This window comes from Rattus rattus, chromosome 5, assembly GCF_011064425.1.
Source record: "Rattus rattus isolate New Zealand chromosome 5, Rrattus_CSIRO_v1, whole genome shotgun sequence".
NCBI lineage: Eukaryota > Metazoa > Chordata > Mammalia > Rodentia > Muridae > Rattus > Rattus rattus.
The window spans coordinates 30,428,358-30,536,416 of NC_046158.1; the positions used below are offsets into that span (position 1 = coordinate 30,428,358).

At 43.0% G+C, this 108,059-nt stretch overlaps 3 protein-coding genes and 1 pseudogene across 4 annotated transcripts in view; 1 reads left to right on the plus strand and 3 right to left on the minus strand.

Moving 5' to 3' along the window:
- Cacnb4 (calcium voltage-gated channel auxiliary subunit beta 4) overlaps window positions 1-26,344 on the minus strand; it is a 246,132-nt gene extending 219,788 nt beyond the window's left edge. The window contains exons 1-2 of one of the 2 annotated variants that reach the window (XM_032903284.1): window positions 25,964-26,344; window positions 25,446-25,529 (exon numbers count right to left, since the gene is read on the minus strand). In XM_032903284.1, the coding sequence (XP_032759175.1) occupies window positions 25,446-25,529; window positions 25,964-26,023 (144 nt within the window). In that variant the 5' untranslated portion in view covers window positions 26,024-26,344. Of the gene's footprint in view, window positions 1-25,445; window positions 25,530-25,726; window positions 25,845-25,963 lie in introns of those variants that run through there. The other variant, XM_032903285.1, reaches the window with a different exon arrangement.
- A 16,511-nt stretch (window positions 26,345-42,855) lies between these two features.
- On the minus strand, window positions 42,856-90,788 carry Stam2 (signal transducing adaptor molecule 2). The gene is made up of 14 exons (XM_032903287.1): window positions 90,598-90,788; window positions 68,244-68,328; window positions 67,113-67,188; window positions 66,908-67,006; window positions 65,761-65,907; window positions 64,090-64,159; window positions 63,218-63,404; window positions 57,915-58,009; window positions 55,964-56,046; window positions 55,743-55,830; window positions 54,355-54,409; window positions 51,126-51,276; window positions 47,910-48,076; window positions 42,856-45,518 (listed from the first exon to the last, which is right to left on the minus strand). The coding sequence occupies exons 1-14, from the start codon at window positions 90,635-90,637 to the stop codon at window positions 45,290-45,292; spliced, it is 1,572 nt and encodes a 523-aa protein (XP_032759178.1). The 5' UTR covers window positions 90,638-90,788; the 3' UTR covers window positions 42,856-45,289.
- On the minus strand, window positions 69,369-69,449 carry LOC116902529 (annotated as a pseudogene).
- A 3,192-nt stretch (window positions 90,789-93,980) lies between the features above and the next one.
- LOC116900811 (60S ribosomal protein L29-like) lies at window positions 93,981-94,675 on the plus strand. Its single transcript, XM_032902524.1, has 2 exons — window positions 93,981-94,321; window positions 94,651-94,675. The coding sequence occupies exons 1-2, from the start codon at window positions 93,981-93,983 to the stop codon at window positions 94,673-94,675; spliced, it is 366 nt and encodes a 121-aa protein (XP_032758415.1).
- The last annotated feature ends 13,384 nt before the right edge of the window (window positions 94,676-108,059 follow it).

Here is a 108,059-nt window from a genome sequence, read left to right on the forward strand (position 1 = left end):
TTTCAATGTTTTGTGTGTGTTAGCCAAAAACACTAATGTAAATTAACCCATCAAGTCAAAATGAGCTGTAGTCACATGAATTCATGCATGCAACTTTTATATTTAGTGTGCATACACACAGATTTAACACAAAAATGAGCAACACAGAAACTGCACAAGGAGAGCTCTGAGTTTGTCTTACACACAAGTTAATGCATCACAACCGTGCCGTGCATTCCTAAGTAAAGTACGGTGCATCACCTGGTTTGACTAGCAAAAAGAAAGTTCAGAAGTAGAGGTTAATTTAAACAGGATGCCCTGGGCCAGCAAGATGGCTCAGTGGGGAAAGGTGCTTGCCACCAAACCTGAGTATCTGAATTCAGTTCCTAAAACCAACATGGTAGACAGACGGAACCAGTTCCACGAGTTGTCCTCTGACTTTAGCTCCACCTACAGACATAGCTGTTAATAAACAGGGCGTCCGATCATTTCAACAAACCGCCACACTGCGGTGTGGCTAGTCGCCAAGGCTCTCATCCCTGCGAGCTCTACCGCAGCTGCTGGAGCTCTCCGATGATTTTGGATCAAGAATCAAGTAATCAAAGGCTGCATATTTAATAACTGTTGTTCACATTGAAATTCCTTATGCTATTAATATCCAAGTTCCCTTCTGTGACTTTAGGCTATTTTTAACAGGGGGGAGGGGCAAGTGCAGAAACCTTGTTACCATGGAGACCGTAAGCCCGGTCAGCCCATCTGCTGAAAAGGATATAAAATTTTTAAAGTTGCTGTTCAACACCCTTACCATGAGAAAGGGTTCCTCAAAGACACAGGGTGGGGGAGCTGCAGGACATCTGGCAGATAGCCTCCCGGATTAGTTGGAGCTGTTATTACTCTGTAGTAACCATGAACTTCTACTAGAAATTCTACTAGAATGTTAAAGGCAGAAACATATTTTGGCATAGCGAATGTTAGTGCTGCTTACACCATGGTTGGGGCTGTTTCATTAAAACTCGTTGCAGACATTTATCGTAAGTTTCCACCAAAAAAAAAAAAAAAAAAAGTCTATAGTGATCCCAAAAAACAAAACTAAAGTCACCTATTTAAATCACAGTATGAAGGTACAATAGCAGGTTTAGTGCTTTGTAATATTTCACATTTTTCGACCACAAGAGTTCCTTGCCTGAGAGATAGATAGAAAGTCTTGAGTTCTCCAGCAATGCAAAACAGGTTTGGTTTTGGTTTTGATTTTTTGATAGATGGATGGATGGATGGATGGATGGATGGATGGATGGATGGATGGATGGATGGATGGATGGATGGATGGATGGACGGATGAATGGACGGACAGACAGAAGGCTGGAGAGGTGGCTCAGTAGTTAGAAACACTTGCGGTTCAAGCAGGAGAATCAGAGTCTGGATCCCAGAACCCTTGTAAAAGTGAGTCCGGTTCCATGCACGACTGTCATCCCAGCACTGAGCTGGGCAAAGACTGTAAGGTCACTGGAGTTTGTTGGCTGCCAGCCTTGCAGAAAGGGCAAACTCCTGGTTCAGGGAGAGACCTGCCTCGGAGGAAGAAGGCAGAGAGTGATAGAAGAGGACACCAGACACTCTCCTCTGCCCTGGGGAAAACACGAAACATGTTCTTATATGTACGTGCATATCACCTCTCACACATACATATCATATACGCACTCTGCCACATTCAAAGCAAGAAAAATGGACGGAGAAAGGGAGGGAGGTAAGGAGGAGAGAGAGAGAGAGAGAGAGAGAGAGAGAGAGAGAGAGAGAGAGAGAATGAGAATGAGAGAGTGTATTACTAGTCCAGAAGTTATTCATTCAACATATATTCAAACCAACCAGGCACCAGGCACCAGGCACCAGGCTCTGGCTAAAATGAAGACAGGAGAATCATGAGTGTTCACCTTTTAGGGCACTGATGGGACTGCCTGGGTTTGGTTCATCCATCTATTTGTTCCATAAAGGTTTACCAAGGATGTACTGTACAATGTGTCGAGCACGGTTAGAGTCTAGAACCACAGAGCAGTTAATCATTCCATTTTGCAAAGAGGGAAAGGAAAACTCAACTCAATGGCTACACTAGACCTTAAAGCTGAGCATTTTCTGGAAATACTGTGTTCTTTCCGACAGACCAGAACTTAGTGTCAGTTTTAGGGTTCTCTCCAAATAATGGGGGAGTGGCATCAGAGAGCCATGCATCACGTTATTGATCTAAGGAAGAAATCTATACAGATCGACCTTGCCCACTTGCACTTGGTAGAGTCGGCTGTCAGCAAACTCACAAGGGAGCCAGTGACAAAAAGGACAACCTCTTTGCCATCCAAGAGTCTCCTGTACCATTCTCCACCTCAACCCCTGTGACTGCCTGAGTCGAGCCCCATGCCGGGGAATGCTATCCTTCTTGAAGTGACTTCTGTACTCAGCTCCTTTCATCCTGAGGTAAGCTGCCAATCGTGAGACTGTGATATTTCTGTGAGAATTCAGACACCACCCCCACATTCTAGTACCATCACCAAGGCCGGTATAAATCAGCAGACGGATGCGGTGATCACCAATTGTAAACAAGCCAGGACTTGCTCTGTAACTGTAAACAAAAGAATGGCTAAGTATAGAGATAAGCAAACAAGACATTGGAACACAGTACACGATAATGAAATTGCTTGTGTGAAAATAGCTGCACATGTTTTTAAGGCAATAGAAGAGATTGTGTGGGCAGATTCGTCAATCTGATATCACCTGGCTAGTGAGAAGGCTCAGCATGGAAGAATTCTCACTGCCAAGTCTCATGACCCGAGTTCAATTCCCAGAACCCACATGTTGGAAAGAGATAATTGATCCCACACATGTACACATGTTAAAAACAAAACAAAACAAAACAGCAGCAACAAAAAGAAAATCTACTTTGCATCGCCAACTGTGCTCGCTGGGAGAGACTGGAGGCAATGTTTGACCAGCAAAGTGTCTTATTTCATAGATAAATCATAAATCCAGTTGGTTAAAGAATCTCTGGGGTGAGGAAAGCAAGACTGTGTGAAGGAGAGGGTAGAACAGGCAGCACAGGATGCTCTGAAAGATCCCAGACACTGCTGCACACACAGCTGATGTCCAAACTGTCCAGAATGAAGAGTCCGATGAAGAGCCCTAAGGTAGCCTATGGGAAGGGAGCTGAGCTCAGAAAAGCAAGATAAAGGCAAAGTTGGAGGCCAAGAACAGCTGGCGGGCTGTTACACAGGACTCAGTTCCAGAAACTAACTTGTTTCCACAAAGCTTCAATGCTGCCAACACAACCACCACCACCACCATCACCACCACCATTAAAGTTCTACCAACACTGGCTCCCTTGCCAGCACTACTTTCATTTGTCATCTCCACTAGCTGCTACTACCACCGCAACCACCACAACACATCCACTGCCACCACCATGTCCCTTACTGTTACTACCATCACTGCCAGTACCACCACCAACAACAACACTGCCATCACCACCACCACTACCACCACTATCACCACTACCACCACCACCACCACCATCACCACCACCAACACCACCACCACCACCACCACCATCACCACCACCAACACCACCACCACCACCACCATCACCACCACCACCCACCACCACCACCACCATCACCACCACCAACACCACCACTATCACCACTACCACCACCACCACCACCATCACCACCACCAACACCATCATCGCCACCATCACCAACACCACCATCACCACCACCACTATCACCACCATCACCACTGCCACCACCACCACCATCACCACTGCCACCACCATCACCACCATCACCTCCACTGCCACCACCACCACCACCACCACCACCAGACACCATTATTACCACCACCTTAATACATCACCTCAATTAGCAGTAACAGTTACCATCACTACCACTACACCAAATCACTACTTTAGTAGTAACTCATCACTAAAGTGTCACCTCCATCCATCCTTACCAGCGTCACCCCTCCTCTTGCTATCTTGCATTACCACACCACCCTGACCTTAGAATCGCCAGCAGTACCCTCCCTGCCACCACCATTCCTCTAGGGCAGTGGTTCTCAACCTTCCCAATGCTGTGAACCTTTAATACAGCTCCTTGTGTCATGGTGACCCCTAACCATAAGATTACTTCATTTTCTACTTTATAACTGTAGCTTTCCTACTGTTATGAATCATAATGTTGATATGCAGGGCATCTGATATGTGTCCCACCCCAAAGGGGTCAGGTTGAGAACCACTACTTTAGCCTTCAACTTTCGGTACATAAATTATGGTTCACAGTCTATTTGAAAGGCGCTCAGTGAGGTGGCTCAGCAGACATAAGCATTTGACATACAAGTCTGATGACCTGAGTTTGATCCCCAAAATAAGAGGAGAGAACCAGTTCCCAAACACTGTCCCCTGACCTTCACATGCAAACTGTGGCTCCCTCCCCTGCCTAATAGTAATAATATATACAGTGGATCATGCTTTTGAATAAAATATTATGCATGCCACACATAAATATTTTATCTCATTCTTCAAAATTCTCACAGCATCTCCCAAGAGCTACATCATCACCCCCATTTTCTATGGGAGTAAAATAAGCTTCGGGACTATTCTTATTTGGTCAGGGTCGCATGAAGAGAAAATCATACAGCCTAGCTGGGGACATGACTGTAATTTTAGCACTCGGGATGAAAGGCAAGAAGATGGCTAGTCCAAGACCAGCTTGGTTCACATAGAGAGAGCCTGTCTCCAATAAAATCAGTGAAGCCTCCAGGACTCATCCTCTGTTCTCCTGCTTCCACAGCTGAGCCTACCAACTGTTCCACTGTGATGCCTGTGATGAAAATTAAGACACAGCCAAGTCCTTGCTGGGCTCTGTCAATGGGAGAGACCTGTAAACATATTTCAGAACAATGTGAGAGGCACTCTGCATGTACTATGGAAGGAAGAAACTAATTTTGCCCCGGGGGTGTTGCAGAAGAATGCGTAGAAACAGTGGCATTTATGCAATTGTGAAGAAACGAGTGGGAGTCCGTCAGAAAAGGGGACAGCATGGGGGGAGGCACAAATGAGCCCAAATGAGCGGTCTCATGACAGCACGAAAGCATGTAGTCACATGTCCATGGTATTAGTGGCCACCATAGGCAATTTCCTTCCTAACCTACTTTACAAAAAGATGCCCTAAGTCCTGCATTACAGGTTTCCCCCTGCTGCTTCCTAACTATTCCAGGTTTACGAGTTAGCCTGGCTGACTGACAACCTCTATTGGTCTAGCCTGAACCATGCACACAGGCCTCTCTGACATAGTCTTCCCCTACCTACTGCCCACATCCCAGAGTCTTTAAGAAAGTATGGCAACAAAGGATCCGGGTCTGCAGGAACTGTGATGCCCAATACCAGATTCTGAGCAAGACCAAAGCATCAGCCATAGGATGACTAAGAGACCAGGCTGGTGTCAGTGCTGGGCCAAAGGGCTCCTCCAATGCCCTCTGCAACTGCAGAAACGGTCCCACGAAGATCCAGGATGGGAAGCCCCAAAACACCTTAGTTTTGCCAAGTTACTGAGAACATCCTGACATTAGGCAGGCTTAGGGTATGAGTTTTTGTTATATCTTTGTAAAAAGTATATTAGGAAGGAAATTACACAAAGCTGGTGGGGTGTGGTGGCCACTAATACAATGGACGTGTGTCTACATGGTTTTCAATCATTTGCCCATACTAAAATCCCTGCAGCTATTTCTTTAGGTTTGAAATTATAGGTCCATGAGTACATATTTGCATGTTTCCTAGTAACCCCAATTTCCTCTTGAAAAGACCTCTGTATTTTGGATCATCTGTAAACATTTTTCAGTAAGACACTACTTGAATTCACTTTTAAAATTCTTAAGATTTATTTATGTATATATGTATTTTGCCTGCACATACTTACATCTGCCTTGGGAATGCTTGGTGCCTATGGAGTTCAGCAGAAGGAATCAGACCCCATAGAACTGGAGTTATGAATGGTTATGAGATACTATGTGGGGCTGAAAACTGAACCCAGGTCCTCTGCAAGAACAGGTGCTGCTAACTACTGAGCCATCCATCACCCAATACCCCAATTCTTTAAGGAAATTATCAACATGAAAACATTCTTAGCATAACTCCAATAATTAATGACAATAAATATAGAGTCAGGACCTCCTGTCTAGACTCCTAACCAGCTATTACAGATCAAAACTTTCTGTCATTCTATGCATCTGCTGATCAACATTTATTAAACACTAAAGTTCCAGGAGCTTCATCTGTCAGTCTGAACGTAAAGGGTATACCAGTTGTCCGCACATTTGGAAACTATTCCAATGAGGACTGACAGAACTGAGGAAGTGAAATAAACAACACACACAGTCATTTCTCTAGAAATGGAATGTGATACAAAGGGTAGGTCAGTCTCAGACGAGACTGCCAAAGGAGGATTCACTAGGAAGGTGAAATTTCGTGCTGAAATCTGAAGAGTGAAAAAGAGCTTTTCATTTAAAAAAAAAAAAAAAACCACTACATAGAACATTCTGGAAAGAGATGTAAAAAATGCAGAGGCAAGATTAATGTTGACTATTCAAAGGACATAAAGAGGACAAGGGAAGGAAGGAGAAGAAGCCTTAAGTAAGAGTTTGGTGTTAATAAAATCACTACAGAGTCTCACAGGCCACAGCAAGAAATTCAGATTACATTTTACCCGCAACTAAAATCCACTGGACATTATAGAATATACACTTTAAACTTCTTTCATACATTATATTTTGATCATGTTTTCCCCTCTCCCAACTCCTCTCAGGTCCTCCCCTTCTCCCTTCTCACCCAACATTATATTTTCTCTCTCTCTTTCTCTCTGAACCACAAAACAAACAAACAAAAACCCCGCAAAACAAAAAACAAAACAAACAAGCAAAAGACAAATACGAAAAATACCAAAACAAAACTAAGGTCCAAAAAAACAAAACAAGACAAAACAAAACAAAACAAAACAAATCCAAAAGACTAAACATGGAATTTGTATTGTGTTGGCCAACTACTCTTGGGGCTGGGAGCCTGCCCTGGAGTGTGGTTGATATACCTAGTGAGACTCTACTGAAGAAAACTGATTTTTCCATTGCCAGTAGGTATCAATTGCAGACAGTTTCTTGGTTACGGGTGAGTTCCAGTGTCCACTTCCCTCTATCAGACCTGGGATCCCATATGGCAAGTCTTGTGCATGCTGTCAGAGCCTCTGTGAGTTCATATTGGGTATCAGTAAAACAGAGGAGAATGGACTTATGGAATAATGAGAGAAGATTGGAGATATTAAAAGTGCGAACAGTCGCTCAAGCTAGAAACCACGATGTAGGAGAGCTGAGTTTTTGCAACACAGTGAACAGAAGGACCATTCAGTTTCATCAATCCACCATCATCACAAAGTTCTATGAGAACCACCATTTAGGGAAGATTCTCTACAACATATGTAAATTCCCCATTCATCTACATCTGCGAATTTCTCAGAGCCCTTGAGTTCCTTGAAGATGTCTCTAGAATTGCTGCAGACAGCATTAAAAAGAAACTCCATGAGGCCCCCACCCCATCAACACATCTCAAAATACACTGATTACCAAGGATGACATCTGTGATTGCCTTTGAAGATTTCTATGCTAAAACCACACTACTGTGATGAGGCAGAGGCTGCCTGGCTGGACCCAACATTTATTCTCTCCTTCCTTCCTTCCCAAAATAGATCTTATCTGTCCCAATTTTCAGCCTTTACATGGAAACTTAAAAACCACATTTCTCAGCCTGCTTTGAAGGCAAGATGGTGTCGTGACAAAGTTCATATAGATGGATTGTAAGCAAAAAAAAAAAAAATTATATATATATATATATTATTCTGGTCATCTCTTTTAAAAATGGAGTCCTTTATTCTTTGTTTTCCCTTTTGAGCTGCCTTGGAAATAAAGACAGTAATAGTCACATTGCCATAGTCATACTAGACCTAAATAGACTCCAGATGCTAAGAATGGCAGAACCATCCTCAAGTCCACCCCTGAGTCACCACTGTCTTGTAATGGGGTCTGTGCCACCACCCTTAACTGCCCACCTGACTATGGAATGTTAAGTGATGAAGCACAAGACAAATTATTCTCTCCTCTGGTTTCCGTGCTACAGCATCTAGCACCTCCCCAAGTGGTGCTCCAAGAGTCAGCACATGATCTTCACTTCATGCAATCTCTCCTCTGCAGCCAAGCAGAGATGTTCCAAATGGCGGTCACTCTAGTGGAGAGAAAACAAAAGCACTAACCCTCAGCTAAGCCAGGAGTACAACAAGTGAAAAATTAAACCTGGGATGTGGTTTTGAAGAATCGCTTGTTATTGCAGCATCACCTAACCCATCCTGACTAACAAGTCCTGAGTGGAAAGGGGCACTCAGAAGTCTTCTCCTGGATTACCTCAGACCAGCGAGCTCTATTCATAACTTAAAAGTTTTGAAAACTATTGGCATCCCATGCCCACTCCTAGAAACCCGGACTTAAATAGGCTGAGAGGTGGTCCAGGCATAGGGATATTTATACTTATCTGATGATTATAATGGACAGCTAGTTAGAGAATCAGTGATGTTGTGACCCATTCAGAATTGCTCCTACATAGTTGCTTTTATTGAACTGTCCAACAGCATGCTAGGAGATATTATCTGCATGGAAGGATTTATGAAAGAACTCTGGGGTCATCACAGAGTTTAATTACCTAAAATATAATTTCCCATCTTACAGAGTTTCAGCTCTGAAAACAGGAAACAGTTCTGTCTAGTTTCAGAATAGGAAATACTAACACGTTTTCTAAACAGTTATGTTTTCACCCTTGGAAACAGTTATGTCACATCTTACAACGGACCTATAAAGGTCAAGCCAGTAAATAAGACATGGTCGCCATATACTCTGTGCGTCCAACATACCATCTTATCTGTGTTTTCTCCTTTGGTTTATGGCATTGACTTGTGATACTACAGGAGATCATTTAGATTACTTCCAGAATAAGGCAGGATTAAATACATTTTATAGGAACGTGTGCTGGTGACTGGAAGAGAGGTAAAAAAGAGTCAGGTGTGCCAGCTTCCTAACATACGAATAGGTGGCTTGAACAAGAATTTATTTCTCACAATCCTGGAGGCCAGAGAGTTCCAACTCAAGGTTCTGGCAGATCCTCTTCTGACTGAAGCACCTTTATCTGGCCCTCTTGCTGAGTCTTCTCAAGTCAAACAACCAGAAGACAGGATTCATTCTTACAAAGCCCGTACCAAATTGCTCGCTGATGGTTAATTTGTTTAAAGAACATCAAACTGTCCAGAGACTTAATAGCTATGAGTATTTTTGAAGACAAAAACATTCCATCCAAAAAAAACCAAGGCAATTTGAAAATGCATGATACCATTCCAGAAATACCTGCTAGCGTCTACTCATTAAATAGTTAATGTCACTTAAAAATAGAATCCCTGCCTCTTTTACCGGAAGACAGGGAATCTTGCTGAGCTAGGATACAAATGTCAGACCCCTGAGGAATGAATGACACGAAGCTAAGTTGAGATGGACAGCTGTGCAGTGTTTTCAAGTGACGAGAATCTACCTCGCAGTTTCTCTCACCTTCAGCCAAGTTCCAATATGGCGGCCCCTGCTACTCTTTATTACCGACTTAAAGCCCCATTAGTTACTTGCTCTTCCTGGGGCTATCATGATCGTAATAGCAGAAGCCACACTTCTCCTCAGCAGATTTCCTCTTAATAGCTTCCAGGATGCATCTCTCAGAACCGTCTCACATCTCACAGAAACTTCATCCTGACAGCCCATTCTATTCTTTGCACATCCTTCCATGCATATGTTGGGAAGTTATAAATTCCAGTTCCATCTCAAATTATCTTTCTGCCTATGATTCTCTCCGTAGCGTCCCTCTGCTACATTATAATGGAGTGTCCTCACTTAAGGTTCTCAAGATACTGAAAAACCCTGATTTTTACTCCATCTCAGGAGTGAAGTGACACGGGCTCTCTACAGACGCCAATGTTGGGCTTGTGTTTGCGTGTACTGAGAACTCTCTGAACTAAGGGAGACTGGGGAACCACAGAAGCAAAGTCTCTCACTTTATCACCAAAACTCCTCTTTCCACATTAAGCCACAGAATTCAAAACTTCTCTCCTCTAAAGCAAGGTCTAGGAGAAGTTGTTCTCTCCCTCATTCCAATCTGGACCAATCCCAAACCCAGGGGACACAGAAAGGCCAAGGAGAAACACACACACACACACACACACACACACACACACACACACACACATACACACACGGGCGTACACACGCACACACACTGGCTATGTTTCCCATCAAGTCTATCATAGCTGATCATGCCTTTTGGTCCAGTTGCAACCTCATACAGCTGCCCATTCTTCATCGAATGGAAGCGTATAAATGGTTTTTCCTGGAACTCTGAGCCTTATTTCTGAAAACTCCCACATCACACATATAATATAGAGAAAAAGAACCAAACCTTTCTGACCTCACACTATTGAATACCATTTTTTTTTTTTACTAAAATGAATGAGTTGGTCACCATTTGTGGTGGATACAAAGTCATCTAGCAACCAGGTTTGGTGGAAACCGAAGAACCTTAGAAATTACCTAGTCAAACCTTCACCTTCATTCTACAGAAAGAAAAGCAGAGTCCCAAAAAAATGTTCATTCAAGCAGCCACTGCAGTGCCAGTCTTTGGGTGGGATCCCAGAAGTTTCCTGTTTAGTCAGCTATTGGACACGGCACACATTTCTTGCATTAAAACAGGCAGTTCCAACAGAAATACCAGTCCCAATTATCTACAAAGTCTTATTAAAGATGGATTTACTACCAACGCAGTAATGGTGGCAGTGCATCCATGTGAATATATTTTAACGTCAAACTATCTATAAATGAGTGAGAATGTTTACATTTTGCTAAATTAACAGGATCCTATTAATCATTCTATACCCTAGGGAAGGATGCACAAAGAACGTCCCCCTCTCTTGCCTGCATCTGGCTTACACTTAGTGAGCTGGTCATCCCCACAATCAGCTGGATCTAGGCCAGCCTCAACCTCATCCCCAGAAGTAACCAAATGCTACCTGAAGGCCACGTCACATTAACAATGTGGCTTCTGATAGCTGACACCGGCCAATGAGATTCAAGTAACATGGGTCCAGCAGGAGCTCCAAGGGGCTCTGGAAATGTACCCATAAAACACAGATACAAACTTCTTCTCTTTTATTATTCTGCAGGAACGACTACAAGAGAGGATAAATTGGAAATCTCACAGCAACGGCTGCCACCAGGACAGGGGATAAATGGCGCGCAGAACCGCACATTGAGAAATGTAGTGCTAAGACAACAGCAGATGAACAAGAGAGACCCTGAAGGCTGACATCCAGTTCTGCTCTTTCACAGCATGAAGCAAGAATTCTACACTTTGCATTAGTTAGCCTTTGCTGTTTCTGTCTCTTTGTGGTAGGAAGATTCCTAAGAGATACAGTTAGAAAATATAACACTTGAAATGTACCAAGTTTGGTCTCATCTAGTTTCTTGAGCAACACCCCCATGCTGGTTTGCTTTCTGTTGCTGTAATAAACACTACAACCAAATGCTTAGGGTGGGAAGAGTTTATCTGGCTTATGTGTCCCAGGTCACAATTCAGCGCTGAAGGAAAATGAGGGCAGAAATTCGAGGCAGGAGCTGAAGGGAGCTTGTGGAATAACACTAGTTACTGGCTTGCTCCTAGGCTCACAGTCAGCTAACTTTCTTGTACTTCCCAAGATCACCTGCTCAGGGATGGCACTACTCACAGTGGTCTGGGCCCTCCCACATCGAGCATTAATCAAGAAAATGGCCCCATGGGTAGTCTGATAGAAGCAATTCCTAAACTGAGATCCACTCTTCCCAGATGGCTCTAGCTTGTGTCAAATTAAAAAAGAAAAGAAGAAGAGGAAGAGGAGGAGGAGGAGGAAAAGGAGGAGGAGAAGCGGTAGAAAGAGGAAGAGGGAAGGGAGAAGGAGGGGAGGATAAGGAAAAGAAGTAGAGGAGGGAGAGGAGGAAGAGGAAGAAGAGGAAGAACTAGAAGAGGAAGGAAAAGAAAAGTAAAAGAGGAAGGAGGAGGAGAAAGGAGGAGGAGGAAGGGGAGGGAGTAAAAGGGAAGAAGGAAAGAAAAGACAAATATAACCAGAAAACTCCCACCAATGACTCTCCCTAGACATCCTAAATCCCCCTATCCCAAGGTTTCCTACCCAGTCTCCTGGTCTTCTCCTAGTCTTCCCCTTCTACTACAACACCATGAGGGTATGATATATAGGCTGCCATTGAGCTGAAAGGTGATATAGTTTATCTATAATAAAGTGAACAGGTCAAGGCGCCCTGTGGGAGACCAGCTACTGGAATCAAGTTCTGAGATAAGTCCCCAGCAGCAGAATGATGTCTCATTCTCAGGGAGAGCCCTACAGAGAGAAGCAACCAATGCTGCAGAAGTTGGCCCTACCCAGGATCTGGAAGATGCAGTACACAGGTGCCACATAAGGATTCAGGGGACTGGGTGTCCCAGAGATGAGGAAGTCTTGTCCAGAAAGGCCAGGGAGCACAGAGCTGAGAATCGGTATCTTAGAAGGAAGCAGTGGTGTTCTCACAGGGTGAAGGACAGCCGTAGCAGGATGAACCCCTCCATTGTTGGGCAACAGATCACCAACCAGGAACGCCAATGGCAAAGGGCTGAAGTCCTGTGTCTCCATGCGGAAAATGTGGCCACGCCTAAAGTGCACTGTTGCTTCAGACCCTTCAACTTCTCCTCTCCTCAGCTCCTCTCTCCCCATCCCACTCTGCACATCAGTGATGGAGATGAAGACGCACAGGCTGGTGGGGTACATGGGCTTCCCACATTATACATAGGAAGACTTAACAAGTGAATAGGCAGAACAGCTCCAGGGCCATACCAGGGAAGGAGAGCCGTGTGTGAACATGCTTCTGGGAGGAGAAGGTTCCAGGGAGTTCTGACAGACACATATCACCAGGAGGAGAAGAATTATGATGGAGGAGGTGACAGGAAGAAAATGGGTTGAGTCAAGACACGGTGTGTGTGCTTGGTCACTCAGCAAGTGCAGCAGCCCAGGCGGGCAGGGAGGGCATCACATTGGAAATGGACTGAGGCAAGTGGGCCTGGGTTTTCCAACTACCCACTTGGCTTTTTGTTCTTAATGATGATGGCAAAAGGAGCATCCAAGAATAAGTCAGGCAAGGGACAGTACACGAAGAAAAATCTCCTAAGACTCATACAACCTTAGTGGTTTTTAAGCAGGTTCTTTGTTAACCCAAAGTATCTTCAAGCTCTTCCCATTTCATGGAGGAAAAGCAAACAGTTGGGAGTCTGAAAATACATCTGGGGGGAGGGGGGCAGGAGCCATGCCTTCCACAACCTCACCAACCCTCCAAAGCTCTTCCCATTTCTTCTCAGACATCACTTCTCCACCTGGAGCCCACCCAGCCTGGGGTCCAGAATGCCAAGATCTGTGGTTCCAAGGTCCATGATTCCAAACTCCATGACTCCAAGGTGTGTGGTTTGGAGGGTTTTATTGTTTTTTGCTGTACTTTAAAAAGGGCCAGAAGTGATATGAGTTTTGAAGTCTAGGTAATGGGGGACATCTAAGCCTATCCATAAATTGGGCATGTGTAAGTTTCACTGATGACACTATCTTTAAAAAGCTCTGGAGAGCTGAGTGCTGTTGGCGCAGTCCTTCAATCCTAGCACTCGGGAGGCAGAGGCACGTGAATCTTAGTTCCAGACCAGCCTGGTCTATAGAGTGTAGTTCCAGGGCAGTCAGGGCTACACAGAGAAACCCTGTCTCGAAAACCCAAAACAAAACAAAACAAAACAAAACAAAAAACCTATTTTTTATATAGAACTTAAATCATCAAAAATACTTGGAAGTATGACATTTATTGAATATATATACTAATATAAAAATAAAACCCCAAATAATACCCAGGGTTCACATCACTCTTACAGTGCAGATCTGACACTTTTAAATAAAGATATTGTATGATTTGCTTTTCATTTTATATTAAAAAAAGAAATACTTTGTATTACATTGAAGGATACGGTGACCATAAGACATGAAAATCTTAGCACTCACCAGCACAGTTCTTAACATAAAGACCAAATAAACCAAGCGTCTCCCCAAACTAAAGTGCCCTCGAGCTCTCTGAAATTAGCAAAAGCCGTGTGCAGCTGACCTATTTCCTCTCCCACACGAGCATGTAATAATTGACTTCTGTCCCCCAGGGAAGCACTGAAATATTACTGAACAGCACCTGCCACACGGAGCACCACTCTGTATACCCAGTAATTCCCATAAATCCTGCACTTAGATCTAGACTCAGGCACACTGCATCCTTTCTGATTGTATTTCTCAAGAAAGAACGAAATAACATAATTACCAAATATACATCATTATAAAAAAAAACTAGATAAAATATGAGAATTTTAAATTGCAAGTACCCAAGGTATTTCTAGTATTAAAAAAAATATTGAAAGCATAGTAGTAGTCTGTCTCTGTCTCTGTCTCTGTCTCTGTCTCTCTCTCTCTCTCTCTCTCACACACACACACACACACACACACACACACAGGCTTTTTGCCCACTTGTTTGATCCTGAATCTTAATAAGCATTGGAACGGTTAACAGCAGCAGCAGACCATTTGAAATGAGGGTGGGATGATGAATTAATACACACAAGGCACTGTGTGTTTCCATGCTTTTCTGTGTGTTAAGAAAGAAATGACTAAACAAAAATTCCATAAAAAGTTTGAGAAAGGTATCATTTCTAGACACCATCCGTGCTACGTAAGTTCACCACTTCTGGTGATTCTGACAGCCCAGGGGAATTGCATATTCTTTTCAAGCGTGTGCTTATAGAATGTTTCCTCTCAAAACAAATACCGAGACAGCAATTAAGCTGCCAGCCAGAAGGAAGATACATCCTCCAACAGGGAGAGAAGATAAAGTAAGGCATAAAGGAGACACCATTTGTCATCCAAGTGATTAGTAAGATGATCTGCAAGATTCTGCAGCTGTTAGACAATTTTTACAGCTTCTACCTAATTAATGCTTTCAGTACCCCAATACAAACACTGAATGTCATCCCTTCAGATTCAAGTAATTACTTCCATTCTATTTATGTGTGCAACAACCAAGTTATGTTAAAGAAATAGGAGAGTTTCTGGAGGACCATGTTTACGCTAATAAAAATGAGAACTACCCTCAAGGAATTCCAATGTGCTATTTATGTTCAAGCCAAGCGTTGATAATGCTTTAGTGTGCTCTCTTCCGGCCACAGGTTGCCATAGCATACAGCTTGTAATTATTGTTACTTAAAAGCAATAAAAACATTCCCTTAAAGTTGAATCTACGTTGTAGCTATTTCATGGATACAAGCCTCCACATTTCTGATCTGCTATGGTGTTGAAGCTATATTGTAGCTGGTCTGCTAAGGTTTGGATAAGTGTTCCCAGAAGGTTCAAGTGTTGAGGGCTTGGTCCCAAGGGTGGCATTACTTGGAACCTATCAGAAGCGAGATGAGTAGGGAAATCTCTAGGCCAAGAGGGGAGGTGCCTTGAAGTTCATAGAATTCCTTTCTCTTCTTGGTTGTGGGGCCTGAGGCAAGCAGTTTATTGACACCACAGGTCCCCACCATGATGTGGTGCTTCACCATTGGTCTCAAAGCAACAGATCCAAGTGGCCATGGTCTGTAACTTCTGAAACCACAGACCAAAGTAAGTCTTTTTTTTCTTTGTCGGTTCATAGGATCAAACCTCGGGCCTTGTACATGCTAGGGAAGGTCCTCTACCACTGAGCTATGCCCCCAGTCCCATTTCTCCTTATAATTCATTATCTCTGGTATTAGTGACAGGAATACCTCCCTACAGGATTCTCCCCCCCACAGTCAAAGCCTTGTGGACCAGACTCTTGGTGAGCTTCTGTGAGAACGTCCAGTCTTCAAGAATGAAGAGCACAGAACTCTGCTTTATTGTGAAGGATACAACTGAGAAGATAAGACAATGTCAACTGAACCAGAAAGTTCTTATGGGGTTAACAAACATGGCTCTTCTTAGGGCTTGGTAGTTTGATATTCTCTAATGTGGTGACGCATTCAAGAGTCTGTGAGTGGGTTGGGGATTTAGCTCAGTGGTAGAGCGCTAGGCCCTGGGTTCTGTACCCAGCTCCGGAAAAAAAAAAAAAAAAAAAAGTCTGTGAGTAAGTAGCTTTGTCTTCTTGTTCGTAATGATTTTATTTGCATAACAGTCCAGGTTCAGTAGTCTGAAGAGTCCAGAGTCTCAGATGGGCCAGGTCCACCTACTGAAGGGCCAGCTCAGAGGACTGGTAGTTCTGAGGTCTATACTCCTTCTCAGCCCATGCACTTAGCCTGGGAAGAAAGCTCTGGCAAAGGACAAGCCAACAGAGGCTGCACTATTCCCAATCCTTGAAAGCCCAGCAGGGAGGGTTCTACTGACTGGAATGTGGGCTGCATGCCCCATCCCCAAGTACCAGCAGGCATCTCCTAGCCTCCAGTGATAATGAGCGAGCCTCAGGCTGCCCACCGGCTTCTGAGTCTGAGGTTTGACAATTAAATCCAGACAGGGCCAACTCTAGGGGAGGCAGGCTTGGAAGACCTGTTGCCCCAGCTAGGAGACTGAATGATCCGCAGGGGCGGATCTCTGAGTTAGGAGACAGGGGTGGAGAGCCTTCTACACCTAGCTACCCAGTGATTTGACTAAACAACATTCTCCTCGGTTCAGCCTTTGTTTCTTATCCCCTGAGGGAAGGGTAGCATATCCAGGTACAGCGCAGTAGGGGACAACCGGAGGAGCCATGATCAGGTGGGGACAGACACACAAAGCCCTACATTTTCAGCCTAGCTCTCTGCACAGTTTCCCTTAATCTCCTAGGAAGATTACCACTTGATTCAGACCTTATTCTGTATATCAACAAAATCTTACCATTCTAAACTGGAAGGCACATAGTCGTTTATTCTACGGAAACAGAATTTAGGGAACATGTGTTAAGAACATAGAAAAGGAAAGGGCGGGGGTGGGGACTTACAAGTAAACCAATGGATAACTGACCAGCTGCCCTGTGATCAGACCTCCCCATCATCGTTTTCACACATCCAGGTCCAGACAAACAGGGATTGCTGGGAGAGGAGCCGATCCCTTCCTTGCTTCATTAGATTAGATTGCAGTTTGGGAAGCTCCACCCTACAGAACAGTCTCAAAGGCGGTGTGAGTGCTTTCTTAACGTTTGCCGCAACTGGACTGTACCATTTAGGAAGCAAGACCCACTTACAGCACAAGGAAGAGAAAAAAAAAAAAAACCTTTCACCTTTGTTGATGAAAACACTTCTTCAGTGTCTACTGTGCTGTAGCTAAAATATAAACAGGGTTCACAGTTCTTCCCATCCCTACCCCAGGCTATAGGATGCTTCCCAGGCTCCGGGGGTCAACTGGATCCCACCCAGGAGAGATATTTCTCTTCCTCTTCTCTACCCCAAGTGCCTACTCTAACAGAGGCAGCATCTCCGCGTGGCTCTTGCTCCTACCAGTTGGATTCCTCTGGGTGCAGCAGCTGACAGTTTTCTCCATAGCTTTCTTGAGCAACCGTAAGGGTGGCTGAAGATACGGCTCGGTTATTACGAGCACTAGTTACTCTTGCAGAGGACTTGGATTCATTCCCAGCACCCACATGGCAGCTCACAACCATATGTAGCTTCTGTTCCAGGGGATCTGATGCCCTCCTCTGACCTCCTTGGGTACCAAGGAGCATGTGCTACACTGGCACACATATAGACAAACACCTAGACTGACAAAATAAAGTGAAATAAAAGTCATTTTAAAAAACTATCAGGGTTGGGGATTTAGCTCAGTGGTAGAGCGCTTGCCTAGCAAGCACAAGGCCCTGGGTTCGGTCCCCAGCTCCGAAAAAAAAGAAAAAAGAAAAAAAAAAGACTATCAAAGGTGACTTCATGCTGTAGCTAATTTCTGGGTTTCTGATAACGAGGGATTGTCATCTGTTTAAATGTGTTCCTATATTCAAGTCCATGGGGGTTGGGAGGAAATACAAGTAATTTTGATAGGGTAGTAAGAGTGTGGCTAATATAATATTATTTGTCTGTTTACTAGTTAACAGATAAAGAGATAATCCTTTGTGAACTGTGAACACACAAGCAAAAAGGACCATCCATGATAGAATTAATAAAACAAAAACAAAAACAAAAGAAAAAACAAATCCAAACCAACAAACACACAAAAAAAACCAATCAAACAAACAAACAAACAAACAAAAAACAGGCAACAGGCTCCAGACCCTCCAAATGATACTTTGTTCTTCTAAGCATCCTCACAGAATAAGGTCACTTCTAGAACCAGGGCCAGACCTATAAGCACGGCACTGGGGAGGCTGAGACAGGAGAATGAGTATTCCAAACCAGCCTGAGCTACGTAGCAATTCTCTATTTCAAAAGTAAAACAATTAAATAAACTCCTGAAATAAATGAGTAGTCCGGGTTTAAAGAGGAACGAACCCCATATGCCCTCTCATGACCTACAAATCTGTGTCCATCTTCATCACCGAGGGTTAGAGTGGAGAAAATAAGAGAGCCAAGGCTGTCTCACTCTACCTCTAGCAGTGTGACCTTTCCGTCCTATGCCGGGCCGATGTTCTAGTTATCTGGAAGTAAGAAATGGGAAGGTTTTACTTCTGCAATCTCTTCCTGTTCTAAAACTGTGTGATTCCGAGTTTATGGATAAATTTGGCATATCTACATGCCTCTAGGCATATGATTATTCTTAGAGCTGTGCACAAAGCAGATACCTTCTGTTGACGAATTCACATTTCATCAGAGAAATGTGTCTGTAACCAGCACCCAAATTATAACCCAAAGAATTTCCCTGCCAACTTGTTTTATTATAGTATCAACTCAGAATCTGCATATGTTTTCCATCTCTAAATACAATGTGGGTTCATTGAATCATTGTAAGGATCATCTGATTAGCATACCTCAAAAAAAAACACGAGGTTTCCACAGACAGCAGCAACTCCTGTCTTCTGTCCCACGAGCTCTTATTTCTAAATGTGATGTTGTTATTTTATTCTATGACTTACCTTTTCACTTCGGTGTACTTTGAATAAATGCTTAAATGTATATAAATGTATACATATATACATATACATATATACATATACATATATACATATACATATATACATATATATATTTATTTCAGAGTCTCAGTGCACTATAACGCCTGTTTTGAGGGCTTAGTAGATAATTTTCATTATGCCATTATGCCTGTGTCACCTCTTTCTGTTTTGTTTGTTCTGATTTTTGTTTCTTGTTGTTTTGTTTTAGATCCAAGTCTCACTTTGTTATCCAAGCCGGCTCCAAACCCTGAGGCTCAAGAGATTTGCCTGCTTCAGCCTCTTCGGTAGCTAGGACTTCAGGTACACATCACCACTACACCAAGTTCCCTCCATCCTTAAGTGAGAGCATGCTTAAAATTCATCAAACAGGACCCCTGAGATGGCCCAGCAGAGAAAGGGCTTACTACTAAAGCCCCATGACTGGAGTTCAAACCCCAGAAAACACATCAAGAAGAGAAACAGCTCCGCTAGGTTGTCCCTTGACCTCCACAAGTCCACCAAGGCTCACGTGCACGTTCACACATACATGTGCAAGCTCACACACACACACACACACACACACACACGTGCGCGTGCGCGCGCAAATAATATTTTTTTAGAAAATAAAATTAAATACTTCTTTGTATACATGGAACATTTATCCTTTATTTTGCCACATAAATAGAATAATTTTAACTTAATTTGTAATATGATATTAATGCTGAGTTTAGTTTGGTTTTACCCATTTCTTTTTTTTCTCCCATGGAAATTGACCTTTTCACTTCATCAAAAACACTCTCAGGGGCTGGAGAGATGACTCGGCCATTAAGGCCACTTCCTCCTGTTTTCAGAGGGTCAGGGTTGGTTTCCAACACCCAAATCAGGAAACTCACCATTGCCTGTAATTCCAGCCTCAGGGATCTGATGCCTTCTAGCCTCTGAAGGACCCTGCACGCTCATGGTGTACATACAGGCAAGCAGGCACACTAGCGTTCACATAAATGTTAAAACATGAGTAAATACGCTCAGCCCCCAAGATGGCCATCCGAGAAACGCACTTGCTGTCAATCCTCACGACCTGATTTCAAGCCCGGGGGCCCCACATGGTAGAAGGAGGGGGCTAATTCCTTCAGCTTGCTCTCTGATGTTGGCATGTGTGCTGTGACGTGCACCCGAGAGCACGCCACACTAAACGTGTTTCTTAAAGTTTGGGAGGCATTGTTGGTTTGCTTGTTTTTGTTTTTTAGACACCTTCTTGGGGGGGGGATGCAGAACTGGATAGATCCTGAGGCTGGCCAGCCTTCCCAGCCTAATCAGCAACTAAATCCCTCATCCTAGTGAGGCCTTGATGCAAAATGCAAGTTAGATGGCTCCTGGAGAACAGTACTTTAGGGTCATTGCTGACCACACACACACACGCACGCACGCACGCACGCTCGCGCACGCACACATGCACACACGCTCGCGCACGCGCGCACACACGCACACGCACACACATGCGCACGCTCACGCACACACACGCGCGCGCACACGCACACACACACACACATGAACACACACATGAACACACACTCATATACACCCGTACATACACTCACAGAGATACTTTCCCTTTTCTCTCCTTGAAATGGGGTAGGCTCTTTAAGTCTATTTGACGTCATGCAATACAAAGGAAGTGGTGTATTGCACTTGAACTGAAGTCTAGGGCAGCTGCCGATGCCCTCTTCGCTCCTTGGGGTGGTCCAGCTTAGACTACAGTCACCATATCACCAAAAGGTCCAAAGAGCCACGCACGCCACAGATGGAGGAAAACCGAGCGCCCTGCCAAAAGCCCCGGCAGAGCTCTCAGCCAGTAGCCTGCACCGACTGCCAACCACATGTGCGAGGCTATTTTGGACCTCCCCGCCATCCCTGTGCCCACGTAACATCTCATAAGCAGAAGAGCTGTCTGGTCAGTGCGCAGAAAGAAATCGTTTTAAGCTACGGAATTTCCGGGTAGGTTTGTTAGGGAACAATTTCTTCCTTGCAACAGAAATTCATCCCCAAACCCATTCTCTCCCTTCATTCAAATGGGCAGGCATTGCAAAGGAACGAGGCTTGGTGCCAAGGAGCAAAGATAAAGCGCAGACATTCCTTCGCCCGCCCGATACTCAGGTCGGTCAGGGGATAGACAGTAAGAGAGACCTAAATCCATCTTGAACTGCAATGGAGACGTGCGACTAAAAAATGAGCACAGGTACTCTGTTCTAAAAGGACCTACTTAGAAAACTGATCTAGTCAGGGAGTTTAAGAAAGGAAATAAGGCGAATTCCTAAGCTGAGGCAGGAGGATTATCATAACTTTGAGGCTAGCCTGTGCAGAGAGAGAGAGAGAGAGAGAGAGAGAGAGAGAGAGAGAGAGAGAGAGAGAGAGAGATTATTAAAAAATATACCTCCACAAAATCAAAACTCTCAGATCTCAAGGAGTATCGAGAACCAATAGGCAAAGAGAAAAGTAACGTATTCCACATGGGTGGTCGGCATGTGCAAAGGGCCTGCGGCAGAAAGATGTCGAATTTTAAGCTCTGAATCCAGACATAAGAGATTAGAGCTGGGGATGATGCTGTTACTGGGTGGAGGCCAGACCCTTTAAAGGGATTCATAAAAGTTACTCAATACGAAGAAAGCTAACTAACTCAAATGCAATGAGAACTAACTTAACACTCTGCCATTCGTGACACAGATGCTGCGAGACCCCAGCACTGTAACCCTCGGTGCACACACTCCCTGGTTGCCATACAAGCCTGCTTGTCACCCATTGGTCTCCACAACTCAACAACCAAACCTTTGCATATAAGATCTAAGCCTCTTCACTCTTCTCCCACAAATGTCCAACAGAGCTGGCTACAAAGCAAATGCTAACTTCTCCAAGATGTGAGCTACAATACATGTTCGTTCCATAAACGGCCTATCAGAGACCTCCTGGGGAGGAAATCCCATGGCCACACCGAGAAAGCCCTCCCCACGACAGCAGAACTGAAGTTCTTACTGGAAGGCATCATTCCCCTCCAACTTCAACCAGCTCTTGGATTTCATCTGGGGTGTGGCCGGAAGACGCCCTCAGACTATGCACGCTTTGGAAGATCGTGGTTAAGCCATTTCTGGATTACCTCTTCCTTTCTCTCCTGTCAGTAGCAAACTGTGTCGTCTTCTTACCTTTCCTCAGAGATGCCATTTAGTGGTGCTCTGGATTCGTTCCAAACCCTCATCTCTCCTAAATTGTAGGTGCCAGCAATGTAGCAGACAGGGGAAATGACAAAGCCCAGGTGACGCTTAGGGATGGCAAAGCCTCTCCTCGGTCCATGACAGAGTGTTTAGTAGCAATGGACCCACGTATGTAGAAACTATCAACCACAGCTCGCTCGTCCTGGTGTTCACAGCCCCCTACCCACACCTCAGAAGACTAGCTAAGACCGCTTCCTTGTGCCAAACATAATCCTTTGGGCAGTGCTGGAAGTGCCTCTATCAGGGTGAGCAGAGCTCGTCCAATCCTAGCTTTTCTGCATGTGTCCCTGTCATCTCCTCACTGTCTGTCATTTCCAGTCAGGTTTCCAGGACCAAGCTGCATAGGACCAGGCAACCTCTCTTCAAAAGTGCTTGGATGGCAAGGGCTCTAATCTGGTGAATGGGTTAGTCCATTGATGAACTCGTAGCTGATTGGGGCTTCTGAAGGTGGTGGAAATTGTAGGAGGTGTGGTGTAGCTGGAGGAAGTGGATCTTTGAGGTCATGCCCTTGGAGGGTTTATATTACCTCCAGGCCTTTGCTTCTGTTCCCAGATCCGTCTTTCTGCTCCAGCTGCATGAAGTCAGCAGCCCTCCCTGCCACCTCTCTTTGTCGTGACTTTCTGTCTCATCACAGGCATAGTCAAGTGACCACAGCCATGAAGCAAAAATAAATCTTTTCTCCTATAAGTTGATTTTCTCAGTATTTTATCTCAGCCATGGAGAACTGACTGATCCAATTGGTCTCCTTACTTTCTCCCGTAGTAAAGCAAAATAAATGTGAAACACCACCAGGAAATCCCATCCCTTCTAGTATCAGGAATTCAAAAGCTGGAGAGATGGCAAATGCACTTGCTGACATCTTGACAACCTGAGCTGTGTTCCCTGGGCTCACAGGGGGAAGGAGAGAAGCAAGTCTATGAGTTATCCTCTGACCTCCACAAACACACAGTAGCAACACACACACACACACACACACACACACACACACACAATATCAATCAATTAAGATAATTTTAATTTTAAAGTATTTAAATATTAATAAATTACTGTCACTCTTTAAAGGGTTCTATCAGGGTGTTATGCATATATATACATATATATGTATATAATTTAAAGAGGTCTGTACAATGCTATTTAAATTAGATTGCAGGAGTTTACTGTGCTATGAAGTTCTCCACCAAAATAGATATTGTTTCTGTGCCAAAATTAAGAAAATTGTTTGTTACAATTAATTCCTGAATTTGGACCATTTTATGAAATCAGTATGCCCACCCTCAAAAATATTTATGAACTATATTTATTCTCAAAACCTTTGCTGGCCCAGGTAACTCCCAAAATTACCATTGCAATATTTTTCTGTTAAGCGTACACACAGCAGCCCACTCTACAACGTGTGTGTGTGTGTGTGTGTGTGTGTGTGTTTGTACTTTCAATCATTCACTGATTAGGAAATTAGGAAAAATATTCGAAAGGACATTGCTTTGTTTGGGCTCCGAATGTAAACTAGTCCAATGATAGTGTAAATTCAAAAGTATTAGTCAAACCACTCACTGAATGTGTTAGTGCATAATTAGTAGTTCCAAGAATCTGCAACAAGAAAGCACTACCAAAAATAAGCATCTACGAGATAAACATAAAGAACTCAGAGTTGCATAACTCAAAAAAATATTTTAAGCTGAGCAATGGCTTCCCCTTATCAAATACACAAATAACCCCCTCTCTACAAAGAGGGTGGAATGTTCTTTCAAACTGAATGCAGAATCAATTGTGTTTAAATACTGTACCGGCTTGGAGCACACCACACTGAGCTACAGAACGATAGCCATAATTTCTATTTCTGCAGGAAGTACAAATGTTCGTGGAAATATTACCCAAATATGCTTTATAGATCTTTTAAGCGCTGTCAGAGTCCAATTTTGAGTCTAAATCGTGTTCTACTTTGAAAATATGTTTAAACTAATTATTAAAAAAAAAACAAAAAAAAACAAAACAAAAAAACACCGCGGCTGCCATAGTAAGTTGGAATCACAGGACACCAGGTTCTGGGTGACCTAGAGAGAAAAGTGTTTCTCAAGGTCGCCCCAGCAGTCCATGACAGAATCTGGGATAAAAGCTTCTTGGGGCATTGACCAAAGTCTTCCTAAGTCTCCAGGAAGGAGCACACTCCAGAGAAGGATCAAGGTGAGCCGCTTCTGCATTCCTTCTCCAGCATCCAGCTCCAGAGGCATGGGTAGTGCAAAATCAGAGGGTCGATTTCCTTCCTCAAGGTGACAGGCAGCAGAGGACTGCGCATTGCTAGCGACCTGTGGTTCGAACTACTTGCCTCTCTGGCCACGAGGAAAACACGGGAAAGCCAGCGCGAGGTTCAGGGCAGCCAGACCCTGGGAACTGCGCCCGCGCTGTCTTATTTAGGTCTCACTAGCCCGCTGTCCCCATCAGTCCGTGATTACGCGAAATCGATGAAACGGTGCCAAAACGAGACTAAACTTTTCTGTTCCAAGTGTCTCTCTCTTTTGGCCAGAACTCAGAGAACTCTCTCAAAAATGTGAAAGTATTCAAAATAGGACAAAGGTTGGAGAAATCCTCTAACTCTCACAGCGCATCAAATCAGGTCGCTCACGTCCCTCCGTGCAACGAAGGTGGGCCAGGAACACTTCTAGCTCCTAAATGGAGTGTCCCCGGCCAGCGTCCCTTTTCCTCTCCAACACAAGTACACAAATACAAACTAACTTCCCGGAGCGACAGAAAGATGTAGGGATGCGAACACTGGGTAGCCAGGGAACCGGGAGAGGGAAGGAGTTGGAAGCAGAGGTAGGGGAGGCTGGACCCCAGGACCGGGGAGCAGGGAGCAGAGGGACAAGGACCGATCCCCGAGCGGCGCGGACCGGACTCGCGCTCCGGGGCAGGGGACCGCGCTGGATGCGGGCTCGCGGCGCCCGGACCTCCTACCTGTCTGAGGATGAAGCTGGTGGAAGTGGTGCTGCCATCGGATCTTTTCAACCTGCTCCTCCGGGTCGTGGTGCCTCGGGCCACCTGAACTCGACACACCGGGGCCACAAAGAAGCCAGTGAGGACCGCAGCGCTGAGCTGAGCGGGCATCCGGGGCTGGAGTCCTCCTTGGGAACCGCGCCCCGGGGACCCCCAGAACCCCTCGTCCTAGTCTCCCCGGCGCCTCCCAGCGCCCCCACCCCCATCCCTTCACCCCGAGCTGGGTGGTCCCGAGCACCCACCACATCCATTAACAAAGCGTCGCGGGTGCGGGGTCTGAGTCCCCGGCATCGGCGACAGGAGGCTGCGGACACTGAAGCCCGAGCGCTGAGCCCGGGAGCAGGCTAGGAGGAGGGGAGGAGGAGGGGGAGGAGCGGGCGGGAGGCGCGGAGGAGGGAGCGGCGGCTCGGGACCAGCGCCCCGCACTCGCGGCACCAAGGCGGGGCGCGGGGCGGCGCGGGTGGAGGAGGGGGCGGTACCTGCGAGCTGGGGGAGTGCGGCCCGTCCGCCGCCCCGTTCTTGGCGTAGGAGGACGACATGGTTCAGAGGCGCCTCATGGCCCTCGCGGCGCGGTGGGCGGAGGGCGCGGGCCGGTGCGGGCGGAGGGGGAGGCAGGACTTCCCTACCCGGCTCCTGGCCCCGCGCCGGCTCGCGGGCCGCCTGCCCGCACTTCGCCGAGCGCCGCACCTTAAAGGGGCCGAAGCGCTCCCCTCCCCCCCGCGCGCCCTCAGGGAGGTCCAGGCGAGGGGGCTTCTCGGTTCTCGCCTCCCCGAGCCTTGGGGAGAAGTGCTCTCCCCACCCCGCGAGCGCTCTACAGCACAGCTTTCCAGAGGATGGAGGGAGGGAAAAATCTGAGATGGGGGTGGGAGGATTAAAATAGTCTGCACAGTTTAAAATGAGACAAAGGTGGCACGGTTCATGAATCAGGACTTGGGGAGGGAAGCTGGTGCAGTGTTGCAGGGAGTGGGCAGAGCGGAACGTGTGTGTGTGTGTGTGTGTGTGTGTGTGTGTGTGTGTGTGTGTGTGTGTGTGTGTGTGTGTGTGTGTGTGTGTGTGTGTCCGTCCCAGCACTCGAATTTGAAAAGGACAAGACTGACTCCTCCTTCGGAGACTTTCCTCATCATCCCATGGTGGTAAGGCACTAGGTTGTTGGGGTGTGTGTGTGTGTGTGTGTGTGTGTGTGTGTGTGTGTGTGTGTGTGTGTGTGTGTTTACTTTTTATTAGTGGGTTTTTTTCTTTTGTTTTTGTTTGTTGTTGTTTGGGCAACTCTACCCTCGGAGATACAAGTTACACACACCTAGGCAGGCGTGGGAGAGCCTGCCAGCCAGTTTGACTGGAGATGCAGCCCCACCGAGACCAGCCTGTCCTAAGGAGTTTTGAAGGTCACATCAAACCTGCTAAAAAGCAGGAGTTGACCACGTGCCTCTCATTTGTATAGCTGTTTCCAGGAGAAGAAACTCATCCTAAAGCCATACACAAGCTAGCCTTCTGGTTACAAACACATGCTGTATTTGAGATCAATTGAAGGCCAGGGAATCCTAGAAGGAAGAAATTTGAAGTAATAAAAAGAGGTGGGAAATATGTGAATTAAGAAAAAATTCTAACTATAGTTACGGTTGCAGCGATGCCTCGTTAAAATAGACATAAAATAAGTACACCAGCCCCCCTCACCCTGTGTTCTGGCATTTTACTTATGAAAACAAGCACCATATTTATTTTCCCATCTATTACATACTTTCTTTACAGACCCTTTCACTTCATCTAAACTTTGGGTCCTAAAACTAGTCTTGCCTCCAAGTTCCCTCTGGCACTCATGCACGCGCACACAGGCACACACACACACACACACACACACAGAGTCCATCTACACACAGGCAAAATCATTTCTCTAAAACCACTTTTCCTCAACTTGTTGTTTTCTGAGGTAAAGCCCAAATTCTTGTGATCCGAAATCTAGGCTTCTTGCTTGCTTTAGACATACCCACACTCCAAAACTCCTCCCTCCAAATTGATTTCTCTTTGCAAACCCAGAGCAGGGAGGTCCATTTACTGCTCTTTCCTGACCTGCAGTCTGCTTCAGCATCATAGCTCTAGAATGTGTCCTTGGCATCTGCCCTCCACACCATCTAGACAGCACCCAGCATTCTGAAATCCTGCTCAGCTCACTCTTCCTCCACAGAGAAGATCCTCCCTGACCCTTGCAGTCCTGGATTGTCCTGTGCCTGAAAAACTAGAGCATTCATTCTCTAGATATTTGCCACAGGCTGTCTTACTATATTAATTCTTGCTTTTGTGAAAATCTAATTTCCAAATTAGCTCGGTATCCGTGTAGTTTCCGTGTAGTAGAAACCCCTATGAAGTTCCTGGGTAATGGATCCCTCTACTGATGTAGACAGCCCTCTCCTCCAGCACCCCCATTAGTTGCTGTCATCTCATTCTGGTCTTAGCTTGGAAGCCTTTTTTTAGTTGACACTTCATCAATACACACAGACTAAATGGTTTGCGTAGGCTCTGGCTTCTCCTTGCCCAGTTGCACTAAATAATCAAAACGGAATCCACACCAGGAAGACAGCATGAATTGTTCTGTGCATCTGCCTCTCAACAAGGGCAGTGAGAAGTATGAATACACCTTTAGCAATGGGCGTAACAGACACATCTCGATGCAAAAAGTCGTACAAGAAAATCTACAGAACCCCAGGAAGAAAAGTGTGAGTCTATGGCATTTCAGCCAAGCTTCCTGATTGCTCCTCCCCTCATCAGAGAGGGAAACTCCCCCCACCCCATGCAGGTAAAGTCAGAAACACAAGGCTCCCCCTCATGTGAAGCTCCCAGGGGTGTTTTTTTTTGGGGGGGGGACTCTCTTGGGAAAGATACTGCTATTCTTCCCCAACTACCTGTTGCTGAAATTAAGTTTTGAGTGAGCATGGGAGGGTAGTATAGGCTGCCTTCTGATAACCCCATTCGTGTGATGGAAACTTTATGTTGCTTACAGCCTCGTTGAGAGTGCAGGGTTCCTGATGGAACTAGTTTTGGGTTCATGAAGAGGCAAGCTATCCTTTTCTAAAACGATGCCACAGTGGTTGTTTAGGTGAGACTGACCCCCATAGGCTCATATATTTGAGTTTTGGTTCATACTTAGTGGAACTATTTGGAAAGGATTAGGGGGTGTGGCTTTGAGGAGGTATGTCACTGGGAGGTAGGCTTTGAAATTTCAGAAGCCCAGAAAGGGTCAACTCTTGTTCTCTTTCTGTCTGCAACTTTTGGGTCAGATGTGAGTTCTTGGCTACTACTCCAGCACCCATTGATGCCACCATGATCCTCACCATGCTGATTATGGACAAAACCTCTGAAAATGTAAGCAAGCCTCTAAGTGCTTTATTTTATAAGTTGCCTTTTTAAAACTATTTTATAAGTTTTATAAGTATGCCTCCTCACAGCAATAGAATATCAACTAAGACAGTCGGAGAGAATATATCATTGTTCCCTAGCGCCAGGGAAGAATGACATTGGATTCTTATCTCTCACAGTATAGAAAAAACAAAAACAAACAAACAAACAAACAAAAAAACCCAAGATGAATCAGAAACCTACATGAAAAGTTAAAAATGTAAAATCACTGAAACAGAAAGGTAAATCTTCATAATCTCAGATTCGGGAATGGATTCTTAAACATGATATCAAAGTATATGACAAAAGAAAAACAAACATATTGGACTTCATCAAAATAAAAGATGGTTCAATGGTTAAGAGCACTGGATGCTCTTCCAGAGGACCCTGGTTCAATTCCCATCACTGACCACAGCTTTCTGCAACTCCAGCACTTGAGGATCCAACACTCTCACACAGAGATGCATGCAAACAAATTACCAATGCACATAAAATAAAAATAAATTATATATCAGTGACCAAAAAAGTGTGTACTAACCATCATTAGGAAAGTGCAACAAACTATGATTTTAAAACATGTGCTGACATTTTATTACATCTTAACAGTATTAACAGATTAGACCTTTAAGAGAATTTTTTGCCACAAGGGCTCCACTCTTAGAGTGGAATTGGTGCCATTATAAACAGTTACTTTTGACTGTGGGATGGCAACCCCATCCCTCCACTTGATGCCCTGTCTTTCTATGCTACGGTGTGCTTACAAACAGCAGCCTATCATGACTGCCCTCCGAAAGACCCAACAAGCGGCTGAAAGAGTCAGATGCACATATGTGCACCCAACCAATGGACAGAAGCTGATGACTCCTGTGGTCGAATGGGGGAAAGCTGGAAGAAGCTGAGAAGGACAGCTACCCCAATCGGAAGACCTGGACCCCCTGGGATCTCTCAAATGCTGAGCCACCATCCAGGCAGCAAACACCAGCTGATATGAAGGCCCTGACACACGTACAACAGAGGACTGCAGGATCTGGACTCAGACAGAGAAGATGCACCTAACCCTCGAGAGACTTGGGGCCCCAGGGAGTGGGGAGGTCTGGTGGTGTGGGGACATCCTCCTGGAGATGGAATGAGGAACAGTCAGAGGGTAGTCAGAGGGAGATAAAGACGATTGTAAAAAAAGATTGGGGTTGGGGATTTGGCTCAGTGGTAGAGCGCTTGCCTAGCAACCACAAGGCCCTGGGTTCGGTCCCCAGCTCCGAAAAAAAAGAAAAAAAAAAAGTAAAAAAAGATAATGATGATGATGATGATGATGATGATTATGATAATAATAATAATAATAATAATAATAATAATAATAATAGTTACATTTGCTTCTATTTGCTGTATCATGGCCCTTCTGCCTTCAGCTACGTGACGACACAGAAGGTCTTCACATTGACCTTTGACATTCCACCTCTAGAACTATGCAAAAACCAATCATTTCCCATTATATGTTATATAGTCTCATATATTCTGTAGTGATAGCACAAGACAATGTGAGACAGCTGCCGCCTTACACCAACTAGAATACCTACCATAATATTGGGCAAGGAGCTGGAGAGATGGGTCAGTGGTTAAGAGGACTTAAGTTCAGTTCCCAGCACCCACGCGGTGGCCAATAACCACCTGTAACTCTAGTTCCAGGAGATCCAATGTCCTCTCCCGGCCTCCACTCTACTGCACGCACACGGTGAACAGACATGCATGCTGTCAAAACACCAATACATATAAAATTTTAAATCCTTTAAAAAATATGCTGAGTGAAAAAAAAAATCACGGATTAGTGTGATTCCTTTTCTCTGAAATATCCAGAATAAGTAAATCTGCAGACACAGAAAATAGACTAGAGACTGCTTAGGCAAGTACGTGTGGAAGCCTGCCTTGGGTGTCTTCCTCAGATGTTCTCTCCACCTTAGCTACTAAGGCAAAGTCTCTTGCTGCACCTAAAGATCACCGAGTCGGCTAGGCTAGTGAGCTAGAAAGCCTGGCCCAGAAATCCCATCTCTGCCTCCGAGCTCTGCTTTTATATGGGTGTTAGGAATATCAATTCTGGTCCTCATGCTTGTCCAGGAACTGTTTTATTCACCAAGCCACACGCCTGGAGTCCATGGGATTTGTTTTTTTTGGGTGAGCTGAATATGACGAAGATGATTGTAGTGACTATTACACACATGTACATATACTGAAAGCCACGGAGTTATCTCAGCACCATGGCACACTTAGGAGGCAAAAGCAAGACGATTACTTGAGCATAGGAATTCGAGAGCAGCCTGGGCAGCATAGACTTTTTCTTGAACACAAAAGTCCTGAATTGCATTCTTTACACAACTAAGTTGCAAAGTGTGTGAATTCTATGACAGTTAAGCCATTATTTTTAATTTTCTGGGTCTTAAAGACATAACTGAAAATATATCACAGAGCGAAGAGCAAATAGGAGACAAAACACATCTAGCACAAAATATACCTGCTCTGGGTTTGATGAGGTTTTTTAGATACACCAGTTTAAAGCATGACTGATCCAAAAACATTTTTTAAAAAAAATTTGGAGGCTAAATTTAAATTAAAACCTTCTGCTCAGTGATGGAATTTGGGTTTTTGCTTAAAATTCAATCAATACGCTAAAAGTATTTTATCGATTCTTTGAGAATTCTGTACAATGTATTTTGGTCATGTCCAACCCTCCTTGGCTCCTTCCAGATTGACCGTTTCCCTTTCCCAACTCACGAAACTTTTCCTTGCTTTTTCTTTCTAAACCACAGGAGCCCAGTCTGTGCTCTTAGGTGTGGGGTTTGAAACTGATTGACCTAGTAAGAGCGATATCCTTAAATGAAACTAGATCTCTCCCAACAGGTGTCAACTGCCAACAACTCCTGGGCTATTTCCCCACTGTAGGCTGGGACTTTGATTAGCTGGAGCTCGAATAGGTCTTGTGCGTGCTGTCACACTGCCCTGCTGTATCCAGAAAACACTGGGGTATTGTTGTTGTTTTAAGTCACACACGGCCTCTGGCTCTTAGGATCTTTCACAATGACACTGAGCCTTGGTTGGAGGGTGTATTATCAATAGACATCCTTGGAGCTAAGCATTCTGCACTCTTACTCTCTTCACCTTAACCAATGGGTCTTTGTGCTAATCATCTATTGCAAGAGGTAGTTTCTTTGATGAAGGTTGAAAGATGTACTAATCTAAAGATACAGCAATAAATCACTAAGGAGGTAATTTAAACTATGTCCATGTACCAAAACTAAGTAATCTCTTAAAGCCTAGGACATATATAAGCATAGTTAGTGGCCTCGATAACAATGCCAGGTTATGGAACAGAACTAAAATTCCAAGCAGAAAGTTGCTGGTTCCTCCAGTACCATCCACCCAGTGGGCACGTTTCCTTGCTGGTCATCATTGCAGCTCACAGCTGGATAAGAGCGATTTCTTGTCTCCTCCGGTTGTGTGCATAGCATATGCGAGCACTGTGAAGCTAACCAGTAATGGCAAGGCTCCCAAGTTAGTACCAGATTGATTTCTCCATGGTCTGTAACTCAAGCATGTGGTGTCAGCAATAAGTCTTACTGTCAAGCTGTAGAGAGGAGCCGAAAGCAATAGCATGTGATTTTGTGTAGTCTATCAGAACTCATTGGCCAAAACTACTACAAAAAAAAAAAAAAAAAGAGTAACTCTTTCCTAGCACTGAGATTTTTAAGTGTCTATGGTGTCCAGCAAGTTATAGGGTAACTTCATTAAGCTTTGTATGTACATATGGACATTGTTATATTTTAGGGAGCTTCCACATGACTGTTTGTAAAGGTCGTGTTAGTTATCCCTCCTTATACTCTCTCTTCTCCCCTGCCCTCCCCATTTAATTCTTTCTAGTCTATTATTTCCTCCCCACCACCACCTTTATACCACGGTGTTATATCTCCTCTCCCTTGAAAGTCCCCTGTTCCTGCCTTTGGCAGACATTGCAAAGAGAATGAATATAATCTACACACTGAGAGAAAATGTTTGCAAGACACAAGTCTCATTAAGGACAAACACACAATGTCAACAATTCTTTTTTTTATTTAAAGATTTTATTTATTTATTTTATGTATGTGAGTACACTGTCACCATCTTCAGTCACACCAGAAGAGGTCATCAGATTCCATTACAGATGGTTGTGAGCCACCATGTGGTTGCTGGGAATTGAACTCAGGACCTCTGGAAGAGGAGTCAGTGCTCTTAACAGCTGAGCCATCTCTCTAGCCTGATATCGACAATTCTTAAATCCCAAGAATAAGGAAAACAAGCAACCCAATTAAAAACCCAGGTGTGGCTTTACACAGGTATGAATGATTCCATATACAAACATTTACAGTGTGTGTGCATACTTATTATGCACCTGTTTTCTTGACGCCAGATGAGCAGCAGAGCAAACACGTTGTAGTGGCTTGCATAGGTATGGCCCCCATACAGTCATGTGTTGGAATGCTTGGCTCACAGACAGAGACACTGTTAGGAGCTGTGGCCTTATTAGAGTAAATTACTGGAGAGACTGTGTCACTGTGGAGGCGGCCTTTGAGGGCTTACACGTGCACAAGCTCCTGCTTCAGCACCACATCTGCCTGCATGCTGCCATGGGTCCCACTATGATGACAATGGACAAAACCTCTGAACCTCTAAGCCAGCCCCAATTAAGTGTTTTCCTTTATAAGAGTTGCCTCGGTCACGGCGTCTCTCCACAGCCATGAAACCCTCATAACTAAGAGATACATGTAGTACAATATCTTAGTTTCAGATGCTATATGCTAAGAAATGAAACCAGGGCACCTACGAAAATTGCTGATTCTAGGACTGGGACAGGACATACAAGTAATGAATGATCTTGGCGTGTCTTGCAGTACCAGACTGTAAGGGATTGCTTTAAAAACAAAAACTCCAGAGCTTCAATGATGAGAGTATATCAAGAGGATGTGGGAACAACCTAAGAGGTCTCTCAGGGGCTAGTGGTGGGGCGACATGAGCACTAAAGTAGGATTGAATTAGCTATGACGGCAGACACTTGTAATTCCACCACTCAGGAAGCTGAGGCAGGAGAATTATCACGAATTCAAGGGTCAGCCCAGAGTACAGTATGAGAACCTGCTTCAAAAAATAAAAAATATATTAAAAATAATATTGAAATATAACCCTGAGTGTAAAATAGTCCTTCAAGGCACATGACTAATAAATGGTTAAACAGATGAATACATATGTGAGGACAAGAGAAATCTTCAACGCAGGGCTGCAGACGAATGTACCAGGCTAAGGTGTGACCTTAAGGCAGGGACTAGAAAATGCAATCTTCCACTACCTTCACAATATTCTATGACTCTTATTTTTTTTTTTTTTAAGATTTATTTACCTCATATATGTGGGTACACTGTTGCTGTCTCCAGACGCACCAGAAGAGGGCATCAGATCCCATTACAGATGGTTGTGAGCCACCATGTGGTTGCTGGGAATTTAACTCAGGACCTCTGGAAGAGCAGTCGGGGCTCTTAACCGCTGAGCCATCTCTCCAGCCCTATGACTCTTATTTTTAAAACAAAACTCATTAACAATTTTAGAGTTGCAAGAGAATTTAGTAACTCGTTTAGAACAAATTCCAGTTAGCAAATTAGGAACCCGAGACAAAGAGAATGAATTACCGTGAGCAAGGGCAGGCTATACCACCTGCTTTCTTTATCAGGACACCGAACCCTGCAGGAGCGCGCTGTCAGCTACAAGCACTTTCTTCATAAACTTCCTGTGTCCCTTCACCGATGTATTTTCCAAAGTGCTTCCGGGAGCCAAAGTACATTCAAGGTACTTTTAAAAAATAATAATAAGGGGCTAGAGATGGCTCAGCAGTTAAGAGCACTGGCTGCTTTTCCAGAGGACCGAGGTTTAATTCCCAGCACCTACACAGCAGATCACAACTGCATGTAATTCCAGTTCTAGAGGATCCAACACTTTCACACAGACATACATGCAGGCAAGACACCAATGCACATACAACTTTAAAAAAATAAATTATTAAAAATAAAACAAAGACAATGACTGTGGGTTTATATTTAAAAGTCAAATCCTATTTTGTCTAGGGTTCATGCACTTAGAATATTGTTTTGCTATAGTTGGGATCTGAAATGTCCCAGACAGGCTCATGGGTTCAACAGTTGGTCTCCAACTGTCAGTCCTGCTTGGGGATCAGTACAACTTTTTGGATCTAGAACCTCAAGTACCTAGGGCCCACCTAAGGGTGGGCACAAGTCACTAGGGGTGGACCCTTGAGGGTTATAAGCTACTCCCCAGTTTCTGTCTGTCTCTGTTTCCTGATTCATCAGCCATACGCAAGCTCCCTCCACCTCAGATGGAGTCCAGTTTAATGAGAACGTCTTAAACCCTGAACCCAAATAAAATTCTTTCTCCTGTAGGTCGTCCCGCCCTGTACGATTAGAGAGAAAATTCGCAGAGCAGCAGGTTTGTGGCTGCGGCAGCTTTGACCACGTGGTCCACAGGAAGAATGGGGACGAATTTAGAGCATGGGAAACTCAGAAATGCTGTGACTCAGTGAGTCATTCTGAGTGAGAAGGAAGCAGCTGAGTGTGGACAGGGCTGCTGAGCTGGCTTCGATGGTGACGACGCTGCATATCATGCTTTTGTGGATTGGCCTTTGCCCATTTTATCACCCAATGCCGCATAACGGTCTGAACTTTTTGCTTTTTTTTTTTTTTTTTAAGCAAGGTGCAGAATAGGGTCTTACACCATATAGCTCCAAGCTGGCCTCAAACTCAGTGCCATCCTCCTGCCTCAGCCCTCAAATTCAGGGATTATAAGGTGTGAAACACCATGCCTAGCTGTCTCATTCTTTCTTGCCCCAGGAATTTCTCTAAGGTTATTCTGCTCCAAAGCTTCGATCCACATATTGAGATTCTGTTTAGAAAGCTGTGGATATTCACGATATTAAAGATTACTGTCATGAAAATGAATGGCACTTTCTTTGAAGGTCTCTGTACATTTTATTAGCAGATATTGGTGTTACAAAATACTTCTTTCTGACCTTTTCCTACAGGTGTTTTGACCATATCCACCCACCTACCAGAACACTTTCTTCAGCCCCTCTTCCCTTCTGTTGCCCCCCTTCCTCAGGCCTGAAAATCTCGCCCTTGTGAAAACACTCTTCCCTGAGTATAACCTTGAAGCATACAAATGATTCATAAGGCTATGGAAACACAGCTCAAAGTAAGTGCTCAAAATGAGCACGGTCACTGTCATGACGAGTAACGTGTATCTCTTAAGTGGTGGCTCCTGTTTAGGTACTACCTGCTGGCTAACTTAAGTATTTCATCCTGTATTTCCTTTTAGCCAGCACATTCAGTGTTTTCTCAGGGAGCCACATTGTGTGTCCTGCAGTCTAGGCAGTGGCTCTGATGTACCTGACTTTACAGTCTGGAACACACTGACTCTGAAGAGGACAGACACCAGACAAGTATCAGATATTGTGCTACCCACTAAACTTCTGATCATATGTAAGCAGAAAAGAAGGAACTAAGGAATCACACCATTAACTACCTGAAACACCTTTATATATATAAGTCAGTGTATAAACATACATATATAGTTTAAGAAAATTCCACATCTGTGCTGACATTTCCTCCAAGAGCCATGGATCATCAAACAAAACCCCAACACCAGGAACAAGCAGCCCTATTTTGAGTTGTTGGTCAGGGTTGTCCAACGGACTCCCCACACACTACAGGGTACTGTTACTGCCCTTGGTTGCCCCAAACTCTGCCCGAGTCTTTATTGCTTAAGACACAATGCGATCACAGGGCCCAGAGGCTCCTGAGCTTGAACTCACCTTAATGCCCCTCCCTGGACCAGCTTTTATGGTACCAGAAGGTACCATGTACACTTCTAAAGAAGGGAAGCAACCAACAGTCATACCCAGCTATGACACCTATGAAGCACAATAGAGACCAGCGCAACACGATAACCATAGGGTGTGTAGTAGTCCTGTCAAGATACTCATACCTTGACGGTAACCAACAACTCTTCAATTAAAGATATATTCAACAAGAGGGAAATCATGTACTATACTGGAAACTTGGCCACTACTCAGGACTAGTGATGTCATGAATCTTGAAGAACCTAACACCATCGTTTTACTAAACCAGCACAATCCATAACAACATTCTGAATATTTTTCCTTAGACCCACAGATAAATGTAGTCCTCACCCCTCATCGAGGAAACTTCGCCTTGTAACAAAGAAGGGCATTTCAGAAACCACAACCAATCAAAATGTGTATTATAGGAGTTATGGAGGCGAGTCCTAGTGGATTCATCTACAACACAACTCTTGCACCTAAGGCTCAGGGGTCATCTCAGAGGAAAAAGTAGAAAAATGATTAGACCCAGAAGGACTGGGAGCTTGCCGAGAGACCGTCTCCTAGAAATGTCAGGAGCTACACCTATGAAGTCTTACCATCAAGGCTGCCTAAATAAACTGAGCAAGGGCCACAAAAACAGATGTGCTAACATGGGTGGACATGAGCTCAGGCCTCAAAGGGCTCAGATCCAAGCAAAGAACTACAAACAACTAAGGAATGCTGAGAGTGGGAGAAATAGTCCTCCCTAGGGAGGAGCACACCAACTAGTTATACAACACCAAAAATCACCCTGAAAACATGCATACAAGTAACATTACACAGACTTCGAAGGTTCTATTTATGTATTTAGAACACACACACACACACACACACACACACACACTAATGAAAAATGAATACATACATTTGAAAGAGAGCAAGGAGGGGTATAAGCAAAAGCTTGAAGGGAGAAAAGGAAAGATTTTAACCTCAACAAAGACCTTAAATGACTGAAAATGATACCTTTAGTAAGAGTGACTTGCTTAAACTAGACGGTTATAACAGCTGATCCCTTATCCCACACATCTTCCTTCTGCCATTTTGACTGCTTATCATAACTATGCTGTTTTACAATATTTAAAGAAAACATTATAAAAAAATCCGGGTTAGATTTAGTTTAGCTCAGTGGTAGAGCGCTTGCCTAGCAAGCGCAATTTGAGTTCGGTCCCCAGCTCCAAAAAAAAAAAAAAAAAACCTAAGATACAGAATTATGTAAAATGCCAAGTGATAGCATTCCGGTTCTCTAGGGCTGGAGAGATGGCTCAGTGGTTTAGAGCACTGGCTGCTCTTCAGAGCACCCAGATTCGATTCCCAGGATCTGCATGGTAGCTCACAATGGTTACCAGTCCCAGGGTATCTGACACCCTTTTCTAGCTTCTGTGGGTGCCAGACACACACATAGTGCCCAGACATACATGCAGGCAAACCACCTACACACACATAAAAAAAAAAAATAAAGTTCTAGTTCTCCCGCCTCTGGTCAGAGTGTGCACTATGCTGCTTTCTGCCTTGGCTACCAAGTCTGAGGCTTAAAGAGGAGCCAGCAAGTCACTTTCAAGAGCAGGACATTGGCTTTCTTGAATCTTAAGTTGAAGCCTGGCCCCCTTTCTTCCTCTTAAGAAAGTATTTATTACTGCTGTGCGTGAGGGATAGGAGGGGTCATGTGTACTACAGCGTGGGTATGAGGGTCAGAAGTCTACAGTGTGGGGTTGGTTTTCTTCTTCCATTGTAAGTGGGTCTCGGGAATCGAACTCAGGTCATTAGGCTTGTGCAACAAGCACCTGCAGCTGCTGAGTCATCTCACCACCCCCATCCTTTTGTCTCTTGATACTTAATGTCGTATTCGATTAAAGCCAACCTGAATTTTTTTTTTAATTTACTTTTATTTTATGTGCATTGGTGCTTTGCCTGCTTGTGTGTCTGTGTGAAGGTATCAGATCCCTTGAAACTGGAGCTATACAGTTCTGATCCTCCATGTGGGTGCTGGGAACTGAACCTGAGTGAGCTTAACCACTGAGCCATCTCTCCAGCCTGCCAAACTGAATTTTAAGATGTATCATAGACTAGCAAGCGCAAGGCCCTGGGTTCGATCCCCAGCTCCGAAAAAAAAAAGGAAAAAAAAAAAAAAGATGTATCATAGATCAAATTGCTTTAGGCCAGGTAGAGTTAAATTCTACAATAGATTGTGAAATGTTAAAATCTGGGCTGGTGAGATAGCTCACAATATAAAGCCCTTGCTGCCAGGACTGAGGACCTGAGTTCTATGTCCTGGACCCACACAGAGGAAGAACTGACTGCCCAGAGTTGTCATCTGACCTCTACATCTCCTTCCAAACACATACAAACAAAATGCAATTAAAAAATTGTAATTAGATGCCAATAAGCAATCACGTGGGTAAGAGGATACAGGCCCTGGAACATACCATGCAGCTCTTGGCTAAGTTCAGTTCCAATTTCCATTTCAGATATATTATGTGTCTGTGCCAAACCCTGGGAATACAACTAAAATATGGCTCTGAGTTTTTAAGTCTTCCACAGACCTATGCAGGCTTAAACCTACCCAACAGAAAGCTGGCAGATGAAGTGGTAGGTAAGATCTTTTAATTTTCACCCATGAAGTGAAAGCCATTCAAAGATGTTATCTTCCTAAGCCATTGGGGTTTTACCCTTCATGGTCACAAAATTATTGCTTTATCTCCCGGCATGGAATCTGCTAAGCCAAAGCTCCTCTTTTTAACCTTTTTTCTTTCCTCTTAGGGAAGACTCAAGACCTCTGACCTAAATCTCATTGGATCAAAAACAATGCATCTGGTCACCTCTGGCTGCAAAGGAGTCTGAGAAAGCAAGTGCCATTATTTTGTTTACTGACTTCTATACAGAATTAGTAAAATGAGGTGGCTGGTTGAAACGCATACTAAATAAAGCAAACCATAATGTCAGCTACAGATGAGGGAAGAGATCATGAGCAAGTGGTAACTGCTTGAACATGATTACAAGATGCTTCAAAAGCAGAGCATTATTTGGGGGGAGTGACATCAGGGCAGTGACTCATTAAGTGGACAAAGTAAGGGGAAAAAAGTGTTAACAGGACTAAACAACTGAAGCACAAGGAATCTGGGAGTGTGGGTCAGTCTAACATACAGAAGGGGGTAAAGGGAAAGATGGGTGTGCAAAATCAATGTTAGATATAGGGTTGTAAGTGCTTCCCCCTCATTGACAGCGCAACAGAGGCCTGAGATGAAGTGCAGATCAATTTCTTTGGAGATTGAGTTTATCAGGTGATGTGTATCTGGAAACTGACTTATGAGAGCATGTTTTGCTGAGAGCAGGTACATGGTGTTTTCCTGAAAGTTGTCATGATAAAAGGCCATGTGATATTTTGCTGGAGCAGACAGTGCTCTTGCATTGGTTCCCCTTGCAACTCTTTGCCAGTCATCGTTGGTTTTCACTGTTGACACTCTTGAGTTGGTATACTTTGCTTTCTTTGCTGATCTTCACTAGCTGTGACTTTGTAGAAAGAAATGCACCAACAAACTTCTGGTGGTATTCTGGATGCCTCTTGGCTGCTTCTGAGGACACATGGCAATCAGCAGAGCCTTATGGTTTCTTCTGGATCAAGCCACTGCTAACTGATTAGTTTGACGTTTGCTGAGTGGTCTAGACTGCTGCTGTATATTCGCGTTGGTGTTTTGCTAAGGGACTGGACTTCTGACAACAAAGATTGGAATCGTCCCAAAGAACTAGTTCTAAACAGGTCCACAAACCTGTTTCCTATTGACCTTTCTTTTCCCCTACCTCTGATGGGTGGTGGGCTTCTTAGAAGGGAGGTAAAGTAGGTTTTGAAAACTCTAAGCCTACCAGAGTTCATACTGGATTCCCCTCCCCTCTGCTACCTTTTAGATGGAGAAACACAGGCTGTGAGTACATCTGCTTCAATACCTCTTTACTCCCAACCACAATGCTCTGATGACATCGCCACTTCTTTGTAGAACAGTGCTGGTTACACTTCGCTGAGCTCACATTCTTAGTGTAGAATAGATATTCTATGTGATAGAACCACACAATCTCAGAGTCCATCCACTGCCATTGAATTATGATATCAGGACCAGGCTTAATCTCCTCACTTAGAAGCTCAACAGGGATGATCTTGACTGTGAAGATAGCCTGGACCACTAAGGGAAAACCTGTCTTAGCTGTGGTGTGTGTACTGCAGTGGATGCACATGTGACAGCATTATTTAGCTATAAAAGCAATGAAGTATTGACATATTGTACAATAGAAACAAACAGCAAGAAGCATCAAGTTTAGCCCAGTGGTAGAGCACTTGCCCCACAAGCTCAAGGTTCTGGGTGTGAGCACAGAAATCCAAGTAAGTAAACATGTTAAGTAAAAGCTGCTATGTGAAAAGACTCAAACACAAGAGTGTCTTGTTTTCAAACTCAAGGTCATTTGTAAATGCAAATACTTAAACTCCATTGTAAGTATTTGCTTTAAAATGGTTAACTTTATTATGTGAACTTCACATCATTAAAAAGCGAAAAATAAAGATGTTACTGCTTCCTATACCAAATATCAAGTAGGTGGTTTCTTTAAGTATTCTTTTACCTTTTTTTAAACCATAAATTTCATATTCATCACTTTGTCACCCAGTTCTGCTCCTGTTTGCTGTTAAATATTTATCCCACCATGTTCCTACTCACAATGGGCAAAGGAGTGGACAGTAAATGCAAAATCAGGTGACCCTGTTACCTTTGAACGTCTCTGGCATGAAGGGATCAAATACAGATGTGAGGAAACAAATCGCTAAAATAAATCATTATGTGTCAGCAGGGAGAGGTTTTAGAGTTGTCTGTCATCATGCATTTTCACTGTGGTTTAGCTAGGGTGAAATCAACTGCCCACTGGACTACGTGTGCTTTTCACAACTCATATGCCAAGACGATTTAACCTTTGAGATCCAAGTGCAGGGTATGCAGAACTGTTGGGCATGTTTACCCGTGTGCTAATTTCCCGGAACTTTGTAAGTGAGGCTTAAACAGGAGAAACAAATTTCCTCACAGCTCTGGAGGCCGACGTCTGCAAGGGTGGTGCTGGCAGAACATGTTCCCTCAAAGGCTCAGAGAGAAGTCCTGTCCATGTCCCAGCTTCTGTAGTCCCAGGCAGCCCTTCCTTTCCTCAAGGCAGTGCAGCCTGTCTCTTCCTCCATGCAGCCTCCTCCACTGGGTCCTGCCTTCCATCTTCTTATGATGGACCATCATTGATTCAGAGTCCAGCCTTTTTGGGAATGTTTCTGCTCAAGACCCTGAGATAACCTTACCTTCAGACCATTTCAAGTAAGGTCACATATGACATTCCAAACATGAGCTTGGGACACTTCACCACACTCAACTGTATAAGCTACATTAAGCAAAACAAACAAAAAAGCTCTCAAATTCAAACTCAGCTTCACAAATTTGTAGTAATTTTCCCTCTGGGTTAAAATAAAAATCCAGAACTGTATTAAGAAAACAATGAAGTCAAACAAACCCACAAAATCAATCTGAGTCTTTCCTTTTATCTATGAGCTAAAATGGAAGTAATCTAAAAAAATCGATCTTGTGGTGGAATCATTAAGTTGGTGCTGTGTTATTTACCATTTATTAGCCTTAAGAACAACATTGGTATTACACTAACGCACAGTTCGACAAGGCCTGCCCTAGGAGTGGACAGGAGCCTTACACTTTGTCTTTTGCTAAGAAAAGCTTTGAAAGAAATCCCAGAGGTGGAGAGTTGGCTCAGGGCCAGCACACAGGTGGTCACAGCCTTCCCTAACTCTAGTCCCAGGAGATCTGATGCTCTGAGTGAACCAGGCATGCGGGCAGTGCACAGACACACATACAGAAGAAAATACCTAAGACACATAAAACTTCTTTAAAGGACAGAAGGATCCCTAAGGCCATCTTCCCCGTTTTGCAGTGTTGGGGGTTGAAGAACAAACTCTATCACTGAGTTATATCCCTAAACCAGCCACATTTACAGTCATTTTCAAAATGTGGATGAAACTTTATTATTGTCTTCAATATACAGTAAAATCATTATTCAAATATCAAGTACTTGAAATAGCATAATAGAATCACATATTTAAGTGCAAAGCAAAGAGAGAATGTGTAATTTTATAAGCAAATTATCAAATGAAAAGACAACATCGGCTAACTGTTGACTTTTCAAATATACTCCACTTAACACCCAAGAAAATGTTTTATACTATAAAATTCTTCTATATATTTTGAGGAATTTTCTAATATATCAAGATTATGAAAAATGAAATTTAAAAATTGTTAGAAAACACTAAATATGAACCCAATGTAGAAATCTGAAGATAGACTGTTCCTTTGGCAGAAAATAAATAGCTACAAACATCTTAAAATAAGTACAGTTCAATAGGATCATGGGAAAAAATATATCTTTACATTTCGTATTAATACTGAAATCAGATCAATACAGATTTACTATCATTTTTAGGCTATCAATAACTCTGCAACACAAATTTATGAATGGAAAAAATAAAATGTAGGAGGGAGAAACTTCTGCATATATTACACTTCACAGACACCAATATATACTCCTTATATACAGGGCGCGTGGCGTGTTTTACTATTCCAAAATCTGAGCTTTACTGGCTGCTCCCCACTCACCGAGCACACGGTATTTACGCTGACCAAGGCCTTTACAGTTCAGGCAACTGAACATGAAATGCACAAACACTAAAAGAGCTTATTAAACACAGTTCGGAAGGGAAGGAAGGACAAGTTTATCTACGCGAACGTTATCAAGAGCAGCTCTGGACTTTTACGTTTATTCACTTAATTTTTCAAGAGCAGATGGTTGCTCTCCAACAGCAGGGTCCGGGTTGCAGTCTTCTTCTAGGTCCTTCAGTGGGTTCAGCTGAAAGGAAAAGGCTGTAGGAAAACAACCTGAGTGCTGAAGACTGGGAAATCTTCCAGTGTCCTGGATCTGAAAACCAGACACTCTCAAAACACAGCCTTGCATGGACTGCTTGCTCTCGCTTCCGTGCTGGCAATTTTATGCAGTGGTAGGTTCTAGAATGAAGTTTCTTTGAAAAAATAACACACTTATAATCAAATATCTGTAAGTAGATAAATGACAAACATTTCCAAATTGTCTCCCAATGGATTTTTAATAGAGGTTAAGGGCTTAAAAATATATATAGAAGTGCATTCACGCAAAAAATTTAAAAATTTAAAAAAATTAAGTTTAGAATATTTCCTAGTGTAAATATTATGGCATGTGCATCTGTTTTCTAGTTTGTATTGTGTAAAAAGTTGGTACAAGAAAGTAGTGTGCAAAGTTTTAAGAGAAAATCCCTATGGGTTTACCACCAATTCTCACAGGATGTGGGATCTTGTACTACGGACTCATTTCAAACATGAGCTTCAGAAAAGCAGCCTGACCGCTGTCCTGTCAGCCTGTGTGTCCACCAGACCGCTGCCTGCTGTCTCAGCAAAGCTCAGGACTACCTCTGAGGGATGCACAATTCCTTCACGAATGTCAATCACTTCTGTAAGAAAGTAACGCCCACCTCACACTTAAAACCCATGATGGTTTCTATCACACCAGAGTATGGGGAGTGTGTCTGGCTCAAATTCACTGAGAATTCCTAAGAAGGAAGTGCAGGGTCTGCATCTGTGGCAAGCAGGAAATCCAAAGGACAGCACCTTCATTAGACATTCGCCAAAGTCACTAGAACGCAATTCTCAATACCAGGGGCACTAGTGTGAGAAAGTGCCCTTCCTGGGAAGGCTAACATCTCATGGGCGTTCCTTGGCCCTCGGCTGTCAGAGGACTGGCTGACTGCTTCACAATGTTTGCATTTACATGGTTTTCACTGTTAATAACAGAAAACATTTTTTGTACCTTCCCAATTGTTCTTGCTTCTGTAGACAAGTATATGCTAATTACTACTGAGCACTGCACTGAGAGCAAAGCTGACAGTGCTACTGACACAACTGTAATTTAAGGAGCCAACAGGAAACACGCTGGCAAGCTAAAGGCTTGCACTAAAAGATGATGTTCGCCTTTTAAAATAACAGGTGTGGGAAATTCAGGGGGGGGAGTGCAGACAAAAAATGTTTAAAGGTCTTCAGTGCTCCTCAATATCACATCTTAGAGGAAACAACAGTTTCTTTAAAGATAAAATTCCACACTCCTGCCTCATACCATGTAGTGTCATAACCAGACTAAGAACATCCAAGCTGCCTTTGACCAAAACATCAGCTTCAAGCAAACTGGACTGGAAAAGAAACCCTTTTATGGCCTTCAGGGTAAGGTGGGGTTTTGTGCTTTATTTACTCATGGTTCTTTTTGACTGAGAGGGGAAACTTTTAATATTTCAGATTAGAATCCCCTGGGTTAAGTGGCACACCCACGAGGCCGTTCAGCAGGTCCTGGTGTGTCTCTAAAGGAGTGGCTGCTGGTGGTAACTTGCTTGTGGCTGTGCGGCTGGAGGTACAGGAACTGCCACTGGAAAGCCAGCCAGCTGAGGCAAACCGGATGCTGTGTTCTGGAAAGAGGACAGGTCTGCAGACACCCCCATGGCTGGTGTGTAAGCAGCTGTCCCAGCAGCCGCCTGAAGATGAGAGCTCTGGGTCATGTAAGAAGGGTTGGAGACAGCGTCCTGTCCAGTGCTGCAAACAAAGTGGCACAAAGAAGTCACATTTACTTTTGCTCAAGTTGCAGCGACAGACCATCAGGACAAACACGACTTTTCCATTTCTCTATTATGTAGCCATCATACTAGTAACTTAATTTCTTTTGTTTGTTGGTTGGTAGGTGTTTCTCTATGTAGCCCCAACTGTTGTAGAACTCACTCTGTAGACCTGGCTGGCCTTGAACTCACAAAGATCTGCCTGCCTCTGCCTCCTGAGTGTTGAGATGAAAGGCACGTACCACCACTGCCTGGCATAATTTTTTTATGTCTACTCAGGACTGGAGAGCTGACTCAGGGAGTGAAGACAGAGCTCACTGTGAAAGCATAAAGAGAAAATCTGGATCTCTAGCTAACCCCAGGACAGGGAGACAGACCCCGACGTTTTGTCTGACCAGTCTAGGCAAACAGAGTGCTTCAAATAAGTGAGAGACTGTACTGAAAAAAACTAGGTGGATGGTGCTGGAGGGATGGACGGCTCAGCAGCTGGGAGCACTGGCTGCTCTTCCAGGAGAGCAAGCCTGATTCCCAGCACCCACACGGCAGTTTACAACCGTCTGTAACTCTGTTTCCAGGGATCACAGACCCTCTTGTGGCCTAGAAGGCATCAGGCACATAACAGTATACACAGAGTCTGAAGAAGACGTCCTAACCTCTGGCCACCACACATGCCCACGGGGCAGCACACTAGCAAGGTAAAGCTACCACAGAAGCATCCCATAGAGCAAAAGAGAAAAAGAAAGGCGAGGGAGCAAGCAGTGGCAGGCACAGTTAGGTCACAGAAGTGGCTAGAGAAGCACCTGAGACAAGCCGAGGAGATCAGTGAGGAGGTGAGGCTTCCATACAAGAATAGTGAAGAAGGTCAAAGAGCTAAGAATGGAGAAAGGCCTAGCTGCAAGTGGGAGTAAGAAATCTGACAAAAAAGCAAACTGTTCCTTCTACCTGAGATGAGGGTGAGCACTGACCGACCGACCGACCGATCCATCCATCCATCCATCCATCCATCCATCCATCCATCCATCCATCCATCCATCCATCCATCCATCCATCCATCTATCTATCTATCTTTCAGGGCAGGGTCTCACTTTATAGTACTATGTAGACCAGGCAGGCTTTGAATTCACAAGGATCTGCAAGCCTCTGCATCCAAAGCATTAAGAGTTTACAGTTTTTATTTAAACCCAAGGTTCCATGCAGTAGGTACGATGAGATGATATCTTGTGTTCTCCTGCACATTATAGTAGACTTTCAGAGAATAAGCTAAGGGAAAAGAAATGCTCACACAGCAACAGCACGTAAGATGAGAAGGCTTATTTAACTTGCTTTCTCCAAAACCTCTCACTCAAAGTACTAAAGGCACTGAGAATGCAAACTGCGTTTGCCTATGTCTACCACTTTCAAAAACAAAACAGTGTGGTCTGCATCAGACCGTGCAGAGTGCTTTGAGACTGACAACATAGGCAGACTCACACTCAAGAGGGAAACAAACCACACCGAACAGAAGGACTTCACTTTTCTCCTGTTTCTACTATGGCATAAATATATTTAAAACGTTTAATTTTAAATCACACCAAATATGTTGCTTTCAGTAGAGGATTAATGTTGATATACCAGGTTTACCTCTGTAATACTTCCTGGTACTGAGAATAACAAAACTGGAGTGTAACCCTCAGATACAAGTCCACTTACTTTTCAGGCAGTCCTTACTCATGGGCTTGAAGACAAAAAGGGGCCTTAGAGGGCAGCTGAATAAAACACTGAATACATATTCTGTGATAAAGTAAATCGATAGGAAAATTTAAATATGATTTTCTGAGAATGCTTGTATAGAAATATTAAACCAAAGTCCACTTTGGTTGGATCTTACATCCTCTTCTGAGCGAAAGCACTAACTTTTTAATATATACATACAGGTGTTCGCTAGCATTGCTCCATTAGGCTACTTACCACAGCACAGAACTAAGAACACCATGACGTCAATCCCTGTGAAGACCACTAGGGTCTTTACCGTGGGTTCAAACCTTAGCAGCTATCAAGATATCAATTAAAGTAAAACAGTGCCATTCTGCCCAGGGAGAGCAGCAGCGGCCTCCAGCAGCTCCCCCTTAAGAGTGGAAAGGGAGCGCTGGCTCGGCAGCCGCCGCCTTTGATTCCAGCACTCAGGGGGCAGAGGCAGACTCATCTCTAAGAGTTCAAGGCCAGTCTGGTCTACACAGTCAGTTCTAGGGCACAGATAGGACCGTGCAGAGATGCCCTGTGTCAAACAAACAGGCAACAGCAAAAGTTAAAAGTGAAAATGTTACTGTAAGGAGGAGTTTGTAGGTTCTTGTTCTAAAACTAAAGAAATTTAACACAGCTCTCTAAGACGTACCTTAAATATGGAGGTTGGATGGTGTGTGCTGTTACTGAGTTCATATTTGGAGGCAGAGACCTCGATGAGCCCATAGGATCAGGTCCTAGGTTATAGCTCTGGGCAACAGGTACTTGGTGAATGCCATGACCCAGGTAGTTCCCACCATGTGACTGGACTGGGTATGTCTATTAATCAAAGAGAAAAAACGTTGCTCACTCTATGACTTAACTAAGCACACCTAGAACTTTAAGACATAAAAGAAATGAACTGTTTAACTATTTGAGGAACAATCTGATTCTACTGATCTTTCCACACTGGAACAAAAAGTCTCCAACTTTTGATATCTAATCAATGAACTTTTGCAGTGTGTTTAATTGTTCTTTGATTTTCCAGGAGTTTTGAAGAAAAGAGTGGGAACTGTATTTTTAAGTAGAAGGCTCGACTCTATCAAGGGTGTCTATTAATATACATCTTGCCACAGAACCTTCCCCTGAAGGGAAGCCCGTGATTACTCCAGACCACCATGAGGATGACTACTCCACCTCCCCCACTGGAGAGAGGTTGAAAGAGAGGACCAGGGTGCTGGGCCCTCTCTGCTTTGTGTACCCATCTCCTGCTGTGGAGGGGCACTAGTAGGTGTGTTCTTATAGGAGAACTGAGTCACTGGGGGGTGGGCTTTGAGATTTCAGATGCTCAAACCAGGACGTGTGTGTGTGTGTGTGTGTGTGTGTGTGCGCGCGCGCGCGCTCGTGCATATATGTATGTCTGTGTTTCTGTTGCCTACCAACCCAGATATCAAACTCTTGGCTCCTTCTCCAGCCATGCCTGCCATGATGACAATGGACTGACGAAACCTCTAGGCCTGTAAGGCAAACCCAATTAAATGCCTGCCTTTCTAAGAGTTGCCATGGTCACGTGACTCTTCACGGGAGTGACTAAGAGACCTGCCTTCAGAAGATGAGCTATGAAATAAGACAAAGTGCATTCTTAGGAAACGGCAAAGTCACTAGATTCTTATGTAAACCTACGTAAATGTTCACAGTAACAGTTCTGTAAGGACAGAGTCTATCGACCTTTCATAACAGCATTCAAAAGCGAGCCGTATGTTTAATAATAACTACTATATGGTAGTAATCATTGCTTGAGTTTGATTTAAACCAAAGATTACATTAAAATCTAGAATAATAGGCGACGCCAAGTAAGCTACATAAAATGCAATGCTGTTCTCTTTAGCAAGCCTCTGCCAAGTGAGGCAGGAACGGGCTTCTGGAGTTCACCATTTGTAAGTGTGTTTCTCGTACATAACCCAGCCACTCAACTTAGTTCATATGTTTTTCAAAAACAGAACAGTAATTTTTTGAAATTTCAAACAAACTCACACATGACTTAATGTATTAAGAAGCTGTGTGAAAAAAGTAAATGTTAGAGAACACCTAAAGAAGGAAAAGAGACGAGCTGTACAAACTGCAGCCCAGACACCCGGCACAGGGGCGACCGCCCTTCACAGACACGAAGCACACGCAGACACTTCTAACTTATTCCACTTTCACAGCAGCAGCAAACACCGTTTTAAAAACAGAAGTAATAGTGAACAAACTTCAGGAATCTTTTTTAAACCCAGAAATCCTTTCTAAGCTCATATGTAATTCTCAAAAAGTTCAGAGCATGGCATATTTGATAAATGCTGCTTCTCTGGTGTGACAGTTACCACAGTAACCATTTTAAAAAAATACTTAGCAATTATATTGTGTTACATCATCTAATGTATGCACCACATTCTAGTTGCTCTCCTTGGTGTCTCCTTCACACACTCCATTGCATACCACTTTTCATAAATTAACATGAATTCTGCTCATCCACACTTAATTTAAATTTAATTGGCTAAGATTTGAAAAATGCTTTGGAATGGGATACTGAAGAAACTGAGTATTCTCATGTCAGCTGGAGGCACAAAACCATGCTAAGTAGTGGGAAAGCGATGTTGCTAATGGGCAGCTTCTGGCAACTACATCTCACAGCCCAGAGCAAAGCTTCATTACACAGACGTTAAGGCGTGAGTCTAAGAAAATGCAAAGAACCTCATTAACTAATCTTCAAGTAATTACCTAAGATATACTTGAAAGGTTTAAAAGAAATATTTGATCTCCTTGTTAAATAGTATCTAGAGGATTTTCACAGCAGGCCCTATATAAAAGGATCCACACTTGGGGATGGAGAGATGGCTCAAAGGTTAAGAGCACTGGCTGCTCTTTCAGAGGACCCAAGTACAATGCCCAGCACCCACATGGCAGCTCACAACTGTATGTAACTCCTTCCCAGGAGATCTGACACCCTCATACAGACACATATCCAGGCAACACTTTAAGGTACAAAAAATTAAAAATTATGTGTGTGTGTATATATATGAGAGAAATTCATGCTTGATAAAACAGGACTTACATCTACAAAGAAGACTTATACCCCATACATACTTACTTCCTTACAGAGGCATAAAAAGAACCAGGAACAGTCTTTTCAATGTGGTAAAAATGAACTGGAGTGAATTTGTGAAATATCCTATTTAATCTTTACAGCTAACACTGTTCAGACAATACTTCCTGAAACCATCAAAGTTCAGTGCCAAGGTCTGCAGATATGGAGATCCCCTCCCACGCCCACACACCAGAGGCTTGTGTGCTGGAAGTCTGGATTTCAAGAACTTGGTAAGCGAGAGCTAACTTTATCCATGAATCAGCCCGTCAGTGAGTCCATGGTAGAGCATGCTGTAAGAAGGTAAGGACTTGCTAGAGAAAGTAGGTCCCTGGGGCCTTATCTTGCCCTCAGAGCTGCACTATTCCGCCTCCCAACTGCCCTGAGGATGGAGTGGCTGTGCTCTACCACAATGCTCTTTTGGGCTGAGGACAGTGGAGCCAGCTGACTATGAACTGAGACGCCTGAGATCACTAGGCCAGCCAAACAACCTTCCTCCTTTTAGTTGACTCTCCTCAGGTACTTTGTCACAGTGAAGAAGGAACATACACACAGTTCCCAGTTTTGAACATTGGTTTTTTGTTTTGTTTTGTTTGTTTGTTTGTTTTTTGGTTGTGAGCCTAATCTTTAATGGCTAAGCCATCTCTTCACATCTTTCCAGCCCTAGTTTTATAATTTTACTCGTGGGCAGCAGATCTTTAACATTATGCTCTTAAACATTTAATTTTTTTAAAACCATGACTACTTCTCAAGAGCAATGCTCACCTGCACTGGAACCCCAGCTGCTGTGGCTGAGTAAGGAGCCGGGTGGAGCTTCGAATAAACCGAGTACATGGGCGCTTCGTTGACCAATTTGTTGTACAGCTCCAGGGCCTCCAGCACCTTTACGTTCAGCTCCGACAGCTCTGAGTGCCTCCTGATGCAAGACAAGTATTTTCAAAGAAATGTGAAGACCGTTCAAGTTTAGTACACATTTTTGTTCATACCTCAGAAGGCTCTTTTTATATGCAATGAAAGGGCATCCCCAAAGGAAAACTGAGAGGAGAAACTTGAATTCCATCAACAGACTGGTCCATCTTCCTAATAATACAGAAAAGGCAGATCTACACCTCATAAATTACAATCAATTCATAATTTGGGTGCTAGAATTTAACTTAATACATTATAGATTTATGTCAAAATTTTAATTACAAAGAAAAATAGTCTATGTTTCAGTAAAAGTCTATACCTTGATTATAAACCCCACTAACACAGTACAGTATGTAGATGAAGACCCGGAGCCCCTGTGAGGTAAACTGTGACTGCAGTAAGAGCAAAATGGGAGAAAAGCATACACGCCTTACTCAGGTCCAGGACAGGACAAACTAAAATCAAGGAAACACAAGTAAAACCAACATATACACAAGCTAGGCTACTCTGTTTACTTCATTACTTTGGGGAAGTACACAAAACTAGGCACAGCATTAGACAACAACAAATCCAGATAAGCATTATCCACCCAGGAAATGCACCCTGATGGTACAACTCTGCCCATTCCCCTGGGGGTGATGAATGACAGCGTAAGTTAAATGGCTACTTTTTGTGTGGCATTAATCATCTGTAAGTGTATACTGGATGTGATTCAGTGCGAACAAGAGAGATGAGAAGCCGAATAAACGGCCCAACACACAAATAGCAGTCTCTCCTTCATTAACATGCTATTTGAGCCAGCTAACAGGTACTGTCTCTTTTCGTGCCATGACCACAAGCAGGCAAAGTATCTAACTGCTGCAAAGCACTCAGACCTACAGAAGTTAGGTGTGCGCAGTAACAGCGTGATGTGCTACGTAACCCAGCGGACTGCGGAAACACTGACACAACAGCGGACGGCCATGAGCGCATGCATAAGACCATCCTGCAAGACTGACAACCCCAAGCAAAGGCAAGCCTTCAGGGAATCACACTCAGGACTACACCAGAGCAAGCAAGGACAGCTGAGGTGCTTCTCCTTGGAAGACAAGGTCAAGAGCACAAAAGAAAAACCAGCAAATGAAGTAACACATAACCAAGTGCAAACGTCTATGGAGTGGGGAAAGGACAGAGAACTTAGAGGTTAACGGGAGCTGGAGACAGCAGAGACAAGACCAGGGCTCAAGCTCGTCCTGAGGAAAGATGGACAGGAAAGGTAGAAACAATGACCAGGTCAGGTCGGCCAGATGGTAAAAGAAGGGGAGGAGTGAAAGGCCAACCTAATGGGGAAAGCAGTAGAAAATCAGATTACAACAGTCTGGAACAGTCAGAACTGGAGAGCAGTATGAGAGCCCATGCTTTGTGATGACAAAGTGAAATGTACAATTTAACTTTCTAACAAGGCACTTTAACTCTCATTCCCATCCCCTATAGAAATAGCAAACTGTTGCTGATTTATTCAAGGAAAAATGATTTATATTTATCTTTGAATTCGTGACAGGAGAACACGTCCTGAGACTATAAAGCCCCGTTCAGCTAGAGGCTGCAATGTCCCCTCTGCTATGAAACTCTGACCCTGGCTCACAGATTCACAGACGGACAGCCAGCTCTCACTCAAAGGTAACTGACTTCAGAAATGGGGACTCTGAGTTTTAATTCCTTTAGACATTTTTCTTTAGTAAATTCTTCTTATTAATGAAAGTAATGTTATGCCGTTATATCTTCCACTATATATGACATCATTCCATATCAGAAAGTATTTTTCAATGGCAATTAATTTCTACTATAAGACACAAAACACTGAAAGACATTTTAGTTAGCTGCATATTTATGGTCATAAATAGCATTGTGTTTAATATCACAACATCTGGTCATTGTATAGCTCCCTAGATTTAGTACGCATTTCAAATGGTTTGGGTAAAGAATATTTTTAGGCCTAGGAAAATGCGTACTAATATTGCCAGCCAAGCGTATGGCAAAATAGTTATTTTTTTCTCAACTTGCCCAGTCTGATTACTCACTAATCATTAGTAGCAGATGTATAAGTAGGTGTGGGATATGTTCTCCAAAACTATGATCTATCTAAAACTATGACCAATCTACCACTGATTATTTCAGTTTTGTAAAAACACAAAGGATTCATTAAAAAAAAATCTATATATGCATGCCATGGAGGAGCTGGAGAGATGGCTCAATGGTTAAGAGCACTGGCTGCTCTTCCTCAGGACCCAGATTTGATTTCCAGCTCGCAATCACCTGTAACTCCAGTTCCAAGGGAACTGAGGCCCTCTTCTTGCCTCTGCAGGCACCAGGTAGATACATGGTACACAGATATGAAGGCGAACACTTACACACATAAAATAAAAATAATGTTAAAATACATTATAGAACAAACCATTTTTTCCTGAATGAATCACTGTTTGCTGACCTATTAGAAAATTAACCTAATCCCTTTCTTTTTGTATGATTTATACAGCTGTTCAATCACTAGGGGCTGGAAAGGGAGGAAAGCAGAAAGTAATTCCTTCCCCTTGGACGTCATTTCTCAAGCTTCTCTTTCCAAGTTCTCAGAACTCGATGGGAATAACCCTTCCACCAGCAGCACTGATGCCCACTCTCAGAGCAGCAAACCCAGGGAGACAAGGGAACAGAAAAGGCATCAGGAACACAGAGAGAGGCTTGAAAGGAGACGAGGGGAGTCGCTGCACTGCATTTAGCTTCCCAGATTAGGGAAGTCTCACTCGTTATATTCACAGATGCTATTACTCCTAGGTCTGTCACAGTCAACCCTCACTGGGTACACCCATGTTCATTCTTTCTTACTCAATTCCAGCCCCCAAAACAAAGTGACTGTGATAAAATGCAAGGGTCCATGGCTCTACGCATGTCACATTCCTGCCGTTGGTGGGAATAATGTTATGAAAATAAACAGCGTAACCAGACGCTAGCTTTAAAGTCTGGCGACCGACCCGGAACTGCAGTACTTGCTCAATCCCACGAGCAATTCCCCAGCTGAAAATCTGCTCAAAGCAAGTGAAGACCTCACCTATCAATTTCTTCAAGTTTTTCATCTATCATTGGACCCATCTGTTGGCAAATATCTGTAATACAGAAATAATTACAAATACAGAAACTTAATACAAGGCAATTTCAACAATCTTTAAACAAGAGAATATGCATCATCATATAAAATATAGGGAAATAAGCTTATGCCAGGAAAGATGGTAAGGGCGAACCTGGTCCAGATGTATGGACTATGTGTACACACGCACAAGCATTGGACAGTCATACTTTTTACGTATGTAAGATGTTTTACAATGCAGGGCTATGATGGCTATGCAGATAAAGGAGCCTGCTATACAAGCCTGGTGACCTGCGTTTGGTCCTAGGTGGAGCAGAGAGCGGGCTCCACAGAGATAGCCTCTGGCTTCCACGTGTGCATATGGCATGCTCACACATACACACACCAAACACTTCACAGACTTCCAAACGTAAAGACAAATATCATAGAGAAGTGCTCCATATTCATAACCAAGCTTTCTTTTATATAAAAAATTTAAGGCATCTATTTACTGTGGGTTTTTTTTACAAAGGTTGTTTAGTTTTGTTGTGTGGTTTTCTGACTGGGTCTCACTCCATGGTCCAGACTGGCCTAAACTCATGGCGCTCTCCCTGCCTTAGCCTTCTTCATGCAGGAGCTGTATGTACAATCCCCTAAGCCCAGAAGCCCAAAGTACTGGGATTGTTTGTTTGACTCTGGTTGACTGCTGGTTGGCACTTGGTTAGAAACCCGAGAAGGATCCTTAAACCCAGAAGAGTATCTGTTTTGCCTTAAACTCTTTTTTTTTTTTTTTTTTTTTTTCGGAGCTGGGGACCGAACCCAGGGCCTTGCGCTTGCTAGGGAAGCGCTCTACCACTGGGCTAAATCCCCAACCCCAGCCTTAAACTCTTAGAAACTAAATGACACACAGTCAGAAGACAGTTAAACAAAAATAAACTTTTACATACTGACTTCACTTACTATGATATGATTTTTTGTTTGTTTGTTTTTTGTTTGTTTTCAAGACAGGGTTTCTCTGTGTAGCCCTGACTGTCCTGGAACTTGTTCTAAGAGCCGCCTGTCTCTGCCTCCCAAGTGTTGGGATTAAAGGTGTGAGTCACCTGTCCATGTTGTTATTTCTAATCCTGCCTTTTCTTTGGCCAATTTCACCAGCGACTTTACAAAATACAAAGACTCCTTTCATGAAATGGAGATGGGCTGTGACAGTATCTTCCAAGTGATATTTATTTACAAATTATTTATATACAAGTCTGTTTCTCACAAGAATTTCAAATCTCAAAGAGCAAACAGGAAGCAGGAAAAAAACTTCAAGACACTATAAACTGTAATATATATGTAAGCAACATTAAGGTGAGTTCAATATTAATTAATACCTTCCAAGTCTAAGAGGTCTTGGGAGTCGGGTTTTGAATCTTTTGGATCTATGCTCTGGAGAATCTGCAGGGCTCTATCCATTTTACCCTAGAAAAATAACAGGAGACACTGAGAAGTCAGAGTTAACTGCAGTGAGTGGAGAAGCACTGTTCCCACCTATTCCAAAATGATAGGATATTTTTAAAAAGTTTTGCTAGTTTATTAAACAAAAGGTCGATACCTCATCTATATAAACAGGCTCAGGTTCCGACTTCTTAATTTCCTCCACATCGTCATCAATTACATTCGATTTGTCCACTGTTGCTACAGAAACAAAATAAGTTTTTTTAAGTTTTTCAACATTTACATCAGCATTACAATTTAGTCATTAAATTTCTAGGTGTTCTATTATTATCCATAGGAAATAATTCATAATCAATATATTACATATGGTCATTTATGCCACAATATTTACTCAGCACTCACGGTGTGCCAAGCCTCCTTCCCAGTGCTTAGATACACGCCAGGCGGTGAACACAATCATCTGGGAACAGATGTTATCACTAAGCCAGTTCCACTCTTATAACTGCATGCTCCATGGACCTCTGACCTTTTATATTTAAAAATTTAAAAAAAATATGTATTTCCTAGTTGAACAAAATATAGACTGAACTTAAGCTATCTGAGTTAAAATAGTATAAAGCTAAAACAAAAAAAAATATTTCCTAAAGAGAATATTTTAAAATAATTTATAAATATGTGTATCCTGAAAACTACCTAATACGAGATCCCTGGAGCACTGCTAGAAAGTACTCAATTTTAATTAAACTTTGATGGAAACAAAATTTCTATTAAAAACAATGTAACTAAAGGATGAGGTCTAGCGGACTCCTGCCCTAAGTATTTGGCTAACTTTGAATTACATGTAAAGAGAGCTCAACAAGACATAGAGATAGAATGAGGATCAAGATGACTTTTCCTGTCAGGCATGGTGGTGTATGCCTTTAATTCTAGCACTGGGAGGCACAGGAAGGTAGATGTCTGTGAGTTCAAGGCCAGCCTGGTCTACAAACAGAGTCCAGGACAGCTAGACCTCTGCTACACAGAGAAACTCTACCTCAAAAAACAAAACAATTTACTATTTAAAAATAATGTTACTGAAGAGAAGCTGTGATCAAGCCTAGGGCTTTGCACATGCTAGGAGATCATTTTACTAAACTACACTCCCAGCTGAATATTTTACTGTCACAGGCCAGTCTCTTCAACTCTAGCAAGAGGAAGAGCCTGAACAGGATGTCTTCTATGTTGTATAATGTTATCTGAAAAGTTCCCAAGGCCTCTATCAACTACGAAAGCCAGAGAGAAAGCAATGTGCTCTGCGTCTACATGAATACGCTTCCCCTCACCCAACTTCACTTCTCCTCATGCTTCACTCTGCACTATGAACACTGTGCACGGCACACGACAATTTCACAACATGCTCTTTCTGTAGAGGGGGCTCAGCTCTGCCTCAGCAGGAATCTGAGGGCACTCGGAAGCGAGCCTGGAGGCCTTTAGAATTCTGGCCCTATCCCTTACCAGACAAGTTCCTCCACCTCGGCCTCCTCTATCAGGGCAGCAAACATACTGACTCCACAGGCAGGAGAGCATGGGAGAGTGCTGACAGGCTTAACCAGCTCACCGTCACTGTCAACATTACTCTAGGCTGATTCTGTACACTTAAAATCACCCAGGGCGTGCCTGGGTAACAAATGCCCGTGCTCTCGGTGTGGCCGACTACACGGTTTATATAGGTGCAGGTGAAGGTCAGTGACCTATAATCATACCAAGGTGGAAGAAAATATAAAAGTTAAGGATTCACAAGGCCTGTTGCCTTGCTCAGCACCTGCTGACTAAGACCTATGTGGTCCCCACCTTTACTGTGGTTCCAAAAACATTTTGTATAGACCAGATACAAACTGCTTCTCATTTTTTGATTTAAGTATTTATTTTACATAACATCACTATACACACCAACACCCAAAGGATTTGAAATACAGAGATCTGCCTGCCTCTGTCCACAAGTGCTAAGACTAAGGTATGTGCTGGGACACCCAGTCCTTCCCACTCTCAAACGCCAATAATAAATTCAAGGGAAGATAACTTCAGCAGACCGATGCTTCTCTGAGAAACCAATACCTTTGTTGCCTTACCCGCCTCAACCTCGGTGCTTAAATCAGTCGTTACGAAGCTGGAGGGGAAGAGTCCTGCTCCTCTGTGATTTTCTCCTTCCCACCAGTTGGCATCACTGAAAACAGCATGGAAAAGGTCATTGGCTATTCTGCACCCCGACAAGAGAAACTCAACATGGCAACTGGACTTTCACATTTTGTTCCCATCTAGCTATACTTAAAAGCTGTTTTTCTTAGCCAGACACAGTGGGACAAACCTGTAATCCTAGCACCGGAGAACCAGAAACACTTTTTTCTCAAATTGATGAAAAGACAGTTAAAAATATATAAATCTAAGAGAATCTATATCCCCATACCATCACTTGGAAGAAATTGTCAGTGGCTAAGCCCAAATCCACCCTCCACACGCCCAGCACCACACTCGAGGCAGCTCCTTCCCTGTCTACTTCCCATCCCTTCACACATAAAGACAGCTGAGCTGACACTTGTGTGGAGACGTGTGTCGCTCCAGGGAGAGCCGTTTAGTTTCATGGTTAATACTTCCGGTGCTACTCATCTCGTTTAAAGTTCTGTCACAAGTGCACACGCACTTAGTTTAGTCATTTCTGTGAAGATGGACTTCTACAGCTCATTCCAGGTCATTCCCAGTCTCTCAACTTTATAGACTGAAGAGCACAGGGAGCAGTGGGAGACGCCTTTGGGAGGCAGAAGCAGATGGAGCTCTGAGTTTAAGGCCAGCCTGGTCTACAGAGTGAACTCCAGGACAGCCAGGGCTGCACACAGAAACGCTGTCTTGGGAAAACAAACAAGACTGACTAGTAACCACGCTGGATTAGAAAGCTAATACGCAACTGCTGTTCTAGGTTTGTTCAAGACTGTGACCTGCAGGCCAGGTGTGTTCTGATGCCTATAGCTCTTCGTACTTGGAAAGAACTGTATGAGCCCCGGAGTTCAAGACCAGTCTGGATAAAAAGGCCAAAACAATGAAACTGTCTCCGAAAATATTAAGGGATGGGGGTAGGGAGAAGGGTGGACACACAGACAAAACTACATGCTGGCTCAGGCATGCTTGGTTTTACAGATATTGTCAAGTTCCTTAGAAAGACTGGTAGCTCGCACTCCTTCCCCAAGGAGCATGCGGAGCAGCCATTTTCCCACACATGGTAACTGTCCGTGCCGGCATCTGATTCTAGAAAAAAGGCAAGGCATGCTTCATCATGCTCAAGGGCATTCTCCAGGTCTCTTCCACAAACTGCTTTTTCTCTTTTTCTTTTCTCCTTTCTTTCTTTCTCTCTCTTTTTTCTTTTTTTGAGACAGGGTTTCTCCATGTAGCCTTGCTATACTGTTATTTGTAAATTGCTTGTTTTAAAGATTTATTAATTTATTTTATGAGTACACTATAGCTATCTTCAGATACACCAGAAGAGGGCATCAGATCCCATTACAGATGGTTGTGAGCCACCATGTGGTTGCTGGGAATTGAACTCAGGACCTCTGGAAGAGCAGTTAGTGCTCTTAACCATTGAACCATCTCTCCAGCCCTAAACTGCTTGTTCTTATCTTTGCCTGTTTAGTTTTTCCTACTGGACCACAGGTATTTTCTTCATGGATTTTAGTTCTTCATGAACTTAGAATGGCAACTGAATTAAGACCACCCCTGCTTCCAGGGCAATTAAGTGACCTTTTCTCCATGTCTCACATGTTTATCTAGCTTTCTCTGCCCTAAATTACTGTCTACCCCCTCCCCAGAGACTTGTCTAATAATTCAGATTGCATTTTTGTCCATCTGCCATGCTTAGGTCACTAAATCATGTGGAATCAAACTGTAAGTGCTGTGTGGAACAAACTTCATTTTATTGTATGAAGAACAAATCAATGCAGCAAAAATTACTAAGAGTTCACTAAAGGATGCTCCTAGCCTCACGGACTTGATTTAACAGGGTGGGGGGACCCCTGGGGGTCCCACCCACTCAGAGGAGAGGGAAGGAGGGGATAGGAGTAAGGACTGTGTGAGGGGGTGACCAGGAAATGGCCCGTGAGCAGGATGCAAAGTGACTGAGTAAAAAATAAATTAAAAAAACAACAACAAAAAAAACAAAAAAACAAAAAAACAAAAACCTAACATCTGCTCCCCTAACAGTCACAGTGCAAGCTGTGTCTGTCCTAAGCCTATCTCGGTGTCCCACTCTATTCCAACAGTCTAGAGGAATTCATCAGCTGCCGTTTAGCTCTCTGCAGATTCCGTTACTTGCAGTCAATCATGCTGCCAAGAGAAAAAGACTGCAGAGGCCAGCAATTCCTAAGGCTTAGATTGCTTCTCATCTGCCTAGGAAGTGACTGCTATGTACAATACATCGGGAAGAGTCCACACCCCTCATGCTGGCTGGTTAACCACTCTCTGGACACATCATGTCTCCAAATGTTTTCAAATTCTTTGGGAAAAAGAATTTTAAAAGGAGTTTAATTGGAAATGCAGTTCATTTATGTGACATGAGAAAACCTAAATCTTTACAATATGAAGGTTTCTCACTCTATTTGTATGTTTATAAATACAATGTATACTTTTATCTCTTACCTTTCCAGGAATTTTATAGAGTCTCCATAAAGGCCTTGCATACCCTTGCAGGTTATTCATTACCAGATCGCTTTAGTGATTTTACTTTACACCTAAGTATGTGGGCTTGGGCATGCACATGGCACCACATGCAGGCACCTGACAGCTCAGAAGAGGCACTGCACCCCTGAAACTGGAGTTACAGTTGTGAGCTGCCATGTTGATCCAGTGGGCCAAACACAGGTTCTCAAAGTCCTCACAGCTGCAGTAAAGAATGATATCTTCCTACTACATTTTCAAACCTACCACTGATTTTTGTCATTAAGTTTTATCTAATAACTCCAACTTAGCTGTTTATCAATACCACTTATTCTCTTGGACTTCCAAAAAGGACAGTCATAGTTATCCAGGAAGAACCCTTTTTATCTACTTTCTAGAATCTCATGTGACAAACTGTGGTTCTTAAAGATGCTTTTGGTTTTCCTTTTCTTCTTGGTAGGACTAGGAACTATATCCAAAGCTTTTTCGTGTGAGGTTCAAACTCTTACACTATGCTGTCCTCAAAGGAGGAATCCTGGGATTAATGACAAAGCTGTCTCCGTGCCTCTGAAGCATTTCATTTACTGAGTTCCACATGATATACGCGAGCTACCCACCACCTAAATTCTTAGATCAGAGAAGGAGGCATCAGCAGCCCAGAGATATTCTGTATGCTACTTTCTACACAAGCAAGGACTCTCGGTGAAAACACAGCCTCCTCACTTGTGTCTGTCACATGGGTGCTTGGCTACAGCAGAGAGAAACACAGCTCAGCAGGTGACTCCTGAAGAGAAGCTGACTTGACAAGATGAAAGGAAATTAGGCTGTTAGAATAAAAATGGCATTTCCCTGCATTTATTATGGAATACTATGAGAAAATAAAACAAACAACCTACCTTTCGTATTCTGAGATTTGAAAGGAGACTGAGGCTCTCCTATCTGGTTTTAGGTCTTGGGCTGGCAACACAACTCAGCTAAAACCACTTCCTGGGCCTGGAGATCTGAGACTGACCCCTAGGACCCAATGGTGGAAGGAAAGAACTGTACAGTGTCCTCTAACTGTCACACACGACACAGCACACATGTGCACCCTCCCCACAAGTAAGTGTAAGTCTCAGAACCAAGGAACACTTGAGCCTTTCTCTTCAGCTGTGAGCTCTAACCAGAACAACTCCCTGAGGACTCTTGTAATGACAGTGGCGGAAGGAAAGTGATGCCCTTGATGGGTAAGACCATCCTACGAGGAAACCACAGCTACTACAGGCAAAGAAGCAATAAACTCAGAACCTGTGTTGATGCTGTCCCAGCCATTTCCTTAAAGCTTCTTTCTTACTTTTCTGTTTAGTGCTTAGACTCCTTTCAGTTTCTTACAATTTTTTTTCAAAGTCAACCCAAGGGGTTAGGGATATAACTGAGAGTCAAAGCCCCGCCCTGAGTGTACAAGGCCTGGGTTCAGTCCTTAGCAATGAAAAACATGGAATGAAAAACACTCCATCAAGATTCATCTGAAATGAAGCAACCCTTCCTTGGGCAAGCCAGAGTCTATACCAAATGTAAACTGGTTCTCCATGGCCTGAGACAGCCTCTTCCATGGTATCGCCATGCTCTGTCTTGCATATCACTGTCTACACCATCATTTTAACTCCCTTACTTAAGTCTCACAAAAACAGAACTGTGTCCTCATTCATTTTTTTTATTATAAATAGTCTATTACATAACATCTTCTCTATAAATACAGCAGCAAAGCAAAACCATATGTATGTAGCCACTTAAAAATAGGCTAGACTAGGGCCAGCAAGATGGCTCAGCAGGTTAAGGTGATGCCTGTTTGTGTCTGGCCTCCAGATGGGGTTCTGGGGTAGAGGGTGACTCTTGCAAGTTGTCCTCTGACTTCCACAGCACATGGTGGTTGTGTGGGCATACACACGATCACACATGCATGTACACACGATCACACATGCCTGTGTGCACATGAATAGATATACTTAAAAAATTAAAACTACTTACATTTACCTCACTAGTATAGGAAAGCAGGCACACGCGCCACCTTCGCTCACAGCAGAAAGCTGCCTGGTCTCACTACTGTAAAGGTTCGTCGACTTAAAAAAAGGATTATGTTCATTTATCTATTTCGTGTATGTGTGTGTGGAAGGCAGAAGAGAACTTGCAAAAGACAGTGCTCTCCTACCACATGTGGGTCCCAAGGACTGGACTCAGGCCCTCAGACGTAAAGACAAGAGTTGTGATCCACTGAGCCAGCTCACAGACCACTTCCGCTTCTTTTAAAAGTATAAATAAAGTTCATGCAGAAATCCCAATTCTCTGTAACTTCAACATTTGGGAAATTGAGACAGAAGGCCTTAAAGGCCTTGTCTCCAAAAATAAATAAGCCAAAAGAAAAAAGAAAAAGAAAAGAAAAAAGAAGAAGAGGAGGAGGAGGAAGGGGAGGAGGAGGAGAATTAGGCTCAAAACAGATCAATCTATTTTGCTCCTTTGGATTGTAAATGTGAAGGAATGGTGAGGGAGTTCTGCAATAGCATTTCTACTAGCATGGCTTTTGATTGCTTTGACCACGGGTCTCACTGCCTTGTCTGATTTTCAAGAAAATAATAAGAGAATATTGTATCATTTGACTAAAAGTAAAAATCACGAGTATTCCTTATCCTCATCTACAAATACTGAGTATTTTCAGACTAGCACACACAGATGCACAGAAAAGCATAGAACCTACCTGTCATCCAAGACAGTAATAATCTCGCCATGTTTAAAGGTGAGCTCGTTGTCCTCAACAGCCTCAAAGTCGTACAGAGCTCTAACTCTCCGTGCAACCTTATTACTCAACTGGCTCTCTGCAGGTGGACACAGGGCCTTCGTCTCCGGGTACTGCTGCTTCTGCTCTTGCAATGATAACTCAATAGCTAGTTGGAAAAATTAAAATGTAATTATAAAAGAATTAAGTTTAACATCTAAAAGCTTTTTAAATATTAGATAACAATCTTGTATTTAAGAATAAGTCAAGTGTGTGTTTCCTTTCTTTCTGAGACAGGGTCTCATGGAGCCTTGAGCTCCCTGAGTAGCTGAGATAACCTTTAACTCCTGATCTCATTTCCAGCTCTCACATTGCTGGGACTTGAGGTGAATGCCAGTCGGCCTGTCCAAACAAATACTAAATGGTTAAAGTCAGAAGGGGACAGGACCCATGACGATTTTTAAAATAACATTTTTGCTCATCCCTTATTATCACAGTCTGTAATATACAGCAATTATTTTTATAGCAAACAGATTGTGACATTATAATACGGGTAGCTTTCTATATAGGACACCATGAACATATTTCTGTGCTTGAGTCATAGCTCTGGCATTAAGAAAAGGTGAAATGTAATCTCCCCAAAGGTAGAACGTTAAATATATATTACTAAAAACCCAAATGAACTGGGTTCGTCTTCTATCATGTCTTTGCTTTTCCTGACTTTTAAACCCTACAGCTTTTAGATTTGAGGTAGAATTAAAAGCCTTCTTGTCCTTCCTCTAATCTTTCTTTCACTCAAACCTCCCAGTGAGGCTATCCCAGCCACACAGAATTATGCTTGGTCACTCACTCACCTTTAGCTATGTCCTCGTCTTCTTTGTTTTTGTTCAGTGATGCCCCGTTTTTGGCAGCAGCCGAGACAGTCTGTAAGCGTGTGAGTAAATGAGCACAGCTATTCTTTCAAAGGAAGCACACTGCATAATTACATGTAGATGCTAATTTAAAAACACCGGCAACCACTCCATTTAAAAGCGAGGGCTTCATGATCATTTAAGTAGCTGTTCTGAAATACTAACACTAAACATCAGTTTTCAAGGAAACAAACACACGAAAGGCACACACTGACTAACACTTTAATAAATCTAAGAACCTGACAGAGAACTTGGCAGAAAGAAAGTATTGAAATTATTACAGAATGAACAGAGCCTGGTTCTCGACTGCTGAAGGTCTTTTATGCAGGAGACGCTCAGAAGCTACTGGCTCAGAGCTCCAACAGAAGGAAGGGCCATCCCTGGTACACCTTGGTCATCGACTGCTTACTACAGGGAGAGGCAGCCTCTGATTCACACAAGATCCTCTTCCGTCTGACGGAAGGACCTACGACAGGTGTCCAGGACGCTGAGCCCTCAATAACTCTTTAACACCCGTTTCTGAGAAGGGCAGATGGGCTGCTCTTCCTTCTTAGCAGACCACTGTGCCCTTCTTCCCTTCCCACTGCTGCACGTCTCACGTGAGCCTCGGGCCTTACACTTCTAACAGCTCACTGGCTTCCTACCTCCCGCATATTCACTTTCATCAGGCAATTCTCAACTCCAGAGCTCTGTGCACATCGGCCCTTTCCCAGCATCTCCTCATCCCACTCTACCTAATGTGAACACAACGTGCTTCCTCTGTGTCCTCACCACTGCAATCTGCAGTCCTTTTTGCTCCTTGGTGCTAAGACAGACAGCATCTTCATCCATCGGTCCTTATCACTAGCAATCTAAATTAGTACTATGTTTCAGATGTATGACCATCTTTCAAATTTAGCATAATTTCTAAAATTTTTTAACTTATATCAGAGAAAGTAGGGGGACGCCTAACAGTGTGTATGAGATCAGAAGATTTTCCGAGCCGGTTCTTGTCGTCCACTTTACAGGGGTTCCTAGAACTGAACTCAGGTTTTATCAGACTTGGGTGGCAAGTACTGTTACCACAGAGCGTCTCACCAGCCCCTGATCATTAACTGCTTAAACATAAGGCTGACTGGAACGTCCTACACTTTTCACGTGAGTCCAGACTTTAGAGTGACATTCAATACACTATTTATATCTGGTTTGATTCCTAAGTTTCTGGTATTTAGAAGAAAAATACCAAACAATAGATGTCTCTACTAACAGAACCTACGTACTATGTTAGACACTCAGGGGATGCAGATGGGAAACGGTAAGACATTCCCTGCTAAGAGCTCAGCCTTGCTGATCTCTGCTCAGCACGAGCGTACCTGCTGCCAAACCGCATGACTGAGTTGCATCCTCAGGACCCACGGTAGGAGGGAACCAACTTCCCCAAGTTGTCCCTGACCACGAGTCTCTTGCTTTGACACAAGTGTGCACAAGAACACACGTGTATACACACACACACATGCTTGTGCACAAATGCACACCCACGCACACAAGCACATTTAAATAAAACCCACATGCCTTGCTAGCTTTTGCATAAGTGCCTTCAGACAGAGGGGGACACGGTCTGAACACATCTCTCACCTGGGAACCTGCTGAAGGAAAAGTAACTCCTTCTTCTTTCATAGCCTTAATAGTTGCAGATATCAGACTAAACTGGGGGTCCTTCTGGAATTCTTCTGACCATTCTACCATAAGAGATTTTAGTTTTTCACATACTTTAGGATGAGCCTTTTAAGAAAAAGGAACAAAAACAAACAAAAAATTCCTATGAGTTAAATTACTTAAAAGTGCATCCTGTGTTTGACCCCCAGAACCACAGTCAAGAGAGAGAAGTGACTCCCCACAAGCTGTCCTCTAACCTCCACACAGCACATACATACACTCACAAAACAAATGAAAACAATTTAAATTTATTAACAGAGAATCACCACCGAGATCCTCTCTAAAATAACCAGAGACACAAAAGGCAGGCATCTCCAGCCCAGCCCAGGAAGTGACAGAAGCTTAGCTCATTCATATTGTCAGGTACGGCTGCTTAATGAAAAAAAATCACCCCTCCAGAGAGAGAGAGAATTTATTTATTTATTCTTTTGCTCAAATGACTAGAAGTGTTTTATACCAGTAGCTATTTGCTCTGTTTTCTTAACATTCTCATCATGAAATTGGGATTTTTTGCATCAACTTGATCAGCAGCATGAGAATGTTGCTTCAGAGTTTGTGTTTCAAAGAAAACAGAAGGGGCCTCCACTCTGCTCTAATATAAAGACCTCTAAACACTCACGCCAGTGAGAACAACGGCCATGTCTGAAGTCAAGACTCACAGACACCTAGAGCTGAACTGCAGTCATAGGTATCCACAAACCTGTATCAGCTCTACCACTGTCTAGCTGTGTGACCCTGACACAGCCAAGCTTCGAGAGTGGTTGTTAAAAATAAACAAGGCAGTCTACACAAAATGGTCAACGCAGTGACCAGACCTCAGCCAAGATACCAAGATGAGTTCTTACCAATAATATTTACACACACACACACACACACACACACACGCACACACACACACACACACGGGGAAGAAAACAACCAGGGTGTTATAACTATCAAAAATCAAGGACAAGAAATTATTTAAAGATGGTTTCATTGGAAATGCAATTTAATTACACATAATTAAATTAGTGCACAGTACATTTATTGTGCAATGACTTAAACTTCTTTTTGATTTAGAATTTACCTTATTTTTTATCACAGCACGTACTTCTGTTGCAAAATCACGGGAACATACTTCTAAATGAAATATCTTTCCACAGTTTGCCACACAAGCTCCAAGAAGCTAGCAAGTAAGATAAAAACAAATATATAAACATCAAAATGGTCTCTGGCTTAAGTGGCTGAATGAATGCATTTTAACAGGGTCAGCTGACATGACATTTACTCACAGTTAATGCCTGCAGAGCAACATGAGGGACCTTATGGTTTACCCTTTTCATTATGGCTTTTAGGCAATCCTTTGCTCTACAAAAAAGTGGGAGAAAGTTAAGAATTTTTCAAGAGTTTCAATTCAAGTGTTAAAAATATAATGTATTTCCCAACTAAAAGCTTTAAAAATAAAATTCTGCGAACACATTCGTTAAGTAAGTCTATGTGGTTTTACATACTATCACTCACAGATGTTATAAAACTGTGTATTCTAATATTAAGGGAAAAATCTCTTCACCAAAAAGCTAGACACCATTGAGAATTATACTATTCAAATGTTTTTTCTCCCGACAGACTGACCTTTCCATCAGCAAAGCCTCATCCTGAAAAAAGCTAGCACAACACACAATCCTAACAGGCTCACCGATACACGTGGTGAGCTATGAAGAGCGGGACACAGCGAGCGGCACACATCCCCTCACATCCCTCCCACTGGAGCAGCCTAACAGCTGGGTCCTACCAAAAGCATTCATGTTTTACTTCCACTCTTCATGATATTAACTATTGTACTTAGAAAAGCTCTCATAAAAGTCTACATCACAGAGAAATTCCTCCAACAGTCAATGTGTTTACATGGTTAGCATGCACCCCTGCTATCAAAGCCTTTAGTTATCTGTCTAAACACAGATCTGATTTTCTTTTTGGGGTGTGCGTGTGTGTGTGTGTGTGTGTGTGTGTGTGTGTGTGTGTGTGTGTGTGTGTGTGTGTGTGTGTGCGTGCGCGCATGTGTGTGTTGGGGGAGTTGGGGAGAAACTCAACGACATTCTTTGTACAGCTCTAGCTGTCCTGGAACCCAGTCCGTAGTCCAAGGCTGGCCTTGAACTCAGAGGCTCCCGTCCTCTGCTCCCTCGTGCTGTGTTAAAGGTGTGCACCACCTCCAGATCTTCAGTGGACACTGCTTTTGTTTCTCAGGACAAGACCAACACAAAACCTAGCTTAGCAGGTCTCTTGACTTCTATCTCCTAAACCAAACAGCTAGTTAAGTAGTTACACAGCAAATTTAAAGACACGCTTTGACGTTTCCATAAAACCCTGCATGCCAACGCCCTTCCACATGTACACTGGAGACACGGGCTAAGCAGGCTCCTTACCCATTGGGAGTGCTTCCAACCCTGTCACAGATGTCCATGATCAGACTCCAGTCTTCGGTGGTGTTGTACTCGTTTGTGGCTTTTTCTGTAAGATGTATTAAACACACATAAATTACAATGAATCTTTTCAAAAGCATTAAGATACTGATGAAGGCCAGCAATTAAGAATCCACCTTTTCTCTAGATAAAGATCGAGAACTAAGCATGAATTTCAGAAAAGCACACACTTCTACCAACTTCAGTTTTATTTTTATGTATTTTCAAGGTTTGGCTTTTTCATTTGGTTAGTTTGGTTCACAACTGTCTGTAACTCCAGTCCTAACATGCATATGATATACAGACATATATGCAAGCAAAATGCTCATACACATAAAATAAATCTAAGCGAAAATTATATAACTTTTTTTCTTAAAAGCCTTACCCTGCCAAGAGCTGGGATTACCAACATGAGCTGCCAGGGCCAACTTAAATTCAGTTTTAAATTGTGTCCTATAATAACATGAACTAAAACTAAATGTTCTCAGATATACCAGTAAAATATCTTCTAAAATTAATTATCACAACCACAACCAATCCTAATGTTTAGCAAAGTTTTAAAAGTGTATCATCATACAAAGAAATATGTATTATCTTTCTTTTTACATTTATCAGAGTGTATGCATGTGTGTGCACACACATGTGATGCAAGCATGTATGTGGCGGCTCATGTGTGGACCCACCGTGTGAGTCCCAAGGATTTAATTCAGTTTGTCAGGCTTTCCTCATGACCCATCGTGAGGCATTAAACAGTTTGATGCATGTTACTTTCGAAGCAAAGAGGGGAACTGATAAGTACACAGAAATCTTACACAGTGGAGACTACGGAAAGGATACATACAGATTAAGGTACAAGGCATGAGTCTCCTGCTATGTCGTTTCATTGGGGCCTAGAATGCCCAGTCAAAAGAAAGCTAAGAATCAAAGGACTTGCCATATTTGCATAAAGGTTTTAAAGTATCTTTATAGAAATGTAACTCACATTCTAATATAGTTCATGCATTTGACAATAAATAGTAGTATAGCTAGTATAATTATAGGCTTATGTAGCTATCACAACTAATTTTTTTTTTTTTTTTTTCTTATGATGTGGACCTCAGACTCCCAATGTTGTGTTCATCATGGATGTCTCAGAGGACTCCCAGATGTTTTATGGTCATCAATGATCCAACATCATCCCCCCAGTCAACTGTGTTGCATTTATTGAGCAGATGATCACTAGTAGTGCTGGTTAGATTTCCATTGAAAACTAACATTAACTACCAGATGCTTGAGTGTACTTTAAACTCTAGAGCATCTTTGGCAGTGGTCACTACCTCTGTCATTGCACAGTCTTCATAGGAATCAGTTCATGGAACAAATTGTTTTCCTATGTGTTCCTTATTGAACCACTGTCTACAGTTGCTCTCCCAAGATACTCAACTCATGCAGGAAGAGGGATTACATGCAAGAAAAAAAATCGTACTGAAGAATATAGGGTGAACTCACACTCTCGCAATTTGCTGACCCAAACAGGGAATCCCAAACCTCAAGACTGAGGAGGAACTTAGAAATCACCTTGGAGGGATCTATTCTGAGAGTAAAATGCAGAAAAAAAAATGAAAAAAAGATTAACTTTCTCTTTACTCATCCATAATTTACAGCTATCTGCCTTGATCACTTCTACTCTATCCATCCCTTGCTTGAGCTATCAATCCACTTGGATTGGCTCTTCCTGACACATCAAACCACTATGACTCTGATGTCACCATACATAGCCAATGATTTTTCATAGCTTATGGGGATTCCTCTGTCATCGTTTCTGACTCAGATACTACCCAGTCAAGATTATTAGCACTCTTATATGGGATTATTTCTTATTACACAGGATTTCCAAATTTAAATTAATCTACATTAAAACTCCATGTAGAAAGTAGACTGTTCCTAATATCTCTTACCAGGATCCCAGCATGCACTGCATAGATTATGATGTGGACCTCAGATATCACAACTAATTTTAAACATTTCATTTTCTCCAAGGAAATTTGTCCTGGGGGCTAGAAAGATGGCTCAGCAGTTGAGAGCCCTGCTTTCTCTTCCAGAGGTCAGGTTCAACTCCTGGCACCCACACAACAGCTCCCAGCTGTTTTCAACTTCAATTCCAGGGACTCCATTGCCTTCTCTGGCCTCTATGGCACCAGGCACACAAGTAGTGCACAGACACAACAGGTATTTACACGCACACATGAGTACACACACACACACACACACACTTTTTTTAAGTCTTTAAAAATAAAAGTCAGATACCGAAGAAGTCTTCACTTACAAGCGGTCACATCCGTCTCTTCCCGTGCCAAGCTCCTGTCTACACAGCTACCTCGTCTGTCGTTTCACAAAGTACAATCATAAGATAGCGTTTCTGTGGCTCGCGTGCTGTTTAGCCATAGCTGAGTTGACATTCTATTGTACGGATACACCTGTTTTATTCATCTCATCAGTTTACTGAATTTGCTTTTTTTGGGTAACAAATAATGAATTTTTCCTATCAACATTCATGTATGAGTTTTAAGTTGATAGTATGTTTTCATTCCTCTCTGACATATGGCTAACAAAACCCCTGGGTCATATGGCAACATTAACTTTTAAAATTTTTCAAAATAGGTATAATAGTGTTCTCTTTACATAGTCTAGGTTAATCTCAAACTCATTATGATGCCCTAGTTGGTCTCAAAATTTCAATGTCTAATTTTGTATGTGTGCCCCCCTCAAAAAAAGGGCAAAAACAGAAACAAAAACTAAAACGCCATTTGGGATATAATACAGACAGCACTTCCCCATTCTGGGGCCCTATCTTGTACCAGTAATTATGTGTATGCATATTTACAAGAAAATGGGAGGCAAAGGGGGGAAAGAAAGGGGAATACAGCAGATACCACGCACGGAGTCCCTGTAACAGATAGTGAGAAAAGGCTAGAAACCAGGCATGCTGACTCACATCTGGACTCACATCTGGAATCCCAGCACTTAGAGGCTAAAGTTGAAGGGTAAAAGCTCAGATCATCTTGGGCTACAGAGTGAGTTCCATGCCAGCTGAGGTACCTAGTAAGACCTTGCAAGGACACACATACATGCACATGCACCCCCCACACACACACACACACACACACACACACACACACACACACACACACACACACACACACACACACAACACACCCACCCCAGCAGGCTAGGGCTTCAATCCACCATGTCTCTTTACTATGGATAGTGCCATTTTCATGTCCCACATTCACCAAGCACTACAGTTAAGAGGATTAAGATTTTTCCGGGATGGTGGCACACGTTAACTCCAACACTCTGGGAGCTGAGGCGAGAGGATCGTAAGTTAATCTAGGTCAGCCTGGACTACATGGTGAAATCCTATCTCATAAAGACGGGAGGAATGCATACACTGGCTGCTCTGCAGCTGTTTCAGAGACAGTTCTTATTTACTGTCTCTTCCCCACCTCCCACCATTATGGCGGATCTTCACTATTGCTGTGCGGCACATCAAGCAGTACCTGAGGCCCTTGGTAAATAACAGTATCACTCCCTGAATGAACAGACGCTGTGCTGGATGTACTTCTAAATCACATGACACAATGGCCACAACCTGCTGCAATGTGGCCCCGGAGAAACTGTAGATGAGCGTGGATTTCACTACTGGAGCACTTAAGATGGAGCTTCAGCTGCGATCCCATGTGGCAACCAAAGACAACGGGCAGAGTGCTGGGCCATCTGTGGCTCCCGCAACCTTCGGGAACTCGTGTAGAAGGCAAGTCTTAGAGGGCTGCAGAGCACTTCTCCTATATGCAGCTTAACCTCTGGGTCCAAAGAGTAAAGCACAGCTATTATGGTGGCTTTGCATTTATGCTTCCTCAGCCTGTGACAGTTTTATTTGTCTCTGCTATGACAGCACCTACTACTTTTCATTTTTATACCATGCCATAAAGTGTGAACCACTTGAAAATTAACTATGTACCCACAATCTCTTCTGTATGTATCTCACTTCTTTCTCACATATCAGCCCAAAGACCCACAGGTACATTCATATGTATATCTGACCCTTGTTTCGTATATAGTATAAGTCAGGAACAGAAAAAATTTTCACAAAACTTATTAAACAGCACCAACATTTAAAAATCTGCCCTGATGCTGGAGAGAAGGCTAGGTGATTAAGAGCATCTATTGTTCCTGCAAAAAAAACTGGGTTTGACTCCTAGCACCCACATATGGGCTCACAACCACCCCTTTCAGGGGATCCAACAGGCATACATGGTGAACTTAAGTGCACATAAAAAAAATTCATACACACAAAGTAAATAGAAACAGAAAAAAAAAAATCTGTCCTTTCTAGGGGCCAGGCATGGTAGCTCACACTTTTAATCCCAGGACTCCGGAGGCAAAAGCAGGAGGATATCTGAACTCAAGGCCAACCTGTTCTAAGCCAGCACAACACAGAGAAACACTGTCTCACAAGCAACAACAAAAAGATCTGTCCTTTGCCACTAATCTGAAAAGTTAGCACCATCATTGCCAACCTTATTGATGACGCCTATGTCCAATATACACAAACACTGCTCCTTCAACCAGTCTATGAGGTCTAACCTTGGACTGTCTAACTACTTCCGCTAGAACATAACTTTTCATGATTATTTTTTCAGTTTTGGCTACGTAATACAAACAGGTACAGAGCCTATTCTGATAACCCCAAAAGCCTACCAATAATATGAAAATACAGGAAGAAAATACTCTTTATTTGATTTGAGTCCCACAGAAAATGGAAGTATTCTGATTTGAATAGACCATTAACCCTAGTTTACTCTGTATAAATATGGGGTTCACAATTATTCTCTTAAAAATGTATAAAATGTGAAGACTTTATAATGCCCTGCCAAAATGGACTTCATTTTTCAAGTGAACTAAGTAACAGTTAAATTATGTACTTAGGAATATTTTAAATTCCTGGAAAAGTTTAAATATTATAATTAAGGACCTTTCTTTTACAGCATGTCACTGTGCCCAGTACTGGGGCTGCAGCTTAAATTTACCCAGTGTCAAAAGCATAGAGGGGAGAGAGCTCAAAGAGCCCGCCTGGGGCCTAACTGCGAAACTTCTAGAGTTCGGTGGGTGTAAGTCATAACACTTCATCACCAGGCTTTGATTACTGTATATAGAGAACCTCAAATACACCATGAAACAGTTCAGAAAGTCTCTAACAATATCCTAAGAATCACTCCTTCAATACCTACAAGGAACAAAAAGTCTCCTCTATACAGTCCATTATGTTCACAGCATGGCTTTGAAAAGCATCCAAGTCTACCCATAAAACTTCTAATACAACAGGCTGTATCAGTAATGGGACTCAAACTGTATAAAACCAGAGCTTCGCCAAGAAATCGTTAATGCTCCTCCTCCTGTTTGCAAATAAGAACTCGTGACTAGTCTCTGGCTCCCATGTTGGACGAAGAACCTGGCATCGATTGGCTACTCCTCCAAAACCAGCTGTAAGTAAGATGGAAGGTATGAGACAACGGCTGTGGGAAGTGAGGACAGGCTGGCAGTTCTGGGGTCTTTGAAGGCAGAGAAGTGTGGAGGAAGCCTCATGATGGCCCCCAACTTCCTACATGGAAATGTTAGGCCAAGACTAGCCCAATGGAGAAGCCGAGACAGGCACCAAAACAAAAGCCTTCTGAGCACAGGCAGGTCCCCAGGGAGGGCTCAGCTGGGCCTGGGTAAGGTGATGGCCCATGCATGGTCCACAAAATGCAGCAGAGATCTAATAAAGCCTTTACTGTACTGGGAGTTGTCCTGCCTTTAAAACTGGAAGCCATAGGGTTGGGGATTTAGCTCAGTGGTAGAGCGCTTGCCTAGCAAGCGCAAGGCCCTGGGTTCGGTCCTCAGTTCCAGGAAAAAAAAAACAAAAAAACAAAAAACTGGAAGCCATGTCACTCCCAAAATTGGTATGTTGATGCCCTAAACCTAGGATGGCAGGATCTGGAGATGGGGCCATTAATGAAGTTAACTGAAGTCCTAAGGATGGAGACCTGAAGCTACAAAACTAGTGTCCTTTTACGGAGTCACTCCAGAGCTAGAAAGCAGTGGTCTGCAACCCAAGGATAGCTCTCAGACACTAACCCTACTGGCATTTGACCTTGGACTTCTAGTCCCCAGAACTGAGAAAATAATTTCTTCTACGTAAGCTACCCAGACCACAGCATTTTGTTAAGGCAGCCTACACAGATTAACAAAAAGTGAAGGGAACATTTCATACACTCAGCTGGAAGCCCCAAAAGGCCACGTCTTACAAGAGTCCTTTAGAATATAAATTTCAAAATCAAAATTATGACCAAGTTAACAAGACTTTCAAGATCATCCATTAATATAACTGCCCGACAGAACAGAGAGTAAATGTGGCATCTAGCATATTAAAAAGTACCACATCCACGATGATCACTCCACAGATGCAGCCAGTCACCACAAAGAGATACCAGCACAATTCAAAGAAGTTACTATACACGTTTCTAAGAACTCAAGGCAAAGGTGACCATAATAAAGGAGCAGAGCACGTGTTTGGCAGAAGCCAGGGACTATAGAAATGCAATTTCTTAACTAAGAAGGGTATCAACTGGAAAACTGGGAAGGGCCTGGGAATACAGCTCTGTGGCAGAGCATTTACCCAGCACACATGCGGCCCTAACATCGCCTGCAAGCAGTACAAACAACAGTCCTCAGACTTAAAAAGCAGATCTAGTTATGCAAATACAGGGTTAAGAAAAATGAATGGGAGTTATAACACTTTTTAAACAAGCAAATAATCAGAACCTCAACTGTATTGGGCTTCAAAGCTTACCGTGGAACAAAAAGACAGAAAATGGACAATTTAAAGATTTATTTATTATATATAAGTACACTGTAGTTGTCTTCAGACACACCAGAAGAGGGCATCGGATCTCATTACAGATGGCTGTGAGCCACCATGTGGTTGCTGGGATTTGAACTCAGGACCTCTGGAAGAGCAGACAGTGCTCTTAACCACTGAGCCATCTCTCCATCCCTGGATAATTTAAAACACTACAGGCAGAGACAGGTAGATGCATGTGAGTTCAAGGACAGTCTACCCTACACAGTAACTCCAGGCCATCCAAAGCTATACAATTAATATCTGCCTCAAAAGCAAAAAACAAAAGGGGTGGGGGTGGGAGTAGGGGAGTAAGAGAAAATCCCTTACACAGTGTTAGCTAATAGTTCTGCAGTTTAAAATCCCAGCAAATTCTACATTTTATGTCCAGCGTAGCACAAGGCTTATTGTTACCGTATTGGTATTGCTAAATTAAATCATTTTAATTAAATACAAATGTATTAGAACCAAATGATAAGGACTGCTTATAAATTAATTCATAGTTTAAATCTTTTATTAAGTGAGTATGAACTATTAAAATTGGAAACCATCTACAGTATATACAGTTAGCCCCCTTAATGCATTTGAGAGGGAGAGACGGGGGTGGGGTGGGGGGGGAAGGGGATGGGGAGGTTTGTCTTATAGCATAAATGGGCCTCAAACCTGCTCCAGAGTCAGGAATGATCCTCAGCCTCATTCCCCTGCCTCTACTTCCCTGGTAGGATTACAGGTGGGCACCACCACACCCAGTTTGTGCACTGCTGGGGATTGAACCCAAAGCTCTACTCATGCTACTCAAGCATTTTACAAATGGGCCTAAACCCACAGCCCAAACACAACATGCCTTACAATTTCCAATCACATGGTAAATAATAAATAAATCATATGATTTAAAAAAAAGACAGTTACAGAAAGCAACAAAATTTTATCATGATTAAAATAATATATATCAGAGCCAGGCATGGTGGTACACACCTTTAACCCCAGCACTTTCTTTTTTTTAACTTTTTAGTAGATATATTTCTTTACTTACATTTCAAATGTTATTTCCTTTCCCAGTTTCCTGTCCATAAGCCCCCAACCCCTCTCTTCCCCCTCCTCCATATGGGTATTCCCCCCATACATCCCCCTTACTGCATCCCCCATACCCCCCTGCACTGGGGGGTCCAACCTTGGCAGAACCAAGGGCTTCCCCTTCTACTGGTGCCCCAACAAGGCTATTCTCTGCTACATATGCAGTTGGAGCCCTGGGTCAGTCCAGGTATAGTCTTTTGGTAGTGGTTTAGTCCCTGGAAGCTCTGGTTGGTTGGAGTTGTTGTTCTTATGGGGTTGCAAGCTCCAACTCTTTCAATCCTTCCTCTAATTCCCCACAAGGGGGTCCTGTTCTCAGTTTGGAGTTTTGCTGCTAGCATTGACCTCTGTATTGGACATGCTCTGGATGTGTCTCTCAGGAGAGACCTATATCCAGTCCCTTTCAGAATAATTTTCTAGTTTTGGTGGCTGTATATACATGGGCCACATGTGGGGCAGACTCTGAATGTTCCTTGAGTCACTGCTCTAAACTTTGCTTCCATGTTCCCTCCTATGGATAATTTTTTTCCCTTTTTAAGAAGGAGTGGGAGCATCTACATTATGGTCATCCTTCTTGAGCTTCCTGTGGTCTGTGGATTGCATCTTGGGTAATTTGAGCTTTTGGGCTAATATCCACTTACCAATGAGTGTATACCATATGTGTTTTCTGTGATTAGGTTACCTCACTCAGGATATTTTCTAGTTCATTCCAGTTACCTATGAATTTCATGAAGTTATTGTTTTTGATAGCTGAGTACTACTCAGTACTCCACTGTGTAGATGTACCACATTTTTTTAATCCATTCCTCTCTTGAAGGGCATCTGGGTTCTTTCCAGCTTCTGGCTATTATAAATAAGGCTGCTATGAACATAGTAGAGCATGTGTCTTTGTCATATATTGGGGCATCTTTTGGGTATATGCCCAAGAGAGGTATAGCTGAGTCCTCAGGTAGTTCAATGTCCAATTTTCTGAGGAACCTCCAGACTGATTTCCAAAGTGGTTGTACCAGTCTGCAATCCCACTAACCATGGAGGAGTGTTCCTCTTTCTTCACATCCTTGCCAGCATCTGCTGTCACCTGAGTTTTTGATCTTAGCCATTCTGACTGGTGTGAGGTGGAATCTCAGGGTTGTTTTGATTTGCATTTCCCTGATGACTAAGGATGTTGAACATTTCTTTAGGTGCTTTTTGGCCATTCAATAATCCCCAGCTGAGAGTGTTTTGTTTAGCTCTGTACCACATTATTTAATAGGGTTATTTGGCTCTCTGGAGTTTTAACTTCTTGAGTTCTTTGTATATTTTGCATATTATCCCTCTATCAGATGTAGGATTGGTAAAGATCTTTTCCAAACAGGTGAACAAATTGAAAATGGAAATAGAAGCAATAAAGAAAGCACAAAGGGAGACAACCCTGGGTATAGAAAACCTAAGGAAGAGACAAGGAGCCATAGATACAAGCATCACCAACAGAATACAAGAGATAGAAGAGAGAATCTCAGGGGAAGAAGATACCATAGAAAACATGGACGCAACGGTCAAAGATAATGGAAAATGGAAAAAGCTCCTAGCTCAAAACATACAGGAAATCCAGGACACAATGAGAAGATCAAACCTAAGGATAATAGGTATAGAAGAAGGTGAAGACTCCCAACTTAAAGGACCAGTAAATATCTTCAACAAAATTATAGAAAACTTTCCTAACCTAAAGAAAGAGATGCCCATAAACATACAAGAAGCCTACAGAACTCCAAATAGATTGGACCCCAGCACTCTTGAAGAGGTAAGCACTGATTGGATTGCTGAAACCCAGGCCAGCCAGGACTGCACAGTGAGTTCCAGGCCAGGTACATTGGTCTCTGACAGGTTCTCCTGCTTGAGAGGGCTGAAGATATCTTGGACCCTCTCTTTCAAGTACATCAGCGTCAGTTTTCTGCTGTGGATGGCTCCCTCATTAAAGCCTAGCTTTAATTCCTTTTCACAAACTGGAGGCTTAGCTGGGTGGGGTCTTAACCCTGAAGTTACCACTCCCTTTATTTCATTTAGCATCAGGCTTTTCTTTAAACATTATCTCTCTGAGCACAGGACTTAGCTCCAGGACACTTCCTGGTGCTCCTCAAACTGTACCCTTTGCCTTTCTGTTTGTCCAGCTGGCTCTTTTTCATTATAGATCTACATTAGAGCAATTACTAGTAACCCCATGACAATACTAGGCTGTCTTTAAAATCTCCTCTGCTAACACAATTAATCCAACACTCTCCAATACAGCCTCTGGCAGATCTTTCAGACAAGAGCCAAGAGCAGCCACAGTCTTTGCCAAGCTATCACCAGGATGGTATCTAGGCCACTCACTCATATCCTGCCCTCTGAAAATGGGCTGGGCTGTCGTTACTTACATTGCTCTTAGCACCACTGCCATCCATGCTCCTATCAGTAGGATCCATTGACCCCCACTCACAGCATTCAACCGCTTGTCTACTCTACACAAGCACTCTACAGTCCACCACAAGCAGCATGGTTAAGCTATCACAGTAATATCCTAGTCACTGGTACCAACTTGGTCTTGGTTACTGTTCTACTGCTGCAAAGAGGCCATGACCAAGGCAATGCTTATGAAAGGAAGCCTTTGACTGGGGGCTAGCTCAGTTTCAGAGGGTTAGTCCATGCAGGCAGGTACTGGAGCGGAACTGAGATCATGATCCTAGGTAGAGTTGGGGCTTCGGACATGGGCTTTAGTTATTTGTTTGGTGGCTGGTTTTTTGAGACAGGACTTCACTGTGAAGCCTTGGTTGTCCAGGAAGTCACTCTGTAGACCAGGCTGGCCCTGGCCTTGAACTCACAGAGGCTGCCTTTAAGTGCTAGGATTAAAGGTGTGTAAGCCTGTAAGCCACTGAACCCGTTTTTGGTATGTGTTTACATGATGTAGGTGCATGAACTACAGTGCATACTTGGAGGTCAGAGGTTAACTCTGCGGAACTGGTTTTCCCCATCCACCTTTATATCAGTTCCAGGGATCAAACTCAGGTTGATAAGCTTGCACAGAAAGCACCTTTACCCAATGAGCCATAGCACCAGCCTACATAAGGCTTTGGAAATTGTTTTTAGGGTATATATTTTATGTGTATTTTGCCTTCATATATGTATGTATGTGTAACCACATGCATGCATAGTATCCATAGAGGTCCGAGGAAGGCAATGGATTCTCTGGAACTGGAATAGAGCAGCTGTGAGTTGCCAAGTTGATGCTGGATCCTCAGGAAAAGTAGTAAGTTCTCTTAATGGCTGAGCCATCTCTCCAGCCCCAGAGTTTTTCTTTTCTTTTCTTTTCTTTTTTTTTAATAAAAACTAGTGTTAATACTTTCAGGCAGTGGGACCCCTAATGAGAGAAATTCTTCCCTAAGGGCCCGCCTTCCAAGGTTGTTACATGTCCTCTCCATGTCCTCTCCTTGGAAACAGCTCGCTATAATTACCTGAGATAGTAAGACAAATGTATCTTCCTGATTTATGAGTAAACAGTGTGTGCTTGTGCCACTATGATTGTTTAGTACTGTTAAGTTTCCAGACTACATAATTCTTCCTCTTTTTCTTATGAGGCAGCTGTGGACAACAAGCTTCCCTGCTTCCACCTCCAATGTGCTGAGTTGACAGGTGTGTCACCATGTTTGACTTATGTAGCACTGGGGATCAAACCCACTCTCCAACTTGAGTTATATCCCCACCCCTAAAGCACACGACTCTTACATAGTTAAATTTAGGGGCTAGAAGAGTGGTTAAGAGCACTTGCTGCTCTTCCAGAGGACCACGTTTGTTTCCCAGAACCCATGCCACTGACTCACTGTGGCGCACAACTACAGTTGCTGGGGGAGGGGAATCTGACGGCTCTTCTGGCCTCTGAAAGCATACAGCCACCTGGAATATACATGCATGCCATGCACTCACACACATATAATTAAAACATATCTTTTTTAAAAGCTAAATTAAAAACAAAACTGTGCATTGTGCACACACTTCAAGATGAAGCAGTACTTAAGGCGGGGTACCGACCAGATGGTAAGAGCCCCTAACAGCTTCTCAGCATTCTGTATCTGCTAAATCATCACTCCTCAGCCAAAAAGCACCTCCTCCACTTTGTGGACACAGAAATTGAGACACAGAAAAGCAACTAGCATGGGTTATACAGCAAAGCATTTCTGGATGGCGGTGTGCTCCAAGTATAAGCTCCATCCAGTGTTTGAGACAGGGTCGTAGCTAGCCCTGTCCAGGAACTTGCTATGTAGAAGGCCTACCTGCTTCTGCCCACAAAGTACAAGGATAAAGGCGCACCACGTGCCTGGCTCTGAAGCACTACTATTAAAATGACTTCTGCATACACTTTTTGTTAAAAATTGCCAAATAGATTCTTCCCAAGTTATTTTTCAATTTTCCTACGCATAAACATCCTAAAAAATGCAGGATAGGACAAATCCTACCACACGCAATCAAGCAAGACACCATGATTAACTCTATTTGCTCATCACACTGAATATTCTTGACACTGGGCAGATGGCTCAGTGGGTAGTCACGCACTCAAGCAATGTGCTCACGTGCGTGCACATGCGTGCACACACATGCACGTACACACACACACACGCACGCACACATATGACCTAAATTCAGATATGTAGCACCCACATGTAATGCTGGGTGCTGGGGAAGTAGAGGCAGAAAGGTCCCTGGAGCTTGCTACCAGGCAGCACACACAGCCTTCTCTCTGAGCTCCATGTTCATTAAGAACATCAGCCTCAAAAATCCAGGTGGAGAACAACACGTGATTGGCTCGTGGTTCCCACTCCTGCAGGCACAGATGCACAGCTGCACACTCGTGACACACACGTGTGACACACACTCCTCAGGTCTTGCTCTGCTGCTCTTCTGTTCATTTGTCACATCATCTTTTTTTTTTTTTTAAAGACAAGTTGGGAGCAGACAAAAGAAACTTGTCTTAAGTACACTGCCATTTTGACCTCAGACTCCATTTTACCTAAGCTACCAACCCCCTTTCTAAGCAACAGTAGTTACCCAAAAAGCATAATGCCTGTTCCTAACAACAGAAAGAACAAATGAATTTAATTGGCTGGGCAAAACAGATACATTTGACATCAACTGACAATGACGGAACACTTGGGAAAGTCCCTAATCCCTGAGTTCTGATAGGTAAAAATTCTAACTGTAACTTGGCCCAGGTGCTGGAGGTTTGTGTGCTTATAAACCCTACTTCAGCCCCCACTCAAGGCTGCCAGAAGAAGCCAGGCTCCAGAGCCCTTGTCTGGTGGCCCTGATCAACCAGCGACTCTGCTGTGTGCTGGGAATAATAACAGGTTTTGCTATCTCATGAGCCCACTGAGGTCTTCTCTCCCCTGCCTCCTGGTGCACAACAGACAAGGTGTAACACTCTCTGCACAACCCTGACTGACCTGGAACTCACTTTATAGAAGAGGCTAGCCTTAAATTCAAGAGATCCACTGCCACCTGAACCCGGCATTAAAGGCATCCATCCTCCTCCACATCTAGTGATCAACCAACATTTTTTTCCAGACACTAAGGAGTTTGGCAGATAAAAGAAAAATCAGCAAAACTCAAAATCATTTGCTTGCCTTTTATTACTTTAAATCACTTACCAAAATGGCAAAGACAAAAGAGAATCCAGAGGCAGATCTCACATTCCTGAAAATTCACTGTCAGCTGGCCAATTCTGCCAGAATGCCCTCTGAATACTCTCAGGGGAGGACCCTAGAAAACAAACACGCTCACTTCTACATCCAGCACCTTGGAGGCAGAACAGAGTTTAAGGCTAGCTTCAACTACACAGCAGGTTTGAGAACAGCCTTGAGGCACTAGCTCAGGACACCAAGTAACTGAGAAAGGGGAGATGGTTCTGTTGGTAAACTGCTGGCAATGCAAGAGTAAGGAAATAAGTCCTCAGCATCCACACGGAAGCCAAGTGCATCACTGGCGAGGCGGGAAAGGAGAACAGGCAGGCCTTGCTAGCCTAGCCCAGTCAGTGCATTCTACAGACAGTCCGAGATTCCATTTAAAACACTAAGGTGGCGAAGGATAGATGAGGTCACTTAACATTAACCTCTAGCTTCCAAACACATGTGCAGACATGTGTGAGCACACACAAACACACACAAAATAAGCAAAAATTATAATTAACTTCAAGGATAAATAAAACAATGAGATGATACAGCTAAAATAACAAAAACCATAACACTGTTCCATAACAAATTTGTGACATGAAACTGATATTAGTGGGCTTAAATTAAATAAATGGACACCTTAGAATACCAAAAAACTGCAGGGGCAAAGGACTATGCTCTGTGTTCTGTCACAATGACCTTCAATTCCCATACTAAATATGAACATTTATTAATTATTAGGCAATATTTCTGAGCTAATCAAATAGTAAGTTTAGAAAAAGTTAGGACTGAAGAAAGATGAAGATCTGTGTACAGACACCCAGTGCCTATAAAAGATGTGGGGCGTGGTCAATGTGCACCTGTGGTGGGGGTAGAGGGACAGGAAGGTGACTGGGATTTGTCGGCCACCAGCCAGTTCCAATGGAGACCACCCAAGGGAGCAAGTGATAGAGCAGGACACCTGATGCATCTACCTGAGCACGGGCATGTACACTTGGGCACACGCACGCATGCACTCACATGCACGCTCACACACAATGCATATCTGTGCACTCACTCCTACCCCGCCCCCCACTCCACTCCACATCCTCAAATGTTAGTAGTATTTCTAATACTCCAGGTTTTGTAAGTTACACTAACACATCTCAGGACATACGCAGGTTTTCAAGAGAAGCTTCTCCACATACATTTTCACATTAACTTACATTCACTGGGGGAGGGCAGGCATGTGCCATAGTAGGTCTGTGCTTGTCAGAGCACAATTTGAGGGACTTGGCTCTATCCTTTCACCATGTAGGTTCCAGGAATGTAACTTAGGTATCAGGCTTGCTGGCAAACACTTTACCAGCAGAACCACTTCACTGGTTCTGTAGTCTCCTTATCAATATAATTTTGGAGGGGCATATCATCTTGCTGTATTCTGGCCTGGGCTAACCCTGAACTCATGGGTTAAAAGTTGTCCTGCTTTAACTTCTTAAGTATGTGTCACTAACTCATTTAAACATTATACTGAAAGCTGAAGTGGCACCCATCTATAATCCCAGAAGCCAGGAGGGTTAGCCAGGAGAATCCTGAGTCTAAGGCCAGCCTAGGCTACATTGCAAGACTCTGTCTCAAAATAAATGAAAATTGTATTAAACGTGCAAGACACAGTGGCACACGCCTAAAGTCTCAGCTACTTGAGAGGCTTTGACAGGAAGATCGTTTGAGATCAGCAAAAGATGAGCCCCTGCCTCAAAACTCACCCTGCTGCAGCCTCCCTTGCCCATAATGCTGCGTCTTTGTCACTGACCTATAGTCCCAACACTCAGGAAGTTAAGAAAGGAAGATCTCTTGACCTTGGGATTCAAAGCCAGCCTAGGCTAAAACGCAGTGAGCAGGTGTGTCAGGAATGACACTGAATTAAGGACACAGCAGAGCAGTGTTAGAAACCTGTATCAGCACTGCTTCCTTCAAGCCTTTTTATTCTGTTATGCTGCTGTGCATTAAACATAGGATGTGTCTGTGCTAAGCAAACAGTAGCTATGGGTCATAAGTCCAGGCCACGCCTTCTTAAGTGTCACACCGGTGAGTAAGCAGCCTGCGTTGCATCAACAGTCAGTCCCAACGAGAACTACCCTACAGGACACTCCATTTTCATATTGCCTCAATTACATATCAAATGAAAGCCCTGGAAACTTAACAGAACTGTTTCCACGGGATGTACAGGGACACAGGTGCCTGTTCTTCAAGCACTGGCACTTACAAATCCATTAAGAAAACAATGTTAGGGGCACTTTACAAGAGGGCAGCAATGTTTACAATGCCTGGGAAAGCAGACGATGCCAGCAGGCAATGTGAGAGTCAGTCTTAGCACAGAAATGCTGGATGGGGGTAGTAGTACACACTTGCAATCCCAGGCCTTGGGAAGGAGCAAAAGACAGAAAGATTGCAAGTTCAAGGCTGCCCTCAGATTCCAGGATAGCCTGGGTCATACAAGATCCTCTCTCCAAACAAAAGAATATGGGAGTTAGAGAGGTGGCTCAGTGTTTAGGAGCAGTGTTATTCTTACAGAGGACCCAAGTCCAGTTCCCAGCACCGCACCGTGGCTCACAACCATCCACAACTCCAGTTTCAGGGGAATCCAATGCTTTCTTCTGATCTTCACAGGCACCAGACATGCAGTGGTATACACGCACGCAGGCAGGCAGAACGTAAGATAAATCTAAAGAAAAATGTAAACTAACAAAAATAATTAAGTAAAGGCTGAGAGGAAAGAATGTATAAGCAATACTAAATGTCTCTGGTTTCTAGAACAGTACTTGTTTTAGCAAGAAGGTTGGCAATACTGGCTAATACTGTGATTATTTTAGGAAAGAAATTGTTAGCTAAATTACATTCAAAATCTTCGTTACTGAGGGCTGGAGAGAAGCTCAGAGGTTAAGAATATATAGTACCCGACTGGACACAGTAGCCCATGCCCTTAGTCCCAGCACTCAGGAGGGACAGATCTCAGTGAGTTCAAGGCCACCCTAGTCTACATAGTGAGTACCAGGACGGCCAAAGAGCTACATAGAGAGAATCTATCTCAAAAATGATATAAACAAACAAACAAGAAAACGAATGAACATTACTCTAACAGAGGCCTAGCGTTCATTCCCAGCATCCAGGACACGTGCCTTGCGACTGCTATAAGTACAGCCCCACGGGGTGATCTGATGCCGCCATGTTGCCTCTGAGAGCACATGTACTCAAATGCTCATGTCCACACACAGATACATGTGATCAGGAATATAGAAACTATTATTTTTTAAGAGATTATAACTGAGTGGGCACGGTGGAGACTGCACTAGAATCTGATATAGGTGTGCTCCAAGGTCAAGATCAGCCAGGTTATGAGGGCAGCCTGGCTACGCAAAAAAACACTGTGTGACTGGAAATTTAAAAAAAAAAAAATCACCAGTGGCTCTTGCCTCCAGCTTACCTGGGAGGGTGAGGCAGGAGGATACCTTGAGCTCAGGAGTTTTGGAGAGAGAGAGAGAGAGAGAGAGCCAAGACCATCTTTAAGCAGATGTCAGAGTTAGGGACAGAAGGCAAGCACTGAGGAAAGAGGACAGGGATATAGCAGAGTGGGAGAGAGCTTTTCTGACACATGAGAGACTGTCAGACCCACAGCAGAAAGGAAAAGAGAAAGGTAAAGAAAGAGGGCAGCCATGGAGGGAAGAGTAATGGGAAATAAAGAAAAGAGGAAATAAGCCCTTAAGTTTCATATGGATGTCTAGATGACAAACAGCTGAAGTTGTCTATTAGCCAGGGTGTGACATTCTATGTCACACATCTGCCGGGTCTATTCTTAGTGATAAAAAGAATGCCTCCAAAGGGCTTCCTTGTTTAAGGACAGAGCTCACTCTGCATCTCTGTTGGTGTCACACTTCCTATACAGAGCACGCTGCCCTCACATTTGAAGTGACCTTCCAGCCTCTGCCTTCAGGGACAGGTATCACAGACATGCACCACATGTGTGTCTTAAGGCCCTTATTTAAACAAAAATGTGTGATAAATCAAACACTACTTCTGTAACCTGTTCACTTGTAGAAAACCTTCATTTCACCCTCCTGTCTTATGTTCAAACTGTAAGTATGCCCGTATGTAGGGCACTACATAAAAGTGTGGTGTAATCATACAGTAGAATATCATATAGCCAGTGCACCTCAATATGAACAACATGTGAAACTACGTATATGACAAAAGCTGCAGACAAAAAAATACTCTTATGAAGTTTGAAAACACACAAAAATGTATATATCACTATATATTTCTATGTTATGTAATATACACATTTATCAAAAGACAGCTACTAAGAATACATTCAACGGCATCTTGAATGTTCTTTAAAAAGATCAAATGTGTCATGGTATTAGGAACTGACGGAGTTGGCTGGCAGGGATGGGAGTTCATGTTGTGTTTTATACTTTATGCTCAAAGTAGGTCACATTTTAAAGAAAACATCAAAGATTTAATTAAACTTTCAAACTATCTGAAAGTACTGGTATTTCTGGAACCATGCAAGCAAAACAATGAATGGGAAAATTACATTACTAATAAATAAATAAAGCCATCTTCATCCATAACTAATTTTTTTTAAATTAAAGATTATAACAAGCATATGTTCAAGGACTAAATTAAGTAAATGTTATAAATCTGAATGTACATAATCCATTTGTATTATCGGAATGCTTCTATTTTTACATCAAGGTTCCTTACAAGTTTCTGTTGCAGTAGTATTGATTGAAAGGCCTGAGTTGCCTTTTGTCAGGGTATTGTAACGACAAAAGCAAAAAGAGGGACGGTCACACATCAACTGTCCTTCTCAGGAGACATTTTTCTGGAATAAAATTAAAATCTGGCTTTCTGGGGTACAAACACAGGTATCTTTAAGAATGGGTGGGGATGGGCTGGAGGGATGGCTCAGTGGTTAAGAGCAATGACTGCTCTTCCAAAAGTCTTGAGTTCAATTCCCAGCAACCACATGGTGGCTCACAACCATCTGTAATGAGATCTGATGCCCTCTTCTGGTGTGTCTGAAGACAGCTACAGTGTACTCATAAAATAAATCTTTAAAAAAAAAAAAAAAAAAGAATAGATGGGGATGGCAAATGAAAACACAAATATTTATAGTTAGGCATGACGGCTTACACCCAAGTACCCAGCATTCAGAAAGCTAAGGCAAGACCTTGAGTTCAAGGCCAGGCAAGGCTACATGAGAGTTCCAGGGCAGACCAAGACACATATTATGACCCCATCTCAAGATTAAAATCAAATAATAGCCAGGAAGGTGGCTCGGCGGATGAAAACAGTTGCCTCGCAAGCCCGAGAGCCAGACGCGGTGGTACACGGCCCAGCACAGCACAGCACGCCTTTGGAAGACTGTCCCAGGACGCCAGAGGCTCACTGACGAGCTAGGAAAGCACAGGGAGGTCGAAACAAGAGACTCTGCCTCAACAAGGAAGCCTCCTCTGCCACGCGCTCCCACAAACGCTTAGCAATGAATGATAAACAGCCCAGAGCAAAGACTATTAGACAAAAAGAAAGGAAGAGTGAGTGCCTGGCTTGAGCAAAGAAGAAAAGGTACAGCAACAAGCAGTGGGGTTAGGGCATAAAACAGCCTAGCAATGACTGCACCAAAGGTCACAAGTCTGGTACTGAATCTAAGCAAATGGCACACACCACCCCCTTCCTTATTTAAGCTGTCTTTAAAGTAGGCTTGTATAAGAACTTCCTCTGCTCCTGCAACTTTTCAGTATTTTTCTCCCTGTATTTGCCCTTTTCCTTTCCTATTGGGCTACACTGGGCTTTCCGTTGCAGGTCTGCACTTTTTCCAGCCTTAGCCTGGTGATGACAACCTTGCTGGGTGGATGCTCACAGGGACAGTTGTGCCATTAGCCTTTTCTCCCATTCAACCGAGGAGATTCATGCTTCTTCCTGCACACCCGGACAGCTCTGCCAGCCTGCCGACCTTTGCACTGTCCTCGTATAACCTGACTTCATCATCCTCCGACTGTGGGTGGATAGGCCAAAGCATTATCCTTCTGTCTTGGGAAACGCGAGCTTCCTCCGAATGTGAGAAGGTGCACTTAAGTTCCTTTCACAGGCTTGCTTGCTGTAGTCGGAAGTCACAAAGGGACTGAACTCCATGTTGGTAGTGCCTCTCTGGGGATTGCCAGTATCGGCTCCTTTTAACACCAGTCACTCCGTCTTCCCCCCAAGTCCTCCATGTTGATCTTCTCTCCTTGGAAACCTCTAGTGTGTGCTCTATTGTACATAATGGTAGTCGTGGCTGCTTCCTACAGAAGCAATACTGTCAGGGAAGGAAAGAACAATGGCGACCTTTACCTTGGGAACTGCCTGACAAGAGTTGCTTGTCTTGCCTTCAGAGACAATAACTTGTAGTCAAGGAGTGGAGGGGATAAGTATTCCCCATATCTATCAAACTACATTAATCATATTACAGTATACATTACAGTACGACTATGTACTGGAACATGTGTCCTTCCTTAGACTTGAGTGTCTTGTGAGCAAGAACTCAGCATACGTACTCATTTTTGTCTCTGCAGAACATAATACAACACCTGATCCACAGTAACCATCCCATGCATTTTGGCTGAATGAAGAGTGAACACAGGTAATACACACACAGACTACAGTAATAAAGATACTGCTGTAAAATGCTCAATCAGCTAATGGCTTGCTTTGCACTACTTAACTCTTTCACATTAAGAGTCCTTAAGGTCCGAAAAACACAACACATAATTTCCTGATACTTGTTTCAGAGCAATCTGAGCTCCTTAGAATGTCGTCCCATTTTCTTTTCTGGTTGCATTCAGCTAAGAGGGCTCAAACAAATTTCACAGCCCATGGAATAATCTGTTTGTTGTCTGTTTGCTTCTGTCTGAAGACCAGAGCCTAAGGAAACTACACTAAGCTGTGAGGCAAAGATTTCAGAAACTACCGAGGAGAACGTGAAGAAAAGTAAACAGGGCAGAGCAGCTCCTAATATTTACAGCAGAAGGTTTCCAATTAGAAAACAGCAGGCTTCTAGGAAACTTTCCCTTGAGGATAGAGTTTACAGCTTTTAAGCTGGGCATGGTGGCACCCACCTTTAATCCCAACACTTGGCAGGCAAAGGCAGTTGGATCTCTGAATTCAAGGCCAGCCTGATCTACTGAGAGTTCGAGGACAGCCAGGACTACACAGAGAAACCCCTATCTCTAAAAAATAAAGAAAGTTCACAGGTTTTATATTTTAAATAACGTGTCGGGTTAGAGAGATGGTTCAGTTAAGAGCACTCCCTGCCCCTCCCTGCTCCTCCTAGCTCCTCCTAGCTCCCACCCAGCGGCTCACAACTGTCTCACGACTGCGGGTAACTCCAGTCACAGGTAATCTGCCACTGGCCTCTGGCTTCCTTAGGCACCGCGTACAAGTGATAAATATAACATGTGGGCAAAACACCCACGGACGTAAATAACAAACTAATAAAGAAAAAATAACAACTTCTTTTATTTGGCTTCTTCACATTCATTTCATTAGAGCAAAATGAAAGTGTTTACACTAACAGTAAGAAGCACAGGTCTCAATCAGGGCGGAGGCCCACCGAGACCCGCCATCCCACAATTCTCTGTACGAAGACGGAGGTTTTAGGAATTTGAAGCCAGCCTAGACTGTATAGAGACTCCACTCTGTCTCAAAACTCAATTAGTCCAGTAACAATCAAAAAGTCCAATGTCTCACGTAGGTATCCTTACAAAAGAACAATTAATTATTCCTTAAACAGTGACTAAGCCTCAACATGCTTCCTATATAATTAGACACTCACTTGATCTGAACATGATTTTGAGACTTCTAACAAGATGAAGCACTTTCTAGTCTTTTCGTAACTGAGCAGAAATTTTAACTGAACAAACTGGTTGCTCACTGCTAAACTTTTGTCTGACTGGAAATTTCTAAATCTCAAAAACCTCACTAGAAGCCTGTTAACTACTACCACAAAAAATGGTGCTAGCCAGTGCTTTTACTGTTGATATTATTGATTTAGTCCTACCCTATCCATCTTTTTTCTCATTCTGAAAGACATGCGCTACCAGAGTAAAGTTTGACTCCAACTAACAGCGGTTGTTCTGGGCTATTTAAAGATTCGGGGAGTTTTCCTTTTCATTCTCTGAGCCTGGCTCTCGCAGCACCTTCACAACAGTCAATAAACACTGAAACTGCAACCATCAGGACTTAGATGTGTGCTTACGGAAGCGGTTCAAGTTAATCCTAGAAAATCTAGGCTTCTAGTTCGAGACTACTCTGGGCAGCAAACAAGCTGTCACACTACTGCACCTTCTTCCAAAGGGAAGGGTGTTAACTAGCTCGGGAGAAAGCAGGAAGTTTGTATCAACAACTTAAGCCTCCAGTGAACCTGGATTTTCCCCACTCCTGCTCTGTGTGCCGGGAAAAACCCTGCTCCGTACCCCAATCTCCAGCAGGCAGGAGTTGGCCCAGCCAGAGACACACCGAGGCTGCCCCCCGCCGTCGAGAACGGCGCCGCCCCTTCGCTCTCTGCCGAGGTTCCTAGGCACCCGGGCCGCCGCCCACTTTCCCGGGCACCCAGCGCGCCGGGCACCGCACTCACCCACATCTTGCTCGAATGGGTTGGCAGTGAACAGAGGCATTGCGCCGGCAACGGGAGCTGAATCCCGACGGTCTGGCGGGGCTCCGACTGCCCCCGCTGGGCGACCCGCCGCGGCTTCCTAGACGGCTTGGCCGAGCCGTGCCTTCACTTCCGCCGCCGTGCCTGCCCCGCGCGCGCCTGCGTGCTCCGCGCCTGGGCGCCTCTGCCCCAGCCCCGCCGGCGGGACCGCAGGACGCTCAGCTGAGCGCTTGCACCCTATAATGGCCTCACTGATGTTCCAAGGACGCGGCAGCCCCTGGTTCGACGCCTGATCAGGCACGGCAGCCGCCACAGTCACCTTTCCGCAGTGAGGACCCGGGAGAGCCACGGAGCCGGGGGGAGGGGCTTCGAGGCCGGAAGTTGTGGCAGCTGGAGATGCTGGAGGCCGGAGAGCCTGCAGATCCAGAGAAGTGAGGCCGGGTGCGCGGTTCTGTAATGTCGTTTCCTCCGCCCCAGGCTATGCCAGCCGCTCCTCTCTTATCCGAGTACTTCCTGGGTGCCAGGTCTGGTCTTGCTACTCGGACCCCGAACCCGCTCCGCGTCTTGGTTGCTATGGAAACAGAGTCGCTGCCCTATGAGAGGTGCTGAGAATTGCCGCCTGGGTTGAAGATGCTCATGGGATCCTTCGGTTAAGCAAGCCTAAATAGTCACCCTGGAAAGCAGTTACGGAGAGACTCCTTGCTTCTCATTTCTCCTGCATGAAAACACAGTTTGAACTATGGAATATAAAGACGAATGAAGGGGTTAGAGAGGTGGCTCAGCAATTAAGGGCGCTTGCTGCTTAGGTTCTCGTATACTGGGGAGGCAGGGTTTAGAGCAGCCTGAATGCCTAGGTCCAGGGAACTTGACACCTCTCTTCTGTCTTCTGTAAGCATCTACACTTAATGGTCCCATACTCACATGCATAAATATAAAATTAAACATCTAATACCTGGTATTGTGGCCCACGCCATTAATCCCAGCACTTGAGTGAAGTACACTCAAGCTTTGCAGTGCAAAAACATTTATAATGACTTAGTTATTTATAAAAGTCATAAACTCAGGTTCGCACTGGCCCCAGCATTTAAATAAGTGTGCAAACACCCTTCCTGCAATACATTGCCCTGTACTTCTCCATCCTGCTCGTATCTGTTCCTATCATTTATCACTCTCTAAGGTACAGATAATTGTTGTATCTTTATTCATTAGATTATAAATTCCATGAGTTCTGTTCACCCAGAATCTAAAACACAGTATCCAGCAAGAAGTCGATCGATAAATGCTTTTAGAATGTAGCCCTGACTTTTGAATTGAAAAGCCCATATCTGAAGCTGACACCTTAAGCCAATGAAACGGCTTGACTGTAAAAAGGCGTCCTATCCCAAGCCTGAAGAGTAATGTTCAATTTCCAGAAGCCAGGGGGGAAGGAACGAACTCGGGAAAGGTATCCTCTGCCCCCACACTTAGGCAGTATCCTGAGCACGAACCCTCCAACTCACATCACAAATATATAATTTCTGTTTTCAATTTAAAAGATTTTTATAGCTAGGAATGATGATACAGACAGATGAAGCTATATAGTTATCCATAATATAGACTACAGTCCAGACAGATCTATGTAGTGAGACTTGGTGTGATGGTTTGCATATGTGTGGCCCAGGGAGTGGCACTATTAGAAGGTGTGGCCTTGTTGGAGGTAGGGAATCACTGTGGCAGTGGGTTTGGAGACCCTCCTAGCTGCCTGAGGATGCTCAGTCTGTTCCTGGCTTCCTTTGGATGAAGATGTAGAACTCTCAACTCCTCCTGCACCATTCATGCCTGGATGCTGCCACGCTCCCACCTTGATGATAATGGACTGAACCTCTGAACCTGTAAGCCAGCCCCAATTAAATGTTGTCCTTTATAAAACTTGCATTGATCATGGTGTCTGCTCACAGCAATAAAACCCTAACTAACACCTGATCTCAAGTGATTAATTAAATATTTTTAAACTGAAGCTGTCAGCTACTAGTCAATTTCAGCCATTCGTTGAAGTAGGGGCCTTTCTAGGACTTCAAGTTTTTCAATGACTTTTTAAATTTTTGAGAATTCTTTCAATGTTTCATTATTTATATATGGATTCTTGTTTCAGTTTTGAGATAGGATCTCCTGTAGCCCAGGCTGATCTCAAATTCACTGTGTAGTGGAAGATTGCCCCACACATCTACATTTTAAGCAAGCAGAAATTATTTTCCAAAACAAAAAAAATTATTTTCCAACCTCTAGCATAAGGAGATGATAATAGATTCTTCCTATGTGAAATCATCTGAATTTAACACATTATCTACTATAAAGTTAGGTCCAGGGCTGGAGAGATGGCTCAGTAGTTAAGAGCACTGACTGCTCTTCCAGAGGTCCTGAGTTCAAATCCCAGCAACCACATGGTGGCTCACAACCATCTGTAATGAGATCTGATGCCCTCTTCTGGTGTATCTGAAGACAGCTACAGTGTACTCATATAGGTAAAATAAATAAATTAAAAAAAAAAAAAAAAAGTTAGGTCCACAAATAAGACAGGAACATCTGCAGGTTAATGGACTGGGTTTTTTTTAAAAGCATCTTAACCGAGGGTTGATCCACTTACAAACACCATTCATGAGTCAGCAACAGCAGATCAAACCACAGGAAATTGAGAGGGTCCTCCAATAGGCCAGAATCCACTGAAACAACAGGAAGCTGCCCGAACACCACCAGAAGTATTTTGATGCATTTTTATGAAGTCACAAAAAAGGATATCCAGCAAAGAAGGGTAAGGCATACCAATACCACACAGGGTCATCCGATGTCTGTTGAATTATATTTATACCCTTTCTATCATCACATGTTCTCTCAAGCATCCGCTCTAGCAAAACAGCACAAGTACTTTTCCCAGGCTGCTTCCAGAAAAACACCACTTGACTGTTCTCAGCAAAACATCCTCTCACGTGTCTGCTTCTTAGTGAAAACAGCCTCTCACAGGACAGTTTCCAGAAACACATCACATGACACATCCGAGTCTCCAAAGAAACCAGAAATTTTCACTTCATACCCTGCCAGGGGCCAACCCCCCAGCATCTGTTCTTTCTTGTTTGCTTCTTCACACTGGAGAGAAGAGCATCAGTGGGGGTAAGACTTGGTCTCACAAGATGTTTAGGGTTGCTGTATAATAATAAAATGTTTACTTATCTAGTCCAAGTTACTTTGCTGCTGTAGCTGACCTGCCTGAATCCCTTTGAGGCCAGAAACTGCAGTCTCTGGCGTTTAACACCTCATCATAAAACAACAGGGTATTGCTCTTTTTCCTTCTGGTCCCGGGCACTGCGGGAACTGAAGGTTACCGTGCAGATATGGCCAAGTCCAAGAACCACACCACATACAACCAGTCCCACAAATGGCACAGAAATGGCATCAAGAAACCCTGGTCACAAAGATATGAATCTCTTAAGGGAGTTGACCCCAAGATCCTGAGGAACATGCACTTTGCCAAGAAGCACAAGAAAGGCCTGAAGAAGATGCCGGCCAACAATGCCAAGGCAGTGAGTGCACGTGCAGAAGCCATTAAGGCCCTTGTGAAGCCTCAGGCCGTCAAACCCAAGATGCCAAAGAGCCCCAGCTGCAAACTCAGCCATCTGGCTTTCAATGCTCACCCCAAGCTTGGGAAGCCGATTCGAAGTCACATGGCCCAAGAGTTGGAGGCTCTGCCAACCAAAGCCCAAGGTTCAAACCAAGGCAGAGGCCAAAGCTCCAGCTAAGGCCCAGGCTCCCAAGGGTGTCCAGACCCTTGTGAAGGCCCCATAGAAATGGCTGCAGCCAATGAGAAGGCAGATGGACTGCTGTGACACACCTACCTACACACTATTTGCAGATGACCAGTATCCTACCTATGCTATTTTTACAAATAAACTTGAGGCAAGAAAAAAATTAAATATAAAATAATAATAAAAAACTAGGGTATCAAGTAAAGCATTAATTGCTAGAGTCTTTTCCCTTTTTGTCCGGATGCCTCTTGCTTGTCAGGCAAGTGGAAAGTTTGGAGCAGTAAACTGCTATTGAATCAGGAAACGAGAATCACACTTGCAGAAGGAAAAACTTTTACACAAGCAAATACAGGTTAAACACATAAATTCATATATAGATTCATACATACACATTTCTTAAATTTCCATCAACGAGTTGGGTCCAGCTTTCATGCTATCTCATAATTACATACTTACATACACACATCCATACTTAATATATAAATGGAGCATAAGACCAAGCACCAGTGCAGAAAGAACTCACTCATTCTAAATGAAAATGAGTTCCAATCTTTATTGCATAGAGAAAGAAAAGCCTTTTACTGCTAAATGAATGAAACCCAAGTCTGTAAGAAGAAAGCTTTTTAACTTCAGACTAAACCTGCCTTGCTATGAAGAAAAGACCTAAGTTGTTCTGAAAAAGGTGTCCACAGCTCAGTTCTGTCCTGTATAAAAAGTTGTATCTAAAAAAGTATCCTCAGCTCAGTTCTGATTCCTCTCTTTGTCCTCAGCACTTATACATCTTTCAGAATACATGATCACATGGTAAAAAGTTCATCACAAGTTTGCACATAAATCCAAATCATAAACCGAATAAGAAGTTTACAACAGAGAATGTTTACATGCATATCCATTAGGAGTTATTCATCACCTGTCACCAACCTCTCAGGTTCATAGAGAGTTAAAAACTGTAACTGATGTGAGCAAGATATTAGTGAAATTTCGTATAGATAAACCCAGTCAATATTTTACTTCCGTCACCAATGGTGACTTGTTAGTTCCCTTTTTATGACCTTAGTTAATGGATTTACAACCTCTTGGACTATGCTCTGGGTGGTAGATCCTGCTTGCTAACTCAGAAGCAATTAACTCTTGACACTAAAGACCTGCAGGGTTCTCATTGCAGTTTTGACTATCAGAAAGGATTTAATAGCAGTGTTATTAAAAGAGCTTAATAGGGGTTGGGGATTTAGCTCAGTGGTAGAGCATTTGCCTAGCAAGTGCAAGGCCCTGGGTTCGGTCCCCAGCTCCGAAAAAAAAAAAGAGCTTAATAATTACTATAAATTTAGGAATTCTCATAGAATCATCACTAAGAATTAAGAAATTGTCTATTTGTCTATAGAGCATCACTACAAGACAGTAAATTTTTGTTTTTCTGCAGAGAGCTGCTCAAAAGGGTGAGATAATACCTAGTGAGATATATATATATATATTTGATAATAACAGGAAAGGCATATTACTAGCAAGAAACTTTTCTAAAATGGATTTCTCCTGGGCCTTGTCTACTGGAGCAAAATTCATTATAAATTTTAATCCAAGGTGGGCCCATCTCAGGAAGATCACATGCTAGTTATTAGTTTGTTGACTCCTAACAATAACCTTTTTTCTGTTTAAAAAAAATGTCGTTTTCTCTATCTACCAATTTATACACAATAGAAACAATTATAAGAACCATAAAACTAGAACTTTACATCAGACTTTAAACAGTTTATGTACAATATAGTCTAACAAAACAACCTAAAATATCTATAACTATACAATCATTAAGCAACACACCTTAAATTTCTATCAGTATTCAATAATTAAATAAACAAAACAACCTACCATCCTAGATGATAATAACCAGAACACATCAATGACCAAAACCATGCATCCCAGCTTAAGGGATTGGGATGACAGTCTTCTTATATAATTGCTTCCTGCTAAATTGGGGCAAAGAATTCCTGTTTGGGGGCCAAGGGTGAAAAATGGTTCATTTTTTAAAAGCTAGCTGTAGCATTTATTGTGCAGATTCTTCATTATCCAGTTTCATGTTCTCTCTCCAGTCTCTGTGATGGTTATCCAGACTCTGCGTTGGCTCTCCAACAACTTTCTTTGTAATATAGTCTGCAAAGAATTGCATCATCTTGTTGGACACATATGTGGGAGCATTGTCAGTTTAAATTTGTGCAGGTATCCACATAATTGCCATTATTTCAAATAAATGTGTGACTACACAATCAGCCATTTTGGAACTTAAAGCAATTGCCCATTGAAACCCTGAATATGTGTCAATGGTATTGTGTATATAATTTTTTCCCAAATTCTGGAAAATGAAAAACTTCCATCTGCCAGAAGTCATTTCTTTTGGTACTGCTAGAGTTACTGCCAGCAGGCAATGGAGTTTGGTTGTATAGATAATATATAGGACTTTTTTTTTATTATTGTTTTGGCTTGTCAAGTGATAGAAAAAAATTTCTTTTAAACCTTTCCCATTAATAAGATATTGCTCATGAAATCTGGAGGCTTCTAACAAATTTTCTATTATTAATTGGTCAATTTCCTCATTTTCTTGAGCTAATGGACTGAGCAAATCTATACTAAATATGACTACTATATATAATGGATAGTTTCTACTTCTGATGGCTTGCTGCAGTTGTATAAATAACAAAGTTAACACTGAGTTATCAGGTACGAATTCAGCAGTCTCTGTATGCAAAACATCTCTTTCTACAAATAAAGGATCAGTAATTATGTTAAGAGATTCAAGATAGGGCTGCAGAGATGGCTCAGTGGTTAAGAGCACTGGCTGCTCTTCTAGAGGTCCTGAGTTCAATTCCCAGTAACCACATGGTGGCTCACAACCATCTGTAATGGGATCTGATGCCCTCTTCTGGTGACTCTGAAGACAGCTATAGTTTACTCATATAAATAAAAATTAATAAAAATATTTAAACAACCCAGATGTTCCACGACAGAAGAATGCATACAGAAAATGTGTTTCATTTACAAAATGGAATACTGCTCAGCTATTAAGAATGAAGACATCCTGAGTTTTGCAGGCAAATGGATGGAACTAGAAAATATCCTGAGTGAGGAAACTCAGACCCAAAGAACACTGTACATTCTCACTAATAAGTGGATATTAGCTCCCCCCCCCCAAAAAAAGAGTACAGGATTCCCAAGATACAGTCCACAGAATTAAAAAAGGTCAACAAGCTATAGGGCCCAAGTGAGGATGCCTCATTCCCACTTGGAAAGGAGAAGAAAGCAACCACAAGGTAGGGGGGGAGAGAAAGGGACAGGAGAGGGAAAAGGGACGGGAGTTGAGGGAGGGGAACTTGATCTGGTACTAGATATGGGAAAAGTACTGAAGCCCTGAGGGCCAGCAGAAAGAACGGAAATGGGTGACCTCAGGAGGAAGGAGGTTGGGAGGACCCTCCAGAACGTACCAGAGACCTGGGAAGTGAGAGACTCTCAGGACTCAAAGCTGGGGGATGGACCCTAGATGCCCTAAAGTGGGGAGAGGGAACCTTTCCACCTCCAGCAGAAAGTAAAGGATGGGGTTGCTATCCCAGTTAAAACTCTGACCCATAATTGTCCTATCTGAAAGAACTGCAGGGATGGAAATGGAGAGGAGCCTGAGGAAAAGAAGGCCCAGTGACAGGCCCAAAGTGGGGTCCAGCTCAAGGGGAGACCCCAAGACCTAACACTATTACTGAGGCTCTGGAGTGCTCACAAAAAGGGACCTTCCATGACTGCTCTCCAAAAGATCCAACAAGCAGCTGAAAGAGTCAGATGCAGATATGTGCACCCAAGAAATGAACAGAAGCTGCTGACCACTCTGGCTGAATTAGGGAAAAGCTGGAGAAAGCTGAGGAAGAGGGCAACCCTGTAGGAGGACCAGCTGTCTCAATTAACCTGGACCCCTGAGATCTCTCAGACTCAGGATCAAGCAGGCAGCATAGACCAGCTGAGATGGGGCCCCTATATACAGCACATATACAGCAGAGGACTCCCTGGGTCTGGGTTCAGTCACAGAAGATGCACCTGACCCTCAAAAGATTGGAAGCCCCAGGAAGTTTAGAGCTCTGGTGGGGTGAGTGGGGTAGGTACATCCTCATGGAGATGGAGAACAGGGATGAGGTATGGGATGTGGAACAGTTGAGGGTGGACCGAGAGGGGAATAAAATCTGGAGTGTAAAAATAAATAAATAAAATTAAAAAGTAAGATAGAAAAAAATAAAAAAAGAAAGATTCAGGATAATCTAATAATACATCATAACCTAATAATAAATCATCCTTTAATTGAATACAATCCTGATTTTTGAACCAGTGTATGGACTTTTGATCACCTTATTTTATCTGACTTATAACCTGCCATACCCCTCTTGTTTGCAACAGCGTAAAATGTTGGTGCCTCTGGAATTGGTATTCTCTTTACTATATGTGGAAGAAGTAGTTTTTTATAAACTATTTTGATTTGTGGATATTTGTTATTAATTTCACCCAAGTTGTTACTACAAACTCTTTGCCAATCTTCATTTATCACCCATAATGACATAATCTCAGCAGCAGCAGCAGCACCGTTTTCATCGTTGTCATCGCTGTTGGCTAGGGATACTACAATTTCTACCAGATCTGTTCCTGGCAACATAATCTTATTCTACCTTTTATAATTAATTAAAGTCATATATATATATATATTCAATTTCTTTACTTTGTCTATGACCTAAAAAATCCACTCCATAAGTCTATCTTCTCTTTACATAATGAGTCCAGTAGGAGAGAATGAGTTGAAGATAAAGTGACTAGAATACAGTCAGCTTTAGGACCAAGTCTATCCACATATACCTCTTACAGTCTTTGTTCAACAAGTGTCAATTCTTTTTCTCCTTCAGCTGTTAGACATCTTGCACTGTTAAACTTGAATCTCCTTGTAATGTTTGAAAAAAATTACTTAATTCATATGGACTTAATCCAATTGTATACTTCAGCCAATTAATACCTCCCATCAATTTTTGAAAACCATCAAGAATTTGTAATTGGTCCCTATGGATCTGTACCTTTTGTGGTCGAATTTTTTATTGACTGATTTTATAACCCAAATCACTAAATGAATCTCCTCATTGTAATTTTTCTGGAGCAGTCTGTAGCCCCCAGCATAGGAGAATTCTTTGTGTTACCTTAAACATAGTCTCAAAACATCTTTGACAGAATCAGCCAACAGAATGCCACCCATACAGTGATAAATGATAGACTGTAGGACTTGCTTACAAAATTTTTATAATGGTTGTTACACAAAATACTGACACTGGAGAGAAAGTTGGACTACTTCCAGATGTCCTGAGTTCAATTGCAAGTACCATCTGTTAGAGATCTGTTTATCTTGACATACAGTGTTATATATACTAAATTATTCAAACTAGGTATTGAGAAAGCCCTGTGGAAGTACCTTCCAGTTATCCTGCTGACTATTATTCAAAGTACTCTTGAGAAAGCAAGTCTTTAAGTCAGTTATTATTCTAGGCCATGATCTTGGTAACAAAGATGATAAAGAAAGTTCAGGCTGCAAAGGACTCATTGGTTGAATTACCTTATGAACTGCTCTTAATCTGTTTATCATCCTCCATTTTCCTCATTTCGTTTTTACAACAAACACAGGAGAATTCCATGGGCTGATAGCCTCTTCTATATGTTGAACCTCCAGCTATTCTTGTACCAGTTGCTCAAGTGCCTGAAAATTTTTTTATTATGGGGCACTGCTCTTGCCATCCAGGTTGGTTTGATAACCAATTTAAGAGCAAGGCTGTCGGTATGTCAGCAGTGGCCCCTTTCATAAATTTAGAAACTCAATCCCTGTCATGTCCTGCGTTTGGACAACAGGCACACCTTTGGTTGTTCCTGATCACCCATATCAATACTGTCCCCAGGAGCATGTACCAAATCACCCCTAATGTCCTCATTGGCTGTCCCTGGAATTGCAAGAATAGTACTTTAAGTATCCCATTGTTATTAAAGATCCCTTCCCCATAAGTTTATGAATATGTCAGCCACATAAGGTTGCAACTTCCTTGTTTGCCCTTCTAGCACCTCACAGGTAATCCATCAGACACTTTGTATTACTTGTGATAATTTACCAATTCCTATAAATTGTGTGTAGACCTTCTAAAGTAGCCAATCTGAATTCCAAGACTTTTGGGAAAGTATACTAACGTCAGCTCCTGTATTCACCAAACCTTATATGTCACCACCATTCATTTGCACCATTAATATGATCATTAGCCACTATTTACAAGAACACACCTTGTCCAGTACTCCCCAAAGCTACTGTCCTTTCTACTGGAGTGGCCTTGCCCTTGATGTAGGGAAACAACAACAGTTGAGCAATGATATCCCCTGCATCAATTTGCATCTCCTTTTTCATATATGCCATATACTTTTATTTCTTCCTTGATATCCCATGAGAACATAATCCATTTCATCTCAAGATTATTCCCATGGTCCCCGGGGGTAAAGGACCATAAACACAAGTGGTTAACTTGTAATATTCAACTTTTGAGGATAATGTAGAGGTGTATCTGTGACCAGATCCAAGGCTGCATTTCCTTCTGTAACACGCATAAGATCAGAAATACTCAGTTTTCATTTTCTTGCCTGGTTGACTAAAGGAAGGTGGTTCATATTGTTTACTGTTGGGCCTTGAGCTGAGAGGGCCCTCAGTTTGTTTCTTGGCAAGAAGTTACCCTGTATGTCTTTCTTGTACCAGAAATCCTTAAACCAATGTTTGCCCTTTCCACAGTGGCTACAATACCCTGGGATTTTGTGCTCCTAGCAACTAGAATTTGCTTGTTCTCATCTATGAATATCATATTGTCTAGAGTCAATGTACCTGCTATTTTGGGCTCTGAATCTTCTAGCCTTATAATTTCTTTGGAAAGGACCAAATTCACCACAATTAAAACATCAGGCATCCTGATTCCTGAAATTTCTAGCTATGATTTGCCCTGTGGTATTGGCATTGTGCTACTGAAAACTAATACCAGTTATCTCCCTTATTATCAATTCATCTATAGGGGCTCATCATACTTTCAATAGTCTGATTGCTCTCTTACATTTGGTATTTGCATTTTCAAATGCTAATGTTTCTAGCAATGGCTGTCTGGTTTCAGGCATAATATGGCTCTATTCACAGCTGAACCCAATCTCTGTAAGAATTCTGTAAAGACCTCTCCAGAACCCTGTTTTATCTTAGTAAATGAGGTGGATGTCCCCACCCACCAGCTCTTCAGTTACATCCCAAACTCTTAAAGCTGCAAGGCAAGATTGTTCGATTACACCATCATCAGATCAGATTTGTTCCTGTAAGTCAGCATAATGCCCTTCACCAAGCAGCTGGTCTTTAGTAACATTTATCCCCCTTGCTGCATTTTGTGTTCTATCTTTGTTGCTTCATGCCTCCACCAAGACAACCATTATCATTGCTGTCCAGCTCTTAGTACATCTGACACCAATCCCTTTCAATCTTGGGGGATAATCCTATGCTGCATAGACTGGTTCTTTAACAAAAGGCGAGTGCAAGCCATACAGTACAATAGCCTCTTTTAAATGAGCTAGGTCTAGCATTTCTATTGGATGCCAGGTCATTTCATTATAAGCATCATTAGCAGGTATGTGCTGCACAAGACTGGGAAGGCTGAAGATGCTTGTGTAATCCCAAGCAAATCCTCTGGTGGTACACTCCACTGAACACTATCCCATTGTACCTGTGCCATTTCCTGCTCTTCCAGATCCCTAATTTCACAGAGGTGCTCTTGGCCCCTGGCAATGAAAGTGCATGGAGCAGGTTGGGGAGGCCATTTACCTTGCAGCCTAGTTTGCTTCCCACTTTCATCATGCACTAAATTCCCAGTCTCAGACACTAAGCCTGACGAGTGTTGTTCTCCCACTGACCCTTTTTGCTTTCAGGCACATCTATCTCTATCTGCAAACTCTCGGGGCACAGCCAACTCTCCAGTTCTCTCTAACAAAAGAGAGTTCTCAGGTTTCTTCCTAAACTTTTTCAAAGTAGTTTACATGAAAACTATGAAGCAAAACAAACAAACAAACAAAAACAAAAACAAACCCTTCTGGGAGCAAGGCAACAGTGGCAGCAGCTGCTGTTTTGCCAACCTCCTTAAACAACATTGGTAACCCACTAAAACCTGCCCTTTTTCTCTATTACATTAGAAGCAGAGTTACCCATAATGCCTAAGCCACATTGGGCTCCACCTGTAGGCTTAGATTTTTTTTCTTTTTTTTTTTTTTTTTTTTAGGGGCTGGGGGCCGAACCCAGGGCCTTGCGCTTCCTAGGCAAGCGCTCTACCCCCTAGATTTTTTTTCAAAACCTTATTTCAATAATGGTTATTAAGTGCTTTAACCTCCTTTCTAGCCTACCACCCACCAGAGGTAGTAGAAAGGAAAGGCGGATAAGCCAAGGAGGATCCGAGCCTGTTTAGTAATAATTCTCTGGAGCAAACCCAATCTGTGTTGTGCAAGTGGCCAACAACCACAGAGGCGGTAAGAAACTGCCAGGACATCACCACAAGTGTTTTGGTATGTTTGTCTCCATGGGGTCTGGACAAACGATGACCAGCAAAGCATGGTAAGGCATACCTATACCACACAGCGCCATCCACTGTCTGTTGAATTGTATTTATACCCTTTCCAAACATCACATGTTCCCTCAAGCATCTGTTCAAGCAAAACAGCACATGCTCCCTTTACAGGCTGCTTCCAGAAAAACACCATGTATCTGTTCTCAGCAAAACATCCTTCACATATCTCCTTCAGCAAAAGCATCCTCTCATAAGACAGTTTCCAGAAAAAAACCACATGGCACAACTGAATCTCTCAAGAAACCAGATATTTCCACTTTATTTAAGCTTATAATGAAGAAGTAGGCTAAAAATAGACAAAATTACTACTTTAAACTTATAACAACTGCTATAACTCCCTCTTGTGTAATATTTTACCTGCTCTTGAATGAGATAATTTTTCTTCTTATGTAGAGAACTTTGTCTTTGGGGACATAAATGGACTAAAGATAAAAAGATAAAATTATTGGAGTTTCTCTCCATCCACCAACTGAGTGTATAAGTATGCATGCATGCATGTATGTATGTATGTATGTATGCATGCATGCATTCATGTATGTATGTATGTATGTATGTATGTATGTATGTTTTAGGTATGTATGTAAGTATGTATGTATGCAAAATGGTTGGAGCATGCTTGGTAGAGCTTTACTGTTTCCACCAAATATGTGTGGATATATATATATATATATATATATAATGTACATATAAATATGCATATGAGCATGTGTATGTTACATATATGTAAGGTGGTCAGAGATTTGCTCTATCTACCCAATGTGTGAATGATGTCTGTCTATACATATGTATGCATTAGGCATGTGCTTATGTATGTACATATGTATGCATGCATGTAAATATGTAAATTTGTTGAAACTTGCTTGTTGAAGCTTTCTTTGCTTTATGCAGTGTGTGCATGCGCGCGCGCATGTGTGTGTGTGCGTGTGTGTGTGTGTGTGTGTGTACTCCCATGCATGCACGATTTTCTCTTTTTTCTTTCTTGATAGCCACAAAGAGAACTAGTCCCAGATAATTACCTTTTGCTCCTGTTAGCACTACCAGCCCTGACCGCATAAATCACCTGCTATCAGCAGGTGGGGATGACACTTGGTTGCTATCAGCACTGACCCCAATCTCCCTACTCCACACTGGCTGGCTTCCTCAGTTAACCCTGTAATGTAACGTCAAAGCTGGCCTTCGCAATAAATCACTGTGGAAAGCAGGTGAAGAAGACATGGAAGTGTTGTCTTTTTTTTTTTTTTTTTTTTTTTTTTTTTTTTTTTTGGAGCTGGGGGACGGAACCCAGGGCCTTGTGCTTGCTAGGCAAGCGCCCTACCACTGAGCTAAATCCCCAACCCTGAAGTGTTGTCTTTTGTATTATTCATGTTTCATCTTCTATTTCACTTTCCAAACCCCCATGATTGCATGTGTCCCCCATCTTTGTCTTTTATCTTTTCATTTCTCACATCTGGAAATGTAAGTACTAATTCACTACCTCCTCTTTCCTAGAATTCCCCAACTGGTCCCAATCTACATTTCACCTTGCACCTACAGTCAGAAATTAACCACTTAGTGTTAAATATTTTCTAAAAGCTACCTTGTTTATATGTTTTAACTTCTAGAAGCAGAGCATCAGGACCAGTGTGTGTTGTATGTTCCATGTCCTTTCTTCGAAAAACAATTGACCCAGTTCTTAGAATATTTTGTGTACCCTAAAATTCAGTCATTGAAATGTAATCCCCAAGGGAGTGACATGCAAGGGTCTAGCCTTTGTGAAGCAATTAGATTTCTTTTCTTTTAAAGATTTATGTATTTATCTAATGCATGCAAATATACCTGTCTTCAGACACACCAGAAGAGGACATCAGATCCTATTACAGATGGTTGTGAGCCACCATGTGGTCGCTGGGAATTGAACTCAGGAAATCTAGAAGAGCAGTGATGATTCCTAACTGCTGAGTCATCTTTCCAGCACATAACTAGATTTCTTAGTTACTTTCCCCGTGTCATTATAAGACACCACGAACAAAGCAACTTATAAGAGAAAGCATTTCTTGTATTACCTGGAGCTCGCAGTCTCAGGGAGTAGTAGATGACAGTCCTTGTGCTGCAAACAGGCATGGCCCTAGAGCAGTAACTGAGAGCTTGCATCTGATCCTCAGGCAGGAGGCAGAGAGCGACTGGAGATGGCATGGCCTTTTGACATCTCAAACCTCGTCCCTAGTGGCACATCCCCTAATCCTTCCCAAATAGCTCTACCAACTGGGGACCAAAGGTTCAAATATTCGAGTCTGTGGGAGCCACTCTCATTCAAGCTACTACATTAGAACACGAAGGGAAAGCCGTTAGGAGTGGGATTATCACCCTTATAAGAAGAGGCCGGACGGAATGACCTGATGCCCTTCCTTTACCCCTCTGCACTTCCTCCATCTCCTCATCGTCCCCCCTTTCTTCTTTCTTTGCAGGATATAGCAAAAATTTGCCATTCTGTACCTGGAAGGGAGTTCTTACCAGAATCTGATTGTCCTGCCATCCTGATCTAGAACTTGCCGTCTCCAGATCTGTTGGAAGTTTCCAAGTCTTATAAATGGCCTTGGCACTTAGCACATTCCGGAAGGACACAGATGCATTGCACAAGGCCAGTTTGATGCACATTCCTGCTTCCTAACTTCCAGTCCCCATCACTGTTCACCTGAAGTAGAATGGAGGGAAGAAAACAGCACAGAGATAGCTGGTTTTTTTTTTTTTTTAAGACTTATTTATTATATACAAGTACACTGTAGCTGTTCAGACACACCAGAAGAGGGCATCAGATCTCATTATGGATGGTTGTGAGTCACCGTGTGGTTGCTAGGATTTGAACTCAGGACCTCTGGAAGAGCAGTTAGTGCTCTTAACCGCTGAGCCATCTCTCCAGACCCAGAGATAGTTTTTTAACAACTCCCCATTTGCCTCACATTATCCTCACTGTTGCCGCACAATGACTAAATGCATCGAGAGCACGCATGCCATCCACTGTTTGGTAAGCACTGAGTATCAACTGAATGCCCAGTACTAGTAGGTAGGGGCCACAGCTTGATGGGGCATGAAAAAGGTGTTGAAATGGCTGCTCTCAAGGAGTTATATTGAGACGAGGAGAAAATGACTTATGCAAATACTAGAAGAGAAAACATAGGGGAAAATACGGGGGACGCCCAGGCGTAGTCTCAGCATAGAGCATTTTGGTACAGACCCATTTAAAGCTGTCACCATGGAGAATGCCTATAATCCCAGCACTTGAAAGAGATAATAATTGCATAATAATTGCAGATTTGAAGTCAGCTTGAGTTATACGGTGAGCTCTTCTCACAAAAGCAAGAGTAAGTAAATAAACGATACACGGGCAAGGTAGAAGAAAATAGTAATCTCAGTAGCTGGCTTTTGTGAAACATAAGCTAGGAAAGTAAAGAGTGAACAGAAATGATCAAAAGTGACTGTTAAGAGAGTTGGCAAAGGGGGCTGGAGGGATGGCTCAGCGGTTAAAAGCACTGACTGTTCTTCCAGAGGTCCTGAGTTCAATTCCCAGAAACCACATGGTGGCTCACAGCCATCTGTAATGGGACCCGATGCCCTCTTCTGATATGTCTGAAGACAGCTACAGTGCACTCATATACATAAACACATAAATCTTTTAAAAAAGAGATGGTAAAGATTGAATTCAGTGAATTGTATGTGTGCTTATGTAGCCCTGGATATAGTAGAACTCTCTCTATAGACCAGGCTAGCCTTGAACTCAGAGTTCTGCCTGCCTCTGCTTCCAAGTGTATATTGTCTATCTATGCTTTTTTCTTTATAAGGCACAGTCTTTCTGTGTAGCCCTGGATGTGGTGGAACTCTAAGGATCAGGCTAGTCTTGAACAGAGTTCTACCTGCCTCTGCTTCCAAAACACTAAGGCAAAGTCATAGCTCATTTGTGCTGTAAAGAAATGCGTTAAGTCCTAAAGGGCTCCTTCACTGGACTCCTAAAAGGGCTCGGTGATTTAATTCTTACTGAATTAAAATTACTGCCAGTCAAATTCAAGAACGATATAGTGGACTAACTCAGTTTTTACTTCACCGTTTAAAACCGGTCTTGCTCCCTGTCATATCACAGTCTGTACAGTAGGTGGCGACATTGTTTCACCCCAGAATCAGCTTCTCTAGAAAACAAGGAAGCTGTAAAACAAATTTTCAGGATAGACCTAATTTGGCCAAAATTAACGACGTTACTTTGTCTACCTTACGAAACCAGGTGAATAATACACCATTGGAATACGCCAAACCATAACAAATTTCAAATAATTTATAGTGAGTAGCAAGTTTCTAATATGTTGCTTTGCTAATGAATGTCAACGAATTGAGCTGTGCTAGTAAAAAATATCCACCCAATCATCATCTTCATCCCAACCTTTTAGTCCTAATATAAAGATAAGTATTTGTTTAGACTTAATTTCATGTGTGAAAGTCAGCAATTGTGATAAAAACTGTTCTGATAGAAGCTGAGGCTGGGGGGACCGCTCACTTGTTAAGAACACTTGCTATTCCCAGCGCCCAGGTTGAACAGCTCACAGCTCCCTGTAACTCCAGTTTCAGGAGATCTGATACACACTTCTGGCCTCTTCGGGCACCAAGCACACACAGCATATCTGGTGTTATGTCTAGGGAAATACTGTTTCTATTCTGGAATAACTAGACTCATACAGACACATAAATAAAAACAGAAGGAAGGCCATGGGTCTCTGCAGAATGGTTACGTGGGTGGGACCCTAAAGAGGGATAAGAACCATTATCACACACCGTAGTTGAAGATTTAAAAGCCACTCTAAGAGGATGTTTGACCTTAGTTACACACGCTATAGAATAATTTCCAATCATAACAAAATTTCCCCTCCTGGTTTTGAGGCATCATTTTAATTCAGAATTTAGTCAACATCTGTGTTCATCTGCATCCCACTAAGAGTATCTTTCAGTCTCTATAGAGAAGGTACATGAGGTA

Coding starts and splice junctions, on each gene's coding strand:
- LOC116900811 (XM_032902524.1), top strand. CDS start 93,981: ATGGCCAAGTCCAAGAACCACACCACATACAACCAGTCCCACAAATGG. Junction 94,322..94,650: donor CGAAGTCACATGGCCCAAGA/GTTGGAGGCTCT, acceptor CTTGCTTGTCAG/GCAAGTGGAAAGTTTGGAGC.
- Stam2 (XM_032903287.1), bottom strand. CDS start 90,637: ATGCCTCTGTTCACTGCCAACCCATTCGAGCAAGATGTGG. Junction 58,010..63,217: donor ATTACTGTCTTGGATGACAG/GTAGGTTCTATG, acceptor TGCTGTTTTCAG/TGATGCCAACTGGTGGGAAG. Junction 48,077..51,125: donor CAGCTGGGGTTCCAGTGCAG/GTGAGCATTGCT, acceptor TTTGATTAATAG/ACATACCCAGTCCAGTCACA.